Below are 144179 nucleotides of genomic sequence, written 5' to 3'. Positions count from 1 at the left end.
TCCCACCCATTACCACCACCATTTGAAAGGCAGGTGCCAAGATTTTTAGAGAAGCTGTACGCTTAGAAATAAAAACACAGACTGGGTGAGAATTCTAGCCCCGTGTCCTGAAAAGGGTTAAAAGGATGGGACCCGCTTCATTTCTCAAAATTCCATCAGTCCTGTAATCCCCCGAACCCCATGTGGACTGGCAATATTGCTCATTTCAAAAGCAATTTCTATTCGGAAGATGGATAACACGGCCTATTGGACAGAGATGATATGATGGAGTCAGGGGGCACAGAGGGAATTCACATGGTTATTTGTTCTTGCAGGTAGATATGAAATAAATACATCCATTGATTTATGGATCAATAGATAGATAGATAGATTTATGGATAGATAGATAGATAGATAGATAGATAGATAGATAGATAGATAGATAGATTGTAATAGAGAGTTCAAAGCAGCACAGCATTAATACCAATGATGGGTGCAAATCCAGAAGAAAAAGGCGACTTTCCCAAATTATATAGGTAGAGGGAAAAAAAACATCAGCACTCCAAAGAATGAAAAATCAACAAGTGTTTTTATTCCAGAGCAATGGATAGATGATAGATAGATAGATAGATAGATAGATAGATAGATAGGAGATAGATAGATAGATAGATAGATAGATAGGAAGATAGATAGATAGATAGGAGATAGATAGATAGATAGATAGATAGATAGATAGATAGGAGATAGATAGATAGATAGATAGATAGATAGATAGATAGATAGATAGGAAGATAGATAGGAGATAGATAGATAGATAGATAGATAGATAGGCGATAGATAGATAGATAGAGATATAGATAGATAGATAGATAGATAGATAGATAGATAGATAGATAGATAGATAGTGAGATAGATTTATGGATGAATGGATGGATCTGCAAAAACAAATGAGTAGTGGGTGTAGACCTCCCGCTGTCTATTTTCATCTTAGATAGATCAGTTAGTAAATAGGTTGACAGATTTATGGATTGGTAGATAATTATATAGTAGATTTATGGATTTATAGATAGATAGATAGACAGAGATAGATAGATAGATAGATAGATAGATAGATAGATAGATTTATGGATCAATAGATAGATAGATAGATAGATAGATAGATAGATAGATAGATAGGAGATAGATAGATAGATAGATAGATAGATAGATAGATAGATAGATAGATTTATGGATAGATAGATAGATAGATAGATAGATAGATAGATAGATTTATGGATCAATAGATGGATAGATAGATAGATAGATAGATAGATAGATAGATAGATAGATAGATAGATTTATGGCTGGGTTTCTTATCTGCTGTTCTAATAATTCATGGATCATGTGTCTTCTCACCATCGCTGTCTGATTTTAATAATCTCCCTATCCCTGTGCAGGAATCAGCTCCATTGCAATTCACACTCCTGGCTAAAGCCTCGGCACACACATTTTACACTCATTTACTCAGTGTTTACTTCTCTGTCTCCCCTGCCAACATCCCCTGATGCCAAGATAGCACCCGGCAATCACCAAGCTACTGTGAAGGACCTCATTGTTTACTCCTTTCCCTTCCACTCCTATAAACAGAAACATATAAACTAGCTCCTCCAGAATGCCGGTGCACCCCCCAATATGCACACTTCTCAGCGTGCCGCTGCCCATTTGTTGTGCATCTTCCAGGTTTAACTCCATCCTTCCTGCATCAGTTCTTCTGTATGATTTCTGTCTCTCCTGCAGCTCGCACCCTTTCCATACTGTCTGGTAGCCTGGTAGCCCCCTCACTCCTTCAGGCCTATAGAGAGAGGATCGGATGACTCCCTGCGGATTTATTCGACAATTCATTGTGCTTTTCCACTTCAGAAGAACAAACTGCTCTTAGCTAATTAGATGTGAAATGAACTTTCTAATGGCGGAGAGCACCAGCTTAACCTTTCCAGCGCTCAGTCTTTTAACCCCAAGGTGCTTTCCTCCAGCCAGCCACTTTCTTCTAGAGAATTTGACAGACAGGGATTTTGCAGTAGACTTGGAAACACAAATCTCATAAGGCATAAGGGAACGGACCCCTTGGCTAACTATATATACCACGCATTATTAAATAACATGCCATGTACATCATCATTAGATAGATGTCTATTCTACAAGTCAATCCAATATATCAAAGATTTTAATCTTGCAGAGATTTTCAACATCTGCATGAAGTTTATATGTTTTCGTCAGGTTCTTCCCACGCTCTATAGACATAGTGATTGTGAGCCCTACAAGGGACAGTGACTGACAATGTCTGTAATGTGCTGCAGAAGATATTGGTGCTATATAAGAAGGAGAAATAAATATAATATATAAATCAATTTGATCACTCTTCTTCCTTAATGACTGGATGCCATTTGAGCCTTGTGGCCTATTAAAGCCTGCGTCTGTTCTGATTTACTGTTGTATTGCTCAGTATGCATTGTGTATGGTCACAGGTCCAGGTGCCTTCACTGATCTTCATCTTGCATCTATGCAGACCTACAGAGGGGAAAACGTATTTAGTCAGCCACCAATTGTGCAAATTCTCTGACTTAAAAAGATGAAGTCGGCCTGTAATTGACATCATAGGTAGACCTCAACTATGAGAGACACAATGAGAAAACAAATCCAGGAAATCACATTGTCTGATTTGGAAAAAATGTATTTGCAAATGATGGTGGAAATAAGTATTTGGTCAATAACAAACGTTCATCTCAATACTTTGTTATATATCCTTTGCTGGCAATGACAGGGGTCAAACGTTTTCTGTCAGTCTTCACAAGGTTGGCACACACTGTTGTTGGTATGTTGGCCCATTCCTCCATGCAGATCTCCTCTAGAGCAGTGATGTTTAGGGGCTATCGCTGGGGAACATGGACTTTCAACTCCCTCCAAAGGTTTTCTATAGGGTTGAGATCTGGAGACTGGCTAGGCCACTCCAGGACCTTAAAAAGCTTCTTACAAAGCCACTCCTTCGTTGCCCTGGCGGTGTGCTTGGGACCATTGTCATGCAGAAAGACCCAGCCACGTTTCATCTTCAATGCCCTTGCTGATGGAAGGAGGTTTGCACTCAAAATCTCACGATACACGGCCCCATTCATTATTTCATGTACACGGATCAGTCACCCTGGTCCCTTTGCAACCCCAGCTACAAAGCATGACATTGCCACCCCCATGCGTCATAGTAGCGTCAACTCAGCATTCTTTCTCCTCCAAACACGACAAGTTGTGTTTCTACCAAACAGTTCTACTTTGGTTTTATCTGACCATATGACATTCTGCCAATATTCTTCTGGATCATCCAAATGCTCTCTAGTAAACTTCAGCCGGGACAATGTACTGGCTTAAGCAGAGGGACACATCTGGCACTGCAGGATCTGAGTCCCTGGCGGAGTAGTGTGTTACTGATGGTGACCTTTGTTACGTTAGTCCCAGCTCTGTGTAGGCCGTTCACTAGGCCCCCAGTGTGGTTCTGGGATTTTTGCTCACTGTTCTTGTGATCATTTAGAACCCACGGGGTGAGATCTTGCATGAAGCCCCAGATCGAGGGAGATTATCAGTGGTCTTGTATGTCTTCCATTTTCTTCACAGTTGATTTCTTCACACCAAGCTGGTTGCCTATTGCAGATTCAGTCTTCCCAGCCTAGTACAGGGCTACAATTTAGTTTCTGGTGTTCTTCGACAGCTCTTTGGTCTTGACCATAGTGGAGTTTGGAGTCTGACTGTTTGAGGTTGTGGACAAGGGTCTTTATAAACAGGAGCCATTACTACAGGTAGTGACTGGAGAACAGAGGAGCCTCTTAAAGAAGAAGTTACAGGTCTGTGAGAGCCAGATATCTTGATTGTTTGGAGGTGACCAAATACTTATTTTCCACCATAATTTGCAAATAAGTTCTTTCCAAATCAGACAATGTGATTTTCTGGATTTGTTTTCTCATTTTGTCTGTCATACTTGAAGTCTACCTATGATGTCAATTACAGGCCGACCTCATTTAAAGTCAGAGAACTTGCACAATTACTAAATACTTTTTTTTCCCTCCAGTGTATTTCCATAGCTTTAAGTATAAGTTTCCTGATCCAAGGTCGTGTAATATTTTATTTCCATGCTTCATGCAGTCACTGGCTTCCCAATAATAAGATGCCTTTTCCTCGGGCGAACAAGGAGTTTGGCAGAGGATCTTGACTTCTCCACAAGCTGATGCAGGTCATTGTAAAAGGCATTTTGGTACTCAAAGACCAAAACCTTAAACCTTTTCTCCTAAACACATAATCATAAATTTATATAATACATACCATACGTACAGTAAAGATCCACCTTTGTGCAGTATTAGGCTATTAATGTATCCAAATAGGTCTTAAATGATGTGCCAATAACCATCTAAATATATATCTAAATATCCAGGACAAATTTCCTGCATCAGGTTTCAGCTCTATGATATATCATACACACTAGACATCTTTTTTGAGAAGACCAACCCTTGGCTCTATTTATAATGGTCAGCTCCAAAGTCTGCATAGACTAGCTGCTATGAAGTTTCCCATAGAGATAAAAAAAGAGGAGATCCTGCTCCCCTACCTTGACCTCATGCATGGACAAGAGCAGCAGCAGCATAGGAAACATTATACAGTAATACATAGCAGTGTACAGAAAATTCCTAACTAACACTGAGCTGAATCCAGCAGCTGTAGGACCTCTCTTCCATTAACTCTGTTTCTCACTCAGCTCCTTCTTTATCTCTTCCCCTTTCACTCTGCATAGACTTCTATGTTCAGGTGTCTTTTGACACTTCTGTGAGTTGCAGTCTGACTTTGAAGACCTAGAAGGATGTGGCAGAGATTTCAGTGAATGAACAGTTTAAGAAGGAGAGAGGAGGAGGATATATATTTAAGAACATATATTACAAAGGTTATGATTTGTACTTGTGCAAAGTTTGTCTAAAAGCGATTGACCATACAATCCGTCTTCACCTCTGCTTCATTGAAGACGGATTTTACCAGTAACTTCAAAGTGGGTGATCTGTGCAGGAGGCAGTGTCGGCAGGGAGGAGAGAAGTCTAGTAAGCATTTTCTTATCAAAATATACGGTATATGTAAGCCAAAAAACAGCTCTCAGCAGGACCAGTCAACCACCAAATGTGTAATAGGGTTCCCTCCTGCGTGCTCGACCCGATCCAGTCACATCTCATCCCCAAACTCGCTGAAGTCATTACTCCAGCCCTAACCCATCTCTTCAATCTATCCCTAACCAATGGATCCTTCCCCTCAGCCTTCAAACACGCCACTGTCACTCCTATACTTAAGAAACCATCCCTTGACCCGTCCTCTCCTGCCAACTATCGTCCCATCTCTCTGCTCCCGTACGCCTCAAAACTTCTTGAGCAGCAAGTCCACTCAGAACTATCCTTCTATCTCTCATCCAACCTGCTCTTTGACAGACTTCAGTCAGGCTTCAGACCCCGGCACTCCACTGAAACTGCCCTAACAAAAGTCACCAATGACCTGCTAACCGCCAAAGCCAAGCGCCATTACTCTATCCTCCTCCTCCTTGACCTCTCCTCTGCCTTTGACACAGTTGACCACTCCCTCCTGTTAGAAATTCTCTCATCCCTTGGTATCTCAGACCTGGCCCTTTCCTGGATCTCCTCATACCTCACTGACCGCACATTCAGTGTCTCCCACTCGCACACCACCTCCTCACCTCGCCCTCTCTCTGTAGGTGTCCCCCAGGGCTCCGTCCTAGGACCCCTCCTGTTCTCCATCTACACCCTCGGCCTGGGCCAACTCATAGAATCTCACGGCTTTCAGTACCATTGCTATGCCGACGACACCCAAATCTACATCTCTGGACCAGACATTACCTCCCTGCTGGCCAGAATTCCAGATTGTTTAGCAGCCGTAGCCTCCTTCCTCTCCTCCCGCTTTCTCAAACTCAACATGAAGAAAACAGAGTTTATCATCTTCAGCCCATCCTGTATGGCCCCTCCACCTGACCCATCTATCAAAGTTAATGGAACCACAATTACCCCTGTCCCACAGGCCCAATGCCTTGGGGTAACCCTGGACTCTGAACTATCCTTCAAGCCGCATATTCAAGCCCTCAACACTTCCTGCCGCCTCCAACTCAAGAACATCCACCGAATTCGCCCCTTCCTCACCCAGGAAACTACCAAGATGCTCGTCCAGGCCTCATAATCTCCCGCCTAGACTACTGCAACACCCTTCTCCATGGACTCCCAGCAAACACCCTCACCCCCCTCCAGTCCACCCTAAACTGCGCTGCTCGCTTAATCCACCTCACCCCCCGATCTTCATCGGCTGCTCCCCTCTGCCAGTCCCTCCACTGGCTACCTATAGCCCAGCGAATTGAGTTCAAGCTACTAACGCTGACATACAAAGCCATCCACAACCTGTCCCCTCCATATATCTCTGAACTAATCTCCCGCTACCTGCCCACACGTAACCTCAGATCCTCCAATGACCTCCTACTCCGCTCTGCTCTCATCCGCTCCTCACACAACCGTCTCCAAGATTTCTCCCGTGTATCCCCCATACTCTGGAACTCCTTACCAAGACACATAAGACTGACCCCCACAATCACAGGATTCAAGAAGGCCCTGAAGACTCATCTATTCAGGAAGGCCTACAACCTCCAATAACACTATCACCGCACTGCCATCTGTACAGTCTCCCCCTCTCCTTCTGTCTCTACCCCCCTTCCCTCATAGATTGTAAGCCCTCGCGGGCAGGGCCCTCTACCCCACTGTGCCAGCCGGTCATTGTTAGTATTATATCTACCTGTATATTCTGTGTATTGTATGTAACCCCCAAATGTAAAGCACCATGGAATTAATGGTGCTATATAAATAAATAATAATAATAATAATAATAGTAATAATAATAATAATCTTCGTGTTCCTCTCATAGTAGATGCAAAGAAAATGAAAGGATATGGGATATGCCCAATCACAGGAAGATAAACCTGGGTTCACTCTAGCGTTGGTGTCCGACAGCTAGTGTCCGCTCAAGATTTTAGGATCGGACACTAGCTGCATCCGTTACAATTTGCATTACTTGTAAATGGGACATCATGTAGTGTCCTTTAGTGTCTGTGGGCCTCCTTAAGTGTCCGTTTACAAAGATGTCCGATTTTTTAAGTGGACAGCTAAATCCTACATGTTTTCTCAGATGCTCACTATAATATTTGCCCACTGTACACCCACTCCTATGGTCTATAAATTAAGCAGAACCTATAAAATAGCTTAATGAAAAAGTTTAGAGGTGATGTAATTGACACCTGGCTGTCCAGAGATACCGAGTAGAGATGAGCGAACAGTGTTCTATCGAACACATGTTCGATCGGATATCAGGGTGTTCGCCATGTTCGAATCGAATCGAACACCGCGTGGTAAAGTGCGCCAAAATTCGATTCCCCTCCCACCTTCCCTGGCGCCTTTTTTGCACCAATAACAGTGCAGGGGAGGTGGGACAGGAACTACGACACCGGGGGCATTGAAAAAAATTGGAAAAAGTCATTGGCTGCCGAAATCAGGTGACCTCCATTTTAGACGAATAGTGGATTTCAAATCCGGGTCATATGAGAATGTGAACTTTGTGACTATGAGACAGGGATAGCTGTACAGGCAGGGATAGCTAGGGATAACCTTTATTTAGGGGGGAATGTTATTAAAAATAACTTTTTGGGGCTCTATCGGGTGTGTAATTGTGATTTTTGTGAGATAAACTTTTTCCCATAGGGATGCATTGGCCAGCGCTGATTGGCCGAATTCCGTACTCTGGCCAATGCATTCTATTAGCTTGATGAAGCAGAGTGTGCACAAGGGTTCAAGCGCACCCTCGGCTCTGATGTAGCAGAGCCGAGGCTGCACAAGGGTTCAAGCGCACCCTCGGCTCTGATGTAGGAGAGCCGAGGGTGCACTTGAACCCTTGTGCACCCTCGGCTCTGCTACATCAGAGCCGAGGGTGCGCTTGAACCCTTGTGCACACTCTGCTTCATCAAGCTAATAGAATGCATTGGCCAGCGCTGATTGGCCAATGCATTCTATTAGCCCGATGAAGTAGAGCTGAATGTGTGTGCTAAGCACACACATTCAGCTCTACTTCATCGGGCTAATAGAATGCATTGGCCAGCGCTGATTGGCCAGAGTACGGAATTCGGCCAATCAGCGCTGGCTCTGCTGGAGGAGGCGGAGTCTAAGATCGCTCCACACCAGTCTCCATTCAGGTCCGACCTTAGACTCCGCCTCCTCCAGCAGAGCCAGCGCTGATTGGCCGAATTCCGTACTCTGGCCAATCAGCACTGGCTAATGCATTGTATTGGCGTGATGAAGCAGTGCTGAATGTGTGTGCTTAGCACACACATTCAGCTCTACTTCATCGGGCTAATAGAATGCATTGGCCAGCGCTGATTGGCCAGAGTACGGAATTCGGCCAATCAGCGCTGGCTCTGCTGGAGGAGGCGGAGTCTAAGATCGCTCCACACCAGTCTCCATTCAGGTCCGACCTTAGACTCCGCCTCCTCCAGCAGAGCCAGCGCTGATTGGCCGAATTCCGTACTCTGGCCAATCAGCACTGGCTAATGCATTGTATTGGCGTGATGAAGCAGTGCTGAATGAGTGTGCTTAGCACACACATTCAGCTCTACTTCATCGGGCTAATAGAATGCATTGGCCAATCAGCGCTGGCCAATGCATTCTATTAGCGTGAACTGAGTTTGCACAGGGGTTCTAGTGCACCCTCGGCTCTGCTACATCAGATTGCTACATCTGATGTAGCAGTGCCGAGTGTGCATCAGATGTGTAGTTGAGCAAAACTGACTCAGCACTGCTAAGTCTCTGCATTCGCATAGGAATGCATTGGCCAGCCTTCGGCCAATCAGCGCTGGCTCTGCCGGAGGAGGCGGAGTCTAAGGTCGGACCTGAATGGAGACTGGTGTGGAGCGATCTTAGACTCCGCCTCCTCCAGCAGAGCCAGCGCTGATTGGTCGAGTTCCGTACTCTGGCCAATCAGCACTGGCCAATGCATTTCTATGGGGAAAAGTTAGCTTGCGAAAATCGCAAACTGACAGGGATTTCTATGAAATAAAGTGACTTTTATGCCCCCAGACATGCTTCCCCTGCTGTCCCAGTGTCATTCCAGGGTGTTGGTATCATTTCCAGGGGTGTCATAGTGGACTTGGTGACCCTCCAGACACGAATTTGGGTTTCCCCCTTAACGAGTTTATGTTCCCCATAGACTATAATGGGGTTCGAATCCCATTCGAACACTCGAACAGTGAGCAGCTGTTCGAATCGAATTTCGAACCTCGAACATTTTAGTGTTCGCTCATCTCTAATACCGAGCATTGTTTGCTAATACAATGCCATTTCCTATAAACTATTGAAGTGCTAAAGGTGTTTTCCGGGATCAGAATATTTCATGGTCTATTGTGAAGATAGGCGATAAATATCAGATTGGTGGGGGTCTGACTGTTGGCTCCAGCCAAGGTCCACTTTAATCATAGGGCAAATGGTGCAGCTGCAACAGGCCCCCATAAGCCACATGACATCACTCAGTATGCCTGTCCCCATAAGATGATGGATGTATTCATCAGTATAGTTATAGGGATTACAGAGGATGTATGTGTGCTGCCACACACTGGGTTCTGACTCCATTCAGCGTCAGGATGTTATCTGTGCCGCTATATACAGGGTTCTGACTCCATCCAGCGCCAGGATGTTATGTGTGCCGCTATATACAGGGTTCTGACTCCATCCAGTGTCAGGATGTTATGTGCACCACTACACACAGGGCTCTGACTCCATCCAGTGTCAGGATGTTATGTGTGCCGCTATATACAGGGCTCTGACTCCATCCAGTGTCAGGATGTTATGTGCGCTGCTACATACAGGCTTCTGACTCCATCTAGTGTCAGGATGTTATGTGTGCCGCTACACACGGTGTTCTGACTCCGTCCAGTGTCAGGATGTTATGTGTGCCGCTATATACAGGGTTCTGACTCCATCCAGCGCCAGGATGTTATGTGTGCCGCTATATACAGGGCTCTGACTCCATCCAGTGTCAGGATGTTATGTGTGCCGCTACACACGGTGTTCTGACTCCGTCCAGTGTCAGGATGTTATGTGTGCCGCTACACACAGGGTTCTGACTCCATCCAGTGTCAGGATGTTATGTGCGCCGCTATATACAGGGTTCTGACTCCATCCAGTGTCAGGATGTTATGTGTGCCGCTACACACAGGGTCCTGACTCCGTCCAGTGTCAGGATGTTATGTGTGCTGCTATATACAGGGTTCTGACTCCGTCCAGTGTCAGGATGTTATGTGTGCCGCTATATACAGGGTTCTGACTCCATCCAGTGTCAGGATGTTATGTGTGCCGCTACACACAGGGTTCTGACTCCATCCAGCGTCAGGATGTTATGTGTGCCGCTACACACAGGGTCCTGACTCCATCCAGCGTCAGGATGTTATGTGTGCCGCTATATACAGGGCTCTGACTCCATCCAGTGTCAGGATGTTATGTGCGCTGCTATATACAGGGTTCTGACTCCATCTAGTGTCAGGATGTTATGTGCGCTGCTATATACAGGGTTCTGACTCCGTCCAGTGTCAGGATGTTATGTGTGCCGCTATATACAGGGTTCTGACTCCATCCAGCGCCAGGATGTTATGTGTGCCGCTATATACAGGGCTCTGACTCCATCCAGTGTCAGGATGTTATGTGTGCCGCTACACACGGTGTTCTGACTCCGTCCAGTGTCAGGATGTTATGTGTGCCGCTACACACAGGGTTCTGACTCCATCCAGTGTCAGGATGTTATGTGCGCCGCTATATACAGGGTTCTGACTCCATCCAGTGTCAGGATGTTATGTGTGCCGCTACACACAGGGTCCTGACTCCGTCCAGTGTCAGGATGTTATGTGTGCTGCTATATACAGGGTTCTGACTCCGTCCAGTGTCAGGATGTTATGTGTGCCGCTATATACAGGGTTCTGACTCCATCCAGTGTCAGGATGTTATGTGTGCCGCTACACACAGGGTTCTGACTCCATCCAGCGTCAGGATGTTATGTGTGCCGCTATATACAGGGCTCTGACTCCATCCAGTGTCAGGATGTTATGTGCGCTGCTATATACAGGGTTCTGACTCCATCTAGTGTCAGGATGTTATGTGCGCTGCTATATACAGGGTTCTGACTCCGTCCAGTGTCAGGATGTTATGTGTGCCGCTACATACAGGGTTCTGATTCCATCCAGTGTCAGGATGTTATGTGTGCCGCTACACACAGGGTTCTGACTCCATCCAGCGTCAGGATGTTATGTGTGCCGCTACACACAGGGTTCTGACTCCATCCAGTGTCAGGATGTTATGTGTGCCGCTACACAGGGTTCTGACTCCATCCAGCGTCAGGATGTTATGTGTGCCGCTACACACAGGGTTCTGACTCCATCCAGTGTCAGGATGTTATGTGTGCCGCTACACAGGGTTCTGACTCCATCCAGCGTCAGGATGTTATGTGTGCCGCTACACACAGGGCTCTGACTCCATCCAGCGTCAGGATGTTATGTGTGCCGCTACACACAGGGTTCTGACTCCATCCAGTGTCAGGATGTTATGTGCGCTGCTATATACAGGGTTCTGACTCCATCTAGCGTCAGGATGTTATGTGTGCCGCTACACACAGGGCTCTGACTCCATCCAGCGTCAGGATGTTATGTGTGCCGCTACACACAGGGCTCTGACTCCATCCAGCGTCAGGATGTTATGTGTGCCGCTATATACAGGGTTCTGACTCCATCTAGTGTCAGGATGTTATGTGTGCCGCTATATACAGGCTTCTGACTCCGTCCAGTGTCAGGATGTTATGTGTGCCGCTATATACAGGGCTCTGACTCCATCTAGTGTCAGGATGTTATGTGTGCCGCTACACACAGGGTTCTGACTCCATCCAGTGTCAGGATGTTATGTGTGCCGCTATATACAGGGTTCTGACTCCATCCAGTGTCAGGGTGTTATGTGCGCCGCTATATACAGGGCTCTGACTCCATCCAGTGTCAGGATGTTATGTGTGCCGCTATATACAGGGCTCTGACTCCATCCAGTGTCAGGATGTTATGTGTGCCGCTACACACAGGGCTCTGACTCCATCCAGTGTCAGGATGTTATGTGCGCCGCTATATACAGGGCTCTGACTCCATCCAGTGTCAGGATGTTATGTGCGCCGCTACACAGGGTTCTGACTCCATCCAGCGTCAGGATGTTATGTGTGCCGCTACACACAGGGCTCTGACTCCATCCAGCGTCAGGATGTTATGTGTGCCGCTACACACAGGGCTCTGACTCCATCCAGCGTCAGGATGTTATGTGTGCCGCTACACACAGGGCTCTGACTCCATCCAGTGTCAGGATGTTATGTGTGCAGCTACATACAGGGCTCTGACTCCGTCCAGTGTCAGGATGTTATGTGTGCCGCTACACACAGGGTTCTGACTCCATTCAGCGTCAGGATGTTATCTGTGCCGCTATATACAGGGTTCTGACTCCATCCAGTGTCAGGATGTTATGTGTGCAGCTACATACAGGGCTCTGACTCCGTCCAGTGTCAGGATGTTATGTGCGCCGCTATATACAGGGTTCTGACTCCATCTAGTGTCAGGATGTTATGTGTGCCGCTATATACAGGGTCCTGACTCCGTCCAGTGTCAGGATGTTATGTGTGCAGCTACATACAGGGCTCTGACTCCGTCCAGTGTCAGGATGTTATGTGTGCCGCTACACACAGGGTTCTGACTCCATCCAGCGTCAGGATGTTATGTGTGCCGCTACACACAGGGTTCTGACTCCATCCAGGGTCAGGATGTTATGTGTGCCGCTACACACAGGGTTCTGACTCCATCCAGCGTCAGGATGTTATGTGTGCCGCTACACACAGGGTTCTGACTCCATCCAGTGTCAGGATGTTATGTGTGCCGCTACACACAGGGTTCTGACTCCATCCAGCGTCAGGATGTTATGTGCGCTGCTATATACAGGGTTCTGACTCCATCCAGCGTCAGGATGTTATGTGCGCTGCTATATACAGGGTTCTGACTCCATCCAGCGTCAGGATGTTATGTGTGCCGCTACACACAGGGTTCTGACTCCGTCCAGTGTCAGGGTGTTATGTGTGCCGCTACACACAGGGTTCTGACTCCATCCAGCGTCAGGATGTTATGTGTGCCGCTATATACAGGGCTCTGACTCCATCCAGTGTCAGGATGTTATGTGTGCCGCTACACACAGGGTCCTGACTCCGTCCAGTGTCAGGGTGTTATGTGTGCCGCTACACACAGGGTTCTGACTCCATCCAGTGTCAGGATGTTATGTGTGCCGCTATATACAGGGCTCTGACTCCATCCAGTGTCAGGATGTTATGTGTGCCGCTACACACAGGGTTCTGACTCCATCCAGTGTCAGGATGTTATGTGTGCCGCTATATACAGGGCTCTGACTCCATCCAGTGTCAGGATGTTATGTGTGCCGCTACACACGGGGTCCTGACTCCGTCCAGTGTCAGGGTGTTATGTGTGCCGCTATATACAGGGCTCTGACTCCATCCAGTGTCAGGATGTTATGTGTGCCGCTACACACAGGGTTCTGACTCCATCCAGTGTCAGGATGTTATGTGTGCCGCTATATACAGGGCTCTGACTCCATCCAGTGTCAGGATGTTATGTGTGCCGCTACACACAGGGTTCTGACTCCATCCAGCGTCAGGATGTTATGTGCGCCGCTATATACAGGGTTCTGACTCCATCTAGTGTCAGGATGTTATGTGTGCCGCTATATACAGGCTTCTGACTCCGTCCAGTGTCAGGATGTTATGTGTGCCGCTACACACAGGGCTCTGACTCCGTCCAGTGTCAGGATGTTATGTGTGCCGCTATATACAGGGCTCTGACTCCATCTAGTGTCAGGATGTTATGTGTGCCGCTACACACAGGGTTCTGACTCCATCCAGTGTCAGGATGTTATGTGTGCCGCTATATACAGGGTTCTGACTCCATCCAGTGTCAGGGTGTTATGTGCGCCGCTATATACAGGGCTCTGACTCCATCCAGTGTCAGGATGTTATGTGTGCCGCTATATACAGGGCTCTGACTCCATCCAGTGTCAGGATGTTATGTGTGCCGCTACACACAGGGCTCTGACTCCATCCAGTGTCAGGATGTTATGTGCGCCGCTATATACAGGGCTCTGACTCCATCCAGTGTCAGGATGTTATGTGCGCCGCTACACAGGGTTCTGACTCCATCCAGCGTCAGGATGTTATGTGTGCCGCTACACACAGGGCTCTGACTCCATCCAGCGTCAGGATGTTATGTGTGCCGCTACACACAGGGTTCTGACTCCATCCAGCGTCAGGATGTTATGTGCGCTGCTATATACAGGGTTCTGACTCCATCCAGCGTCAGGATGTTATGTGTGCCGCTACACACAGGGTTCTGACTCCGTCCAGTGTCAGGGTGTTATGTGTGCCGCTACACACAGGGTTCTGACTCCATCCAGCGTCAGGATGTTATGTGTGCCGCTATATACAGGGCTCTGACTCCATCCAGTGTCAGGATGTTATGTGTGCCGCTACACACAGGGTCCTGACTCCGTCCAGTGTCAGGGTGTTATGTGTGCCGCTACACACAGGGTTCTGACTCCATCCAGTGTCAGGATGTTATGTGTGCCGCTATATACAGGGCTCTGACTCCATCCAGTGTCAGGATGTTATGTGTGCCGCTACACACAGGGTTCTGACTCCATCCAGTGTCAGGATGTTATGTGTGCCGCTATATACAGGGTTCTGACTCCATCCAGCGTCAGGATGTTATGTGTGCCGCTACACACAGGGCTCTGACTCCATCCAGCGTCAGGATGTTATGTGTGCCGCTACACACAGGGCTCTGACTCCATCCAGCGTCAGGATGTTATGTGTGCCGCTACACACAGGGCTCTGACTCCATCCAGTGTCAGGATGTTATGTGTGCAGCTACATACAGGGCTCTGACTCCGTCCAGTGTCAGGATGTTATGTGTGCCGCTACACACAGGGTTCTGACTCCATTCAGCGTCAGGATGTTATCTGTGCCGCTATATACAGGGTTCTGACTCCATCCAGTGTCAGGATGTTATGTGTGCAGCTACATACAGGGCTCTGACTCCGTCCAGTGTCAGGATGTTATGTGCGCCGCTATATACAGGGTTCTGACTCCATCTAGTGTCAGGATGTTATGTGTGCCGCTATATACAGGGTCCTGACTCCGTCCAGTGTCAGGATGTTATGTGTGCAGCTACATACAGGGCTCTGACTCCGTCCAGTGTCAGGATGTTATGTGTGCCGCTACACACAGGGTTCTGACTCCATCCAGCGTCAGGATGTTATGTGTGCCGCTACACACAGGGTTCTGACTCCATCCAGCGTCAGGATGTTATGTGTGCCGCTACACACAGGGTTCTGACTCCATCCAGTGTCAGGATGTTATGTGTGCCGCTACACACAGGGTTCTGACTCCATCCAGCGTCAGGATGTTATGTGCGCTGCTATATACAGGGTTCTGACTCCATCCAGCGTCAGGATGTTATGTGTGCCGCTACACACAGGGTTCTGACTCCGTCCAGTGTCAGGGTGTTATGTGTGCCGCTACACACAGGGTTCTGACTCCATCCAGTGTCAGGATGTTATGTGTGCCGCTACACACAGGGTCCTGACTCCGTCCAGTGTCAGGGTGTTATGTGTGCCGCTATATACAGGGCTCTGACTCCATCCAGTGTCAGGATGTTATGTGTGCCGCTACACACAGGGTTCTGACTCCATCCAGTGTCAGGATGTTATGTGTGCCGCTATATACAGGGCTCTGACTCCATCCAGTGTCAGGATGTTATGTGTGCCGCTACACACAGGGTTCTGACTCCATCCAGTGTCAGGATGTTATGTGTGCCGCTACACACAGGGTTCTGAGACAGACCCTGAGCCGGTACAGACTGAGCGCCCACAACCTGGAGATGGAGACGGGGCGACACAGGCAGACGTACAAGCCACGGGAGAACAGACCGTGCCAGCACTGTGACCATGGGGCCCTAGAAGACGAGGCCCACTTCCTGCTACACTGCACCAAATACTCAGACTCTCTGCCCACATCCCAGACTTCATATCTGCAGACGAGAAGAGGAAACTCTACATCCTACTGGGAGAAGAAGAGGCCACTGTGGAGATCGCTGCCCAATATGTGTCCAGCTGTCACCAAAAAAGAGGAAGATGAGACTCCACGGACTGTTATACCCCAAACCACCCCCCCACCCCCATATAGCGGTCACCAACTAAGAGGAAGATGAGACTCTACAGACTGTTATACCCCAAACCACCCACCCCAACCTACCTCCCCATATAGCGGTCACCAACTAAGAGGAAGATGAGACTCCACGGACTGTTATACCCCAAACCACCCTCCCGCCCCCATATAGCGGTCACCAACTAAGAGGAAGATGAGACTCCATGGACTGTTATACCTCAAACCACCCACCCCACCCCACCTCCCCATATAGCGGTCACCAACTAAGAGGAAGATGAGACTCCACAGACTGTTATACCCCAAATCGGCCACCCCCACCCCCCCCATACTCTCCCCCTCGACTCCAACTCCCCCACCCACCCACTTTACTAGCTTTGGATGTGCCAATAAAGATGTGGACCATTCGGATGTGCCAATAAAGCCTATTTGATTTGATTTGATTTGTGTGCCGCTACACACAGGGTTCTGACTCCATCTAGTGTCAGGATGTTATGTGTGCTGCTATACACAGGGTTCTGACTCCGTCCAGTGTCAGGGTGTTATGTGTGCTGCTATACACAGGGTTCTGACTCCATCCAGTGTCAGGATGTTATGTGTGCCGCTACACACAGGGTTCTGACTCCATCTAGTGTCAGGATGTTATGTGTGCTGCTATACACAGGGTTCTGACTCCATCCAGTGTCAGGATGTTATGTGTGCCGCTACACACAGGGTTCTGACTCCGTCCAGCGTCAGGGTGTTATGTGCACTGCTATATACAGGGTTCTGACTCCATCCAGCGTCAGGGTGTTATGTGCACCACTACACACAGGGTTATGACTCCATCCAGCGTCATGACATGGTAGGTGTCATGGTAACGCGGCGTATACGATCCAAACTCCCATTGAAATGAATGGGAACTTGTACGGTGCGCAAACTCTCACACGCTGTATACGTGCCAGATCACGCTGCACGTTACATCGTGTGAAGGCAGCCTTAGGGCCCCTTCACACGGCTGAAACGCACACGTTTTTTGCACGTTTTTTTACGCGTGTAAAAATGAAAACGTCGCGTTTACGCAACATTTTAATAGACGGCGCGTAAACGCGACATTTACGCGGTCAAAAGACGCACCGTAAACGCCGCGTTTACGCGCCCTCTATTAAAACGTTGCGTAAACGCAACGTTTTCATTTTTACACGCGTAAAAAAACGTGCAAAAAACGCGCGCGTTTCAGCCGTGTGAAGGGGCCCTTACATTGTTCTCCCTAATAGCGGCTGTAGAAAAATGCAGTGAGTTAGTGTCAGGAAGGAGAAAGAAGTCCCCATAAGACCTGTGTTGTCTTACTACAGGGTAGGCTTGTCACCTACTATCATGGGATATCATGGGATAATGATGAGTTTAACAATGTTCCCAAGCTATCTTGTAAAAGGTAATGGACTCCAATACTCCATCTGGCACAAAGTCCAAAATGATGACAGCCGGTCTTCCCTGTCTCAGTGTTGTCTTTAGTAGAGACTTGGGTTGTACTCTTCCTCCTCAGGGGCTGTGTAGGAAACCATTGGGCCTCAGTGTGCAGAGCAGTGTACCCTGTCACACCACCAACTAGCATTCTACTCTCCAGCACTGTACTCCAGACTGCCCTCAACTACTCTGAGGCAATAACGGCTCCTCAGGAGACCCAGGTCTCCTAGATCCTGGCCAGAGGCTTGTGATAGGCCAGAGCTATACCAAGGGAAGAGGTCTGAAACATAAGGTGGGGGAGCCAACATGGGGAAAGATGCAAAACAAAATAAATGTACATGGAACACAGGACATAAAAACACAACCCAAAGGTACAAAAAACAAACCATAAAAGCAGGAGCACTCCGGGATGCTGTGTATTGAGTCCAGCAGCAATGGTCCAGAGTGAAAGCAAAGACCAGTGAGAGAGCCTGGGGACACAGTAACTGAGGCAGGCCTGAGTTGTAGAGCTGCACAGCCAAGGGCAAGCCCCATGGAGACAGGACATAGTGTGGCAGAGATGTGGCAAATGGCAGATATATAAAGAAGGTTAACATTAAAGAGGACCTTTCATCAGATTGGGCACAGGCAGTTCCATATACTGCTGGAAAGCTGACAGTGCGCTGAATTCAGCGCACTGTTGGCTTTCCTGATCTGTGTCCCAGATAAAGCGCTATCGGTCCCGGTACCATAGCTCTTTACAGTCAGAAGGGTGTTCCTGACAGTCTGTAAGGAACGTCCTTCTGCACAGCAGCACCTATAGCGCTGTACAGTGTGAGCGGGGAGGAACGCCCCCTCCCTCTGCTCACAGTGCAGAGTGACGAGTATTATCAGGAGCGGGAGGGGGGAGTTCCTCCCCGCTCCACAGTACAGTGTGATAGGCATTGCTGGGCAGAAGGGCGTCCCTGGCTAAGTGTCAGAAACGCCCTTCTGACTGTAAAGTGCTACGGTACCGGGACTGATAGCGCTTTACCCGGGGCACAGATCGGGAAAGTCGACAGTGCGCTGAATTCAGCGCACTGTCAACTTTCCAGCAGTATATAGAACTGCCTGTGCCCAATCTGATGAAAGGTCCTCTTTAAGTGACTGGTGTAACAGCCTGACAGGTACTGGGGGACCTTGAGCTTAAAATAAGACATTGTGCCCCATTTCCAGACTTTGAGAGAAACATTGCTGCAACTGCTGGTGTGTTGATCTCAGGGAACCATCACATATGACAGTCGGTCACCCCTAGTAGTGATATGAAGGATATTAACAGCTCAGTAATATGTGCAGGACTACCTGTAACCACATGTGTTACCTCTCATGGCAGGATGGACAGTTGGCATTGTTTGTAGAAGGCTAATGCTCACCCATACACATGAAGGGTTTCCCAGATTGTAACACTTCCTTGGCCTACCTGGTTGCCCGATTTATTGCCAGTCAAGCAGCTATGAGACCAGCTGGGACACCAGCTTCAGCAACTTACAAGTGTATCTCCATTACGTTCACATATATAAAGTTTCACTCTGTGTTAACAAGTCCATCTTGGTGCAGGATTTGTTCAGGCTGTCGCATCTTCTGCTGACGTTTAGCAGTAGGTGTTTAATGCGCCCCTTTTTGATTCAGGACATGTCAGAATTGATGCCAAAATTTCACAGCCTCAGCAGGTCAAAAGCTATCCATGTAGACATGGCATAATAGACATCTGGCTGTTACCATTCTTATGTTCCACTGAATGGATCTATTCATAGTCTGACAGTGTTAGTAATGAGTGAGTAATAAGTCTTTGACCAGTGGAATGAGAACATAGAAAGGCGGTAATATCTATAGACATGGCAGGGCAGTGGTGAGGTTATCCTTAGTGTAGACCCCACTCAGCGACATCCATATATCCCAATAGGTGACGTGTGTGCTGCTCCATATGTATAATATATCCTGGGGTAACCTCAGCCTATATTCTACTGACAGTGTCACATGAGGGGCATACAAGTTCTCCATTACCGTTTTTTTCCATTATCTGATAGCTTCCCCCTCATTGACTTATTTATTATAACACCATATGGACAACCAATGGAAATAAAGAGACGGAAACAACAATGTAAGGGGAAACGGAACATTTTATTTATAGGAAGGGGTTTATATTATGGGCTCACCTAGTAACTAGGAATTTGAGACTGAGTTGATCCAGAGGAAGGCGAAAACCCCCTTGAGGAAAGAGCCAATTGTCCTCATGTAAGGGGGGAAAATTCCTTCCTGACCCCAAATATGGCGACCGGAACAAGTCCCAGGATCAACAGCTAAAACCTAACCTATCTACTAATGGATATTTTTACTAATATTTCTATAATAGCTATGAATTTCTACACATCTATTTTCATAAATGTATTTTATTCAGTTGTTAAGTTAGATAGTTTTATCTTTTATTTATTATTCATGTTATTTTATACCTCTCTGCAATATAATTATATTTTATATTTTATGTCTAAACTCTAAATTGTGTCAAAATAAACCTATTTATAGACAATTTCTAGAGCCCCGGCCTAAACTACAGGGTATGTCCTATGGGAAATATTGTTAAATTACTTCTTTATTTAAAAATAATATAGATTTTTATTAATCTAACTTTCTATTCTATTTTTAATTCTGTTTCTAATCTCTATATAAGTTGTATATTTTATGATTTTTTATTTTTATACTGTTTTATATTATGTTACCTATTTATAAATTGTGTTGATCCAGAGGAAGGCGAAAACCCCCTTGAGGAAAGAGGCAATTATCCTCACGTAAGGGGGGAAAATTCCTTCCTGACCCCAAATATGGCGACCGGAACAAGTCCCAGGATCAAACACCAGAACCTAACCTATTATTTTGTAACAATTTTTTGCTAATCTAATATTTAAAGGCATTAAAACTATTTTTTCTCTATTTATTTTGCTATTTGTGTGATAATGTAATAATAATTTGCATACTATATATTATCTAAAGATAAAAATATTTTTCTTGTTTTATATTGTTATATAAATTATTACTTGTTAATTAAGGATCTATTACACTAAACCTACTTGAGGCCGAGTTGATCCAGAGGAAGGCGAAAACCCCCTTGAGGAAAGAGCCAATTATCCTCATGTAAGGGGGGAAAATTCCTTCCTGACCCCAAATATGGCGACCGGAACAAGTCCCAGGATCAAGAGCCATGACCTTACCTATCTGATTTATTATAAAAATTATTCTATATGTCTATGGTAAAATATTATTTATGGTATATGGTGTGTATGTGTAAACTACAAAGCTAAGTATCAAACTAAACCTATTTCTAGACTTTGTTGATCCAGAGGAAGGATCCCAGGATCAAACGTTATTATTACCTAACCTACAATGTATCTAGGGTGGAATTTTTATGTTTTTTTTTATTTTTGGTCATCTAATTTTTATGAAGCTAAACCTATTTTTCTATATTTATTTTATGTCAATAACTGCTTATAAATCCAATTATTTATCATACTAGACCTATTTAAGGCTGAGTTGATCCAGAGGAAGGCAAAAACCTCTTTGAGGAATGAGCCAATTGCCCTCAAAGGGAAAAATTCCTTCCTGACCCCAAATATGGCGATCAGAACAAGTCCCAGGATCAAAGCCGATATCTACACCTAACTGTTCTATCTATATGTCTGAGACTATACTTGTATCTATCTATACGTCTATGTCTACATTTGTAGCTAAGTGTCTATACTTATATGTATATATGTGTCTGTGCGTCTATACTTATCTAGGTGTATGTGGTGTTACTATGTGATGTATATAACTTACCAGGCCTGTGCTGTGATGGGATCTGTGCACAGGCCGCTCCTGGGTCTCTGGAGATTCTTCAGGAGGACGTGATGTCTGAAGCCAGCCAGATATTGTAGGATGTCATGTCAAGGCGCGGAGAACAACTTGGTGGTAAACTTGCAGCTTTAGGATGGTGGAGAGCAGATGTTATAGGCGGCCGATGTCTCATCCAGCAGCAGAGGTGCGGGGCAGGAGGCACGAGGTTCTGGGCATAGGGCGCGGGCTGTTCCTGCAGGACACAAGAGAGAATTGTTAGTTATATCTATTGTGAGTATAGACAAGTTGGGAACTGTATCAAAATGACTTATAACCTGACTGAAGAGAAGACTGAAGAAGAGAATAACTCAAAGACTTGTTATTTTAGAGGAAATGTTCTTTTTTATAACTTGACCCAGTTATGTGAAATGCATTTACAATGTATGGATAAAATGGAAGGAGCCCTGTGTATATAGGTATGTATGTGTAGGTGTATAGATATGGATGTATAGGTGTGTAGGGGATACTCACCAGAGGGTCGTTGATGTCTTCACAATCGAGATCTTCTCATCATCCTTAGAAGAAGCAGAAACATATTAAGGAGCAATGAGAATGGAGCACAGAAGGGAGAAGACTATGGAGCGGACTACACCAGGAAACTCTCATCACTCCATGTAAGTACTAAAGAACATCAGCACTAGAGGAGAAGGATCTTACCGGGTCCAACTTGCTGACATATAGTTGAATTCTGCGTCGGGGTGAAGGGTCTCATCGTCCGGCCACGTCAGGTCTTCTTTCTTCAGAACTTCTGTGAAGGGGATAAATGGTGGTCGTGCCCTCCTCATCTCCAGTTCCTCCCAGCAGATGTTGTTGAAGAAGGGATGGTCTCTAATGTTGTTATTCACACCCAGTCGCTTCTCAGGGTCTTTCTGCAGTAGTCCTATCAGTAGATGTTTTAGACTGGCATCCAACCAAGATGGAATCTCTGGCCCACGTTTGGTCATGTCGCGGTAATAGGAGAATGGGGAGCATCCTGTTGACATTGTGGACACAAGAATCCCCAGGCTCCACCAGTCCACTGCTGTGTAATATTCCTGCTTGAGAAGGACTTCGGGGGCCATATAGCGGCATGTGCCCTCCACTCCACGGATCTTCTTGGAGGAGGTGACACCATCGCAGGCAATCCCCAGATCGATGATTCGGATGTGACCATTCCCGTCCAGCATGATGTTTCCTGGCTTTATATCTCTGCAAAGAAAGAAAACAGATGACACATAAATAAGGAGAGAATGGCTAATCTATCCAGGAAGGCAAAGACAGAGGAGACATGGTATGTACTACAGCAAAACCAGGTATCTGTCAGGACTCTAGGAAAGATGGGTATATTGTATGCACCATTACAATGGAAATTACATTTTACTTACCTGTGGACGATGTTGTGGCCATGGAGGAACTGGAGTCCGCATATCATCTCTGCTGCATAGAATCTGAAAGACAGAGCGTAGTATCAATGCTAGGAAATGGCGCTGTGTATGGCTGCCTGTATCCCCGCCAGTCTCTGCAGTCTTCTATACCTGTGCTCTCATGTCACCCTGGCCTATACTTTCCACCCGTCACTACATGATCAGTCATTTTCCCATCTCCTGATATGTTATTTACTAACCTCACATTGTTGGAGTTCAGACTGCCGCACATTCTGATTAAATCCTCCAGGCTGCCGCCAGACAAATACTCCATGATGAAATAAAATCTATCCTGGGTCTGGTGTGCGGCATATAGATGTGAGATGAATGGACAGTCTTGGGTCTTCAGGAGTATTTGTCGCTCTCGTAAAGCTGCTGCGTTGTCCTCGGTCTTGTCGACAATCTTGACGGCCACAAAGATATTTCTGCCAGGTAATGATGCCAGGACCACCTGAAGAAAAAGATGGAAAAGTCATTAGAAGTGGTGACATGGGAAGTTCTTATACAGGTATTACATGGGGATTTATCTGCAGGGCTTTCCAGCGATTCTGCTCCCTATAACAGAGGGCTGGACTGGGTGGTCAGTCAGTCAGCTGGATCCAGATCCTACAGCAGAAGTGGGCAAATATAATGTGGTGTCTGTGCTTTTGAACCTTATGGGGATGACTATACAGAATATTTGGAAATGCATACCAGACTCTTGAGTCCCTGAGACCAGCACCCCATTACAGTGGATACCACTTTCTATCAGACCAGACCTAATGTGGGGGCTTATTACACTGCAGCTGAGTGTAATATCTGGGTCCCCTCAGGGTCCAGGACCAGTAGCTACTGCAGCGCCCCCCATAGCTACACCCCTATAGAAAGAGCTGCTGATACCAGTCACACATATAGTTAGTTAGTGGAGGTTTTCAGCACTGGAGATATGATCTATAAAGGAGTGAATAGGCGGCCATGACATTTCTGTACATCCTAGCATTCACATAATTGGAAGAATTTGCTGTTAGGGCCCCTTCACACGGCTGAAACGCTCCTGTTTTTTGCACGTTTTTTTACGGGCGCAAACATGAAATATGACGTTTTAATAGACGGCACATAAACGCAGCGTTTACGCGGTCAAAAGACGCACAGAAAACGTCGCGTTTATGTGCCATCTATTAAAATGTCGCGTAAACGTGACGTTTTCATGTTTGCACCCGTAAAAAAACGTGCAAAAAACGGGAGCGTTTCAGCCGTGTGAAGGGGCCCTAAGTCTCTGATATGCATTACTTGGCTGATAAAAGGAAACAATAACTTGCATTTAGTTGAACAGGAAATGAAAAACTAAATTATTGAAAAGTTTGTTCCATTATGGACACTTATCCCCTATCTGTAAAGCGCCCACAGCCCCATACAAGGGAATACAGTGCCATTCATGTAATCGCACTTGCACTCCATTCACAATGAGATCATAGGGGGTCTGTTGGTTCCCCGTCCTCCTGATCACTGGGCGACGTGGAAATTGGGCCCCCATCAATTGGTCACGTATCCCCTGTCCCGTGGATTGGGAATGAGCATCCATAATGGGTCAACCACTTTAAGTTATCTTTCCCTTTATTAAAAAATAAGAAGACATAAAACTTACTTTGCCGAAGCTGCCCCTACCCAACACCCGATGAGTGGTGAGACGACTGATGTAGAAGTCAGGGTAGGGGCTGGATGTTCCGGGGTCATGGCTGCTGCCTGGTCTTGGCCCGACATCCTCCAATATTCTGGCTTGTCCTCCTCTCTTCTTCTTTATCTCTATAAATCCAATCTCACTGTCCTCTTCTTTCTTCCTCTTTCTATCTTTTCTCTTCTCCTCTTCTCTCTCCTCCTCTCTCTTCTCCTCTTCTTTCTTCCTATCTCCTTCTCCTCTAAGTCCAGTATTCGCCATTCTGTGAAGTTCTTCAGTAATCCTGAAGTCCAGTCTAGTCGCTGCCGTCAACAGTTGAGACTAAATGACAGTTGGCCGTGTGCAGGTGACATGATGGCAGAGGTCACAGAATCCTCAGGTGTCACCTGCCCGCCAGTACTACATGTACCAGTTCTGCCATATGTGATGTGGGCATCATGACTGATAGTCTAGTGTCCAGAGGAATGGAGGATGTCATGGCTGGTTCTTCTAGTGCTGTATTATCAGTAGATGGGGAAGGGATGTGACTCTATCTCTGGGTTGGCAGTGGTGCCCATAGTTCACTAGCAGAGACCAGTATTGTAGAATAAGTGTAGTTGTGTAGACATTCAATGATCTTGGTCAAGAAATAAACCATAAACTCTACCTGCTGCTAGTGACAGGAGGAATAAAGCCTTGTGAGGGGCCATTGTGATCATACAGGGAAGGAGAGGCCTTTTGGAGAAGATACAATGGTTGATAAAGGCTTTTATAGAGATTATAGTAAGATTCATCCATATTGATGGTTTATTGTGAGGTGTGAAATGTTAGGAGTGGTTTTATCTTTAGTAGAATGTTTCAGTCCCTTTCTATATTGTAACTGGGTAGATTGTAAATTCTACTTGTAAGGAGATTAGTCCTTGCAAGGATCTTTGGCCCTAAAGATAGTGTATCTCGGGCCCCACTGAAAAATGGCATAGTAACCGAGATAAACCCAGCAGATGAACTGAACAGTGGTTTCACTCAGATGGACGTATCAAATAATAATAAAAATAAATTTTATTTATATAGCGCCAACATATTCCGCAGCGCTGTACAATTTGTAGGGTTCAAATACAGACAGATACATAACAAAGAACGTCATTTCACACAATGGGACTGAAGGCCCTGCTCGCAAGAGCTTACAATCTATGAGGTAGAGGGGGTGACACAAGAGGTAGCAGGGGCGGTATTGCTTATACAGTATTCAGACAATTTTGTAATAGAGGTGACTGTCATTACACAAACATAACTTTATGAGCCGTCACTAGTGGTGTCCTGTATCATGTGGATGGTGCTTGGACAAATAAAGTTAGCCTGAAAAGACATCATATCATGTGAGGTAATGTGGGAGCGGGGACAGAGGAAGTTTAAATTTTGGGGATTCCAATTATAGTACGGAAGGGTTTACGTTAGAAATTGTGATAGGCCTGTCTGAAAAGATGTGTCTTTAGTTTGCGTTTGAAACTGTAGAAATTGGGAGTTAATCTGATTGTCCGGGGTAGAGCATTCCAGAGAAGTGGTGCAGCTCGGGAGAAGTCTTGTATACGAGCATGGGAGGTTCTGATAATAGAGGATGTAAGTGTTAAGTCATTGAGTGAGCGGAGAGCACGGGTTGGGCGGTAGAGATGAGGGAGGAAATGTAGGGAGGTGCAGCATTATGGAGAGCCTTGTGGATGAGGGTGATAACTTTATATTTTATTCTATAATGAATAGGCAGCCAATGTAACGACTGGCACAGACCAGAGGCATCACTGTAGCGTCTAGCCTGATAGATGAGCCTGGCCGCTGCATTCAGAATAGATTGTAGAGGGGAGAGTTTAGTGAGGGGAAGACCGATTAGTAAGGAGTTACAGTAGTCAAGGCGAGAATTAATCAGAGAGACAATAAGTGTCTTTAGTGTATCTCTGGTGAGGAAAGGGAGTATTCTGGAGATGTTTTTGAGGTGGAGGTGACATGAACGTGCGAGTGATTCAATATGAGGGGTGAAGGAAAGGTCTGCGTCAAACATGACCCCGAGGCAGCGGGCCTGCTGCCTAGGAGTTATAGTAAGGCCTGAGACTGCAATGGATATATCAGGGACAGATCTATTAGATGGTGGAAACAGTAGTAGTTCAGTCTTAGAGAGATTTAGTTTCAGATAGAGTGAGAACATGATATTAGAGACAGCAGAAAGACAGTCACTGGTGTTCTGTATGAGTGCAGGGGTGATGTCACAGGAAGATGTGTATAATTGGGTGTCATCAGCATAAAGATGGTACCTGAAGCCAAATCTGGTGATGGTTTGTCCAATGGGGGCTGTGTAGAGTGAAAAGAGCAGGGGGCCTAGGACTGAGCCCTGAGGAACCCCAACAGCAAGGGAAAGAGGGGAGGAAACAGAGCCCGCAAATGATACGCTGAAAGTGCGGTCTGAGAGATAAGAGGAGAACCAGGAGAGCGCAGTGTCATTGAGGCCGACTGAGCGGAGCATAGTGAGGAGACAACAACATCAAACACTTCACAATACATTGTAGTACACGTGTGTTTCCCCATAGCACAAATGACTGCCTGCCTCACCAACTACCTGTAAAGCTTGTTGTTAGGACTCTTGGCGGGTATGTATAGGAGTATATATAGAGGAGTCTATAGCTGACGTTTATGGTGAGGTAAAACCTACAAGGCCTCAAATGTAAAGCTGCTGTGTGATAAGACAACATTTTTGGATCAGTCAATCTTCAGTTTTCAGTTCCACTGTGTGATATAGAATATGAGTGACCTGGGCACTACCATAGTGATCTGGTGCCATCTTCTTGGAGCTTCAGTCATTTGACTTGTGTTGGCGTCTGATGATGGCATGAAGGAGGGCACAGAGCAATGAAGTTCACTGTCCAACTTCTGGGGTCTTCTTCTTGGTGACCCCATATTGCGGTCACCAACTAAGAGGAAGATGAGACTCCACGGACTGTTATACCCCAAACCACCCACCCCACCCCACCTCCCCATATAGCGGTCACCAACTAAGAGGAAGATGAGACTCCACAGACTGTTATACCCCAAATCAGCCACCCCCCCCATACTCTCCCCCTCGACTCCAACTCCCCCACCCACCCACTTTACTAGCTTTGGATGTGCCAAGAAAGATGTGGACCATTCGGATGTGCCAATAAAGCCTATTTGATCCATCCAGCGTCAGGGTGTTATGTGTGCTGCTATACACAGGGTTCTGACTCCATCCAGCGTCAGGGTGTTATGTGTGCTGCTATACACAGGGTTCTGACTCCATCCAGCGTCAGGGTGTTATGTGTGCTGCTATACACAGGGTTCTGACTCCATCCAGCGTCAGGGTGTTATGTGCACCACTACACACAGGGTTATGACTCCATCCAGCGTCATGACATGGTAGGTGTCATGGTAACGCGGCGTATACGATCCAAACTCCCATTGAAATGAATGGGAACTTGTACGGTGCGCAAACTCTCACACGCTGTATACGTGCCAGATCACGCTGCACGTTACATCGTGTGAAGGCAGCCTTAGGGCCCCTTCACACAGCTGAAACGCACGCGTTTTTTTGCACGTTTTTTTACGCGTGTAAAAATGAAAACGTCGCGTTTACGCAACATTTTAATAGACGGCGCGTAAACGCGGCGTTTACGCGGTCAAAAGACGCACCGTAAACGCCGCGTTTACGCGCCGTCTATTAAAACGTTGCGTAAACGCGACGTTTTCATTTTTACACGCGTAAAAAAACGTGCAAAAAACACGCGCGTTTCAGCGTGTGAAGGGGCCCTTACATTGTTCTCCCTAGTGGCGGCTGTAGAAAAATGCAGTGAGTTAGTGTCAGGAAGGAGAAAGAAGTCCCCATAAGACCTGTGTTGTCTTACTACAGGGTAGGCTTGTCACCTACTATCATGGGATATCATGGGATAATGATGAGTTTAAGGCTGTATTCACACAGAGTAACGCCAGGCGTTTTTTGTGTGTTTTTTGCACATAGCGCCGCGTTTACGCCGCGTAGCGCCGCGTTAACGCCGCATATACGCGGCGTATACGCGGCGTTAACGCGGCGCTACGCGGCGTAAACGCGGCGCTATGTGCAAAAAACACACAAAAAACGCCTGGCGTTACTCTGTGTGAATACAGCCTAACAATGTTCCCAAGCTATCTTGTAAAAGGTAATGGACTCCAATACTCCATCTGGCACAAAGTCCAAAATGATGACAGCCGGTCTTCCCTGTCTCAGTGTTGTCTTTAGTAGAGACTTGGGTTGTACTCTTCCTCCTCAGGGGCTGTGTAGGAAACCATTGGGCCTCAGTGTGCAGAGCAGTGTACCCTGTCACACCACCAACTAGCATTCTACTCTCCAGCACTGTACTCTAGACTGCCCTCAACTACTCTGAGGCAATAACGGCTCCTCAGGAGACCCAGGTCTCCTAGATCCTGGCCAGAGGCTTGTGATAGGCCAGAGCTATACCAAGGGAAGAGGTCTGAAACATAAGGTGGGGGAGCCAACATGGGGAAAGATGCAAAACAAAATAAATGTACATGGAACACAGGACATAAAAACACAACCCAAAGGTACAAAAAACAAACCATAAAAGCAGGAGCACTCCGGGATGCTGTGTATTGAGTCCAGCAGCAATGGTCCAGAGTGAAAGCAAAGACCAGTGAGAGAGCCTGGGGACACAGTAACTGAGGCAGGCCTGAGTTGTAGAGCTGCACAGCCAAGGGCAAGCCCCATGGAGACAGGACATAGTGTGGCAGAGATGTGGCAAATGGCAGATATATAAAGAAGGTTAACATTAAAGAGGACCTTTCATCAGATTGGGCACAGGCAGTTCCATATACTGCTGGAAAGCTGACAGTGCGCTGAATTTAGCGCACTGTCAGCTTTCCCGATCTGTGCCCCGGGTAAAGCGCTATTGGTCCCGGTACCATAGTTCTTTACAGTCAGAAGGGTGTTCCTGACAGTCTGTCAGGAACGTCCTTCTGCACAGCAGCGCCTATAGCGCTGTACAGTGTGAGCGGGGAGGAACGCCCCCACCCTCTGCTCACAGTGCAGAGTGACGAGTATTATCAGGAGCGGGAGGGGGGAGTTCCTCTCCGCTCCACAGTACAGTGTGATAGGCATTGCTGGGCAGAAGGGCGTCCCTGGCTAAGTGTCAGAAACGCCCTTCTGACTGTAAAGTGCTACGGTACCGGGACCGATAGCGCTTTACCCGGGGCACAGATCGGGAAAGTCAGCAGTATATAGAACTGCCTGTGCCCAATCTGATGAAAGGTCCTCTTTAAGTGACTGGTGTAACAGCCTGACAGGTACTGGGGGACCTTGAGCTTAAAATAAGACATTGTGCCCCATTTCCAGACTTTGAGAGAAACATTGCTGCAACTGCTGGTTTGTTGATCTCAGGGAACCATCACATATGACAGTCGGTCACCCCTAGTAGTGATATGAAGGATATTAACAGCTCAGTAATATGTGCAGGACTACCTGTAACCACATGTGTTACCTCTAATGGCAGGATGGACAGTTGGCATTGTTTTTAGAAGGATAATGCTCACTCATACACATGAAGGATTTCCCAGATTGTAACACTTCCTTGGCCTACCTGGTTGCCCGATTTATTGCCAGTCAAGCAGCTATGAGACCAGCTGGGACACCAGCTTCAGCAACTTACAAGTGTATCTCCATTACGTTCACATATATAAAGTTTCACTCTGTGTTAACAAGTCCATCTTGGTGCGGGATTTGTTCAGACTGTCGCATCTTCTGCTGACGTTTAGTAGTAGGTGTTTAATGCGCCCCCTTTTTGATTCAGGACATGTCAGAATTGATGCCAAAATTTCACAGCCCCAGCAGGTCAAAAGGTATCCATGTAGACATGGCATAATAGACATCTGGCTGTTACTATTCTTATGTTCCACGGAATGGATCTATTCGTAGTCTGACAGTGTTAGTAATGAGTGAGTAATAAGTCTTTGACCAGTGGAATGAGAACATAGAAAGGCGGTAATATCTATAGACATGGCAGGGCAGTGGTGAGGTTATCCTTAGTGTAGACCCCACTCAGTGACATCCATATATCCTAATAGGTGACGTGTGTGCTGCTCCATATGTATAATATATCCTGGGGTAACCTCAGCCTATATTCTAGTGACAGTGTCACATGGGGGTATACAAGTTCTCCATTACCGTTTTTTCCATTATCTGATAGCTTCCCCCTCATTGACTTATTTATTATAACACCATATGGACAACCAATGGAAATAAAGAGACGGAAGCAACAATGTAAGGGGAAACAGAACATTTTATTTATAGGAAGGGGTTTATATTATGGGCTCACCTAGTAACTGGGAATTTGAGACTGAGTTGATCCAGAGGAAGGCGAAAACCCCCTTGAGGAAAGAGCCAATTGTCCTCATGTAAGGGGGGAAAATTCCTTCCTGACCCCAAATATGGCGACCGGAACAAGTCCCAGGATCAACAGCTAAAACCTAACCTATCTACTAATGGATATTTTTACTAATATTTCTATAATAGCTATGAATTTCTACACATCTATTTTCATAAATTTATTTATTTAGTTGTTAAGTTAGATAGTTTTATCTTTTATTTATTATTCATGTTATTTTTATACCTCTCTGCAATATAATTATATTTTATATTTTATGTCTAAACTCTAAATTGTGTCAAAATAAACCTATTTATAGACAATTTCTAGAGCCCTGGCCTAAACTACAGGGCATGTCCTATGGGAAATATTGTTAAATTACTTCTTTATTTAAAAATAATATAGATTTTTATTATTCTAACTTTCTATTCTATTTTTAATTCTGTTTCTAATCTCTATATAAGTTGTATATTTTATGAAGTAAAAACTATTTTTATGCTGTTTTATATTATGTTACTAGAGATGAGCGAACACTAAAATGTTCGAGGTTCGAAATTCGATTCGAACAGCCGCTCACTGTTCGAGTGTTCGAATGGGTTTCGAACCCCATTATAGTCTATGGGGAACATAAACTCGTTAAGGGGGAAACCCAAATTCGTGTCTGGAGGGTCACCAAGTCCACTATGACACCCCAGGAAATGATACCAACACCCTGGAATGACACTGGGACAGCAGGGGAAGCATGTCTGGGGGCATAAAAGTCACTTTATTTCATGGAAATCCCTGTCAGTTTGCGATTTTCGCAAGCTAACTTTTCCCCATAGAAATGCATTGGCCAGTGCTGATTGGCCAGAGTACGGAACTCGACCAATCAGCGCTGGCTCTGCTGGAGGAGGCGGAGTCTAAGATAGCTCCACACCAGTCTCCATTCAGGTCCGACCTTAGACTCCGCCTCCTCCGGCAGAGCCAGCGCTGATTGGCCGAAGGCTGGCCAATGCATTCCTATGCGAATGCAGACTTAGCAGTGCTGAGTCAGTTTTGCTCAACTACACATCTGATGCACACTCGGCACTGCTACATCAGATGTAGCAATCTGATGTAGCAGAGCCGAGGGTGCACTAGAACCCCTGTGCAAACTCAGTTCACGCTAATAGAATGCATTGGCCAGCGCTGATTGGCCAATGCATTCTATTAGCCCGATGAAGTAGAGCTGAATGTGTGTGCTAAGCACACACATTCAGCACTGCTTCATCAAGCCAATACAATGCATTAGCCAGTGCTGATTGGCCAGAGTACGGAATTCGGCCAATCAGCGCTGGCTCTGCTGGAGGAGGCGGAGTCTAAGGTCGGACCTGAATGGAGACTGGTGTGGAGCGATCTTAGACTCCGCCTCCTCCAGCAGAGCCAGCGCTGATTGGCCGAATTCCGTACTCTGGCCAATCAGCACTGGCTAATGCATTGTATTGGCGTGATGAAGCAGTGCTGAATGTGTGTGCTTAGCACACACATTCAGCTCTACTTCATCGGGCTAATAGAATGCATTGGCCAGCGCTGATTGGCCGAATTCCGTACTCTGGCCAATCAGCGCTGGCCAATGCATTCTATTAGCTTGATGAAGCAGAGTGTGCACAAGGGTTCAAGCGCACCCTCGGCTCTGATGTAGCAGAGCCGAGGCTGCACAAGGGTTCAAGCGCACCCTCGGCTCTGATGTAGGAGAGCCGAGGGTGCACTTGAACCCTTGTGCAGCCTCGGCTCTGCTACATCAGAGCCGAGGGTGCGCTTGAACCCTTGTGCACACTCTGCTTCATCAAGCTAATAGAATGCATTGGCCAGCGCTGATTGAACCCTTGTGCACACTCTGCTTCATCGGGCTAATAGAATGCATTGGCCAGCGCTGATTGGCCAGAGTACGGAACTCGACCAATCAGCGCTGGCTCTGCTGGAGGAGGCGGAGTCTAAGATCGCTCCACACCAGTCTCCATTCAGGTCCGACCTTAGACTCCGCCTCCTCCAGCAGAGCCAGCGCTGATTGGCCGAATTCCGTACTCTGGCCAATCAGCACTGGCTAATGCATTGTATTGGCGTGATGAAGCAGTGCTGAATGTGTGTGCTTAGCACACACATTCAGCTCTACTTCATCGGGCTAATAGAATGCATTGGCCAATCAGCGCTGGCCAATGCATTCTATTAGCGTGAACTGAGTTTGCACAGGGGTTCTAGTGCACCCTCGGCTCTGCTACATCAGATTGCTACATCTGATGTAGCAGTGCCGAGTGTGCATCAGATGTGTAGTTGAGCAAAACTGACTCAGCACTGCTAAGTCTCTGCATTCGCATAGGAATGCATTGGCCAGCCTTCGGCCAATCAGCGCTGGCTCTGCCGGAGGAGGCGGAGTCTAAGGTCGGACCTGAATGGAGACTGGTGTGGAGCGATCTTAGACTCCGCCTCCTCCAGCAGAGCCAGCGCTGATTGGTCGAGTTCCGTACTCTGGCCAATCAGCGCTGGCCAATGCATTCTATTAGCCCGATGAAGTAGAGCTGAATGTGTGTGCTTAGCACACACATTCAGCTCTACTTCATCAGGCTAATAGAATACATTGGCCAATCAGCGCTGGCCAATGCATTCTATTAGCTTGATGAAGCAGAGTGTGCACAAGGGTTCAAGCGCACCCTCGGCTCTGATGTAGCAGAGCTGAGGGTGCACAAGGGTTCAAGTGCACCCTCGGCTCTCCTACATCAGAGCCGAGGGTGCGCTTGAACCCTTGTGCAGCCTCGGCTCTGCTACATCAGAGCCGAGGGTGCGCTTGAACCCTTGTGCACACTCTGCTTCATCAAGCTAATAGAATGCATTGGCCAGCACTGATTGGCCAGAGTACGGAATTCGGCCAATCAGCGCTGGCCAATGCATCCCTATGGGAAAAAGTTTATCTCACAAAAATCACAATTACACACCCGATAGAGCCCCAAAAAGTTATTTTTAATAACATTCCCCCCTAAATAAAGGTTATCCCTAGCTATCCCTGCCTGTACAGCTATCCCTGTCTCATAGTCACAAAGTTCACATTCTCATATGACCCGGATTTGAAATCCACTATTCGTCTAAAATGGAGGTCACCTGATTTCGGCAGCCAATGACTTTTTCCAATTTTTTTCAATGCCCCCGGTGTCGTAGTTCCTGTCCCACCTCCCCTGCGCTGTTATTGGTGCAAAAAAGGCGCCAGGGAAGGTGGGAGGGGAATCGAATTTTGGCGCACTTTACCACGTGGTGTTCGATTCGATTCGAACATGGCGAACACCCTGATATCCGATCGAACATGTGTTCGATAGAACACTGTTCGCTCATCTCTATATGTTACCTATTTATAAATTGTGTTGATCCAGAGGAAGGCGAAAACCCCCTTGAGGAAAGAGGCAATTATCCTCACGTAAGGGGGGAAAATTCCTCCCTGACCCCAAATATGGCGACCGGAACAAGTCCCAGGATCAAACACCAGAACCTAACCTATTATGTTGTAACAATTTTTTGCTAATCTAATATTTAAAGGCATTAAAACTATTTTTTCTCTATTTATTTTGCTATTTGTGTGATAATGTAATAATAATTTGCATACTATATATTATCTAAAGATAAAAATATTTTTCTTGTTTTATATTGTTATATAAATTATTACTTGTTAATTAAGGATCTATTACACTAAACCTACTTGAGGCCGAGTTGATCCAGAGGAAGGCGAAAACCCCCTTGAGGAAAGAGCCAATTATCCTCATGTAAGGGGGGAAAATTCCTTCCTGACCCCAAATATGGCGACCGGAACAAGTCCCAGGATCAAGAGCCATGACCTTACCTATCTGATTTATTATAAAAATTATTCTATCTAGGATGGAATTTTTATGTTTTTGTATTTTTGATCATCTAATTTTTATGAAGTTAAACCTATTTTTCTATATTTATTTTATATCAATAACTGCTTATAAATCCAATTATTTATCATACTAGACCTATTTAAGGCTGAGTTGATCCAGAGGAAGGCGAAAACCCCCTTGAGGAAAGAGCCAATTATCCTCATGTAAGGGGGGAAAATTCCTTCCTGACCCCAAATATGGCGACCGGAACAAGTCCCAGGATCAAAAGCCATGACCTTACCTATCTGATTTATTATAAAAATTATTCTATATGTCTATGGTAAAATATTATTTATGGTATACGGTGTGTATGTGTAAACTACAAAGCTAAGTATCAAACTAAACCTATTTCTAGACTTTGTTGATCCAGAGGAAGGATCCCAGGATCAAACGTTATTATTACCTAACCTACAATGTATCTAGGGTGGAATTTTTATGTTTTTTTTTTATTTTTGGTCATCTAATTTTTATGAAGCTAAACCTATTTTTCTATATTTATTTTATGTCAATAACTGCTTATAAATCCAATTATTTATCAGACTAGACCTATTTAAGGCTGAGTTGATCCAGAGGAAGGCAAAAACCTCTTTGAGGAATGAGCCAATTGCCCTCAAAGGGAAAAATTCCTTCCTGACCCCAAATATGGCGATCAGAACAAGTCCCAGGATCAAAGCCGATATCTACACCTAACTGTTCTATCTATATGTCTGAGACTATACTTGTATCTATCTATACGTCTATGTCTACATTTGTAGCTAAGTGTCTATACTTATATGTATATATGTGTCTGTGCGTCTATACTTATCTAGGTGTATGTGGTGTTATTATGTGATGTATATACTTACCAGGCCTGTGCTGTGATGGGATCCGTGCACAGGCCGCTCCTGGGTCTCTGGAGATTCTTCAGGAGGACGTGATGTCTGAAGCTAGCCAGATATTGCAGGATGTCATGTCAAGGCGCGGAGAACAACTTGCTGGTAAACTTGCAGCTTTAGGATGGTGGAGAGCAGATGTTGTAGGCGGCCGATGTCTCATCCAGCAGCAGAGGTGCGGGGCAGGAGGCACGAGGTTCTGGGCATAGGGCGCGGGCTGTTCCTGCAGGACACAAGAGGGAATTGTTAGTTATATCTATTGTGAGTATAGACAAGTTGGGAACTGTATCAAAATGACTTATATCCTGACTGAAGAGAAGACTGAAGAAGAGAATAACTCAAAGACTTGTTATTTTAGAGGAAATGTTCTTTTTTATAACTTGACCCAGTTATGTGAAATGCATTTACAATGTATGGATAAAATGGAAGGAGCCCTGTGTATATAGGTATGTATGTGTAGGTGTATAGATATGGATGTATAGGTGTGTAGGGGATACTCACCAGAGGGTCGTTGATGTCTTCACAATCGAGATCTTCTCATCATCCTTAGAAGAAGCAGACACATATTAAGGAGCAATGAGAATGAAGCACAGAAGGGAGAAGACTATGGAGCGGACTACACCAGGAAACTCTCATCATTCCATGTAAGTACTAAAGAACATCATCACTAGAGGAGAAGGATCATACCGGGTCCAACTTGCTGACATATAGTTGAATTCTGCGTCGGGGTGAAGGGTCTCATCGTCCGGCCACGTCAGGTCTTCTTTCTTCAGAACTTCTGTGAAGGGGATAAATGGTGGTCGTGCCCTCCTCATCTCCAGTTCCTCCCAGCAGATGTTGTTGAAGAAGGGATGGTCTCTAATGTTGTTATTCACACCCAGTCGCTTCTCAGGGTCTTTCTGCAGTAGTCCTATGAGTAGATGTTTTAGACTGGCATCCAACCAAGATGGAATCTCTGGCCCACGTTTGGTCATGTCGCGGTAATAGGAGAATGGGGAGCATCCTGTTGACATTGTGGACACAAGAATCCCCAGGCTCCACCAGTCCACTGCTGTGTAATATTCCTGCTTGAGAAGGACTTCGGGGGCCATATAGCGGCATGTGCCCTCCACTCCACGGATCTTCTTGGAGGAGGTGACACCATCGCAGGCAATCCCCAGATCGATGATTCGGATGTGACCATTCCCGTCCAGCATGATGTTTCCTGGCTTTATATCTCTGCAAAGAAAGAAAACAGATGACACATAAATAAGGAGAGAATGGCTAATCTATCCAGGAAGGCAAAGACAGAGGAGACATGGTATGTACTACAGCAAAACCAGGTATCTGTCAGGACTCTAGGAAAGATGGGTATATTGTATGCACCATTACAATGGGAATCACATTTTACTTACCTGTGGACGATGTTGTGGTCATGGAGGAACTGGAGTCCGCATACCATCTCTGCTGCGTAGAATCTGAAAGAGAGTGTAGTATCAATGCTAGGAAATGGTGCTGTGTATGGCTGCCTGTATCCCCGCCAGTCTCTGCAGTCTTCTATACCTGTGCTCTCATGTCACCCTGGCCTATACTTTCCACCCGTCACTACATGATCAGTCATTTTCCCATCTCCTGATATGTTATTTACTAACCTCACATTGTTGGTGTTCAGACTGCCGCACATTCTGATTAAATCCTCCAGGCTGCCGCCAGACAAATACTCCATGATGAAATAAAATCTATCCTGGGTCTGGTGTGCGGCATATAGATGTGAGATGAATGGACAGTCTTGGGTCTTCAGGAGTGTCACGGAGCAAAGGTATACGTCTTCCTCCGGATGGTCTTTTGAATCAACACGGACGCAAGAGGTCGGGAGACAACAGCAATTTATTGTAATCCACAAAGTTAGTAGCCGGCAGCGGTCACATCAACCGTAATAACAATAAGTCCACAGAAGTCACAATCCAATGATAACTTTGGTTCCTTGGTCCTGTAACTATATCCTGGCTCTCTGCAGAGCTGTGCACAGGCCGGCTAACACATACTAACTGCTAGCTACAACTATATACTAAGACTGTTACTTCCTCTATCTGTGGGTGGGGAGGGCTGAGTCACAGATCCTTCCCCCCTCACCTATACCAAGGAGAGCAGACTCCCTGTCTACTATGGACAATGCACCATCCAACATCTTCTTGGAGACACTGATCAGATTATCTCCACCCATTGTCCTCACTAGTTAGAGGTATTTGCATACAATGTGCTAACACACTAGACCCCAATCAGCCAACTACACATTGATGTATACAACAGGTTAGAGAATACATTCCACATGAAATATATATTACACATTGCCTATAGTATAGACTCTAACCATCCCGTGACAACCCCTCCCCCTCTCAAAACATGTGCATGACACAATTGGCCTACACAGGTAAATTGGGGAATGCACATCAGTCTCTATAGCTCATATGTCCTCCTGCCGGGATAACCCATCTGCGTTCTGGTGTTGGTTCCCTCGGCGGTACTGAATGGTAAAGTTGTAGGGTTGAAGGGCTGGCATCTGGCAGAAAATCCGGTGGATCCATGTTGGCGTCTCTCTGAGCTTGGCTTCGGGTCACTGCTCCCACAAAGTGGCACTGTAGATTTCCAACATCGTTGCCTAACAGAACATCGGCCGGCAGCCCGCTCATCACACCAATTGTGCATCGTTTTGGTCCATAACCATAGTCGAGTTCCACGGTAGCTTTAGGAATACGTTTCCGAGTACCTCCTGCCAACTCGATAGAAAGGCCAGGGCCCTCCTCTAGAGCCTCGGGTCGAACTACTCGGGGGTCCGCTACCGTTAGGAAAGCTCCCGAGTCCCGGAATCCAACAACTGTTCGGCCATCCAGTAGGACCTCCTGCAAGTGCTTCCGCTGAAGGTTTGCGGGATGTGTGGCGGAAGGCTGAATCCCATAGACCCCTGGAGGTGGAACAGATGGGTCATTCATGGAGTCACCTGGAAATGGGGCCAAACTTTCTGTCCTAGGGGTGGTTCCCAGGTAGTGAATAGGCCGGGATGCCACGGTGGCCTGTGCCCCCATGTTAGCAGGGCAACTAGCTTGCAAATGTCCAGGCCGCCCGCACCCAAAACATCTGCGCTCTAGCATTCTTCCAGTAGGTCGTTGTCTAGGGACAGGGTTGTTCATAGCTGGAGGCCGATGGGCTGGGGCAGGGGTAGAGGGGGAATTGTAATCCTGAGGCCGGGCACGAAAGGTGGGTGGCTGGCTGAAGGGTGTCTGGCGGACTGTGGTAGTTTTCCGCTCCTCTGCAAACAACCTCTTCCACTGCGGCTTGATGGTCAGGCCCTCATCTGCAAGAGAAGCAGCTTGCTCAACTGTGGCTGGGTTCCGTTCCAGCACCCACTCACAGATCTCAGCGGGGCACTGGGAAAAGAACTGTTCCTTAAGTATGACTTGGAGGACCTTATCGACTGTGACAGCCTCCTCTCCTTCTAGCCAGCGCTTGCATGCTTGCTTCAACTTGTGGGCGAACATGTGGAAGGAGCTTCCCCCATTGTAAGACAAAGAGCGGAACTGAACTCGGTAGGTGTCTGGAGTGACTGCATAATACTTCTGCACCGCTCTTTTAATGGCCTCATAGTCCCGCTGATCACTAGGGTCCATGGCTCTGAGAGCTTCCGCAGCCCCATCTCGTAGGTGCCCCACCAGATACCGGACCCAATCCTTCTCTGGGACTTCCATCAGGTGGCACTGGTGTTCGAAGTCCTGAAAATATCCATCAACATCCCCAGCCGCTTCATCAAAGGTCTTGAAGTGTTTATGGGAGACATATGGTGGTTCTCTCACTGTTGGGCTGGGGGTCGACGTTTGATTATAATTCCGCGTAGTTATCTCAGCCATTCGCATTTCATGCGCCATTCTTTCCTTTTCATGCGCCATTCTCTGTTCCTCCTTCTCCGTTTCCTGAGCCCTCTGTAATGCTCTACTCCTTTGCTCTGCAGTTGCTTCTAGCCCCAGCACTGCCAATTCCTCCTCATACAAAACAACCCATCTGCTCTTTTGGGTCTGTACCTGCCACTCCCGTATCTCTACTGTCTCCTGGGGGCAGCCCTCCTCATGGTCGCTTTGCAGGGTCATCTCCTCTAGTGCCTCGATCAGTTGATCTTTCGTTCTTCCCTGGTAACTCAGGTTTAGTTCCCGGGCCCTTACTTGTAGACTTGCCATAGTCCAGTTCCGGTATTCTGAGGTTGTGGCTCCATTAATCGCTGGGCTGCTGTAGTCCATCTCGCTGTCCGCTGTTGATCCCACCGCTGCCACCAGTTGTCACGGAGCAAAGGTATACGTCTTCCTCCGGATGGTCTTTTGAATCAACACGGACGCAAGAGGTCGGGAGACAACAGCAATTTATTGTAATCCACAAAGTTAGTAGCCGGCAGCGGTCACATCAACCGTAATAACAATAAGTCCACAGAAGTCACAATCCAATGATAACTTTGGTTCCTTGGTCCTGTAACTATATCCTGGCTCTCTGCAGAGCTGTGCACAGGCCGGCTAACACATACTAACTGCTAGCTACAACTATATACTAAGACTGTTACTTCCTCTATCTGTGGGTGGGGAGGGCTGAGTCACAGATCCTTCCCCCCTCACCTATACCAAGGAGAGCAGACTCCCTGTCTACTATGGACAATGCACCATCCAACATCTTCTTGGAGACACTGATCAGATTATCTCCACCCATTGTCCTCACTAGTTAGAGGTATTTGCATACAATGTGCTAACACACTAGACCCCAATCAGCCAACTACACATTGATGTATACAACAGGTTAGAGAATACATTCCACATGAAATATATATTACACATTGCCTATAGTATAGACTCTAACCATCCCGTGACAAGGAGTATTTGTCGCTCTCGTAAAGCTGCTGCGTTGTCCTCGGTCTTGTCGACAATCTTGACGGCCACAAAGATATTTCTGCCAGGTAATGATGCCAGGACCACCTGAAGAAAAAGATGGAAAAGTCATTAGAAGTGGTCACATGGGAAGTTCTTATACAGGTATTACATGGGGATTTATCTGCAGGGGTTTCCAGCGATTCTGCTCCCTATAACAGAGGGCTGGATTGGGTGGTCGGTCAGTCAGCTGGACCCAGATCCTACAGCAGAAGTGGGCAAATATAATGTGGTGTCTGTGCTTTTAAACCTTATGGGGATGACTATACAGAATATTTGGAAATGCATACCAGACTCTTGAGTCCCTGAGACCAGCACCCCATTACAGTGGATACCACTTTCTATCAGACCAGACCTAATGTGGGGGCTTATTACACTGCAGCTGAGTGTAATATCTGGGTCCCCTCAGGGTCCAGGACCAGTAGCTACTGCAGCGCCCCCTATAGCTACACCCCTATAGAAAGGGCTGCTGATACCAGTCACACATATAGTTACTTAGTGGAGGTTTTCAGCACTGGAGATATGATCTATAAAGGAGTGAATAGGCGGCCATGACATTTCTGTACATCCTAGCATTCACACAATTGGAAGAATTTGCTGTTAGGGCCCCTTCACACGGCTGAAACGCTCCTGTTTTTTGCACGTTTTTTTACGGGCGCAAACATGAAATATGACGTTTTAATAGACGGCACATAAACGCAGCGTTTACGCGGTCAAAAGACGCACAGAAAACGTCGCGTTTATGTGCCATCTATTAAAATGTCGCGTAAACGTGACGTTTTCATGTTTGCGCCCGTAAAAAAACGTGCAAAAAACGGGAGCGTTTCAGCCGTGTGAAGGGGCCCTAAGTCTCTGATATGCATTACTTGGCTGATAAAAGGAAACAATAACTTGCATTTAGTTGAACAGGAAATGAAAAACTAAATTATTGAAAAGTTTGTTCCATTATGGACACTTATCCCCTATCTGTAAAGCGCCCACAGCCCCATACAAGGGAATACAGTGCCATTCATGTAATCGCACTTGCACTCCATTCACAATGAGATCATAGGGGGTCTGTTGGTTCCCCGTCCTCCTGATCACTGGGCGACGTGGAAATTGGGCCCCCATCAATTGGTCACGTATCCCCTGTCCCGTGGATTGGGAATGAGCATCCATAATGGGTCAACCACTTTAAGTTATCTTTCCCTTTATTAAAAAATAAGAAGACATAAAACTTACTTTGCCGAAGCTGCCCCTACCCAACACCCGATGGTTGGTGAGACGACTGATGTAGAAGTCAGGGTAGGGGCTGGATGTTCCGGGGTCCTGGCTGCTGCCTGGTCTTGGCCCGACATCCTCCAATATTCTGGCTTGTCCTCCTCTCTTCTTCTTTATCTCTATAAATCCAATCTCACTGTCCTCTTCTTTCTTCCTCTTTCTATCTTTTCTCTTCTCCTCTTCTCTCTCCTCTTCTCTCTTCTCCTCTTCTTTCTTCCTATCTCCTTCTCCTCTAAGTCCAGTATTCGCCATTCTGTGAAGTTCTTCAGTAATCCTGAAGTCCAGTCTAGTCGCTGCCGTCAACAGTTGAGACTAAATGACAGTTGGCCGTGTGCAGGTGACATGATGGCAGAGGTCACAGAATACTCAGGTGTCACCTGCCCGCCAGTACTACATGTACCAGCTCTGCCATATGTGATGTGGGCATCATGACTGATAGTCTAGTGTCCAGAGGAATGGAGGATGTCATGGCTGGTTCTTCTAGTGCTGTATTATCAGTAGATGGGGCAGAGATGTGACTCTATCTCTGGGTTGGCAGTGGTGCCCATAGTTCACTAGCAGAGACCAGTATTGTAGAATAAGTGTAGTTGTGTAGACATTCAATGATCTGGGTCAAGAAATAAACCATAAACTCTACCTGCTGCTAGTGACAGGAGGAATAAAGCCTTGTGAGGGGCCATTGTGATCATACAGGGAAGGAGAGGCCTTTTGGAGAAGATACAATGGTTGATAAAGGCTTTTATAGAGATTATAGTAAGATTCATCCACATTGATGGTTTATTGTGAGGTGTGAAATGTTAGGAGTGGTTTTATCTTTAGTAGAATGTTTCAGTCCCTTTCTATATTGTAACTGGGTAGATTGTAAATTCTACTTGTAAGGAGATTAGTCCTTACAAGGATCTTTGGCCCTAAAGATAGTATATCTCGGGCCCCACTGAAAAATGGCATAGTAACCGAGATAAACCCAGCAGATGAACTGAACAGTGGTTTCACTCAGATGGACGTATCAAATAATAATAAAAATAAATTTTATTTATATAGCGCCAACATATTCCGCAGCGCTGTACAATTTGTAGGGTTCAAATACAGACAGATACATAACAAAGAACGTCATTTCACACAATGGGACTGAAGGCCCTGCTCGCAAGAGCTTACAATCTATGAGGTAGAGGGGGTGACACAAGAGGTAGCAGGGGCGGCATTTCTTATACAGTATTCAGACAATTTTGTAATAGAGGTGACTGTCATTACACAAACATAACTTTATGAGCCGTCACTAGTGGTGTCCTGTATCATGTGGATGGTGCTTGGACAAATAAAGTTAGCCTGAAAAGACATCATATCATGTGGGGTAATGTGGGAGCGGGGACAGAGGAAGTTTAAATTTTGGGGATTCCAATTATAGTACGGAAGGGTTTACGTTAGAAATTGTGATAGGCCTGTCTGAAAAGATGTGTCTTTAGTTTGCGTTTGAAACTGTAGAAATTGGGAGTTAATCAGATTGTCCGGGGTAGAGCATTCCAGAGAAGTGGTGCAGCTCGGGAGAAGTCTTGTATATGAGCGTGGGAGGTTCTGATAATAGAGGATGTAAGTGTTAGGTCACTGAGTGAGTGGAGAGCACGGGTTGGGCGGTAGACAGAGATGAGGGAGGAAATGTATGGAGGTGCGGCATTATGGAGAGCCTTGTGGATGAGGGTGATAACTTTATATTTTATTCTATAATGAATAGGCAGCCAATGTAACGACTGGCACAGACCAGAGGCATCGCTGTAGCGTCTAGACTGATAGATGAGCCTGGCCGCTGCATTCAGAATAGATTGTAGAGGGGAGAGTTTAGTGAGGGGAAGACCGATTAGTAAGGAGTTACAGTAGTCAAGGCGAGAATGAATCAGAGAGACAATAAGTGTCTTTAGTATATCTCTGGTGAGGAAAGGGAGTATTCTGGAGATGTTTTTGAGGTGGAGGTGACATGAACGTGCGAGTGATTCAATATGAGGGGTGAAGGAAAGGTCTGCGTCAAACATGACCCCGAGGCAGCGGGCCTGCTGCCTAGGAGTTATAGTAAGGCCTGAGACTGCAATGGATATATCAGGGACAGATCTATTAGATGGTGGAAACAGTAGTAGTTCAGTCTTAGAGAGATTTAGTTTCAGATAGAGTGAGAACATGATATTAGAGACAGCAGAAAGACAGTCACTGGTGTTCTGTATGAGTACAGGGGTGATGTCACAGGAAGATGTGTATAATTGGGTGTCATCAGCATAAAGATGGTACCTGAAGCCAAATCTGGCGATGGTTTGTCCAATGGGGGCTGTGTAGAGTGAAAAGAGCAGGGGGTCTAGGACTGAGCCCTGAGGAACCCCAACAGCAAGGGAAAGAGGGGAGGAAACAGAGCCTGCAAATGATACACTGAAAGTGCGGTCTGAGAGATAAGAGGAGAACCAGGAGAGCGCAGTGTCATTGAGGCCGACTGAGCGGAGCATAGTGAGGAGACAACAACATCAAACACATCACAGTACATTGTAGTACACGTGTGTTTCCCCATAGCACAAATGACTGCCTGCTTCACCAACTACCTGTAAAGCTTGTTGTTAGGACTCTTGGCGGGTATGTATAGGAGTATATATAGAGGAGTCTATAGCTGACGTTTATGGTGAGGTAAAACCTACAAGGCCTCAAATGTAAAGCTGCTGTGTGATAAGACAACATTTTTGGATCAGTCAATCTTCAGTTTTCAGTTCCACTGTGTGATATAGAATATGAGTGACCTGGGCACTACCATAGTGATCTGGTGCCATCTTCTTGGAGCTTCAGTCATTTGACTTGTGTTGGCGTCTGATGATGGCATGAAGGAGGGCACAGAGCAATGAAGTTCACTGTCCAACTTCTGGGGTCTTCTTCTTGGTGACCCCATATTGCGGTCACCAACTAAGAGGAAGATGAGACTCCACGGACTGTTATACCCCAAACCACCCACCCCACCCCACCTCCCCATATAGCGGTCACCAACTAAGAGGAAGATGAGACTCCACAGACTGTTATACCCCAAATCAGCCACCCCCCCCATACTCTCCCCCTCGACTCCAACTCCCCCACCCACCCACTTTACTAGCTTTGGATGTGCCAATAAAGATGTGGACCATTTGGATGTGCCAATAAAGCCTATTTGATTTGATTTGATTTGTGTGCCGCTACACACAGGGTTCTGTCTCCATCTAGTGTCAGGATGTTATGTGTGCTGCTATACACAGGGTTCTGACTCCATCCAGCGTCAGGGTGTTATGTGTGCTGCTATACACAGGGTTCTGACTCCATCCAGCGTCAGGGTGTTATGTGCACTGCTATATACAGGGTTCTGACTCCATCCAGCGTCAGGGTGTTATGTGCACCACTACACACAGGGTTATGACTCCATCCAGCGTCATGACATGGTAGGTGTCATGGTAAAGCGGCGTATACGATCCAAACTCCTATTGAAATGAATGGGAACTTGTACGGTGCGCAAACTCTCACAAGCTGTATACGTGCCAGATCACGCTGCACGTTACATCATGTGAAGGCAGCCTTAGGGCCCCTTCACACGGCTGAAATGCACGCGTTTTTTGCACGTTTTTTTACGCGTGTAAAAATGAAAATGTCGCGTTTACGCAACATTTTAATAGACGGCATGTAAACGCGGCGTTTACGCGGTCAAAAGACGCACCGTAAACGCCGCGTTTACGCACCATCTATTAAAACGTTGTGCGTAAAAAAACGTGCAAAAAACACGCGCGTTTCAGCGTGTGAAGGGGCCCTTACATTGTTCTCCCTAGTGGCGGCTGTAGAAAAATGCAGTGAGTTAGTGTCAGGAAGGAGAAAGAAGTCCCCATAAGACCTGTGTTGTCTTACTACAGGGTAGGCTTGTCACCTACTATCATGGGATATCATGGGATAATGATGAGTTTAACAATGTTCCCAAGCTATCTTGTAAAAGGTAATGGACTCCAATACTCCATCTGGCACAAAGTCCAAAATGATGACAGCCGGTCTTCCCTGTCTCAGTGTTGTCTTTAGTAGAGACTTGGGTTGTACTCTTCCTCCTCAGGGGCTGTGTAGGAAACCATTGGGCCTCAGTGTGCAGAGCAGTGTACCCTGTCACACCACCAACTAGCATTCTACTCTCCAGCACTGTACTCCAGACTGCCCTCAACTACTCTGAGGCAATAACGGCTCCTCAGGAGACCCAGGTCTCCTAGATCCTGGCCAGAGGCTTGTGATAGGCCAGAGCTATACCAAGGGAAGAGGTCTGAAACATAAGGTGGGGGAGCCAACATGGGGAAAGATGCAAAACAAAATAAATGTACATGGAACACAGGACATAAAAACACAACCCAAAGGTACAAAAAACAAACCATAAAAGCAGGAGCACTCCGGGATGCTGTGTATTGAGTCCAGCAGCAATGGTCCAGAGTGAAAGCAAAGACCAGTGAGAGAGCCTGGGGACACAGTAACTGAGGCAGGCCTGAGTTGTAGAGCTGCACAGCCAAGGGCAAGCCCCATGGAGACAGGACATAGTGTGGCAGAGATGTGGCAAATGGCAGATATATAAAGAAGGTTAACATTAAAGAGGACCTTTCATCAGATTGGGCACAGGCAGTTCTATATACTGCTGGAAAGCTGACAGTGCGCTGAATTTAGCGCACTGTCAGCTTTCCCGATCTGTGCCCCGGGTAAAGCGCTATTGGTCCCGGTACCATAGTTCTTTACAGTCAGAAGGGTGTTCCTGACAGTCTGTCAGGAACGTCCTTCTGCACAGCAGCGCCTATAGCGCTGTACAGTGTGAGCGGGGAGGAACGCCCCCTCCCTCTGCTCACAGTGCAGAGTGACGAGTATTATCAGGAGCGGGAGGGGGGAGTTCCTCTCCGCTCCACAGTACAGTGTGATAGGCATTGCTGGGCAGAAGGGCGTCCCTGGCTAAGTGTCAGAAACGCCCTTCTGACTGTAAAGTGCTACGGTACCGGGACCGATAGCGCTTTACCCGGGGCACAGATCGGGAAAGTCGACAGTGCGCTGAATTCAGCGCACTGTCAGCTTTCCAGCAGTATATAGAACTGCCTGTGCCCAATCTGATGAAAGGTCCTCTTTAAGTGACTGGTGTAACAGCCTGACAGGTACTGGGGGACCTTGAGCTTAAAATAAGACATTGTGCCACATTTCCAGACTTTGAGAGAAACATTGCTGCAACTGTTTGTTTGTTGATCTCAGGGAACCATCACATATGACAGTCGGTCACCCCTAGTAGTGATATGAAGGATATTAACAGCTCAGTAATATGTGCAGGACTACCTGTAACCACATGTGTTACCTCTAATGGCAGGATGGACAGTTGGCATTGTTTTTAGAAGGATAATGCTCACTCATACACATGAAGGATTTCCCAGATTGTAACACTTCCTTGGCCTACCTGGTTGCCCGATTTATTGCCAGTCAAGCAGCTATGAGACCAGCTGGGACACCAGCTTCAGCAACTTACAAGTGTATCTCCATTACGTTCACATATATAAAGTTTCACTCTGTGTTAACAAGTCCATCTTGGTGCAGGATTTGTTCAGGCTGTCGCATCTTCTGCTGACGTTTAGCAGTAGGTGTTTAATGCGCCCCCTTTTTGATTCAGGACATGCCAGAATTGGTACCAAAATTTCACAGCCCCAGCAGGTCAAAAGGTATCCATGTAGACATGGCATAATAGACATCTGGCTGTTACTATTCTTATGTTCCACGGAATGGATCTATTCATAGTCTGACAGTGTTAGTAATGAGTGAGTAATAAGTCTTTGACCAGTGGAATGAGAACATAGAAAGGCGGTAATATCTATAGACATGGCAGGGCAGTGGTGAGGTTATCCTTAGTGTAGACCCCACTCAGTGACATCCATATATCCCAATAGGTGACATGGGTGCTGCTCCATATGTATAATATATCCTGGGGTAACCTCAGCCTATATTCTACTGACAGTGTCACATGAGGGGCATACAAGTTCTCCATTACCGTTTTTTTCCATTATCTGATAGCTTCCCCCTCATTGACTTATTTATTATAACACCATATGGACAACCAATGGAAATAAAGAGACGGAAACAACAATGTAAGGGGAAACGGAACATTTTATTTTACTCATAGGAAGGGGTTTATATTATGGGCTCACCTAGTAACTGGGAAATTAAGACTGAGTTGATCCAGAGGAAGGCGAAAACCCCCTTGAGGAAAGAGCCAATTGTCCTCATGTAAGGGGGGAAAATTCCTTCCTGACCCCAAATATGGCGACCGGAACAAGTCCCAGGATCAACAGCTAAAACCTAACCTATCTACTAATGGATATGTTTACTAATATTTCTATAATAGCTATGAATTTCTACACATCTATTTTCATAAATTTATTTTATTCAGTTGTTAAGTTAGATAGTTTTATCTTTTATTTATTATTCATGTTATTTTATACCTCTCTGCAATATAATTATATTTTATATTTTATGTCTAAACTCTAAATTGTGTCAAAATAAACCTATTTATAGACAATTTCTAGAGCCCTGGCCTAAACTACAGGGTATGTCCTATGGGAAATATTGTTAAATTACTTCTTTATTTAAAAATAATATAGATTTTTATTAATCTAACTTTCTATTCTATTTTTAATTCTGTTTCTAATCTCTATATAAGTTGTATATTTTATGAAGTAAAAACTATTTTTATGCTGTTTTATATTATGTTACCTATTTATAAATTGTGTTGATCCAGAGGAAGGCGAAAACCCCCTTGAGGAAAGAGGCAATTATCCTCACGTAAGGGGGGAAAATTCCTTCCTGACCCCAAATATGGCGACCGGAACAAGTCCCAGGATCAAACACCAGAACCTAACCTATTATTTTGTAACAATTTTTTGCTAATCTAATATTTAAAGGCATTAAAACTATTTTTTCTCTATTTATTTTGCTATTTGTGTGATAATGTAATAATAATTTGCATACTATATATTATCTAAAGATAAAAATATTTTTCTTGTTTTATATTGTTATATAAATTATTACTTGTTAATTAAGGATCTATTACACTAAACCTACTTGAGGCCGAGTTGATCCAGAGGAAGGCGAAAACCCCCTTGAGGAAAGAGCCAATTATCCTCATGTAAGGGGGGAAAATTCCTTCCTGACCCCAAATATGGCGACCGGAACAAGTCCCAGGATCAAGAGCCATTACCTTACCTATCTGATTTACTATAAAAATTATTCTATATGTCTATGGTAAAATATTATTTATGGTATATGGTGTGTATGTGTAAACTACAAAGCTAAGTATCAAACTAAACCTATTTCTAGACTTTGTTGATCCAGAGGAAGGATCCCAGGATCAAACGTTATTATTACCTAACCTACAATGTATCTAGGGTGGAATTTTTATGTTTTTTTTTTATTTTTGGTCATCTAATTTTTATGAAGCTAAACCTATTTTTCTATATTTATTTTATGTCAATAACTGCTTATAAATCCAATTATTTATCATACTAGACCTATTTAAGGCTGAGTTGATCCAGAGGAAGGCAAAAACCTCTTTGAGGAATGAGCCAATTGCCCTCAAAGGGAAAAATTCCTTCCTGACCCCAAATATGGCGATCAGAACAAGTCCCAGGATCAAAGCCGATATCTACACCTAACTGTTCTATCTATATGTCTGAGACTATACTTGTATCTATCTATACGTCTATGTCTACATTTGTAGCTAAGTGTCTATACTTATATGTATATATGTGTCTGTGCGTCTATACTTATCTAGGTGTATGTGGTGTTATTATGTGATGTATATAACTTACCAGGCCTGTGCTGTGATGGGATCTGTGCACAGGCCGCTCCTGGGTCTCTGGAGATTCTTCAGGAGGACGTGATGTCTGAAGCTAGCCAGATATTGTAGGATGTCATGTCAAGGCGCGGAGAACAACTTGCTGGTAAACTTGCAGCTTTAGGATGGTGGAGAGCAGATGTTATAGGCGGCCGATGTCTCATCCAGCAGCAGAGGTGCGGGGCAGGAGGCACGAGGTTCTGGGCATAAGGCGCGGGCTGTTCCTGCAGGACACAAGAGGGAATTGTTAGTTATATCTATTGTGAGTATAGACAAGTTGGGAACTGTATCAAAATGACTTATAACCTGACTGAAGAGAAGACTGAAGAAGAGAATAACTCAAAGACTTGTTATTTTAGTTATTTTTTATACCTTGACCTAGTTATGTGAAATGCATTTACAATGTATGGATAAAATGGAAGGAGCCCTGTGTATATAGGTATGTATGTGTAGGTGTATAGATATGGATGTATAGGTGTGTAGGGGATACTCACCAGAGGGTCGTTGATGTCTTCACAATCGAGATCTTCTCATCATCCTTAGAAGAAGCAGAGACATATTAAGGAGCAATGAGAATGAAGCACAGAAGGGAGAAGACTATGGAGCGGACTACACCAGGAAACTCTCATCACTCCATGTAAGTACTAAAGAACATCAGCACTAGAGGAGAAGGATCTTACCGGGTCCAACTTGCTGACATATAGTTGAATTCTGCGTCGGGGTGAAGGGTCTCATCGTCCGGCCACGTCAGGTCTTCTTTCTTCAGAACTTCTGTGAAGGGGATAAATGGTGGTCGTGCCCTCCTCATCTCCAGTTCCTCCCAGCAGATGTTGTTGAAGAAGGGATGGTCTCTAATGTTGTTATTCACACCCAGTCTCTTCTCAGGGTCTTTCTGCAGTAGTCCTATCAGTAGATGTTTTAGACTGGCATCCAACCAAGATGGAATCTCTGGCCCACGTTTGGTCATGTCGCGGTAATAGGAGAATGGGGAGCATCCTGTTGACATTGTGGACACAAGAATCCCCAGGCTCCACCAGTCCACTGCTGTGTAATATTCCTGCTTGAGAAGGACTTCGGGGGCCATATAGCGGCATGTGCCCTCCACTCCACGGATCTTCTTGGAGGAGGTGACACCATCGCAGGCAATCCCCAGATCGATGATTCGGATGTGACCATTCCCGTCCAGCATGATGTTTCCTGGCTTTATATCTCTGCAAAAAAAGAAAACAGATGACACATAAATAAGGAGAGAATGGCTAATCTATCCAGGAAGGCAAAGACAGAGGAGACATGGTATGTACTACAGCAAAACCAGGTATCTGTCAGGACTCTAGGAAAGATGGGTATATTGTATGCACCATTACAATGGGAATCACATTTTACTTACCTGTGGACGATGTTGTGGTCATGGAGGAACTGGAGTCCGCATATCATCTCTGCTGCGTAGAATCTGAAAGACAGAGTGTAGTATCAATGCTAGGAAATGGCGCTGTGTATGGCTGCCTGTATCCCCGCCAGTCTCTGCAGTCTTCTATACCTGTGCTCTCATGTCACCCTGGCCTATACTTTCCACCCGTCACTACATGATCAGTCATTTTCCCATCTCCTGATATGTTATTTACTAACCTCACATTGTTGGTGTTCAGACTGCCGCACATTCTGATTAAATCCTCCAGGCTGCCGCCAGACAAATACTCCATGATGAAATAAAATCTATCCTGGGTCTGGTGTGCGGCATATAGATGTGAGATGAATGGACAGTCTTGGGTCTTCAGGAGTATTTGTCGCTCTCGTAAAGCTGCTGCGTTGTCCTCGGTCTTGTCGACAATCTTGACGGCCACAAAGATATTTCTGCCAGGTAATGATGCCAGGACCACCTGAAGAAAAAGATGGAAAAGTCATTAGAAGTGGTGACATGGGAAGTTCTTATACAGGTATTACATGGGGATTTATCTGCAGGGCTTTCCAGCGATTCTGCTCCCTATAACAGAGGGCTGGACTGGGTGGTCAGTCAGTCAGCTGGATCCAGATCCTACAGCAGAAGTGGGCAAATATAATGTGGTGTCTGTGCTTTTGAACCTTATGGGGATGACTATACAGAATATTTGGAAATGCATACCAGACTCTTCAGTCCCTGAGACCAGCACCCCATTACAGTGGATACCACTTTCTATCAGACCAGACCTAATGTGGGGGCTTATTACACTGCAGCTGAGGCAGAACTTGACACTCCAGTGTAATATCTGGGTCCCCTCAGGGTCCAGGACCAGTAGCTACTACAGCGCCCCCTATAGTTACACCCCTATAGAAAGAGCTGCTGATACCAGTCACACATATAGTTAGTGGAGGTTCTCAGCACTGGAGATATCCTATTAATATTATAAATGTGAAAGTTTGTGAGTTTGTGGGTTTGTGTGTTTGGATGTTTGCATGTTCGGATGTTTGTTCTAGCGGAAAAACCGCTAGACCGATTCGGCTGAAATTTTCCAAAAACATAGTTAATACACCCAATTAAACAATAGGCTACTTTTCGTCACAATAGTGCACATACTTTTGTGCCAGGACCCCCACAAAACCCAAACTCACACCACCATCTCTGCAATCTCTCACACTTTGGACCATAGCAAGCCACAAAATTCATATTGCCCTCTACAGCTTAGCCCCTAACCCCACACAATCTCATATACATATACTTTACCACTTTGCCCCTCACCTTAACGATACTCCAGGAGGCTCTCTTTAACGCTCCGGAGCAGCCATGTTTGCCGACCCCCACCGCTCTGACAATCCGCGACACCCCCCACCCATGTCAATACCCCTAGGCGGTCTAAAAAATGCAAAAAAATTAAAAAAAAAAAAAAAAAAAAAAAAAAAAGTAAAAAAAATATTAGAAAAAAATAAAAAGGATTCAAAATTCAAATCACCCCCTTTTCTCTAGAACACATATAAAAGTAGTTAAAAACTGTGAAACACATACATGTTAGGTATCCCCACGTCCGAAATCGCCCGCTCTACAAAGCTATACAAATATTTTTCCTGTTCGGTACACGCTGTAGCAGGAAAAATGGTCAAAAGTGCCAAACCGCTGTTTTTTCACTGTTTTGACTCTGATAAAAATTTGAATAAAAAGTGATCAAAGCAATAACATTTCCCGAAAATGGTAGAACTACAAAGTACACCCGGTCACGCAAAAAAAGACGCCCTATACATCCCCGTACACGCATGTATAAAAAAGTTACGGCTGTCGGAATATGGCGACTTTTCAAAAAAAAAATTTTAAACACAGTTTTGGATTTTTTTTAAGGGGTCAAAATGTAAATAAAACCATATAAATTTGGTTTCCCCAGAATCGTAAGGAAACACAGAATACAGGGGACATGTCATTTTGGTTGCACAGTGAACGCCGTAAAACCAAAGCCCGTAAGAAAGTCGCAGAAATGCATTTTTTCTTCAAATCCACCCCATTCTGAATTTTTCCCCTGCTTCCCAGTACATTATATAGAATAACTAATGGTGGCATCATGAAGAAAAATTTGTCCCAGGAAAAATTAAGACCTCATATGGCTCTGGGAGCAGAGAAATAAAAAAGTTATGGGGTTTAGAGGGAGGGGAGTCAAAAACAAAAATCAAAAAATGCCATCGGCGGGAACTTCAAATACCTCTGTCCCAAAGTCACTATGTAAAGTTTCTCACAACACCGTATAGCAGCTCAAATACAAATTAACTTCAACACAAAAGTCTCACGTATTCTCTGAATTCCAGCAAAAACAAGATACAAAGTTACATTTCATATCCCATACCTTATACACACTACGAAAACCTTATCCGCGCCTGTATATACCCACTGCTACAATCACCGCAGACAAAGTCGCGGGTACCAGCTAGTGATATATAAAGGAGTGAATAGGCGGCCATGACATTTCTGTACATCCTAGCATTCACACAATTGGAAGAATTTGCTGTTAGGGCCCCTTCACACGGCTGAAACGCTCCTGTTTTTTGCACGTTTTTTTACGGGCGCAAACATGAAACATGACGTTTTAATAGACGGCGCATAAACGCAGCGTTTACTCGGTCAAAAGACGCACAGAAAATGTCGCGTTTACGCGCCATCTATTAAAACGTCGCGTAAACGTGACTTTTCATGTTTGCGCCCGTAAAAAAACATGCAAAAAACGGGAGCGTTTCAGCCGTGTGAAGGGGCCCTAAGTCTCTGATATGCATTACTTGGCTGATAACAGGAAACAATAACTTGCATTTAGTTGAACAGGAAATGAAAAACTAAATTATTGAAAAGTTTGTTCCATTATGGACACTTATTCCCTATCTGTAAAGCGCCCACAACCCCATAGAAGGGAATGGAGCGCCATTCATGTAATCGCACTTGCACTCCATTCACAATGAGATCATAGGGGGTCTGTTGGTTCCCCGTCCTCCTAATCACTGGGCGACGTGGAAATTGGGCCCCCATCAATTGGTCACGTATCCCCTGTCCCGTGGATTGGGAATGAGCATCCATAATGGTTTAACCACCCTAAGTTATCTTTCCCTTTATCAAAAAATAAGAAGACATAAAACTTACTTTGCCGAAGCTGCCCCTACCCAACACCCGATGAGCGGTGAGACGACTGATGTAGAAGTCAGGGTAGGGGCTGGATGTTCCGGGGTCCTGGCTGCTGCCTGGTCTTGGCCCGACATCCTCCAATATTCTGGCTTGTCCTCCTCTCTTCTTCTTTATCTCTATAAATCCAATCTCACTGTCCTCTTCTTTCTTCCTCTTTCTATCTTTTCTCTTCTCCTCTTCTCTCTCCTCCTCTCTCTTCTCCTCTTCTTTCTTCCTATCTCCTTCTCCTCTAAGTCCAGTATTCGCCATTCTGTGAAGTTCTTCAGTAATCCTGAAGTCCAGTCTAGTCGCTGCCGTCAACAGTTGAGACTAAATGACAGTTGGCCGTGTGCAGGTGACATGATGGCAGAGGTCACAGAATACTCAGGTGTCACCTGCCCGCCAGTACTACATGTACCAGCTCTGCCATATGTGATGTGGGCATCATGACTGATAGTCTAGTGTCCAGAGGAATGGAGGATGTCATGGCTGTTTCTTCTAGTGCTGTATTATCAGAAGATGGGGAAGGGATGTGACTCTATCTCTGGGTTGGCAGTGGTGCCCATAGTTCACTAGCAGAGACCAGTATTGTAGAATAAGTGTAGTTGTGTAGACATTCAATGATCTGGGTCAAGAAATAAACCATAAACTCTACCTGCTGCTAGTGACAGGAGGAATAAAGCCTTGTGAGGGGCCATTGTGATCATACAGGGAAGGAGAGGCCTTTTGGAGAAGATACAATGGTTGATAAAGGCTTTTATAGAGATTATAGTAAGATTCATCCACATTGATGGTTTATTGTGAGGTGTGAAATGTTAGGAGTGGTTTTATCTTTAGTAGAATGTTTCAGTCCCTTTCTATATTGTAACTGGGTAGATTGTAAATTCTACTTGTAAGGAGATTAGTCCTTACAAGGATCTTTGGCCCTAAAGATAGTATATCTCGGGCCCCACTGAAAAATGGCATAGTAACCGAGATAAACCCAGCAGATGAACTGAACAGTGGTTTCACTCAGATGGACGTATCAAATAATAATAAAAATAAATTTTATTTATATAGCACCAACATATTCCGCAGCACTGTACAATTTGTAGGGTTCAAATACAGACAGATACATAACAAAGAATGTCATTTCACACAATGGGACTGAGGGCCCTGCTCGCAAGAGCTTACAATCTATGAGGTAGAGGGGGTGACACAAGAGGTAGCAGGGGCGGTATTGCTTATACAGTATTCAGACAATTTTGTAATAGAGGTGACTGTCATTACACAAACATAACTTTATGAGCCGTCACTAGTGGTGTCCTGTAACATGTGGATGGTGCTTGGACAAATAAAGTTAGCCTGAAAAGACATCATATCATGTGGGGTAATGTGGGAGCGGGGACAGAGGAAGTTTAAATTTTGGGGATTCCAATTATAGTACGGAAGGGTTTACGTTAGAAATTGTGATAGGCCTGTCTGAAAAGATGTGTCTTTAGTTTGCGTTTGAAACTGTAGAAATTGGAAGTTAATCTGATTGTCCGGGGTAGAGCATTCCAGAGAAGTGGTGCAGCTCGGGAGAAGTCTTGTATACGAGCATGGGAGGTTCTGATAATAGAGGATGTAAGTGTTAGGTCATTGAGTGAGTGGAGAGCACGGGTTGGGCGGTAGACAGAGATGAGGGAGGAAATGTATGGAGGTGCAGCATTATGGAGAGCCTTGTGGATGAGGGTGATAACTTTATATTTTATTCTATAATGAATAGGCAGCCAATGTAATGACTGGCACAGACCAGAGGCATCGCTGTAGCGTCTAGCCTGATAGATGAGCCTGCCCGCTGCATTCAGAATAGGTTGTAGAGGGGAGAGTTTAGTGAGGGGAAGACCGATTAGTAAGGAGTTACAGTAGTCAAGGCGAGAATGAATCAGAGAGACAATAAGTGTCTTTAGTGTATCTCTGGTGAGGAAAGGGCGTATTCTGGAGATGTTTTTGAGGTGGAGGTGGCATTAACATGCGAGTGATTCAATATGAGGGGTGAAGGAAAGGTCTGCGTCAAACATGACCCCGAGGCAGCGGGCATGCTGCCTAGGAGTTATAGTAAGGCCGGAGACTGCAATGGATATATCAGGGACAGATCTATTAGATGGTGGAAACAGTAGTAGTTCAGTCTTAGAGATTTAGTTTCAGATAGAGCGAGGACATGATATTTGAGACAGCAGAGAGACAGTCACTGGTGTTCTGTATGAGTGCAGGGGTGATGTCACGGGAAGATGTGTATAATTGGGTGTCATCAGCATAAAGATGGTACCTGAAGTCAAATCTGGCGATGGTTTGTCCAATGGGGGCTGTGTAGAGTGAAAAGAGCAGGGGGCCTAGGATCAAGCCCTGAGGAACCCCAACAGCAAGGGAAAGAGGGGAGGAAACAGAGCCCGCAAATGATACGCTGAAAGTGCGGTCTGAGAGATAAGAGGAGAACCAGGAGAGTGCAGTGTCATTGAGGCCGACTGAGCGGAGCATAGTGAGGAGACAACAACATCAAACACTTCACAGTACATTGTAGTACACGTGTGTTTCCCCATAGCACAAATGACTGCCTGCCTCACCAACTACCTGTAAAGCTTGTTGTTAGGACTCTTGGCGGGTATGTATAGGAGTATATATAGAGGAGTCTATAGCTGACGTTTATGGTGAGGTAAAACCTACGAGGCCTCAAATGTAAAGCTGCTGTGTGATAAGAACAAAGTAGTCAGCGGCACTACTGCGGCAACGCTTGTATTCACAATCTTGTGTCAGTATTGGCAAAAATTCCCGGCTGAAACAGCCAAAAAACCATGGAATAAATTAAATCCCAGGGTGGTGCTCACTGTGAAAAAACCTAGACAGGCAGTGACATATCGATGTGAAATGTAGAAAACAGGGCACTCACCCGCCACGGGATACATAAAACATTCGTTTTTATTTCATCCTCTTAAAAAAAGGTCAAACCTTGACCATCGGGGTACAGAAGACGGAATGAAGCATAGAAACAAACAGCGACGATCGTTTCGTGCTTAGTGCACTTCGTCAGGCCTGACGAAGTGCACTAAGCACGAAACGATCGTAGCTGTTTGTTTCTTTGCATCATTCCGTCTTCTGTACCCCGGTTTGACCTTTTTTTAAGAGGATGAAATAAAAACGAATGTTTTATGTATCCCGTGGCGGGTGAGTGCCCTGTTTTCTACATTTCACTGCTGTGTGATAAGACAACATTTTTGTATCAGTCAGTCTTCAGTTTTCAGTTCCACTGTGTGATATAGAATATGAGTGACCTGGGCACTACCATAGTGATCTGGTGCCATCTTGTTGGAGCTTCAGTCATTTGACTTGTGTTGGCGTCTGATGATGGCATGAAGGAGGGCACAGAGCAATGAAGTTCACTGCCCAACTTCTGGGGTCTTAATGGCTACACTGGCTATATAGATAGCTGCTTGACGTTTGGGCTGGGAATTTCTTTGCCTTTCTTTGGTCCTTGTTCAAATTTGTGTGGCGCTTTTCACATGGATATTTGGTGCTATATATATTGTAAATACGGGACCTTTAGAGTAGGCAGGTTGCTAGGTCAATCAGATGGAGGCAAGGATGTCAGCTCAAAATAGTAGGTTTTATTGGAGGCAGTTCACACAGTCCAAAGAATGTAAATCAAAAATAGCTTTCTTCAGCAAAAGGATAACACAAAGGAGCTTTCTTCAGCAAGGTACAAAATGAAACAACAGAAACAGTCCTTACTTCAGGATGCAAGAAAATAAATCCTCAGGGTTTGCTCACCCACACACGCAAGGTGAATTTTAAGGCTTTCTCCTTCAGACACACACAGGGCAGTGTGTTCAACAGGTATTCTCCCACAAGAGACGACCACACCCCCCTCCCATGGGCAACCTCAGTGCTTTTATAGCTGACCACTTTGAGTCAGCCAGCAAAACCAGGACTGGAGTATCGGCCTGAGTTTACAACAACACCTAACTCCTGGTCCCATACTCCAGCCAGTCACCTTGTAGATACTAACCATCTCAGTGGAATGTACCTGCCCTCTACCACTTTACCATCTGCCTGTTTACAATAATAAAGTATCTTCATTATTATTACCCCCATATGTCTCACATATCAGTAACTCTTATGGTGAGGCACACAGGGGTTAATGTGAAGGAGATGATGGGGTTAACTGCTATTAATATGAGGCACATGGAGTTACTAAAACACAAGTAATCACCCCATATGCCTGACATTAATAAGTAACCCCAGTACGTACCTGTGTAGCTTTAGTTTCACTTTCCTTCTTCCTTTCTTCCTCCAGTGCAGGATGGCAGGAGCTCGGCATGGATAAGCCCCGCCTCCTCCTCTCATTGGTGGGCAGAGGACAGCAGAGAAAGGGAGGGGGGAGAGAGGGGGAGCGTCCTGAAGCGCTGACAGGAGCCAGAGCTGCAGCTCCTGTGTCTCAGCCGTTGCTGCAGCTTCGGGGCCCCCTGTTGGTGGAAAGTATTCCACCAACAGGGGGCCCCGATCATTATACTCGGGGGTCCGAAAAGACCTCCGAGAATAATGATAGCAGCGGTAGCAGCTGTCACCGGGCCCCTAATGCCCCGGGCCCTGTGGCAGCTGCTACCGCTGCTATGGTGGTAGTTACGCCACTGCCCCCGAGTATAATGATAGTATTTATGGGGCCCGCGGTGTCACTTACCGATCCCAGCCCAGCCAGGATCGGCAAGTGAATAGGGGCCCTAACGGCCTAATTAAAAAAAAAAACGCAGCGGTAGCGGCTGTCACCGGGCCCCCTAATGGCCCAGACCCTGTGGCAGCCGCCTCCACTGCCTCTGTGGTAGTTACGCCCCTGATAGTAGTATTATATATATATATATATATATATATATATATATATATATATATATATATATACAGTCCTATGAAAAAGTTTGGGCACCCCTATTAATCTTAATCATTTTTAGTTCTAAATATTTTGGTATTTGCAACAGCCATTTCAGTTTGATATATCTAATAACTGATGGACACAGTAATATTTCAGGATTGAAATGAGGTTTATTGTACTAACAGAAAATGTGCAATATGCATTAAACCAAAATTTGACCGGTGCAAAAGTATGGGCACCTCAACAGAAAAGTGACATTAATATTTAGTAGATCCTCCTTTTGCAAAGATAACAGCCTCTAGTCGCTTCCTGTAGCTTTTAATCAGTTCCTGGATCCTGGATAAAGGTATTTTGGACAAACAATTCAAGTTCAGTTAAGTTAGATGGTCGCCGAGCATGGACAGCCCGCTTCAAATCATCCCACAGATGTTCAATGATATTCAGGTCTGGGGACTGGGATGGCCATTCCAGAACATTGTAATTGTTCCTCTGCATGAATGCCTGAGTTGATTTGGAGCAGTGTTTAGGATCATTGTCTTGCTGAAATATCCATCCCGGGTGTAACTTCAACTTCGTCACTGATTCTTGAATATTATTCTCAAGAATCAGCTGATACTGAGTGGAATCCATGCGACCCTCAACTTTAACAAGATTCCCTGTGCCGGCATTGGCCACACAGCCCCAAAGCATGATGGAACCTCCACCAAATTTTACAGTGGGTAGCAAGTGTTTTTCTTGGAATGCTGTTTCTTTTTGGACGCCATGCATAACGCCTTTTTTTATAACCAAACAACTCAATCTTTGTTTCCAAAATGAAGTTGGCTTCTCCAAATGTGCTTTTGCATACCTCAGGCAACTCTATTTGTGGCGTACGTGCAGAAACGGCTTCTTTCTCATCACTCTCCCATACAGCTTCTCCTTGTGCAAAGTGCGCTGTATTGTTGACCGATGCACAGTGACACCATCTGCAGCAAGATGATGCTGCAGCTCTTTGGAGGTGGTCTGTGGATTGTCCTTGACTCTTCTCACCATTCTTCTTCTCTGCCTTTCTGATATTTTTCTTGGCCTGCCACTTCTGGGCTTAACAAGAACTGTCCCTGTGGTCTTCCATTTCCTTACTATGTTCCTCACAGTGGAAATTGACAGGTTAAATCTCTGAGACAACGTTTTGTATCCTTCCCCTGAACAACTATGTTGAACAATCTTTGTTTTCAGATCATTTGAGAGCGGGCTGTCCATGTTCAGCGACCATCAAACTTAACTGAACTTGAATTGTTTTGTAGAAAGAAATGGTCCAAAATCCCTTCATCCAGGATCCAGGAACTGATTAAAAGCTACAGGAAGCGACTAGAGGCTGTTATCTTTGCAAAAGGAGGATCTACTAAATATTAATGTCACTTTTCTGTTGAGGTGCCCATACTTTTGCACCGGTCAAATTTTGGTTTAATGCATATTGCACATTTTCTGTTGGTACAATAAACCTCATTTCAATCCTGAAATATTACTGTGTCCATCAGTTATTAGATATATCAAACTGAAATGGCTGCTGCAAACACCAAAATATTTAGAACTAAAAATGATTAAGATTAATAGGGGTGCCCAAACTTTTTCATAGGACTGTATATATATAAATATAAATTGGAGGTCACCTGAATTAGCCAGCCAATTACTTTTTCCGATTTTTTTTCGATGCCTCCGTTGTCGTAGTTCCTGTTCCACTTCCCCTGCGCAGTTATTGGTGCAAAAAAAGCGCCAGGGACGGTGGGAGGGCAATTGAATTTTTAGCGAGTTTATCTCTAACAGCCTGATATCCGATCGAACATGTACTCGATTGAACACTGTTCGAACATCTCTAGTATTTACCTCCATGGGGGCTTCCGATCTATCCCATTTCGATAACACAAAGCAGGATAGGTCCTGCTTTATTTTCATCAGAACTAAACTAACCAGGACGCCCCCTCTGATGGCACACTTAGACATGTGTAGGTCTGGGTGGGCAGCAAGGGTTTGCAGTAAGGAACAATCCAGCATCAGATACAAGTGACCAGTGGGGCAGGATCAGATAGCAGGAATGAGATCAAGTAACAAGCCAGGGTCAATACAAGAATAGAAAGAACACAGAAATCACACCTTTGCAGAAACTATCACTCTAGGACACTATATTGCTCAGATACCTCCCGGCAGGTGAAGGAACCTTAAATAGCCAAAGGTCAATAGGGATTGGATGGGAAACAATTACTAGCATGAGTTGGCCCTTTAAGAAACAAATCAGGATCATGTGCACCCAAGGACAGACACAGCACAGCTGAAGGGAGGAGAATGAGGACACCCAAGGGCGTAACTTGAGGGGGTGCAGAGGGTGTAGTCACACGAGGGCCCAGGAGCCTTAGGGCACCCATAAGCACTGGCATCAGTATTGAGATTCCATCTGGCCCATAAACCAAGGAGACCCACAGATTACCCCAACCACACTAAGGTGGATTAAACTCCTTAGCACCTGTATCCATCACTATCAAGAATTTACAGTAGGTATGAGGTAGGGGGCCCCGGACAAAAGATAGCACCAGGACCCACAAGACTTTAATTCTGAAACTGAGAACACCGGTGGAAGTGAGAAGAGGCCATAGTGGCACGCTGAAAAAATTAAGTGCAAAGTCAAGAAAATTACAACCAAATACAACACTGGTGGCTCCAACAAATATATCCAAACACCCAACTCATCATTCCTTGGGCCATAACAGCAGACTGCTAGTGCAAGTGACATTGCTTTGTATGGCCAACAGAAAGCAAGACTCCAGTGGGCCAATAAGAGCACAAACTGGGTTACTGAGCAGTAGAAAAACATCACCTGGTCTGATGAATCCAGATTTCTGTTCCACCATGCTGATAGGAATTTGGCATAAGTTGATAAACCCAAATGTGTGGACAGTTCAGGTGGGTGGAGGTGACGTAATGGTATATAGGGAATGTTTTCTTGGCACACCCTGTGGATGATACCTGCGTACGCCAGAACTTCTGCAGTTCTGAAGGCACTAGATTGTCCAAGGTACTACTAAAAGGTTATGCCCATATAACCTTGTCCAATAGCTGAAGTATGGCAAATTACCTGTATCCATCAAATATAAGGGGGTGGCAAAGGAATCTGTCTAATAGCTGTATGGTTCATCATCTGTAAAACATCAGTGTGAAGCGCCGTACGTGTAGACACAATGTACAGATGATGTAATTACTGTCATTTACTTATTATAACCATGTAATGATTTATAATGAATATTCCACAACCCTGGGGCGATGTATCTTTTACTGCATAGCCTGTCTGCATGTCCTACTCAAATGCTACGATCGTCAGTCCAAAATTAGCAATTCTGATGTGTCTGATGTTATCTAGGAGAACGCTACCAGGATTTGAGTCATTGGAGAGAAAAACCTTGGAGATTTATCTTAGTGAACATTTTTAAAGTCAGTGTTGCTGCAGCCTGCATTGTCATAATTTGTGCCAAATTCATCAAATATAATATGATGTTTGATATATCCAGCACATCGTTAAGTCTAATACATCCTGAATATGTTACTCCACTGCCTGCACCATTGACCTACTGGGATGAAATTGTGGCAATTTTACACACTTGTTAAATCTAGCAAACCCACACCCATTTTCCAAAAGTGCCGTGAGTGTCTTAGTATATACAGAGCATGCAATGAACGTATACAGACCATGAACATGCATAGCGTGCAGTGAACATGCATACAATGCTCATACAGAGTATAAAATTAGTGAAGGCTTGTGGATGAAGGCTGCATAAAACGTAAAACCTTTACAGTACGCATACTGCATATTGATACTCAATAGGAGAGAGAAAACATGTTGAACATTACATTCACATGATATAAATATATATGTATATACATGAAGCATTGATAAAGAATTATTACACTGAAATCACAATAAACAAGTACTCAAAGTATTATTCCCCACAGACTTTCTCCATCTTCAACTGTCTACCCTGCAGGAAGGGAGTCTCCCTCTCCTCCATCATCATCTGTAGATCATCCACCCCAACATCCAATAACATCAGTCTCCATCTAATACATTTGTAATCTACAAATCCAGTAAATCTACGTCTTTAACAGGACAGGCTCACCCAGGTTACTCACAGGGCCTAAGACACTTGGCCTAATCTACACACAGAACCTAAGACTCACAAAGTCCAAGATACTTATAGAACCTAAGACATATAAGATCCATATTACTCACTGGAGCTAAGACACACAATGCCCAAACTACTTATAAGACCTAAGTTATGCAAGATCCAAGCTACTCCCTGGAGCTAAGACATACAAGGTCCATCTGAGCTACTCACAGAACCTAAGGCACACAAGAACCAAGCTATTCACAGGACCCAGGGCTCACAAGGACCAAGCTACTCACTGGAGCTAAGTGCACAAGGACCAAGCAAGTTACAGGACATAAGGCACACAAGGACTCAGAAGTCAGCTACTGGGAGACAGAATCAATGTGGAATTTAGGTAGAATCTGTCCCAAAATAAGTGCCACGTTCCACTGTTCCACTGTGTGAAAATACATTTATGCCATGTTCAAACTAGCGTTAGGGTTTCTGTCCTTCTAGTTTGCATGGGGACCTGAAAGATGTAAACCCTTTCCACTTAAAAAGTGGTTACATGTAAATCCTCAGACCTCATAGAACAGGGATCAGCAACCTTCAGCTCTCCAGCTGCTGTGAAACTACAACTCCCAGCATGCTCCATTCACTTCCATGGGAGTTCCAACAACATCAGGGCAAGTATGCATGCTGGGAGTTGTAGTCTTACAACAGCTGGAGTGCCAAAGGTTGCCCACCCCTGTCATAGACTATAATGGGGTCTACTGGGTTTCCGCCGGGGTCTTTTGCAGGATATTTTCTCTGCTGCTGACAAGTCAGCCCCCTGCTCTTCCCCCTGTGACAGACAAGTAACAACATATCAGATCCTTCTATATTCTCCTGAATGTTGTAAAGCCAAAATGGAGGTCTTTCTCATACACCACTCACATGGCTACCTCTAAGCGTTAACCCTTTTACACCAAGGTGTCAGCAATGGCTTAGCACATTTCAGTGTACACTATATATCCACTAGGTGGCAGCACATCATAGGAATATCACAGAAGGTCAACTCTAATAGTCACTGATGCCCAGCTACAAATCTCCAATACTGTATATAAAGGGAGTCTGTCACTAGGGTGAAGCATATTAAACCAACAACACAGAGAGGTCAGGCTCACCTGAATGTAACACCTTTTATCCCATGACAATTAGTGCCTTAAGTACAGAAATATTTACTTATTACACAATATGCAAATGAGCAGTCTGGAGCACCGGGGGCGGCTCCGTTGCTCCAAACTACTACACTCCACACTACTCTAATACGCTCTGCTTTCTTCCTTCCTTCTTTGAGTGACAGGCCAGGGAGCTAGACTGAAGACTCTATGTTCTTTTGTTTACGCTGGAGAATCAGACGAGTATGGTGCATAGCAGTTTGGAGCAACGGAGCCACAGTCGTTGCTCCAGATTACTCATTTGCATATTGTGAACTAAATGCATATTTTGGAAACAGAGACAAACATTTTCATAGGGAAAAAGGTATTACATTAAGGTGAACCAGACCTATCTAACTGTGCTGCAGGTTTAATATGCTGCACTCCGGTGACAGACTCGCTTTATACATGCCCAGAACATAAGCTAAACATACACAGAGTATACAAAGAATATACAGAAAGCAGACATTGAACATATACAGAGCGTACAATGAACTTACACTGCGTATACAATGAACATGCTCGGAGCGTACAATGCTGTATAGAGATTATTATTACACAACCTAAACATGCATACACATTGCTGGCAATGGGCCCGTGAACTGAACATGACCCACACTAGGTATTATCTAGTGGATTCCACTTTCCAGCAGTACATACAATGTTCTATGCTGGGCGGCATTAGCACCCTGTATATGCAATGTATACAAATCACATCCCCAACACCATTCCCACTGGATACCCATGTTTGAGTTTATTAGCAAGCGTTGATTTTTGGGTATTTTTTGCAACAATTTCTGTGGGAGCTATGCGGAATGGCCCCCTGACAGTACATGGCTATAGACAATCCTGTGAATGTTGCTGGTGGCTAATATGATTAAATGGTAGTTGCTTGCAGTGGAAATGTGTTGCTTGAGGAATCAAAGGTGATATTACCAAGGTTGCTTCTGGTACTCGGCAACTATCAGCGGTGCTAGCAACATTGAGACCACAGGGAGTACAGGTCCTCACCGCACGCATCCTCAATGTGGCATCTCTTTTACTCCTCACTGGATTTCTCATCCAGGGCTATCTGCAGATTGCTCAAACAGCAGATCAGGCAATGCCTTGTTAGCACCCATTAAAGCGGTTGTCCAAGAACTGGACCACTGCACCCCATGTAACCACTGAGACAAATCAGAGGCTTCCATGGAGAAGGACTGGTGACATCACTCACATACATCTCAGCTACATTATTAATTGGGAGCAAGAATTCTGTCAACCAGGACCTGTCATGAGACCAAACAACGTAGCACCAGGGAATAGTGAGTTTTTATTTCACACCCCGGGCTTCACAGAATTGAACCAACTCCTTCAATGCCCTATTATACAAGCAGTGGCGTAACTAGGAATGGCGGGGCCCCGTGGCGAACTTTTGACATGGCCCCCCCCCCCCATCCCAACTGACGCCGAAGACCTCGACTGACCCCCTCCTCCGCACTCTATTATGTCCCTTACTTACTTGCCCCTGCACACAGTATTAACCCCAATAGTGTCCCCTGCACACACAGTATTAACCCCAATAGTGTCCCCTGCACACACAGTGTTAACCCCAATAGTGTCCCCTGCACACACAGTGTTAACCCCAATAGTGTCCCCTGCACACACAGTGTTAACCCCTATAGTGTCCCCTGCACACACAGTGTTAACCCCTATAGTGTCCCCTGCACACACAGTGTTAACCCCTATAGTGTCCCCTGCACACACAGTGCTAACCCCTATAGTGTCCCCTGCACACACAGTGTTAACCCCTATAGTGTCCCCTGCACACACAGTGTTAACCCCTATAGTGTCCCCTGCACACACAGTGTTAACCCCTATAGTGTCCCCTGCACACACAGTGCTAACCCCTATAGTGTCCCCTGCACACACAGTGTTAACCCCTATAGTGTCCCCTGCACACACAGTGTTAACCCCTATAGTGTCCCCTGCACACACAGTGTTAACCCCTATAGTGTCCCCTGCACACACAGTGTTAACTGCTATAGTGTCCCCTGCACACACAGTGTTAACCCCTATAGTGTCCCCTGCACACATAGTGTTAACCCCTATAGTGTCCCCTGCACACACAGTGTTAACCCCTATTGTGTCCCCTGCACACACAGTGTTAACCCCTATAGTGTCCCCTGCACACACAGTGTTAACCCCTATAGTGTCCCCTGCACACAGTGTTAACCCCAATAGTGTCCCTCTGTGGACACCCATAAACAATTATTATACTCTGGGGTCTTTTCAGACCCCAGAGTATAATAATCGGAGACTAAATCGGGAATAAAAACATTAAAAAAAAAAACCACTGTTGCTTCTTACCTGTTCCCCGGCTCCTGTGCTGTACTGTCCTCCTCTCGCGTCCTTCGTTAATGACGTCGGACGTCACATGACCCGGGAAGCATGCCGGGTTCATGTGACGTCAGAGACGTCAGACAGCAGTAGGACGGAGGCCTGGCAGGATCGCGGAGAGGTAAGTAACAGTTTTTTATGTTTATTACCTCTCCCGATCCGCCGGTCATTATACTCGGGGGTCTGCAAAGACCCCCGAGTATAATGATAGCCTCTGTGGGGCCCGCGGTGTCACTTGCCGATCCCGGCCCAGCCAGGATCGGCAAGTGAATAGGGCCCGTAACTGCCTATTGAAAAAAACCGCAGCGGTAGCGGCTGTCACCGGGCCCCCTAATGGTCCGGGCCCTGTGGCAGCTGCTACTGCTGCTACCACGGTAGTTACGCCCCTGTATACAAGTTAAAGGGGTTGTCCAGGATAACTAGAGAAACCATACTCATCTGTCCCCGGTGTCTCCCAGTACAGTCCACGCTGGAAACACCGGAGCACCAAGGACAGGCGAGTGTATATATATATATATATATATATATATATATATATATATATATATATACACAATTATCCTGGACAAACCCTTTAAAAAGTTCTTCTCCAAGTCCTGTTCATTGTCATCTTCTTTTCCAGTTGGTGCCTGCTTCCAGTGCTTCTTATTTCTCCTCTGCCCTGTCCCGGTTTAAGCCATAATGGCCACTTGGAGTGGTAACTATGGGCAAGGCCAGGTTTTCTTCCAACAGCCTTCTTAGTGCAAAACATGCCCTGCAGGGAGAGAAAAATCACATTAACAGTAAATGGCTCTTTGACACATTGCAGGAAGTCACTTGGTGGTTTTCTATACCTTTAACCAGAGGACAATATGATCATCAGCAATGGCAAAAGCTCTTTGCTTGGGGTGAATGACACACGCACCTTGTTTTGCTAAGGTGCTCAATAAGGTAGAGCAAAAATGTGAAGGCTTTGTTTTGAGGGTGCAAATAATGGCAGGGGGCAGAGTACTGTATACTCCTATTATAGCAGATTATATACCTTCACAAGCTGACCTCATGTCTTCTACCACTAAAAGGAAGGTCATCTATGACCAAGAAACCAAAGAGAGAATTTGAGAATCTTGCCTATATGTTTCTCTTAGACAGTGATGACACTTGAACTTCTCTTCTAGCCCATTGTCTATGGTTATAGCCCATCTGTGCTGAGGAAGAGGATGAGTTGCATGTTTGGACATGTTATTTGGACACCAGCAGTGTATTCATCTGCAAGCTGCTTGACATCCTCCTCTGACCCCTTGCGTCGATTAGTTATTTCCGTTCACAGGATACCCTTTTGCTGGATGTTTTCCTTCGGTCACACCATTCTTGGTATACTCTTGACATAAGAAAACCCCACTGGGTAGGCAGTTCTTGATACACTAACCATGGCTAGTCTGACACCGATGACCAGGTGTCTGTAATAACACAGCCATGTCTTGTTGTAGTAGAGATGTGCCTAGATACTAATATCTCAGAATTAGTTCCCATTCATATATGGTCATCTTCTAAAGGTAAATTGATACTAGAACGAATACTATTGTTGCCTATGGGGTCATTTAAGGGGAGTCTGTCACCAATACCCAGCTTATCAAACCAGCCCTGCAGCTGGGTTAGTGTCACCTAAATCACACAGTGTTTTCCCTTTGTAAATCAGGTCCTCTGCTGCCAAAAGATCACTATTTTTGTCAATATTCAAATAAGGTTTTTGGAGTTTTGGGTGTTGTTGTTGCTCCCAAAATGTTGTTAGTAACATCTTACTTGCTCCAAAGCACTCCTGTAATGGAATTGCCTCTATAGCAATTCCGAAGGCTGCAGAAACCAGCAGCAGAACAAGGTACCTAAATCTTACGCTACCCTGGCTGTTAGAGTCTACGCTGACACCTTCACCAGAGCCCACCGCAAGGTAAGATGGAATGTAGCAGAATCAGAACCAAGGTTATGACACCAGAAGCCAGTGAAGCTGTAGACTAAATCAGACCTGCAGACCAGAGAGTTCACAGTCTAAGCCAAATCAGTAAGCAAACGGATATCCAATAGAACAAACCAAAGTCAGTCACCAGGAGTACAGCAGATAAACAGGTATGTAGTGAGATCAGGAACCAAGCTACAACTAATAGCAGACAGCAGAGCAGATTTACAGAGCTTCAATACCTTGCCAGCATTCATTGAGGCTGTCCAGACACAGGTTCACCTATCAGCATGGCAACTTTAGAGCGGCGGCTGTAAGCAGTGCTGCAGGGAGTAGTATGGTGGCTGCAAGAAGTATAACACATCTTGGGAATAACAGCTCATTTGCATACTTACAAAAAAAAATCTGAGACAGAGATTCACTAGGGGATAACACCACTTTATTCAGGAGACCCTAACCTATCTGTGGGGCTGGGTTGTGGGGACAGACTCCCTTTAAGGCATTGGGAACTTCCATTTAGACTCAGGATGTCTCCATGTGCAAAACAACATCCTGCAAATTCTATCTTCCAGCTATGGAAATGGGGCCAGTGTATAGAGAACACACAAAAATGTCACCAGTTGTGTCCGACTGACGCATAAAACAATCGGCTGTACACAACTGATATATGTGGATCCAGTCTTACAAGAAGTAAGATCATCAGGGTTAGAATCAATAAGAAGAACAGAAGAAGCAGGGGAACAGGATATTTGGAAAGTGTTGTAAGTGCAGATCAAGCGAGAAAGTAAGAAAATAATATAATAGTAAAATCTGATCAATCCCTTATAAAGTGGCCCATTGTATTAATCCATAAACATTCTTTAGCACCTCAGTTAGTCATGAAGTTTCATATGAAGGTGTCTGGAACAACATGGAATCTGGCAGCCATGGCCCACAAATGGCCATTGTAGACAGAAAGGTGCCCATATACCTATTTCTCCCCTAACATGAATCAATTGGCGTCCGCCTTATGGGGGCTTTTTGTCTTTCTCTGGATCACCATGGCAGGTTTGGACTTGATGGACTTTCTTTTGTAATCTCGCCAGCTATGTTACTATGTTCCCAACTCCCCCGTATACATACTTGTTCATTTCAGGCAAAACAAGATTACGCCTGTTCTTATCATTCTTAGTAAGGATGTTAAAAAATATGGTTAACCTCTCATCCATCCTGTATATATGCAAGTCAACAGCTCTACAATCTCAGTGGACGACACTCTGGTCATACAACAGGTCAGATGGAATATCAAAAGTGACAACCTGAAAGTACCTCCCAACTTTTTGGACGATCTAAAAGAGACTTATAGTTCACTGGGTAAAGATTTACTTACATATCTATATGTTTCAATAGGTTTTTATTAACATACTGACACAAACAGTATCTGAATATAGACATTTAAGGTGAAAAATACATCAAATTCTTACATATTACATAAATTGGGGTCTAATATACAGTTAGGAACCAGATAGATGGTTTCTGAAACAATATCGTTAAGCGTTTTTCTATTTACATCTATTTTTTACATTAAAAAAGTGACATTTAAGGTGTAAAGAGGGACTTGGGTCAAAAGTAGGGTCTGTCCCTTGTGAGAAGGTAACAGGCAGAGTGCTGGAGTCAAGATATATCTCCCCCAGATTTCTGACTAATGTGTGGTCCAGGGCAGGTCATGAGTAGGCCTCAGCCCAAATGTGGGTCATAGGCTCATAATTCATAACAGATCCTGGGAGCGAGAGAAAGTGGCTGAGTCTGTCCTGACACTGTGAGACTTTGGCACATTTTTGGTTGATTTGTGTGGCTGGTAGCAAGCCCCATGTACAGTTAGTATGTACTGTTAGTTAGTGCTCGGACGAGCAGGATTTTGTTTCTTACTGTTCTTACCTGAAGTTAAGGCTGTACTTTATTTTGCTCATTTTTGTGAATGACGTGAAGGGTTATTTATTTTGCTGGGTTTTTTTAACTAAACCTGTTTGCTAGAGTTTTGTGTCCCTGTCCCTGGCTGGTCGGGTCCGCTCCATTGCTCCTACCAAGCTACCTTCCCCACACCCTCCACAAGCAGGACGCTTGAAAGCTGTGCAAAACCAATATGGCTGAATTTCAGGTAAATTCAGTAGCATGCTCTCTACAACCTATCACCCAAACAAGGGTAGTATTTGCTACAAAACCCTGTTTGGAGGAATTGCTGCAAGTCTCCTGTGGTTTTCATCCTTTACATTGAAAGCTGTAGGTGAAACATGCTGCATGTTTAAAACCCACAGCACAAGTCTCTTTGGGCTGTAATATTTAGATACAGCATGCAGATACGTTTTGTGCAAATCTCATTCACAATGGTGTAGATCACAGCAAGTTAGCCACTGGCAAACTCATGGCAGTAACCCACTGCAATTGCTGCCCATATTGTTCCCCAGCCTATTAGGATCTCCTACTGTTTTGGCAATAAATGGGGCCCTCCTAGTAGCAGCGAGACCCTGGGCTTACACAGGTTACATGTACTTTATGTACTTTATGTTTTATACACTTGTTCTATTACAGCTCACTTCTTCAACACATGGCTCATTCTTGTCAGATGACAGGAGAATTGGCTGAGTTTGCAATCTCGGGGTTGCCAAATATTTTTGCTGACATTTGTTCTCAGAAGTAACAAGCAGAAAACCTGTTCAGTAGATAAAATGTATTAAAAATTAATAACAGTCTTGAAGATTAGCAATTTATCACAATTGGCTCATGACAAGGTCCATAAAACATGTAGACATCTGGAGTATTGCAGCACATTTGCAAATAGCAAAGAGTTTTTAGATATGGTGTGCTGCAGGCTCAGACAGGCCACAGGTGAAACCCCAGGCGGGCCGCTGAGGCCGGCCACCATATCCCCTGCAGGAGCGGCACATGGCACTGTACACTCACTATACTACATATAGATAGGTGGTATAGATTCATCAAGTGACTGGGACTACATTTTAGAAGTTACTTAAAGGGGCTCTATCAGCAAAATTATGTTGATAGAGCCTCACATATACATGAATAGCCTATTCAGGCACCGGTAAAGTTATATTAAACTAACACCCCCCCCCCCCCCCGTTTTAAAATAAAACCATAAAAAAGAATATGTTACACTTACCTATCGCGCACGGTGGGCGGGCATTCGGGGTCCGACGTCATCTTCAGCCACGCCTCCTCTTCCAGCGATGTCCTCTTGTCCCGTCTTCCTCCGGCACTCGCAAACTGCCATTGATAAAAAATGGCGCGGGTGCATGCACAGTAGCAGTAGTAACAGCATGCTACTGCGCATGCACCCGTGCCATTTTTTATCAATGGCAGTTTGCGAGCGCCAAAGGAAGACGGGACAAGAGGACATCGCTGGAAGGGCTGAAGATGACATCGGACCCTGAATGCCCGCCCAGCGTGCACGATAGATAAGAGTAACATATTCCTTTTCGTGGGGCTCTATCAGCATAATTTTGCTGATAGAGCCCCTTTAAAGCATCATGAAGTTGGCGCAGCCCCCCGGGAACGGCTTCCAACAGCCATGGCTTTCCGCTCCGGTTTAGGCCCAAATGAATGTGCCTAGTCGGGAGGGAGGTGTTGTGATGCGGAATCAGCCGCGGAATCCACCTGAAGAAAGGGCAGCACACTGACCGGCTCCCATTGATTTCAATAGGAGGCGGTTTTTTGAGCCAGATTCTGACATGGATACTGTGTCAAAATCTGGCCCCTTCGGCTTCGTGTGAACTAGCCCAAAGAGGCCCACAAGACAATGCCAGATGCTCATCCTCCTGAACACTGGTGGACACTTATTCCCTGTGCTATGGATAGGAGATAGGTGTCCATAACAGCAGAACCCCGTTAACATCCTAGCACCAGTCATTCAGTGACATTACTGCATTGTGCCACTTGGTCTACAGTCTTTATAGGCCAGAAGAAGACTAGAAAGGGGGGCATTTTATAGTGCAGGGGGCACAATGGGGTAATTATTACAGTGATGGTGCACTACTATTATCTATCTGCATTATTATTAGATGGGGGCACTGATATTGTTATGGGGCACTGAGAAGATCATTATTACTATCTAGGGGTACTGTTACTGCATGGGGTACAAAACATTAAACTTTTACTTTCTGATTCACTGACACTGTCTGGGACACAATATAGACACTATTTGGTATATTCTTTTTCTGGGGGGGAGGGGTCATTGTCTGGAGCTATTGCTTTCAGGAGCACTGTATGTGTTGTGTACAAGATATTGTGAGACTGGATATCACTGGTTAAACCGGTGCGCATGAAAACACAAGCAACTGACAGTGCAGGGAGAGGAGAAAGATTGTATTATTTTTCTATCACCATCACTTCAGATAACCCCGGGAGAGGGGTAGACGTAGACAAGAACTTTTATTCATGATATCATAAGCAAACTTGCCTTTTAACCATTATATGTTGAGGACAGCATCTAAGTTGCAGAAAAAAAGTAAAATTAGACATTTTGATTTTTCCCTTGTTAATAAAAAAAAACACACAATTGCTATTACCATATCTGTAACAACCGCTAAAATGAAATTAGTACAAGGCTATGTTAGAGTAGAGTCAGGGGGGTGTTCCTTACCACCCAGCGATGACACTGAGCTATGCGGAAAGCCCTTCTGACAGTGGGAAGAGATTGGTGCCGAAAATAACGGCACTGATATCTCCACCACCAGGGCACATACCGGGAAAGCCAGCAGTGCGCTACATTCAGCACACTGTCAGCCTTCTAGTGGTATATTAAAGCAGACATTCATGAGGACATAATGTAAGATGTATTAGATTGCTAAAATGTACTTAATATTTATGTCAGCCATAATCTCAAAATCTGCAATAAAATAGGAACAATTTCAGGAGGGTTTTTGCAATTTGAATGTGACTGTTAGGCGATTGAAGAAAAATGTATGACACAATTCTATTGCAATCTTTATGATTCACCCCTAGCAAGGAACAAAAGCCTGTGGCACTCACAGTATTAGTGAACAAAACAAAAAATGCAAATAACACTAGGACTTTTGGTTTCATCCTCCGACTAATCATTTCCTATACTGTACACATGCTTGGCTGTTATTTCTTATAAATTACAATGTGCCTCATTTCCTGGCTATGCCCAATAGCATCTTGTAAAGAGATTTGTATATATATATATATATATATATATATATATATATATATATATATATATTTTAAATCTATAGAGAAATAAATAATTCATTTTCATGATGATTCATTTTCATTCCTACATAAGACAAATATATTCACATTGGGATAGTTGCTGAAAAAATAGTGAATATCACTGAAAGGAGCTGCTTAAAGGGATCCTATCATTAAAATCAAATTTTTTGTCCCTAACACATAAGAATAGCCTTAAGAAAGGCTATTCGTCTCCGAACTTTAGATGTCTTCTCCGCGCCGCCGTTCCGTAGAAATCCCGATTTTCGCCGGCATGCAAATGATTCTCTCTCAGCACTGTGGGCGGTCCCCAGTGCTCAAACAGCACTGGAGGCTTCCTCAATTCTGTGAGAGAACTCTCCATCGCTGCCTCCATCTTCTTCAGAAACAGGTCTTCTTCACATTTTCTTCCGGGGGTTGGCTTCAAACTTCTGGGCTTCGGGTAAAGCCGACTGCGTGTGCCCGTCGGCGACAAGAAAATAGCCGCTGACACAGTATTGTAAGCGGCCATTTTCCTGGTGTCACCGTATAATGACGTCTACAACTTTTTTTTACTGTTTTGTTTTCTGAGATATGCCAGGGTTCTTTATTAGTTTTAATTGGTACCAAGTTTTTGTGTTTGCCTTTTTTATCACTTTTTATTGCTATTTTTGGGAGAAGGTGACCACAACACAATCATTTACGCTTTACAGTATAATTGATAGTATCTTTACAGTATAATCTGCTACTGATTTTGGAGTGAAATCTGCCCCCAAATCAGCAGAAAATTCCACTATGTGAATGCGACCTAAGGATACGTTGCTTGACCAAATTCCACTGTAGAATCTGCTGCAAAATTTGCATACTCCGCACTGGCCAGGCAGTATATTTCCTGGCAGTATAAGATCGAGTACGAGACTTTTTTTTTCTGCTAGCAGAAAAAATAAATTATGTACAAATCAGCATCTGCCTCCCACAGAAATGTGTGTGTGTGTGTGTGTGGGGGGGGGGGGGGCAGATTTTAGTAGGAATTTGGAGCTGATTTTGAGGCAGGGAATTCACATGAGCAGATATTTTTCCAGAAGGGTCTTTTACGGCTAGTTCACACGGGCATAGAGGGGGCGGATTATGGCACGTAATCCACGTGATAATCCGCCCCCTCACAATGGTGGTCTAGGGAGACCGCAAGGCTACATGCCGCTCACGGAAAACAGAAGCGAGCTGCCCTTTCTTCAGGTGGCTTCCGCCTCGCGTCAGCGACCTCAGGGGTCGGCCAATTCATTTGAGCCTGCTCCGGAGGGGAAAGCCGCGACAGTCATAGCAGGCGGGTTTTGACCCGAGAGTGACATGGTTCCCCGCGTCACTTTCGATGCCAAAATCCGTGCTTCTGCTCCCCGTGTGAACTTACTCTTACACTTCTTGATGCAAACTGTATGGGAATGAATAACTGGTTTTGCATCGTTTTTTGGCTTGCACAAAATATGGGATTGGCCGACAAACAAGACTTGCTCTTTTGTGGACTGATCACATGGCCTTTAAGGTAGACGTCTTACATGGTGGTCATCGTGAGACAGACTAGTGAATGAGACATGGCCACCGACGACGTCCACAATGCAACCAGCAAGGGCACCCAGCATGAGGAGGACAGCCCCATCATGGGCGCACACCTTCTATTACACATGGGGCAATGATTAGGAATGTGCGGCCGATTCTCTGCTCATACACCACACCCTTTACTTTCCATGAACTAGGGGCCTCATGTATAAGCTAAGGCATCCATGTTTCACATGGCAACCAGAGTTATGCTTTCAACTTCACATGGAAACCAGAGCCTGACTCCTGATTGGCTGTCATCAGTCACATGGACACGTGCCTTTTTCTATCAGACATGAGGGTTTTGCTAACCTGCAACGTGATTTTTGGTTCCTAAGGGCAACAGGTGCACTTATTTTGTCAAATTTGCTAAACTTTATTGATATCAACACACGTATACACTCAGATGAACAGATTTTTATGTGGAGACTTTGGCTATCAGTGACGTAGTGTCTGCCCAGCCATTGACTGATAACACAGAACAGCTGCCCTCAGCATTTCTATCCGTAACAACGAGTCCAGACAAGCCCCGGGAGCTCAGAGCCTCCCCCTCACATTGCACGTCCCATCAAGCACAGACAGGAGAGCCGTGGGCTGGCTGCAGTCTGAGCACCACACACACCAGCCCACAGCTCAACCGTAAGCCGCCTGATCACATGACCGCCCCTCTCCCGGGTCCTGACTCATTTCCCACCCACGTGTCTCCCCGTTAGCTTCCGCATTCTCGGCCAGCCCTCTGTCACGCCCACGGCCTCAAACCACACCCACCCCAGCTGGGTCGCTGCGGCCACGCCCAGAAAGTGTGTTTGTTCTGGAGTGAGAGGACGGGAAGCGCGCAGGGGAGCAGCGGAGTGCGCTCAGGTGAGTGGCCCTGTGGGCTGGGCGTGTCCTGGGCCTGCCCGGGGGCCCCTGTGAGGTGTGGAGGCTGCATGTGCCCAGGGCTGTGGGGGGGCTCACTTTAAGGGAGATTCTATGTTAGTGCTGTTTCCTGGATGTAGTGTATTGTTTCCTGTTATCAGCCAGTACACAGTGAGTGACCCTGCTCTAGAAGCTCCTGGAGCACTTGTATACAGATGTGGGGCTGGGGACAGCAGCTCTTCTCTATGTACCGGCCTCTTATAGGCTCAGGGCTTTCCAGTTTTGATTTCCTTCTGTTTCCCCCATAGAATAAGGAACCAAGTGCCCTGCTATGCACTAGCCCTTACACCCTGGTCCTTCTGGGAGTTGTAGTCTTAAAGCTGCTGCTTTAGGTGCCAGTGCATATACGTGTACTTGGGTCCAAACTACAACTCCCAGCATGTCAGACATTGCAACAGGTTGGGGAACAGTGTGGCAGCATATAAGAAAGTGCTATAGGAAAGTGCACTCTGTCAATATTTGCAATGCAAATTCTCCTTTCCTTCCCCATAGCTCGAGTATTTATGTTGTGGTGTGATGTTTTGCCATCCCTAATGTCATTGTGTCACTTTCATGACCCTAGTGACAATACTACAGTGACGTAATACTGTATGCAGTCATTGCCTATTATAGTCATGTGATGTCACCCTATAACTGATCTGCAGGGATCCATTGAGGTCAGCCACAGGAGATGCAAAGGTGTGAAGTGGCTGCTGTTGTTGGAAAATCCCTTGGTGGTTCATAATATTAGGGAGTAGCCTATCTGTGGCCAGATCATGCTTTATATGGGCAGTATACAGGATAGTATGTAGGGTAGTCTGTATTCTGCTTGTGGGATAACAGGACAGAAACTGAAACCTTTCTTAAAGGGATTCATTCTGAGAATAGTTACAGTAGTAGCCTTAGGCTACAGTGCAGTCCCAAAACTCAAACCAGACCTGATGGATTTCTTGTGTCCATGGCAATGTATGAGGTGCAACAAGGAGACTTTCACCTTCGTTACTTGCGATAAAAGCAGCGAGACACAGTGGTCTTTAGCCATGCCAGGTGTTACCGTGTAGCTCTAACCTCACTGGGGTGTCCGGGCATTTGAAAAAAATTGTCTACTTGAAGGAAATGGGATAAAAAACATTACAAATGCATGTTAAATCTCGCATGACCACTGCTACCAATCACTGGCCTCAATTTTCTTGTGCCATATATGCTTACAGCATGTTATTAGTTGCAATGGTCACCTGTGTGTATGGAGCGTCCTCACTGCAGGGAAGTCTACAGATCACCCTAACGGTGGCCATTAGATTACCTGCTTGCAGCCCAATTTGTAAAAATCCCGGACAACTTCTCAATTGGCACAGTGGCTCAGTGGTTAGTCCTGAGTTTGAATCTGACCGAGGACATCTATAAGGAGTTTGTATGTTCTCCCCGTGTTTCCAGGGCTTTCTTCCAGGTGCTCCGGTTTTCTCCCACATTACAAAGATGTATATTGGACAGGGACTGACACTGTTTGTACAGCGCCGCAGAATATGTCGGTGCTATATAAGCAAGCGGAATTAGTAAATAATACATCCGCCTGTAATAATTTCCCTTGGACCATACTAATGAGCAGTAAGTGTATGACTGGCTCTTTCCATACATCTGCCGCTCCATGCCTGTCTGTCTGCCTTTCACACTCACTGCCTATATAGGCCATGCAGTTTTCAGCGTAATAGTAGCTGTTTCCCTATAGACAGCCATTGTATACTTTGCTGCTGGTTACATTACGCTGTTATCTCAGCTGCATCCTCCTTACCCAGTCCTCCTTCTCTACATCCTGTCACTCGTCCTTTTCGTCTCTTATGCTCTATTTCCTCTTTATGTATCTCTATAGGCACGTATACAGGCTGGCTGGTGAAGGGGTTAAATCAAAGCACAGAGTAAGTTTGTAGGTCATAAAACTGTTCCCGCTATCCCGGGAGTGTGTAATCGTATATGGCAGCAGTGTATCGATTACAGTGTGTTTTGCTAGGATTATGAACTGTGCTGGCGCTGTTACTGTGCATGATCTGTGTAGTAGTACTGTCTCATAGTCTCTACTTGGGGCAGATTGTAGGATATTATGGTCTGTGTAGTAGTACTGTCTCATAGTCTCTACTCGGGGCAGATTGTAGGATATTATGGTCCTTGTAGTAGTACTGTCTCATAGTCTCTACTCGGGGCAGATTGTAGGATATTATGGTCTGTGTAGTAGTACTGTCTCATAGTCTCTACTCGGGGCAGATTGTAGGATATTATGGTCCTTGTAGTAGTACTGTCTCATAGTCTCTACTTGGGGCAGATTGTAGGATATTATGGTCTGTGTCGTAGTACTGTCTCATAGTCTCTACTCAGGGCAGATTGTAGGATATTATGGTCTGTGTAGTAGTACTGTCTCATAGTCTCTACTCGGGGCAGATTGTAGGATATTATGGTCTGTGTAGTAGTACTGTCTCATAGTCTCTACTCGGCAGATTGTAGGATATTATGGTCTGTGTAGTAGTACTGTCTCATAGTCTCTACTCAGGGCAGATTGTAGGATATTATGGTCTGTGTAGTAGTACTGTCTCATAGTCTCTACTCGGGGCAGATTGTAGGATATTATGGTCCTTGTAGTAGTACTGTCTCATAGTCTCTACTCGGGGCAGATTGTAGGATATTATGGTCCTTGTAGTAGTACTGTCTCATAGTCTCTACTCGGGGCAGATTGTAGGATATTATGGTCCTTGTAGTAGTACTGTCTCATAGTCTCTACTTGGGGCAGATTGTAGGATATTATGGTCTGTGTCGTAGTACTGTCTCATAGTCTCTACTCGGCAGATTGTAGGATATTATGGTCTGTGTAGTAGTACTGTCTCATAGTCTCTACTCAGGGCAGATTGTAGGATATTATGGTCTGTGTAGTAGTACTGTCTCATAGTCTCTACTCAGGGCAGATTGTAGGATATTATGGTCTGTGTAGTAGTACTGTCTCATAGTCTCTACTCGGGGCAGATTGTAGGATATTATGGTCTGTGTAGTAGTACTGTCTCATAGTCACTACTCGGGGCAGATTGTGGGATATTATGGTCTGTGTAGTAGTACTGTCTCATAGTCTCTACTCGGGGCAGATTGTAGGATATTATGGTCTGTGTAGTAGTACTGTCTCATAGTCACTACTCGGGGCAGATTGTGGGATATTATGGTCTGTGTAGTAGTACTGTCTCATAGTCTCTACTCGGGGCAGATTGTAGGATATTATGGTCTGTGTAGTAGTACTGTCTCATAGTCACTACTCGGGGCAGGATATTATCACAGCACTGAAGAATATGTCTCGCTAAAATACAGATTCCTCATCTAATGCACTTAAAGGGTTTTTCCTATTAATAATTCTAAGGCTGAGTGTTTAATGGGATGCCCAAGTCAAAAGAACAAGGGTCCTCAAGTAACCCATATACGTGGAACAGAGGTGTGCATGTGTGACTACCACTCTGTTCACATTTATGGGACTGATGGAGATAGCTGAGTACATCAGTCCCTTAGACGTGAATAGGACGGTAATCACACATGTGAACCACTGCTCTGTTTACATAGGGCACTCGGCGATCATATACTTATGTGTGTTAGTAGGAAAACCCTTTAAAGGGATTGTCTGGCCTCAAATTAAACTTTCATACTGATGAATTATCTTTTGGATAGTATTCTCTATGTGTCATCAGTATGTGATTTATTGGGGTCTGACGCTTGGACCCCAACAGATCTTCTGTTCTAGTAGCCCCCAGGTCCTGGAAGCTGGTAGTGTATGGGCAGCACATGAAGGCTGCCTCCTCCTCTTCTTGATGTCTATTGCGCAGGCATGGAAGGCTGGCAGACGTCAAATGGAGGAACCGGCACCCTCAGAAGGAATTGATGTTCCGTGCCCAAAAGTTCTGGACAGGAAGACGGGTAAGTATGAAAGATGATGGAGGGGGTAGGATTAGTATTGGCAACGTTCTGAAAAAATACTTGGGGCGGCCACCTGACTTGGTAAATATACATTATTATTTTTATTTATTTTTTTTGTAAAGTAAGTAAAACTGGGTTCACACTAGCGTCGGTGTCCAATGCCAATGTCCACGCAAGATTTTAGCATCGGACACTAGCTGCATCTGTTACAATTTTCATTACTTTAAATGGGACATCATGTAGTGTCCTTAAGTGTCCGTTTACAAAGATGTCCGATTTTTCAAGCGGACAGCTAAATCCTACATGCTAGTTTCCGATGCTAAAATCTTGCGCGGACACTGACTGTCAGACACTGATGCTAGTGTAAACCCAGCCTTAGAAGTTAGGTGGGGGGATGGTGTTTAGCTTGGTGTAGAAGTAACATTTTATCAGACACCCCGTTTAAAAGGGATCCTATCATTCAGACGACATTTTTCTAAGTACCACGTCGGAATAGCCTTAAGAAAGGTTATTCTTCTTCTTCCTTTCGTTGTCTTCGTGCCACAGTTCTCCTGCAATCCCGGTTCTTGTTGACATGTAAATTAGCTCTTTCGCAGCACTGCGGGCGTCCTCAATGCTACGAGAGAACGCTCTCCAGCGCTGCCTCCTCTTCTTCAGCAGCGTCCTCTTCAGCCTCTTCTTCCGGCGGTGGCTTGTAACTTATAAGACCTTCGGCCTTGGGCAGAGCAGACTGTCATGCCCATAGGCCATGAGAAAATGGCCGCTTGCATAGTATTGTAAGCGGCCATTTTCTTGGGGCCTGTGGGCATGCGCAGTCTGCTAGGCCTGAGGCCTAGAAGTAAGAAGACACCGCTGGAAGAAGAGAATGAAGAGGCCTTCCTGATGAAGATGGAGGCGGCGCTGGAGAGAGTTCTCTTGCAGCATTGGGGCGCCCCCAGTGCTGCGACAGAGCTAATTTACATTCAGACAAGCACTGGGATTGTAGACGAACGGTGGCATGGAGAAGACGATGAAAGGTAGGAGAATAGGCTTTCCTAAGGCTATTCAGACGTGGTACTTAGAAAAAATGTTGTCTGAATGATAGGATCCCTTTAAGTAACTTATTTCCCATAGCCAGAAGCTGTCTAGGATTTTCATGATCTGTTGGTGTGAGCAGCATATGGCTTTGGCTTTTCAGCTGTGATACAGTAATTCACCACTTATGACTTACAGTATGTCGGGTATATACCAGAAGATACTGGAGTATTTTTGTTGGGTTGTGTAATATCACATTTCTTGCATCCTAAAGGCAAAACATTCTTGTTGCACACGGCGCCCCCATACTAAGGTGCTGAAACGACTTGTGTCTATGTGTTAGTTTCAGTATCGGTATACCGGTATTAGATACTTTGTACTACAATGAGTCAGCGACTCTTTGAAGAGGGTAAAGTGGCCACAGTTCAGACAAATGGCTCACAGGGTGCCCCTGTATATGGCCCCTCTGAACCTCAGTTCAGGTTTGACAAATGCAATAAACACAATGGTCGCTGGATTACAAAGGTTGGACGTTCAGCACTTTTTCATCTGGTGATTTATGGTGGTCACTGTGACGGAGTCTCTAAACAGATTCCAATGCAGATGTGAACCCAGACTTAGAATATGTTCACATAGGCTTTTTTTTTTATTTTATACTACATCCAGTTTATGGAATAGGAACGTTTACAGTGTATATACTGAACCTATCCATTGGGCCCCAATAATCCCAAGAATGATAACGTTGTCCTTAAACTCTTTGGGGGTAACAATACCTCCAACATAAGCAAAGGCCTCTCCCCAGCCATTCAAAACCGGACACACATGTGGGCTTGGGTCTGGCAGCAGTATATTGAGGTAATTCTAAAGTTTCCAAATATGGCTCTCTTTCAGCCTTGGAGCCCCATTTTTATGTAAATCATTGTTGTATCGATATGCAACTGAGGGGAAATGTTCTATGTCTGGGAAGCGAGATGTGAGACCGAGGCCCAGCAAGCTAAGGGCTAGTTCACACATGTTGGGGTGGTTGAGGAATATGGTCAGGAAAAAATCTATTTCAGGAATTAAGCATTTTTATGGAGCGTTTTTTTTACATGAGGCGGTTTTTGGAACGTTTTTTGAGGCATTTTTTTGTTTCAGGTTTTTTTTCCTCCAGCACAGTAATTGGACCTTGAAAAAAACGCCTGGCGTTTTTTGAAGTGGTTTTTCCGCCTCCTTGACTTGTATTGATTTCCTGAGGAAGAATCCACCAGAAGAAAGGTCATGTCGCTTCTTGTTTCTGCTAGCGGTCTATATAGACCTCTATTGTGAAGGGCAGATTTGGAGGCAGATTCTGCATCAAAATCCACCCCTTTTTGCCCCATGTAAACGAGCCCTTAGACACACATGAAAACCCCCCCCCGAAATTTACATGAAAATGGATCTCCAAAGCTGAATAACAGACACATTTTGAAACAGTAGAATCTCTTCTACAAGGTACTGGGATTAGGTTTATAACCAATTTATTAATGCCAGACTCCCTTTAAAATAGGACCCATCTCGACCTCTTTGCATCCTTGCTCTCTGCTGTCCACTTATTGGACCGTGTCAGGGATTTCGGAATCCTGTGCCATCCAATTGGCAATAGAGAGCATGATTCACATATCAGGCATCGACACTAATTACACCGATTGCTCAGGGATGGTGTGGGACTATGGACAAAAATGCTAAGTGTGCCAGAATCAGTGGAATGGTGGCTCTATTAGCCTCTTCCTGACATACGGCAGATACGGGTCTTTAAAGATGGCTGCTCCAGAGCGGCCGCCATAGCTTCTGGGTCTCCACTGCATTGTCTATGACCAGCCTCAGTAGCTATGTAGTGTAAGTTTAATAGACTGCAGTACATAAAAGTTAGAGTAAAAAGAGATCAAAACATTAGACATTCCCCAAAATGGTATTACTAAAAAGTACATCTGACCCTGCAAAAAAGACGCCTTATCCATCCCTGTACAGGGAAATATTAGAAAGTTACGTGTGTCAGAATATAGTGACTCCAAGAGAAATATTTTTTTTTTTTTAATTTTGATTTTTTTTTTTTAAGGGTTTTTTTTACAATTTATTTTTATTTTTTTTTAAAATGTACGGTATATTGTGAGCCCCATATAGGGATCACAATGTATTTTTTTCCATTTAAGTATGTCTTTGTAGAATGGGAAGAAATCCACGCAAACGCAAGGAGAACATACAAACTCCTTGCAGATGTTGTCTCTGGAAGGTTCGAACCCAGGACTCCAGCGCTGCAAGCCTGCAGTGCTAACCACTGAGCCACCGTGTGGCCCTCGGGTTTTTTACAATTTGTCCCGCAAACATTAAGGTCTTGTATGATTCTCTGAACGGAAATTTGAGAAAGCTTTCTTACGTTTCAAAGGCCCACGCCTTTGAAAATACAAAAATCGCTAAATACCTGCGACAGGAAGAGGTTAACAGATGCGAAGAACTCTGGCGACGAAAGGTCCTCTTTAAGGTCCTGTTTACCGCTGTGCTCATCATTTCCATTGTTCTTATGTTATAGAATCAGAACAATGAACATGAGGGCACTGCCGGGTTCCTGATTCATCACATGATGGACACCAGTCACACCCGGACTATAATGGGTTCCATTGATGATTTTTTTTTTTTGTTTCTGTCATGGTCTCTCATTTGACTATACAAATTGACATTTTTTTGACCCCTGCTTCTCTGCTCCAAACAAACCCTGTGTACTTGTCCTGAATTCTCTCTCGCTTTTTACCCTTGTTTTTCTTGCTGACCTATGATGTTAGCCGATAGTAAGAGGGGAGTGTGTGCAGGAGCAGACTACATGGGGATTGTTTGCAGTCTGTTATCATGGAGACACATAACCGCTGTATACACACAACAGTACAGCTTTAGTGCAGCGACTACGTTTTTCCTTTAGGATGCTTTGAGACGACGAAAACACATCTTGTGAAGGTGTAGAAGGCGTTTTAACGTGTCTGTACACATTAGTGTTGTCATTGGCATCTTCCTGTCAACACCAGCAATGTCTTTGCCGACTGGCAGACATCATTGGGCGCTCATTTGAGAGGCTAAAGAGGATTAGCTGTACTCATGTCATTACCGCCTAGCCATTGTGGAGTGTCAGTAGAAGTATTACACAGTTTTTGAGAGAAAAGTTGTCTGAACGTGTTTTTTCCAGCTGTTATAACCAGGACGGTGGAGTCGGAGTCAGAACAAAGTTCCAGCTTTTTGGCTTCAAAATAAAATGATCAATTTTTAATTATATTATACAATTTTAATATTGTATAATTAATTAGATGCATAATTTGTTACATATTTAATTTCATTGGAAGTCGATCGCTGGCTTTTTAATTATTTAGAGGATCTTTACTGCTTCTGACTGACCACAGCTGTCGGCCATTTATGAACCAGTCACAGTCAGGCTGTGGAAAACAGAGTTGGAGTCGGGGGTCTAGCCTACCAACTTCACAGTCCTTGTTGTAAAATGTGGTCTCTGCTGTAGAGCCTAGAGTGTTTAGAAACGTCTAGACCATCCCAACTTAAAGGGATTCTACCATTAAAAACTTTTATTTTCTCGTTGACACGACGTAATAGCCTTAAGAAAGGCTATTCTTCTCCTACCTTTAGATGTCTTCTCCGCCCCCGCCATTCAGTTAAAATCCCGTTTTTTGCCGGTATGCAAAGAGTTCTCTCGAAGCGTTGGGGGCTGTCCCCAGCGGTCAAACAGCATTGGGGGCATCCCCAATGTTGTGAGAGAACTCTCCAGCGCCGCCTCCATCTCCTTCAGGACCGGGGTCTTCACGCGTCTGCTTCCGGGGGTTGGCTTCAAACTTCTAGGCCTCAGGCCTAGAGCAAAGCCGACTGCGCATGTCCACCGGCCACAAGAAAATGGCCGCTTACGATACTGTACAGAAGTTTGAAGCCAACCCCCGGAAGAAGACGTGTGAAGACCCCATTCCTGAAGAAGATGAAGGTGGCGCTGGAGAGTTCTCTCGCAGCATTGAGGACACCCCCAGTGCTGTTTGAGCTCTGGGGACCACACCCAGTGCTGCGATAGAACTCGGTTGCATACCGGCGAAAAACGGGATTTTAACCGAATGGCGGGGCGGAGAAGACATCTAATGGTAGGAGAAAAATAGTCTTTCTTAATGCTATTCCGTCATGTCAACGAGAAAAAAAAGTTTTTTAATGGTAGAATCCCTTTAAAAGGTTGTCATATGTTGGTATCCACTGCTCGTGAAATCTACTGTGACATTCAACTGGACTGGGGGCCAATTTCACAGGATGAAAGCCAATATACCATATTTTCTAATCCTACACAACCCCTTTAAGCGCTGAATTTGGGCTGGTTGAGGGTGCAGTTGGCATCAGGGGAAAAAAGTTACTGCCTCTGGCTTCAAAATAAAATGATTGTTTATATTAGTTTCATAGCTTGCTGGACATTTATTTTCATACTTTGTCATTGACTTTTTCCTAAATTTAGAGGAGCTTTGCGGTTTCTGGCGGACCATGGCTGTCAGCCATTTATGAAGGTGTTAGTGTTGGGCTGTATAAAAATCGGAGTCTCTGGTTTCACGTACCAACTGCACCGCCCTGCCTTTAAGTGTCCTTCCTTGAGACCTCCAGTGATCAACTGGAACCTAACTCTAAGTGTTCTGGTTCCCTACAGCGCCACCACAGGGAAAATGAGGCATTACATAGCGCCCGATCCATCAATAGATTGTCTGTGTATTGTAGCTACAGGTCCTAGACAGCACAAGACTCTTTATTCTGGCCAAGAAGTGAAGATCCTCAGTAGCGGACCTCCCTATTTTAACTCCAGAAATAACCCAATAGGACAGATGAGTCTTCAAAAGTGGACACCCCCTTTAAAAAATAAAGGGGTCATCTAATTTCTAATATTGATGGCTTATCTTAGGTGAGCTGTTCGGGGACAGCACAGCTCCCTGTAATTTTTACTGTGCTGTTCACTCGCCATACAAACTGTATGAGACTTAGTGTTAGAGACTGGGCCCACCGGAGGATGGTGGGCCAGTCTAAGACAATAATAGACCATCAGGAACCATCCAAATTTGGAGGGAGCAGCAGCTTTAGCCATCTTTATCTTTGTAGTCTATGTAAAGATTACCATCTTGTCCCAGAACAGCTGTGGTGGTCCCGACTGTCAGGCACACACATCTAATGAGGGTAGGCCATAAATATTAGAAAATGGATAATCCCTTTAAAGAGATGAGCCTTTTATGGTCGGGGCATGCATGGTCTGCTATGTTGACTGTCTATAGGTACTCAGCATATTTTTTTCGGGAACAGTGTGTTCATCTTGTGAATGATCAACACTACTTCTTTTTTTTTATTATTATTATTTTTTTATTGCCGCATGTTCTTTCCTGAGTTTGGGGGTTATCTTGGAATCCAAATGTCCTGTTCCTCCCCGTTTCCACGGTGACCCATCTGTTTATTTGCTGAAAATCTGTCACCTAGTATTCTGCTGACTTAACTCCTATGCAGCTTGTGGTGCACAATCGTATAAGCCTACAATGAATCTTTTCGTTGTGCCTTTATTGATGGAGGACCAGGAAGCGTTCTACCTCACAAATATTTTGGAATCACAAGCGTTAACACAGATAGTCTTCATCGGCAGGAAGTGTTCTTGAGGATTGGGAAGACTTTGGTTGAAGGGTCCCCGGTCTTCTCCGTACAGGTCAGTCTGAGGAGTCTTGCTGGATAACTCTGAGGTTTATATGGCGTACCACTTCTTTGGCTCTTCGGTTTAGGTCATGTGGACATGAGGATCATCTTGGAGACATTGGCCTGCAGTGGTCATATGGCTGCCCAGTAGATCCGTGCATTGCTCCATACACCTAAGGCTTATTAGTTATATACATGGGATTATAATTCAATTTATTTTTTTACATGTCTAGATTTTCTCGCTATATTAGCCCTCTGATAAACCCCTTCTACAGTTTATAGATTGAAATATCTCTTCCGCCTCATCGGCTCTTGTGCCCCATGACGTGTCGTGTATTACTCACGCATTGTATATTTACTGTATTAGCTCTTATCGAACCTTAACTGTGTACTCTGTTTAAGTAAGGGATTGTATCTAGAATCATTGTTGTGAATGACTCTATACTACATCTGTAGTGATCAAGTGAAGGGTCCTGTCCCTACAAGTCTTGTGGTTTTAGCGTAGTAGTTAATGGTGTGTATTATTACTAGTACAATATGCAGTAGTTTATGTACTTTCTATGTTGGTCAGCCTGGCATCATGTGCTATAAGATCTGATGATGAACCCCTCATGATGATGTTCTCTTATATGCAGAAGCTTGGCACTTCTAAGGTTTGATCAGTTCAGGGTCAAAAGTTTCTTTAAGGTGGCTTTGGCCTTCTTTAGTATTGCTATACCATATGTATCGGAACGGTTGTCTGGTAGGAACAATTTCTGCTCATTTTGGTTGCCCCTCAGTCAAGCTGAATAGTTCCATTTCTATTTTCTGGAGAAACATGAAGCCTTCTAGGGGTACCCAATATAAATTAGGCCTTATTCACAAAAATGGCTCATTGATTTCAGTGAGTCTATTCACATGACTTTTTTTGGACTGCCAAAAAATAGGACTTGTCCTATTTTTGCCCATTTTCACCAATCCCTTAATATACTAATGACTATGGTGGGTATGTTAGAATGGACGACCCACCAAAGCAAAACTGCCATGAAAAAAATGGGCCTTTTGTCCATTTTTCACAATTTGTTTTCGTGTAAATAAAGGCCAAGTGTTTATTGGTTTTAGTGGACACCTAGGACCCTCCAGAGCTAGACTTGTTGTAACTAATGGGCCGCCCTATACCCCATAAATGAAAAGTCTTCCTGACCTTCTGATTTTTGGAAAGACGGAATAAGTGTCTTATATGTCTTGGGGATAATTGGGCATGCTTTTGTGTTCAGGTGGGATATACTAACGCTAAGGAGGGATTTGTCACTACCAGAGACCTCTCCCTGATCTCATATCTTGTAGATGTTCAGCTGAAACAAACATCCACATGTATTGGGTCTTCAGAAAGCGAGCATGTCCTACTAACCGGTACTGTGCCCCCTTAAGAGAGCATGTCCTACTAGAATCCAGGCTTGTCTAGACCAGCATTCCTAGGCCGAGAATCACTTACCCAACTTACATAAACTTCTTCCCATAGTTATACACTCTGCCATGTATTAAAAGCACATTGACATGGCTTATGCCCCCTGGGGTACACCTAGAACGAAATCAGGGCCTGAATTCTAGAACATAGCTTCTCCTCTTTTAACAGGAGTTTAGTTTTTACAATTGTAAAGTTTTTATTCCATTATATTCTTGTAACTAGAGCAAATGTAAGTGGCTTTCTGATAATCGGATACCGAGAAATCCCCCTAGAATCCGAAATGCACTCCCTTGCTGCTTTTGTTAATATTATTTCTAGGAAGAACAAATTGTTTGTTCACACTTCTTGGGATCTCCTGCTGTGAAGCTTTTAGATGTCTTAAAAATCCAATATAATCTATTCTGTTCTCCGGTTCACAGAACAAGTGATTTTCTATTAAAGGTGTCATCAAGCTGGAAGAAAATTGAGGGGGGTTACCAAAAAAAAATAAATAAAGGGACCAAAATGTATTCTCGCCAGTCTCCAGACACTCCAGCCCCAATACTGCCGGGGTGGTCACTGGTCTCTACTTCCTGGTCTGCTCTTGAGATACAGGAAGTTCCAGTACATTCCCATTTAGCCAATTGGATTCAGCAATGGCCTGACTCACGCATTTCCTGTGTATGGACATGGGACCAGGAGACTAGTGGGGACTCGGGGCATATAGGGATCAGTATTGTTACTTTAATTTTATTAACCCACTTTGTGTTTGCCGCCATTTTTTTCCTACTAGGAAACGCGTTGGGGTTTATATAACAGGAATAAAAATAAGTTGGGAATTAAAAATGTTCATACATATTAAAGGGATTAATTGATGACCTGTCCTTATGATAGGTCATCAATTGAAATTTGGCAGGGGTCCAACACCAGGATGTAGATTTTTCCTACTCCCCATTGAGAGGAAGGAACCGCTGTGGTCTGAGCTATGTGAGGTTCACAGACATGGACATATCACTGACGGGAAGTCCTTGCACTGAGCGTTAAGCAGACCTTCTACACATTGAGGAGTTGTTGTCTGTCTGTAGTGGGTGATGCCATGTGGCTCTTTGTCTTTCCAGGATTCGGGCAGTGCCAGGGACACTGGCTCCTTTCTGCCTTCCCCCGCTCCATCTGCGCCCCCTCCTCATCACTCACTTGAGGGTGTGAATAAGAGACCATTGTAAGGGAGGGGGTTCTGACTTGGAAGGATTCCCCAGTATGTGCTCTATAACAGTCTGCTTTATGTGAGTCCCAGCTGGAACAGGAGGCATTGGCCTCTGAATGGAGATGTTGAGACAGCAAGAGCACGACCCATTTTTTCCAGACAGACTGACTTGTGTATCGTTCATGTTGGTTGGAGATAGTTCAGCACGTTGCATGCGCTTATTTTGTCTGTGGTCTTTGTTGTGTGTTTTATTTTTTATGTATTTTTTTCTTCGTGTGACCGTGTCCTAGTTTTCTCTATCACCCTTTAGACATCAATATTCTGCGATCAAGTTCATCATAAACAGGATAGTTTATCGGGTCTAGGACACAGGAATAGTAGAAAGAGAATGTCTCTTCCGAAAAGGATGTGTTGTATCAAGCGAGATTTTCTCACACAAGTTCTAGAAGATTTTTTTTTTTAATTCTCGGTCACTCTCTATATTGAAAAATAATCCTGAAATTTTACCATTTTTCTCTGGCTACTCATAATAGGTTATTAATTCCTGTTCTGTAAAGATCACTTTCTGCAGTCATCTCAGGCAGGATAACAATGGAAGTTAATGCCTATATTGAGATAACCCACTCAAAATAGGCGGGATTACAATTCACCACCTCCTCAGTCCTGCAGAATGACTTATTCACTGGTCACAGAGCATGTCCACAACAATCTCTCATAGAAGTCCAGTCCATGTGGGTGTTGTAAACTATATGGCTGAATATTGCTGTTTATGAATCTTCAATAGGGTTTGGATCACATCGAGGACAACTAGCCTAACATTAGTTTCTACCCTTCATGCCCTGTCTTAAATTCTTTTTTGGGACCTAACCTAATACTCAACGAAATATTTTATCTATTACTCAGTGTCTAAGCGTCATTCATGCTGGGAAAACCCTATATTTGTAATGTCCCATGAGCCATATCCCTTTTCTCGCCCTCTTTTTCCACTACTATAGTCTGCAGGGGGGAAATATTCCAGTACAGCCAGGCTTGGTGATCAGAATAGGATTCACACTGGGCAGGTCCAGTCATTGAAACTCTCAGTATCTGGCCATAGTTGAGAACATGAACATTCAGTCGCCCTCATGTATCAGACACATCATTATGGAGCTGTACACTGGCACCTATGGAAATCTAAGGAGAGCTAGTGCAGGACTGTACATGTTGAAATTGAACATGCCCGATCTGTCCCTCTACGTAATTTGGAGAGAGTACAGTAGATATGTTTAGAGGACTTTCCTCTTATGTGTATGGGCACCTTTACTGGATCAGGGCACCTCAGGTCTGGCCTGTGTCCCAACAATAAGATCTGATGGGAAATACCCATTGGATCGGAGTCTACATCACTTTGACAGATCTCTTTTGTCTCTGGGCAGCTTAGACATACAACATTGCTTATCATATAGGAGATGACTGGACGGCATTGTGGCTTTCTGAAAACTTGGCTGACATTCTGTACCGTAGAGGATTTAATTATCATGTATTTGCCCATCTTGTGAATTGCTGCTCTGTCTTGGTGAGGACATGGTCACCATGCCTGGTACGCTCTAGAGAGCCAGAGATAAAAGCTGTTTTCATGTAGTCTAACTATAGGGTAAAAAGAAGAACCCGCTGCGATGCAGAGCTCTGAGGACCGACTCTTGCTCCACAGCCATGGTTGTGAAATAATCCTGCTTGTCATCACATGATGGGGTTGTGTCATAGGTCTTTCTCTGGATGTCACGTCTCCCATTGTATTACACGTGCAAGATTTCTCTCTCATAGCAAGTTATAGAGACTAGGGAAAATCTTAATACACGGCTTGTTTTCCGGAGCTAATAGTCTTTATAGTCAAGGTAATAAGATGGATGTTTCCATCAAATTGAGGTCTGGTACACTGGTTTCTAAGCAATTGTTAATGGTTTTTGGGTGTGCAGCAGAGTGGATGCTGATGGGTAATATGTCAGCTTTGATAACCGATTGTCCTCCAACTCTCTAAGGGTCCATTCTCACTGAGTTTTTTTGGCGCAGATTTTGAAAAAAAGCCTCCAATGGGTTCCTTTTTCCGCTACTGGATTCAGTGTCAAAAAACTCTGTGTGAATGGACCCTAAGACCTCGTTCACACAGGGAGCGGATTGGCGGATTTTGGTCCCGAGGGTGACGCGGGAAGCCGCATCATAATAGGGCTAAAATGTGCCTGCCACAACTGTCATGGCTTCCCCCTCTGGAGCAGGCTCAAATGAATGGACCTAGACCAGAGGGTGCTGCCGCTAGGCGGACGCCGGGGCTGAATTAGCCTCAAGGAGTCTGCCTCAAGGAAGGGCAGCTCGTTCCTTTTTTTCCGTGAGCGGCAACATGCCGCTCACGGAAAAAAGTAGCCTGGCAGTATACATAGACCTCCATTGTGTGGGGGGCGGATTATGTCATGGATTCAGTGCCAAAATCTGCCCCCTCTTGCCCTGTGTGAACAGGGCCTAAAGTTTTCAGGCTTTACTTTTCTGGTGGATGGGGAAACTTGAAGTTTCTAGTGGTTAGGACGTGTGGCTAGGTATTCCTGTCTTGCCATATTAATCCGTTTGATAAAAATCCTGGTATGCAAATGAGTTCTCTTTCAGCACTGGGGGCGTCCCCAATGCTGCAAGAGAAATCTCCAGTGCCGCCTCCATCTTCAGGAACGGCCTCTCTGCACGTCTTCTTCCGGAGCTGGGTTCAGACTTCTAGGCCTCGGGCAGAGAGTCTGCCTCCTGCTCGATCTTGCTTGCCATGGGTTCTGCTGCTGATTCTGCTCCAGAACCCACGGTGTGAATCACTCACTTCATTAGGCCCGTTTCTCTGAGCCTAATCTGTGGCAGGAACGGAGGAGGAATTTTAGTCCGGCTCAAATTCTCTTGCATTTTGACAGTGTGAACATACCCTTCCCCTGTGTAAGGTGCCTGTGCTATAGGTTAGAGGAGGGATGGGTACAACTGTCTAATGGACTCATGTCTATGAGCAGAATTCATTGTGTAGTGTAAATTATCAGAAATCCTTCTGTGAATACAGAAACGCCTCCTCGATTCCTATGGAATTTCTAACAGATGGCCAGCAAAGCTAAGGTTTGCGTACATTAGTCCTTCCATCTGCTGAACCAACTGCTAGGCATGCCGGGAACTGTAGTAATATCCTTAGAATCAGACAAGGAGTAGACAAGCGACACTTAGATATGTCTAGGGTCAGAGAGGAGGAATACTAAAGGTCATGAAAGAAATATACACAATGCAAAATGGCGGCAGTCAGCAGGCTGAATTTTTCACATTCCGTAAGACAGAATGCAAAGAAAATTCACTTATTAGGATGTAGGATACTTGAGTTCTGGAAGGAAATAACCCTTCACCAAGAACATCCTTTAAGTAATCTATAAATGAATGATGGAAGGAAAATGGAGCCTTGTGTTTCTTTTAGTGTTCAGCTGTAAAAGTGAATGGGTATGGGGGTGTCCTGAAAGAAGGATTGAGCTGTTGGATTTCAGCGTGTCGATCCTTTTATTCTAAGAGTATTCAAGCTGCTGGCCAATGTGTCTGACTATGTTCTTCATGGGAAGAGAGGAATAAGAGAGTCACACTCGGTAGAGTTGAATGTGTCTGTATTTAGGGATCGGGACTGTCCGCGTAGTGACCTCTATCTGTATTGTGTGGCATGTTTTTAGTCTTTCTTGGGCCTCATAACAGATAGAATAGAAGGGGTCTCACCATAGCAAGTCCGTGGATGAGGGTATCTATTTTAATTTATATGGATAGAAGGGAAGCACAGCTGGGCCCATATTATAGGAAGGGGACATGTATAGGGTCTCTACCACTCGCCTTTACTGCCAAGGCTGCTTCCTCCGATTTGAGCTGCCCAATGTTGTCTAGTGTCAAGTGTGGGTTCCTTGATGAACGCTTGTCGATCCTATCCAGCCAACTATAGCTGGGCAGGTAGCCATGCATGCTGATGGCTTTCTTTTATTGAAGTCCTAAGTTGCTGACCCTCTGGCTCCATCACTCCCATAGATGTGCTTCACCAGCTTCAGGATTTAGACCAAGATGTATCACATGTGCATCAGGGGCTCACTAAAAATGGTGGTTTAATGGGGCAACATGGTGGCTCAGTGATTGGCACTGCAGCCTTCCAGCACTGGAGTCCTGGGTTCGAATCCTGCCAGGAACAACATCTGCAAGGAGTTTGTATGTTCTCTCCGTGTTTTCATGGATTTCCTCCCATTCTACAAAGACATACTGATAGGAAAAAAAAATGTACATTGTGATCCCTATATGGGGCTCACAATCTACATAATAAAAAATGGTGGTTTATTCCAACAATAAAGGGATTACTCGGATGCCTTTGTTGAATAATGCCTCATCCTGAATAATGGTCCCAAAGAAACCAATCCCTCTGACCTGACATATGTAGGTTACATGGATAACGCCATTCATTTGAATGTGGACTGTGTAATTCTTTATTACCCCTGTAATAATATTACCCCTGTAATCACAGGGGTAATAAAGAATTACACAGTCCACATTCAAATGAATGGCGCTACAAGAGAATTAAATACTTACCAGAGGTTCAGAAGGAATCTTTCATCATGTTTGGCCTCTAAATTGCCAAAAAGTTGACTCTGTAATGTCAGCTAAGACCTATTGTACATATTGAAATTTTTTGTGTTTTGTTTTTATCATACAAGCGATCTTCTCCAGCATGGACTGCTTTTTGCATGGCGTGCCAAGTATTGACTGGCTACTATACCAGTTCTCCCCTGATACCATTGTTGAGGACTGTACTGTATCTGTAGTTCCGGCTGCGTTCAGCGTTGCGTCTCCTCTGTACTGTTCCTCTATCTGGGGAGGGGAAGCCCTGGTATTCCATGTATGTATGATGTCGTCACCCCCCCCTCCGACCTTCCATTAAACCACAGTGTCCTACTCCCTTTACCCTTTCTGTGCCAGGCCGCTTCCTCAGAACTGCTGTGTGTTTTTCCCCTGATGTTGTGATAGAACATGTAAAAACATATCATTTCCTCTTATTACTCACAGTTTCACTTTCCTGTCTACAAAGTGGGGCTGCTGGAGCAAAACCAACCGGGTCTGAAATTGGCTAATGCCGACAACACAAGGAGAAGCCCCCTGGTCGAGAGCCGGATGATCTTGGGCAGCAGAGCCTAGCAGCAGGTACCTCTGCCCCTCACCCCCTCCTCAGTACCATCATATCCGATACAGGGCAAGCTCCTTGAATGTTTGTGTCCTGCTATCCACTTAACACACACGACTTTCTGGCAGGTGCTTTTCCTTAGAGTAGAACGTTATATTTCATATGTCTGCAGGACAGATGAGTACGCCTTATTGTGGGTGGCTGAGATGGTTGTGGTCTTTGGGGTTGTAGCCTGTGGTAGTTGAGGGTGGAGGTTTATACTCTGGAAGTGGCTGCTGTTATAACAGTAAGTCTTTAGTCTGTGCACTTTCAAGACTTTGCGCCGTCTTATTGATTTTGAAGTTTTATTTTATTCTCTCCATTGATACATAGGGATACATTCTTGATAGGGAAATGCTTTGGGTTCAGGATGGGTTTACAGTAGAAAATAAGAAGTGTGTGAGAATTGGGGGTGATTTTTGGGCATATCTGTAGACTACCATGCTTAAAAAAGACACCCAGCAGAAGCACATCTTTCCATCCTTGTACTCCACGTCTTAGAAAATACTCCCTGTACTACTTTTCTGTATATTTTGTGCACTTCCCTGCAATTCATCCTCCTGTATGTTTCTGATCAGATACCATCTTTAATTTCCCTGGTTTTCTCTTCCTCTTTACTATTTTCAGATAATCCATCAGCACAGTATCACATGGGCAGCTAGAGCCGGCACCATCTGTGCCTGCTGTTAGAAAAGTCTGGTTGTTCTTCTCTTAAAGGGGTTCTCCAGCCCCAAATAACTTTTTCCTACTGATGACTTGGCCACAGGATGTGATCTGCCTGGGTCAGACAACTGGACCTTGCATAGATCAGCAGTTACAGTAGCCTTCGAGTGCCGGAAGCTGCTAGTGGATGGGAAATGTGTGCAGTACTGCTCCTATTCAAGTAATTACGGCACAGCAGCCCCATCTACTGTATAGAAGTACTTTTATGGAATTGCAGCACTGCTCTTTTTACTTGAATAGGAACAGTGTTGCATATGCGTTCCTTGGCGGCTTCCAGTACATGGAGGCGGCTAGAATGGCTGATCTGTGTGGGGTCCTGGTGTTAGACCCCCAACAGGTCACATACTGATGATCTATCCATTCAACCTATGAAAAAATTATTTGGGGCCAGAAAACCCCTTTAGGCAAAGGCCCCATGTAGCGAAACAATCGCAGTGGAAACTCATTGGGTTTTTTTTTTTTTTTTAGTTTTGCAGCATTTTCCACTTTTGATTTTGCACAGTTTTCCTCTGTGGACTTTCAGCCTCTATTATACCAATGTGGAAAATGCGGTATTTTCCACAGGTGTACTTGACAGGCTGCGATTTTTGAAAACCCAACTTTTCCACTCCAGATCTTTATTCTGTAGTGTGTGGCTAGGATTAGCCAGGATCCCATCCACTTTGCAGGTTTTTTTTCTGTTTCAGATTTAGTATAAAGAAAAAATCTGTGTGAACCCAACCGTAATGTAACAGCAGCCCGCCTAATCGTCATCAGTCATTGTGATAGCAGTTTTTGGTCTTCCCGTGGAAAGTCTGTGTGGTACAATCCATGCGATTTCATTATACAGGAAGTTGTGTTGTCTGTATAAGTGACATATAGATCCTCATAGAATGAAGAAGCCAATGTGTCACCAGAGCTTGGTTCACACTCTGTAGTGGTCCCAGTGTGATACGGCATGTAGGGAGATTGACAAACAGAACACGAGAAACTTTTTTTTTTTTTTTTTAAGTTTTGGGTGGAGTTTCCCTTTAACAGCGAAATGGAGCACCAAGGGCTGAAGCATTGTTTCTGCAAAAATGTTAAGTACTTTGTGTACGGCAATGATGAATTTTATTGTATCCATTACCCACAATGTCCTAGGAACAAATGCAAGGACAAGCTTTATATATAATCGGCTACAGTATAGGCAGGAAATATATTGGAAAATATGAGAAATTCATAACCATCTCTGACAAAATTTTAAAGGGATCCTACCATTCAGACGACATTTTTTTATAAGTACCACGTCGGAATAGCCTTAAGAAAGGCTATTTGTCTCCTACCTTTTGTCGTCTTCTCCGCGCCACCGTTCGCCTACAATCCCGGTTTCTCTCAGTATGCAAATCAGCTCTCACAGCACTGGGGGCGGCCCCAATGCTGCGAGAGAACTCTTTCCAGCGCCGCCTCCTCTTCTTCAGCAGCGTCATCTTCAGCCTCTCACCTCTGCCAAGTTAGTCTTCTCTACGCCGGGCTGAAGAGATCCAAATTGATCGAATCAGTTGTCCTCGGCTGAGAGACTGTACTTGGTAAAATCCCACATCATTGCTGCAAAGACCTCTGGGAAGGTCAGGCATGATGTTAGAGGGAGCGCCCCCTAGTGGGCTGTATGACTGAGGTACTGTCTTCCTATTTACATCTTCAAAGACAGATTTGCATATTCTTCCCATGATCCCTCAGTGGAGCGCATATGGCTTAATGAGACTCCACACACCTACATGGTGGTCTCTCCTTAAGGAGTGACGATATCCCATTAACCCTACATACACACATATATACATACATACATACATGCGTGCATACATACACTGCTCAAGAAAATAAAGGGAACACTCAAATAACACATGCTAGATCTGAATGAATGAAATATTCTCATTGAATACTTTGTTCTGTACAAAGTTGAATGTGATAACAAAATCTCACAAAAATCATCAATGAAAATCAAATTGATTAACCAATGGAGGCCTGTATTTGGAGTCGCCCCCAAAATGAAAGTGGAAAAACACCCTTTAGGCTGATCCAACTTTGATGTAATGTCCTTAAAACATGTCAAAATGAGGCTCCGTAGTCGGTGTGACATCCACGTGCCTGTATGACCTTTTGTGTGATTTTGTTATCACATTCACCCTTGTACAGAACAAAGTATTCAATGAGAATGTTTCATTCATTCATATCTAGGATGTGTTATTTGAGTGTTCGCTTCCCAACTCAAAGCAATGGGATGCTGCTTAGATATATGTATGTATTTGTACGTGTATTATGTATGTATTTGTACACATATGTACACTGCAGCATCCGGGATCAGAGAACGATAATTCAAGCATTTAATCCGTGAGATGCCATGGTGAGTAATGCTACCCTGTGAGCAGTTAGACAGAGGTAGGGGATCGAGTGCCAATTGTTTGTCACGGCAGTCGAGCTCAACACTGTAAAACAATTAAAATTAAGAACAACAACAAAATTTGTGTTTGTTTGTTTTTTTCTAACATTCTAAAAAATGGAATAAAACACACATGGTGCAAAAATACGGCTGGTCCCGCAAAAAACAAGTTCTAGTCAGCAGAATAATACGAGAGAGATCTGCTTGGGTTTAAGCATTCAGTCCCACTGAGTTTCCAACAAGTAGCGATAACTGGCATTTCAATGAACAGACGCGCTCGCACCATCATCTCGCAACACTTATTCTTATTTTTGCGTTTTCATGTGGCTAAAAAACCCTTTGCATTCAGTGTGACTGTTATGCCCCACCGCGGCTTGTCCTTCTTGGTGGAACAGTTTGTCTTGAGGGTTGTATTTTACTAAAATCGACCTAATGAGAATAAATTGTATACCGCCCCTCCTATCCTGAAGCTATGTCATGACCGATGAATGTGAATTGTGCCAGGTTACTGTCTCCTATGTGCCACGTCTCTATCTCTCTGCTCTTCTCTCTCTGGGTTTACATCATAAATTAGTCCTGAGAGGTCTTTACCCGCACAGTCCCTACTGATGCCATGTAGAGGAGCACAGAGTTTTTGGACAAGTATTTTTTTATTTTATTTTTTTCATTGTGACATCTTCCCCAAGTCTTTAACACTCCATATTCTCCTCTCTTCTTCTACATGTGTGAATTCCGCCCTCCATTGGTTTCTCCCACTCTCTGATTCATGTGTGCAACACGTTGCCTCTGTTGCCATCTGCTCTCCCACTGGAGACGATGTATTGTGCACACAGTCACTCTTCTGTCTTATTGGTGTAAATGAACACTAATGTTCATGTACTTGAGAAAATCCTTGTGTGTATTTATACTGTGATACCTGCTCCAAAAAACCATGCCAGTTGATTTTACCTCCCGCTGAAAAGCTCTCAATGGGTTTTCCCATTCATGTGTATTACAAAAGACTGACCGTATCATTACATCTACTAGTGTGACATGTAGTTAAATACTCCTGATTAACTCTTTGTAGACTTATCAGCCTACCGTGGGCTTGTCACAGCCTTGCCCTAAAACATTTCTCTTTATACAGTGCAATGTTAACCAATCCATTTAGGAATCTAATACTGTCCACTTGCATTTTTGGCTGTTGGGATCTATAGAAATTCTACTAGAGAGAGCATGGCTCCTTCATCTAAAGCAGGGGTCCTCAAACTTTTTAAACAGTGGGCCGGAGGCAGAGCAAGTCGCACAGACATCGGGAGCGGTGCCCTCCAATAGGTAATGTGAAGTGCGCTGCATGGCCTGGTCTGAGCTCCCCAGGAGCTTCATTATAAATGCACGCTTGTCGGCGGGGCCAGACAGAAGTGCTTGGTGGGCCGCATGTGGCTCGCAAGCTGCAGTTTGAGGACCCCTGATCTAAAGCATTCAGTGTTTTTATTATTGAATTAAAAAATAAGACCCCATATCCTTCTCTTATTTGGCACGTTTAGGCTCCGTTCCCACGGAGTAACGCGCCGCGCATTCAGACACGTATACACGAGTCAGAGTGAGAGCGCTCAAAACAGATCCCATTCACTTCAATGTGTGTCGGTTTACGCGCTACACATTGAAATCAATGTGTTAAAAAGCCTCCCATTCATTTTCATGTGTAGCTCGTGTGAGCTGGCATACATTGAAGTGAATGGGATCTGTTTTGAGCGCTCACACTCTGACACGTGTATACATGTCTGTATACACGTGTATTTTTTCAGACAGGCCTATTACAATTTCTAACGTAAACCCTTCCGTACTATAATTAGAATCCCCAAAATTTAACCTTCCTCTGTCCCCGCTCCCACATTACCCCACATGATATGATGTCTTTTCAGGCTAACTTTATCTGTCCAAGCTCCATCCACATGATACAGGACACCACTAGTGACGGCTCATAAAGTTATGTTTGTGTAGTGACAGTCACCTCTATTACAACATTGTCTGACCTCTGTATAAGCAATGCCGCCTTTGCTACCTCTTGTCACTCCCTCTACCTCAGATTGTAAGCTCTTGTGAGCAGGGCCCTCAGTCCCATTGTGTGAAATGACGTTCTTTATGTATCTGTCTGTGTTTGAACCCTACAAATTGTACAGCGCTGCGGAATATGTTGGCGCTATATAAATAAAATTTATGATTATTATGACTGCGCGGCACGTTACTCCATGGGAACGGAGCCTTAGTCTTTTTCCAAAATGTTTCTCCACTCCAGTGGAGTAGAGACAGTGTCTCTACTGCCACCTAACCAGTACTCTAGTCTTGATGGGAAGCAAAAACCCCAGGAAAGTGTTGTATATCGATGGGTGTCTAGTAGAGATGAGCGAGTAGTATTCGATTTGAGTAGGTATTCGATCGAATACTTCGCTATTCGAAATACTCGTACTCTGTGGAATACCACGCGGTAAACGCAGTAAAAATTCACACTATAAATATACACTGTATTTGTTTTGGGTTTTTTTTTCAGTGCCTATGTTGTCCTACTTCCTGTCTCACCTCCCCTGCATAGTTATTGGTGTAAAAAAAAAAGTGCCAGGGAAGGTGGGAGGGGAATCTTTTTTTTTTTTTTTTTTTTTTTTCCACGTGTGGTATTTGAACAAGTACGAATATTTCGAATATCTACTCGATCGAATACTATTCGCTCATCTCTAGTGTCTAGTCCTAGCTATGTTTCAAGGCTCTTGTAATGAGTCAGACTTACAAGGTGTCTATTTATAGGTGGGACTAGAGAGACGGATGGAAGAGAGCTTAATATGCATGCATTTTCCAAGGTGCGATGCCTGTAGGATTCCCTACACCAGCTGGATCGCCACAAGAAGAGCCAGTACTTTCTAGGAGCATATATATTCCATATATTTATATGGCTGTATAGTTAGGACTTTGGGGCTTTTTGGGCACTAGAGCAATGCAGTATGGTCAAAAATGAAACATTAGAATGCAGCGAAATTTGTGACTCCTTCCTGTAGTGGATGGCCATGCCTAGTCCTTGTTGTAGCTGTTCTCCGTGTGGCCTTTCCATCCGGCATGGTTCCTGGGAATACAGTGATCTGTAGTTAGACTGTGAGCAGTCTTGTCAGCACAGACAACAATATGGCACTAGTTCCTGTCCAGTGGGTATCTGGCCATCTGTTGTGTTGGGCCAGGACTTCTATAAAGGTTGTGATACACTTTAGCTGGTGGCCAAATCCTCTTTCAGCCTACAAGGGCCTACAGTCGCCATTCAATTAAGGCTATTTGGTGCATTACCACTAGTCCATAAGTCCACTCTGGATCAACATTGTAGGGTTATAGGTTGGACTTGATGGACTGATATCTTCATACAACCACATCTACTATGTATAAGTACCTTTCGATGGTTTAGTTTCCCAAATAGACAGGTTCACTTTAAGAACAAAAAGATTGGTCACATTGAAATTTAATATGTTGACCCTTCTTTACTCTAACATCTTCTGCCAAGGTTGTAAACTCCATATATGTTAGATGAACCAGTCCTGCAAAATCAGTGGGTTTGATGCAGGTTCATGTAATCTGTATGCCCGTAGTAACACGCACCTTGTTGGTTCATCTAATCTAATACCCTTTACTATGGAATACCGTTTTCTTGTTTCTGTATATTGCATTAAATGTATATTTTACCATATTGTCTTTTTTTTTTCCCCCAGACATGGCATCTGTAAACAAAAATGGTAGCAATTCCCGCCTGCAAAGCCGAAAACCGCCCAACCTCTCCATTACCATCCCTCCAACTGAAGCAGAGCGGGAAGCCAAGCAGTTACAGGTACAAGACTGGGGATGATGGTTGTATTTTTACTTGGGTAGGGCTGGCCTATTAGGTCACAATGTATCCTGCATTAAACTGCAGCTTTTTGAAAGCATAAAACTGGCAAGCACCAATTGAAGAATTTCCCTCCTTGTGCTATTATGGGGTTCTAAACATGCGGTAACTTTCTTCATACATAATACATATTCATATAATATATATACTATACTATATAATGGCTCATCTAGAAGCTATACAGAGTTTGTTCAATATGTACACCACCCGCACCTACTTTGGAGATCAGATTTTCCGCCTCTCTGAACCCATGGAGTCAGAAGGATCCACCTCTAAGGACAGGAAACCTATAAAACTATTGAGATATTCTTTATCCCCAATGTGGTTTCCTGTCCTTAGAGTTGAAGACCTATTCAGAGCGGTGCTTGGGAATAATTCTATTCTGATCTCTGTACCCCCTCCCCCAGACTAGCCCATGTAGTGGTTTATGGCAAAAGGAGAAGCCATAACATTAAAGGGACTCTATCATTGGGGATTTTGTTTTTTACATAAGCACACATTGTAATAGCCTTTAGAAAGGCTATTCTAGTCCTACCTCTCTTTCTCTTCTCCTCGCAGCCGTATTTGAAATAATATTGTTTTTTGGGAATATGTAAATGAAGCTCACGGAGCACCACAGCATCATACCGTTGTGCCCGAGCACCACAGCGACATACCTTTGATGCCGCCTCCTGGGCCGTTCCACTGTTACTTTATGCAGACTAGATCATCCTCTTCACTGCCTTTCATCCACCTCTGCATTCAGCGGGATTCAAATCCTGCACACGTGCGGTTCAATCCTGTAGGACTGTAATAAGGAAGGCTGGCGGAGCGTGTGTTGTACGCGCAGCCCAAACCCAAAGTGGCCGTGTGTACAGAGCTTTCACAGGATTGGAGCCTGCTGAAGAGAGAGACGGCTGCTAGGCAGTGAAGAGGATGAGCTAATCTGCATAAATTAATGGTGGAATGACCCAGGAGGCGGCATTAATGGTATGACACTGTGGTGCTCCCTGAGCTTCATTTACATATTTCCAAAAAAACTATATATTTCAAAAATGGCTGCAAGGAGAAGAGAAAGAGAGGTAGGACTAAATAGCCTTTCTAAAGGCAATTCCAACGAGTGCTGACTTAAAAAGGAAAGCACTTAAAAAACTAAAATCACCAATTATAGACTCCCTTTAAGTGCTTTCCTCCTCCATATCCATCTCTGCCGCATGACGGCTAAAATACCTGTTAACTGGTGATTAGGCCAGAGGAATCTAAAGGCGGTCACTGCTGGGTCTGATGGCATGTGGTTAGCTATACAAGACGTTTTTTAATATATATATTTCCCTGTAATTTTTTTTTTCTTTTGCAGCCCATTCCCAAACCTGTGTACCAAAAGAGTGTCAGCCTGCAAGAACCAAGGAGGGTAGATAGTGCCACAGGTGACAGGCCCGTCTTTAGAAGACAGACGTCACTTTCACAGAGTATAAGAAAGTAAGTATCTTGTCAATACTTTTTATCTAGGACATAGATCCTCTATTCTTCTAAGGAATCTTGTGATTGTACTTTTACACAGATTGTCTATTGATTGTCTGTTGACGTTAATGGCCACAATCCCTGCAACTGTTTGAGAGCATTCATGATGTTTGAGTTGTTTGAGGTAGCGGCCATTGGCAGCAGCTCATTCTCCTCACGTCATTCAGAACGTATGCACAAATATCGCTGTGGGTGGCTTATCTGCCCTTAGGACTAAAGGGTCGGGAATTGAAATTCCTGTCGGATAAAGGTGTGTGAAAGGGATCTTGAGTCCTAAGACAATAAGATAAGGGCATAGGAATTCACATAAGAGAAAGTTGGCCGGCATTGTCAATTTTGACAGGTTTGGTTGTCCATCTTGTGTACATGAGGGGGGCCTTCTAACTTCCTTGCACTTAATATTTGGAAGCTGGATAACCCCTTTTATCTGCAAAAACATCCACAGCAGTGTTACTCACTGTTCCCTTGTGCAGCCTTTCTTGGCTTTATTTTACTAGAGACTCGATGAGTATCAATGTTTTGTTTTTTTTTTTTTTTTTTTTTTTACATGCAATGAATATGTGGACAAACTACATTTCCCATGATTCATCTGCCTGCTCTCACAGGTAATAACGCGCTCCGATATCTGAGGTCACATGGTTCTGTGATGTTTTGTTCAAACTGAACCCCCTCCCCTATGAGTAGGAAAGATGGAGTGAGAGCAGGCAAATGCATCATGGGAAATATAGTTTATTTACAGATTCACTACATGTAAATACAGTGGCTTGCAAAAGAATTCTTACCCCTTGAACTTTTTGTCACCTTACAACCTCAGACTTTTAAATGTATTTTATTGGGATTTTAAGTGACAGGCCAGCACAAAGTAGCAGAGAATTTTCAAGTGGAATGAAAATGATACGTTCTAAAAAGTTTGAAGCAAATAAAAATGTGACATGCAAAAGTCTTCAGCCCACCTGTACACTGATACCCCTAAATAATCCAGTGCACACAATTGCCTTCAGAAGTCACTTCATTAGTTGAGAGTCCAGCTGTGTGTAATTTAGTTTCAGTATAAATACATCTGTTCTGTGAAGGCCTCAGTGGTTTGTTAGAGAACACTAGTGAACAAACAGCATCATGAAGACCAAGGAACTCACCAGACAGGTCAGAGATAAAGTTGTGGAGAAGTTTAAAGCAGGTTTAGGTTATAAAAACATATCCCAAGCTTTGAGCATTCCAAAGAGCACTGTTCAATTCATCATCAAAAAATAGAAAAAAATATTCTACAACTGCAAACCTAGCAAGACATGGCCGTCCACCTAAACTAACAAATCGAACAAGGAGAGCACTGGTCAAAGAAGCAGACAAGAGGCCCATGGTCACTCTGGAGAAGCTGCAGAAATCCGCAGCTCAGGTGGGTTATAGATGTCCACAGGACAACTATAAGTCGTGCACTCCACAAATCTGGCCATTATGGAAGAGTGGAAAGAAGAAAGCCATTGTTGAGAGAAAGACATAAGTGTCATTTGTAGTTTGTCACAAGCCATATAGGGGATACAGCAAACAAGGAGAAGAAGGTTCTCTGGTCAGATGACATTAAAGTGGAACTTTTTGGCCTAAATGCAAAGCACTATGTGTGATGGAAAAGTAACCTGGCCTATCACACTGAACATGCCATCTCCACTGTGACACATAGGGGGCAGCATCATGCCATTGGGAGGCTTTTCTTCAGCAGGGACAGGTAAGCTGGTCAGAGATGATGGGAAGATGGATGGAGCTAAATACAGGGCATCCCTGGAAGAAAACTTGTTGGAGGCTGCAAAAGACTTGAGACTGGGAAGGAGATTCACCTTCCAGCAGGACAATGACCCTAAACATACAGCCAGAGCTACAGAATGGTTTAGATAAGAGAATGTTCTTGTGTTAGAATGGCCCAGTCACAGTCCAGACCTAAATCACATTGAGCAGATGTCTCCATATAATCTGGCTGATCTTGTGCTATTTTGCAAAGAATGAGCAAAAGTCTCAGTCTGTAGATGTACAAAGCCGGTAGAGACCTACCTCAAAAGACTTGCCACTGTAATTGCAGTGAATGGTGGCTCTACAAAGTATTTATTGAGGGGAGTGAAGACTTTTTCACGTCACACTTCTCAGATTTTTGATTAAAATTTTGAAAACAAGTATTTTTCTTCTACTTCACAATAATCTGCTACTTTGTGTTGGTCAATCACTTGACATCTCAATAAAATACATTTAAGTTTGTGGTCGTGAGGGGACAAAATGTGAAAAAGTTCAAGGGGTATGAATACTTTTGCAAGCCACTGTAACCATGAAACAAGGAGCAGCAAGTAAAATAAAGCCAAGAAAAGGCCGCACAAGAGAAAAGTAAGGCTTTAGCACCAGTATTTGCAGATTAATAAGAAGGTCTTTCACATTTCATGGTGACCGTTGCGGTATGTTTTATGATCCTATTAATGGTCCTCACATTGTGGGGTTTTGTTTTTTTGGTGCTTTGAAACTCAGTATATCCTCATGAGTACCGTATATCCTAACGTTTGTGAAGTCTTATACAAAATCCTATGCAGAAAAATGGCGCATGCACGGTTCAATAAAAACACCACTTTACTCCTAAGATGTAGAATTGACCTAAATATGTTCTCTCTTCTCTTAGAGGTACAGCCCAGTGGTTCGGAGTGAGCAGTGACTGCGAAGGGAAGAAACAACAGTGGCAGCGCAAAAGTCTTCATCACTGTAGCCTCCGATATGGAAAACTTAAACCCCAATACCAAAGGGATATGGAACTGCCCAGCCAGGAAACGCCCTCCTTCCAGACAACGGAGTCTCCTGCCACCTCTCGACTGCCCAAGGTAGGCTGTAAACAGAGAATGTTCTTGTGTAGAGAGGTTAAATGGAGTGAATGCAATGTTATTTGTTATACTTCTCTGTTAATATGAAATATCAAGACAACTTGGTTTTTTTTCTCCTCTAGATCAGGGACCCTTTGGCACGAGGCCGTGCATTTCGTCATCCAGATGAGGTGGACCGGCCAAGAACCCCTCACACAGGAGTAGCCCCAGTGACTCCTGGAGTAATGTCACTTACATCCTTCACTAGTGTACGTTCAGGATACACCCGTTTACCACGACGTAAGAGGGAAAGCGTGGCACACATGAGCTTTCGGGCTGCAGCTGCTATTATTAAGGTACAGTAACATGGTTGGGCAGCTTTCTCTATGTCCCATTCTAGGAGGATGTTCTAGGTACACATGTTGCTACTATATTGTACAGTGTGCCAGAACTATTGGTCATACAGTGGCTTTGTAGACAACAACTACATGGAGTCTGTATGTTCTCCCTCCGGGTACTCCAGTTTCCTCTCACACTTTAAAGACTTACTGATCAGGAGCCTAGATTGTGCACTCTATATGGGACGCTGTTGACAGTATCTGTAAAGCCGCTATGGAATATGATGGCGCTATTTCAGTAAAAATTTTAAGAAATTGCACTATAACACAGCAGGAAACCAGAGTAGGCTATTTCTGCTGTGTATAGAGTATGTGGTTTCTGAATTAGAGCAGTGGTCTCCATATAACAGTGATGGCGAACCTTTTAGAGAACGAGCACCCAAACTGCAACCCAAAACCCACTAATTTATCACAAAGTGCCACCACAGCAATTTAACCTAAATAATTTGCGGATCCACAATTGCACACCACAATTGCACACAATTACAAACATGCAAAATATGATCATACAAATGGGGCTTTACAGAGCTTTCTGCTTCAATGTGACCCCCACACAGTACAATTTGCTCCACGGTGGCCCCCACACAGTATTATCTGTGCCACGGATGGGTGCCCAAAGAGAGGGCTCTGAGTGCCACCTCTGGCACCCGTGCCATAGGTTCGCCATCACGGCCAGTTCTTGTTTTCAGTCCACTTTGGTGCCTTTTTGGAGTACCAATCCTCTCTCTTCTTAACAGTACACCACAGGTACTTGTACATATTTTGGGTACAAGGTAGACTGTTAGGACAATTGTAATGAGACAGGCAGGGTGTGAGGTTCCCCCAAATACTCTACAGTCTAGTAGCTCAGAATGAACCAAACCATAGACTACCATTACTGCAGTAGACTACACAATATGCACCGTGCTGCTATACTGTATAAAGTTTTTGACGTACAGCATCCTCTGCACATGAATGCGACTTTGTAAGCTTTGACTTCTGAGATTATATCTTGCATTATGTTAAAATCTGTTTTCAGGGTCGCCCCATACTAGACACTCCCCACAGCCGAAAAGCTATGAAGTGCAGCTTTGCGTATCCGAGCTTTATGGATGAGGATACTGTGGATGCCCCAGACACTCTGGATTCCTCCTTCTTCAGTAAGGCAAGAAACGTTTTGTTTTTTTTCTTTCCCCTCTCTCAGGTAACCATTTCACATTGCTTAACACTTCACAAGTTTCTTCACAAAACCCGTGTTTTACTTTGCCCAGGTGGACATGCATGACGAAGCGTTCTCTATGCCGGATGATGTCTTTGAGTCCCCTCCCCTGTCTGCGGCTTTCAGAGCTCATGTGCCAACTCCAGATGATAAATCGGAGGGACCCATTACAACTGTGTAAGTGACCACATGGTTTCTAACAGGGATATTCCCATCTGAAATCAACACCTATCTATAGAAGATCAGGGGTCCTCTGCCTCCTTCTTGTGACTAATTTAAAGGGGTTCTCCCATTAATCTCTTCCCGACATCCCAGTAATTGTATTAGACAATGGCAATTAACACTTCGAAATTGGTTTCCAAAGTGTAAAAATGGCCTACCTATGGTGTTTCCGCTGTCAGGTTTCCTTATTCCAGTGCAGCAAGATCATGAGTTGCCATCTGGAGCTTGTGACAGCCTGGAGCCTTGCGAAGGATCCCACATTTGTCTTCACTGTTTACCTGTTGAGGCAAATATAGTTATTTCCCATAAAGTGCAATACAGTAGTACTGCAGTCTATGGGATCGCAGGTTCAAGCCCGCTAGGGGGTCTATGAATATTAAAAAAAAAAATAATAATAATTAAATCCCCACCTCTAGATCTGACATTTCAAAAGATTAATAAATAAAAATAACTAAAAGCAAATTTGGCCAAAATTTACGGCCATTGGAAAGTGGGGAGTAAAGAATTTAAAATGAAAAACTAAAATGGCCCTGCGGGAATGGATTAAAGACAATTTATTCTCAATCCATAGGGTAGGTGGATAAATGTCACATTGGCGGGGGTCTGTCTCCTGGGTCCCCCGGTGATTGGGAGCACAGGGAACTAAAAGTCCCCCACGCCTCCTTCATGTGAATGACGTCCTATCTCACTTTCTTGACCTGCGCTCCATTCACTACTTTTGAGCTGTGGGACTGCAATCTCCAGACGTCCCATAGAACTTAATAGAGTGTCGGTCAACCAAACACACTGGGGCTTCAGTCACAAGAAGAATGCTGGGAACTTTTAGCCCCCCCCCCCCCCATTCTACTAATTTCTGGGGGACCCAGTGTTCGGACCCTCCCAGCAGTGTGACTCTTATTCCCTATTCTTTTAATAGGACACCCCTTCAAGAGACCCCCAGTCCTTTCATTAGGTGGGGTGGAATTTCTGTAAATCTTTCAGCTGAGAAACCCTTTAAACCTAAGGCCCCACTTTGCAGAAATGCAGCTTTTTTTTTTGTTGTTACAGATTTGGTTGCGGTTTTTTGAGCCAAACCCAGGGGCAGATTGAGCAGAAGGTAGAAGTGTATATGACCTTCCTATCTATTTTCCATTCCTTTTGTATCCACTCTTGACTTTGGCTCAAAAAACCACAGCAAAATCTGCAACCAAAAAAGCTGCGTTTCCGCAATGTGGGGTCCTCAGCCAAGAGATGGTTAAACAAGTGTTTTTGGCAAAGTCAAAAAAATAAAAGAAACAATGCTTATCTCGCCAATCCCTGCTTCTCCTGTTTCAATACTGCTCCATTAGTAATAGCCCGAGCACTATGTTCGTAGTGAACAGGAAGTATAGACCAATGGAGACTTGGACTGTATGGGTGGGGATGTATCTTAGATTTTTGTTCTAAGACTAATAGATGTTTTATCCACTTCATAAATTTTAGAGGTTATATATAAACAAAAATATCAGGCCTTATGTAAAGTCAAACGGAGCAATTCACATATAAAATGCTACATGAGTTAAAGGTATTGTAACAAATTGATGATCTCTTTTGTGGCAGGAAAGAACCTATAAAGCCCTCTCCGACCTTGCCCTGCCACCCACGTAGAGGGAAGCGCATTGCGTCTCAGGTGAAGCATTTTGCTTTTGATCGGAAGAAGCGCCGCTATGGCTTGGGAGTGGTAGGGAACTGGTTAAATAGGACCTACAGGAGAAGTATCAGCAGCACTGTGCAGACCCAACTGGAACATATCGACAGCCACAGGTGAGAAATGGCAGCGATATACGGTATGTGGCAGCCACAGTGAATTTGGAAAACTTTGTGATACATTCAGTTTGCTGTAAGTTTCAGAACAGGCTTTATATGTAGACACTGTTGTTTCAATTCCCTTTTTGTTATGCGGTTTCTTGCATGTGGATCGGTTTTGCTGAACTTCTTACCTATTTTATAGCACAGTATACTGCTAAACCATATTGTACGCCATATGAATAATATAGTTCCCCATATCAAAGGCTGACTCTTATGGTTTGAAGTTGTATTTCCAAAAATAACATTTTCCACTCACCCCCGACAGCACCAGAGTGATGAGGAACAGTGCTGTCATGGCTTACGGAAAATCAGATTATGGGAAGCATTCATTATGTTTCCCCTCATACACAACAGCACCAGAGAGAGAGGATGTGCCCTGAGACAGGAAACAAAAAAAAAAGTGGTGCTTTGCTTCCCCTCGGTGGTTTCATGCCCCTTGGAGAGTAGACTTATGGTCTCAGGCACCCTTATTGAATGAGTCCCCTGGAAACCCCATCAATCCAGAGAATGAGTGGCTTACAGCCCTGAGTTAGTCTTTCCTTACATAGTGGCACCCCAATTCCATTCTATTGAACGGGGCTAGTTGCAGTTCCCTGGTGGCCAGGAGTGTTGCCATGAATCGTTGCTTCAGCCCGTTTATTCTCAGGGTTGTTGGGGGTGCTATAGTTTGGACTGGCGAGATGAGACCAGTAAAGCTTTCTGTGACAAACTAGACCACGTGTGTTTATTTGGCGTCATGTCAGACATCTAAAATATTTCTCTCGTTCATTTGTCTCTCCTTCCAGACCGTATTTCACGTACTGGATCACATTCGTTCATGTTCTTATCACTCTCTTAGCCATTGGCACGTATGGCATTGCACCCATTGGATTTGCACAGCACACCACCACAGAACTGGTAAGTTGGTCTATTGTAACTGTACTGCATTATTTGTATTCTTTGATTTAGATTTCTCATTGTAAAGACCTAGACAAAGCTGGAAGCAAGGGAAGAACATGGGAAATAAATGTTAACTTTGATCAAAGAAGACATTTCATCATCCCTGCCATGTCTAGCTCTGTGCTTAATAGCTGCTGCGTCGCTGATTCCAGCACAGTTGGAAATGTTTATTTATTTTTAAGCCCCCCCCCCATTCCCAAGCAGTAAGTGCAGTTAGTTTTGATGCCTGTGCACTGTCAGGCAGGAGCAGACAAGGGGGTGGTTTTAATTTCTGAAAACATCCGCCTCTGGTTTATGCTCAGAATCGCACCCCCTGCCTGCTCCTGCTTGACACTGCCCTCCTGACAATACTGAGTCTATATACCATATCAGGCACCAAAACTAGCAACACTTATTGTTCAGGAATGGTTGGGGCTAGAGAGTGACCAGGACATCAGTGAATGAGTTGGAAGTGACGATGGAAGGATATATTCACATGCCTGAGAAAAAAAAAATACAACATGTTGTCCTTTATCCTGGATTGGACTCTCAGACATTTCATATAAATGAGTCTGATCTGAGAAAATATGACGTTAGTGTAAGTGAGATGTTGATGTGCAGTGCTTTCAGGAAACCTTCCGACACTATCCTCCTAATAGAAAGGAGAAGTTAGAGGGGCAACACGGTGGCTCAGTGGTTAGCACTGCAGTCTTGCAGCGCTGGAGTCCTGGGTTCGAATCCCGCTAGGAATAACATCTGCAAGGGTTTGTATGTTCTCCCCGTGTTTGCGTGGATTTCCTCCCATTCTATAAAGACATACTAATAGGAAAAAAATGTACATTGTGATCCCTATATGGGGCTCGCAATCTACATATAAAAAAAAAAGAAAGGAGAAGTTATGTGAGTGGGGCTGTCCCTTCCACATTTTGGGTTCTGCTTTCTTTTGCCGTCTGTCCCATATGTCACTATAGATTTATAGGGCTGTTCAGCCGCAATTGGGCCAGTAAATGCCGCCAGTCCCGCAGCCAAATCACCTATCATGTGAAGCCAGTCTTTCTTCTTAAATGGCAGAGCTTTGCAGTGGAAAATGAAAACTTTACCAGTAATGGGTTTAAAAATTCTATTTTTTTTATGGTTTCTCCCTTTGCTCTTTGTATGTACAGGTCTTACGGAACAAAGGTGTATACGAAAGTGTGAAATACATACAGCAAGAAAACTTCTGGATAGGCCCAAGTTCAGTAAGTAGTATTTTCACTGCTTTATGGGCTTTCCTGCTAAATGACTTTAATAAGGGCAGTGTGAACCTACCCTTATAATGTCCGCTGCTCTTCTCCTCCATAGGATGAGAACAATGGACTTTCACAACAATTGAGTGACTAATACAGATGAGGCACTCTTTCTGCATACACTGTAATGTAAAAAAAAAAAAAAATCACATGTTCTTCATGTTTGTTACTTTTTTGACAAAAGAAAAAATCCTTTACAAAAGTTAAGAAAACTTCCCCCATGTATTAGGATATACTTATGCGTCCATGTTGCAATTGCAACGTTCAGGCCTCCCGAAGTCCAATTGTATAGGGCTCAATTGTAATCCATGACAGAAAGTCTTGGTAGTGTTGTCATAAAAATTAGTTCTATACCTTGATTCTCTGCCACTTCTTTCTTAGGCTTTGAATACATCTTATTTCTTCCGTGGGAGTGTTCTCCACCTTCAGTGGATGGCTGTGACCTAGGCCACTGTATAGCCATTTTTTGCCTCTCTTTAGTGAATAGGGGCCTATATCTACATCTAGTGTATGGTCCGGGAGCTTTTCAAACATACACTGAATATATTCCCATTCAGTTATGTGATTGGAGCTCTACCTGCTCTTTGGTTTTTTTTGTTTTTTTACATACATACCTTCTCCTTCAACTTTTATCCACTTATAAGCAGAATTTTTTGCATACACTGAACCCGTTCTGGTACAGTGATGTGAACAGAGCTTTACATGTGCTCCTTTCTTTATTCGTGATTCTACTCTTCCATTTCAGATAGCACTTATCCACTTAGGCGCAAAGTTTTCCCCTTGCATACGGAGAGATGCCCAAATCGAGAACCTGATAAAAAGAGAACACGACCTAGAACGTGAATCTGGCTGCTGCATTCAGAATGATAATTCAGGCTGTGTGCAGACACTACGGCGAGACTGCTCGGTAAGATTACAGTCTATAGTCATATGTTGCTTTTCATTTTCTTCATTCTTGGTTTTGAACCAGCAGGTGGCGCTCATTTACCAGTGGATTCGAGCTGCATTAATTTACACTAGCTGTGTAGTACAGACATGTTGTACAGAAAATTGCCATTTTCTCAGATAATCTTCAGTTCTGCTTACACATTTGTTAGAATAGATATAAGATGTATGCATATCTGAGTCGGAGTGTCCCCGTGAGCCCCACTTATTACTTATCCACTGTGTCCCCTGCAGCCACTCTGACACCTGGTCACGTGACTAAATGGAACTGCGGCTAGAGTTTTTGAGTCGGTGACTTAACAGAGCTGATGCAACTGCCGGGGAGACAAAGAAACAAGAATAATAAACCGGGCTGTTGGGGACATTCCTGACTCCCCGAAACTTGGGCCACAGCCTCATTCAGTAGAATGGAGTCCACCATGTGACCCAGAGATTTAGTGGCCATAGGGGAGATAGAGGACTACCTCGCTGTCCTCCACAAAAGTCACAAACTGCGTCCTGAAGGATTGGGGTGTACATTAGTAATAGATCTTATCCAGCATTGTGCTGTCACTAGCGCCTGCGCTTGGTACAACAGCTCAGTCCCATTCACCTGTAGTGATTTGACACGGCTACTAAATTAAGAGAGGGGGTAACACTTCTTAGGGGGTACGCAAATCACTGTAAACTTTTATATTATTATTAGGTTTGCATGCCACTTTTTACAATGTTTGTCAAAGTTGTGCAATATGTTGTATATTCTAAAACTTTGCTAGAATTTACTATAATTTTTTAATTTTTTTTTCCTCTTCTTTCTAGGAAACATTGGCCACTTTCATAAAGTGGCCAGAACATAACGCCCCTTTGTTTTATGGGAAGGATGGTGATATTAGAGTGTCGGGGGCGGTGTGTCACCAAGACCCCCGGTGAGTTTAATATGAGGAGATGCAGGTTTCATTTTTGTCGGTTTCTCATTCATATCCCTGGTCAGTCAAGATTAGAAATTGCGTAAAGGGCTATTCTGGGATGTAGATATCGCTGACCCACCTGTCTGACACTCATTGATTCTTGTTGGACAGCCAGCATAGCCACTACATAGTGTATGGCGCAGTCTGCCTCTTGCTCCATTGACTGCTTTTGCTGGTAGCCATGACTTCTGATACTAGCCGATGGGCGAGGGCTCCACATGTCAGATCCCTACTGATCTTGTCTTGATGGAGAAATCCTTTAATATCTAACCCTTTAAAATATAACTCTCTATTATAGACTTGTCTGTAAGCAGCACACAGCCTTATATCTCCTGTATCCTGGCAAACCTTTGTGTGCCAGTGTAGAGCAGCTTTTCTCTTGACTGTTGAGGGCAGGTTCACATCTGCGCTCGGTCTCCAGTTTAGCCAGTCCGACCTGTTTCCGTCTTCTGCCCCGTGAAACTGGACAGGAGACAGAAACCCAGAGGTCAGTTTTCAAACCCATTCGCTTGAATTTGTTTGTTAACGTGCCTGTGTGCGTCTTCTGCGGGGGAAACCAGTTTTTTTTTTTTTTGTTTTTTTTTTTTTAACCGAACACAAAGTTCTGCATGTCCGACTTTGCGTCCGGCTGGAAAAAAAAAAACGGTTTGACAACTGACCCCCGGGTTTCCGTCTCCTATCCAGTTTCGCAGGGCAGAAGACGGAAACTGGCCAGATGTGAACCCACCCTGAGTGTCATGCATCCTGCAGGCCTCTGGCCATACATCCCTCAGTCCTTTGCAACAATTCAGCCACCGTATGAACAGATTGTGCCTGGCTGTATTCTTGGTGGTACATGGAGATGTTGTAATGGAAGTTAAAAGAATGTCTGACTTACTCAGCTCAGAATACACTAAAAGAAAGTTGCGAGGAGATATGGAATACTAAAATTACTGTGTGTATGCAGTGATGTAGCTAACAAAGACATGACCTTCACACCTCCCAAATGCCCTGATATCTGCATCCTGTAGATGGGGTCCAGAATATTTGGCATGTATCTATCTTCAGGCGGTTCTGTTAGTAAGGACTGCGATAGGCACACAATTGGTATCTGGTATCAGTAGAGTGTTTCTACTGACCTCATGCTCTTGATTACAAGTAAAAATAACTTATAATGTAGGAGCAGCTACCTACTGGCTGTCACTTTTGTCTTGCTGAGGCACGTTACCTGCGGGCCAGCTGCCACCCACTCCTCGTCTTGCATTACTATGACTAATTTAGTAAAGCTGTCTGCCTGTTGCGAGATGTATAGGCCTAAGTTAAGACCCGCTTCCATGGCACATGCTCTTCTCTGGTCTATCCTGGAATGGAGATATACTGGCTCAGTTACAGGAATAGGACATTGACACTCCTCTGGCTATTAAGCCCAAAGTGACATGCTGTATCCTATTAATATTATAAATGTGAAAGTTTGTGGGTTTGTGAGTTTGTGTGTTGTTTGGATGTTCGGATGTTTGTTCCTCAATCACGCAAAAAACGCTCTACCGATTTGGCTGAAATTTTCCACAAACATAGTCACTACACCCGATTGCGCAATAGGCTACTTTTTGTCGCAATAGCGCACATACGTTTGTGCCAGGACCCCCACAAAACCCAAACTCACACCACTATCTCTGCAATCTCACACACTTTGGACCATAGCAAGCCACAAAATTCATATTACCCTCTACAGCCTCGCCCTTAACCCCACACAATCACATATACATATACTTTACCACTTTGCCCCTCACCTTAACGATACTCCAGGAGGCGCTCTTTAACGCTCCGGAGCAGCCATGTTTGCCGACCCCACCGCTCTGACAATCCGCGACACCGCCCACCCATGTCAATACCCCTAGGCGGTCTAATAAATGCAAAAAAAAAAAAGTTTAAAAAAAAAGTAAAACAAATAAAAAAGATTAAAAATTCAAATCACCCCCCTTTCCCTAGAACACATATAAAAGTAGTTAAAAACTCTGAAACACATACATGTTAGGTATCCCCGCGTCTGAAATCGCCCGCTCTACAAAGTTATACAAATATTTTTCCTGTTTGGTAAACGCCGTAGCGGGAAAAATGGTCAAAAGTGCCAAACCACTGTTTTTTCACTGTTTTGATTCTGATAAAAATTTGAAAAAAAAAGTGATCAAAGCAATAACATTTCGCGAAAATGGTAGAACTACAAAGTACACCCAGTCCCGCAAAAAAAGACGCCCTATACATCCCCGTACACACACGTATAAAAAAGTTACGGCCGTCGGAATATGGCAACTTTTCAAAAAAAAATTTAACAGTTTTGGATTTTTATAAGGGGTCAAAATGTAAATAAAACCATATAAATTTACTATCCCCGGCATCGTAACGAAACACAGAATACGGGGGACAGGTCATTTTGGTTGCACAGTGAACGCCGTAAAACCAAAGCCCGTAAGAAAGTCGCAGAAATGCATTTTTTCTTCAAATCCACCCCATTCTGAAATTTTTCCCTGCTTCCCAGTACATTATATAGAATAACTAATGGTGGCATCATGAAGAAAAATTTGCCCCGCAAAAATTAAGACCTCATATGGCTCTGGGAGCAGAGAAATAAAAAAGTTATGGGGTTTAGAAGGAGGGGAGTCAAAAACGAAAATCAAAAAATGCCATAGACGGGAAAGGGTTAACTTCAAATACTTCTGTCCCAAAGTCACTTTGTAAAGTTTCTCACAACACCGTATAGCAGCTCAAATACAAATTACATCCAACACAAAAGTCTCACGTATTCTCTGAATTACAGCAAAACAAGATACAAACATACTTACGTTTCATATCCCATACCTTATACACAGTACGAAAACCTTACCCACACCTGTATATACCCACTTCTACAATCACCGCAGACGAAGTCGCGGGTACCAGCTAGTTTTACATAAGTTCCCTTGGACAGATTGTGTATTACTCCGCACTTTCCGTCTCCCTCCTTTCTAAATCCTTAGAAAAGCAGCCAGTGTGTGTCTACTATACTGTATTAGAGGAATGGTCATCAGTATGTGACCTGTCGGGGTCTGACACCTGAACCTTGCGCAGATCAGCTGTTCTAGAAGCCTCTGGGTGTCAAAAGCTGCTAGTGGAAGGGCGGCACGTCCATCGCTGCTCCTGTTCAAGTAATGGAAGCAGCGCTGCACTTCACCCAAACCACTACAAAGCAGCAGATGGGGATGCTGCACCCGCCACCAGCTAAACACTCATACAGCTCACATACTGATGACATCCATATGAAAATTCTATTTGGGTCCAGAAAACCCCTGAAATGAAACATAATGGATATCTAATCTTTGAAAGTCCACATGTAATTTTAGTTTTTTCTCTTTCCACCAGAACTTGTGAGGAGCCTGCCTCTCTTACACCCCATGTCTGGGCCGATGACATCACTCAGTGGCCAGTAAGTACCATCCAGTGAGTTAAGGCATCCCCTTTTTTTCCAGGATAATCTGTTACATTTGTTTATATGAGGTGTATCACTATTTATAGCAATTATATGACTTAGAATTTGCAATTTTAGTAGTTTTTCAGTCTCAAGCTCTATCTGTAGCTTGCTTATTGCTTGTGGTGCATTTTTCTGAGCTGTGATTTACTGCACAGAGTAAGTAAAGAATCCTCTCTCTTACTGTCTCTCTCCCTCACCGCTCCAGGACCATACAGGACATAGAGAAATTTGCAGTCTCCCCACATTCACACGACAGAGTTTCAGCCTTGAAACTTCGCCGAATGTTGGGAGAATTTAACGCACTGAACATTCTGCAAGGAGAGGGACTCCTAGCAGAGTAGTTATCTATGATACCAGGAGTCCCTGCCTCCCAGCAACATACTGTTCTGCACTGATTATAGTAGGGGACAGTATGACGCTGGGAGGCAGGGAATCCTAGCAGCATAGTTATCCATGATGCCAGGAGCCCCTGCCCTCCAGAAACATACTGCCCCATAGTGATCATAGTATAGTATGTTGTTGGGAGGGATTCTTAGTGGCATAAATAACTACAATGCTAGAACTAGAAGTCCCTTTCCCAACATATTGTTCAGACCAGTAAATCCGGCAAACACACGGACCACGTTTCACGGCTGAAACTTGGTCATGTGAATGCGGGGTCATAGTCAGTTTAGTAGAAGGACAGGGAGCAGAGAAAGAGTCTTATAGAAAAAGGAGCATATTTCTTTGTTTCTTGTATTTGTTTCTACTATTGGTTTATGCAGAGTACGTTGAAATGACAGAATCTGTTTGTTGGCCATACATTCTCATTCATCCAACAACTATTCCTCTCGACTACCCCCTTCACTCGTAGACCCATATATGCTCAGTTGTTACGCATGTGTTTTTGATATGGAGAGGGTAGTAAGTCACTGCCGGGCTCTGCTGATGGCAGGATATCTGCCTGCAGAACAAAAGGTTTAGGTATGTTGAAATCCAACTTGCAAGACGCCTTCAGGGGAACATCTTATTGCCCCCATACACAGCTGGTCAACCAGTCCTGATCAAGATTATGAGCATGGTCACCTTTATTGTGACACTATTAAGTTTGGTTTATTTCACATTTCTTTTTGGGGTTTTTTGTCACTAGATTTGTACATCTGAACCTGAAAACAACCGCACTGGGTTTAGACACATGGACTGTAAAATCAAAGGGAGGCCGTGCTGTATTGGTACCAAGGGAAGGTAAGCGCCATAACAAATGATTAGTACCTTTAGGGCCTCTTCACACGGAGTTTATGCTCCGCTCTTTCAGACACGTATACACTAGTGCTTCAAAACACATCCCATTCACTTCAATGGGAGCGCGCGTAAAGCCGGCTTTACACGCGCTCCCATTGAAGTGAATGGGATGTGTTTTGAAGCGCTCGTGTATACGTGTCTGAATGAGCGGAGCGTAAACTCCGTGTGAACGGGCCCTTAGACAGGCTTGGGCGCCTTGGCTTGTAGTTAAAAAGAGATTGTATCTTAAGTATTTGTATGAATTCATGCGGTCAGTATAACTCTGTATATGTTCATGCGGCACATTCTGAGCCATCATGGGGAAGACTGTTGAATTGTCAATTATATAAGTATATAGATAGAGCTGTATGATGGGGCAGTATTGGTAGAATGAGAAAATATTATTTTTCTTGCCTATTTCACTGGGGGACACCGTATAATCAGTATCTGCCCAACCGATACCCTCTCCACAAGTGACACTGTCACTCTCGCTGGTCACCTTGTCCCCACTTGCCGCATCTGCACTCAGATTGCCAACCCCATCACCATGTGCAAGTTTCACCAAGCCAGCTTCTTTGGTGGCTCATACCTCTGGGAATATCAGAGGGAAACTCCTTCCCCTTCGTTAACAGGTGACTTCCACCGACACAAGTCTCTCCGGCTAGGGAGCGGTCTTCAGAGCCATGACCCTTCCGGGCCTGTGGTTCAAGGTGGAGTCCTCCCTTCAGATCAAGCTGCTGGAACTGAGGGCTTGCGTCTTAGCCCTGTCCCATTGGACTTTTCTCCACCAAGTTCGTCCAGTCAGTCCAGATCAACAACTCCACTTCAGTCGCCTACTTGAATCATCCTCTTTTCACATCAGCAAGGATGTTGTTCTACCATCCTGTTGCCTAGATCCCAAGCATCCACGTTGAATGTTTTCTTCATTGCCTGGATGTTGTCTGGGCAATTCAGATCTATTTGTCTCGCTAACACTTTTCGTTACTCGGACGCTTTGTTCATCCTTCCTGCAGTCCTTCGTAAGGGCCTGCCTGCTTTTATTTTTTTTTAATTTATTTTTTTTTTTTACTGTTGTTCCTGCCCGAGCTGTTTTGGTTCTTTTCGGGATCAGGACATGTTGGTGTTTGTTGATTCCATGTTCTTTATCCTTTTTTTGTGTCACTTTCCTACTGTTGTGGTACAAAATGAAGCACTGTGTCTGTGAGAGGGGTATAGCCTGGAGGTAGAGGGAACAGGTTTATTTTCATCTCCTAGTGGCTGGGATAATACCCATAGGGCTATGTCTCCCAGTGAAAAGTCAAGAAAAGGATTATACGGTGAATACAAAAATCCCTCTTTCACATACTTACAATACTGCGTTTCTTTCTCTCAGCTGTGAAATTACAACACGGGAATACTGTACCTTCATGCACGGTTACTTCCATGAAGAGGCCACCCTTTGCTCACAGGTAAGTCAATGTTTGTCGAACTCTTCCCAGTACATGTTTATGGTGTGCATATACTAAAAGAATAGGATGGCCACGAGTGAAACTGCTCTTATTGCATCCTCAGTGATTCTTTACTTGCCCAAATTTTAACTACACACAGGGGTACGTACCTTATACCGAATCAGATAATTGGGCTTGTACACCACGTGTACCAGCTGTGGATAATAACAGCAATACACAGGAACAAATGTATAAAATCAAACATCATAATGTAGTACAAAAAAGAAGTATCAGAGAATAACCAGGATTACCCATCAGAGTCCAAAGGTACCTGATTGTGTATTTTTGGGGGTCTACACGCAGGATGCGGTTAAAGGGGTTATCCGGGAAGTATAATTGTATTTACATGTGCTGGGTTATCTTGATGTTGGACATGGGGACCCGGGTCACATAATTGGAACCAGCCCCTCTGACGACTACTCCCTCCGTCTCCAGTTTTCACTACTAGTTACCTGTTTTATGGGAGATGGCTTTACTACAGTCAGCCCCAATAGCACCAGTAAACTACCTGTGAATACAGGAGGGAGGTATAGCGACCTGGGAAACAGTGGCCAGTTCCGATCACATGGCCCTGGTTTGGAACTTCCATGCCCGGCATCAAGGTAACCCCTGTGCATGTTTCCCACCAGTTCTTGAGGCAGCTGCATGAAGTGGTAATGTCCTTGTGAGGCTGCAGCTCCATTCACTTCTTTGGGAATGGCAGCAGTAACACTGAATCTGATAGCGGTGAATGCAGCAGTGGCCACACATGAACACAACTACTGCATTAATGTAGAGAGCACATCAGATTACTGTTGGCTGAATGTCTGGAGGAATTGGCTAATGTGAATAGTTACCTTTCAACTGCTGCCAGCTTATTCCCCTCTCCCTATTCAGAACACATGCATGCACAGCTGTTTCATAGTGGATTGCACAGCTATGGGTTTAGTGTACTATGAAAATAGGTGTATTGGACTTCCAAATTTGGACAGTCCATTTCCAGTCTGACATCCATGTATAACCCTAAATCTGAGATTAAAGTTGATATATTTAATATGTTGTATAATTTGGTGTCGCCTGTGCAGGTCCACTGTCTAGATGAGGTGTGCGGCTTACTGCCTTTTCTAAATCCTGAAATCCCTGATCAGTTTTACAGACTGTGGCTATCACTTTTCCTTCATGCCGGGTAGGTATATGCCAGTAGTGTCCTAGAAGTAGTTGGCCACTGTTAATATCTCTAATCACATGACCATGGATGGTATATCGCATGACCATGGACCGATTTTCTATCTAATTGATACAGAAAGCATATTTGGAAATTGTGTAACTTTGCATTATACAAACCTTTTAAGTAACAATTCTGGAGCAATACTTCTCTATATTTCCTTTTTCCTTATAACCAAAGAAAACTTGTTGTTGCATCTTTCTCAAAGTGCTCTAATCTCATCAGTAGTGGTCAGTACATCTCCATATTGTGCTCTGCTTCTGAGTGAGCGAGAGTTGGGAGCAGAATCTCCTGTTTGCTCCATGTGATACCTGCAGCTAGTCTCCATTCACCAGCTCAGGGTAACAAGAATTAGAGGGGTAGCCTAGATAAGGGAAAACTGCTAAATGCAGTCATATAATAGTCCAATTTGGACTGTTTGCCTAGATGAGACTTTTTTTTTTTTTTTTTGTGCACGTGTAGCCTAGCTGACTTTCATCCGGTGGGAGCTGTGCAGTATACTTTCACAGTCATATAATGGTCCGACATTGTGTGTTTCCTAATGTACATGTATGTCAGCTTATCCCAAAAAGTCACCCAAAGGTTGGCTATGCGTTAAGCATTGGAAGCTAAGCTCTGAATTCTTGCTATGGTATTAGACCTTCTTGGTAAATCAGATCTATGATGTTGACATGTTTGCTTGCGGACTTAACTCTCTGTATTCTTTCAGCATTATCCACTGCGTGGTGTCAGTAATTTTCCAGATGACTGTCTTACGTGACCTAGAGAAGCTGGCAGGCTGGCTTCGGATCTCCATCATCTACATCTTGAGTGGTATCACAGGGAACCTAGCCAGTGCCTTATTCCTGCCCTACAGGGCTGAGGTAAGTCCTTCAGGGACAGATAATGCACTGTGATACTTATATCTATTAAATGGATTCTAAAGCAGTAGAGAAAGTGGCTTCATCCTTCAAGAAACAGCCCCACACTTGTCCATGGGTTGTGACTGGTATTGCACCTCGGTTCTATTTAAGTGCATTGAGCTGATCTCTAATAGACACAACCTGTGAATAGGTGTGGTGCTATTTTGGGAAGAAAGCAGCCAGTTTCTGCTAATCCTATAGAACCCCTTCAACTACATTTCAGTTGTTCTCTTACTAATGTGTACAAGTGCGTAATTAATAAAAAGATATGGCGCGCCGTACCAGTCGGTTTGAGTAATGCAAAGTGTTAGATGAAAGATCTAGATGCTTCTAAATAATCTATACAGTTTACCCAATACTATACAAAGTGTATATAGGATTGTAATCATTCTTACTGGCACGCACCGTGACCTAACATAACACCCCCTCACCCACACAGCGGCCTGCGGGCACGTGAATTCCCCTCTCATGTTCCTTACTTTCTAGCTTTCATATGATTATCCAGAGATTAGCCGTCTGGCCAACGCCTGTCACTAATCCGTGTGATCAGACAGCCAGGATTTGTCACCCATTTCCTAAGTGGATCTGTCTGTAACTCTCACTTGGGTCAGGGCACTTTCCCTATTCTTACATTTTACGTCTCATTTTATTTTTTTTTTAAAATTGTTCCTTGAAAATCAAAAATTCAGGTTTGACTGCAGAGATGTCCAATATGCCTTGAGCCTTGTATAATACAGGGGTCCTGGAAGCTGAGGCATGGGGAGCTGGCTGTTAGGGGAGATGAATGACTTTTTTTTTCTTGCTGAACTAGTTCTGACACCTGGTCGTGAGATTGTTGTTAACCAGCACCCGACACCTTCCATTCAATTCCCAATATTCAACTCTTAAAGAACCCGCACACCCCTTTGAATTTGGTACACTTGCATTGGCCATCAGCATCAGACATGTAAAATTTAATATACCCTATCCTTTTTTTTCCCCTCCCACTATCTATAGTAATTCTACATTATATATAATTATACAACATATTCCGCAGCACTTTACAAATTGTAGGATTCAAGTACAGACAAAATGAGACCGTCATAGTCAATTCACACAATGAGATTGAGGGCCATGCTCACAAGAGCTTACAATCTGTCTGGTTGTTCCAAGACTGTGGAGTCAGGACCAATCAGAGTTGGTGGGAGGACTTGTAGATTTCATTATACAATTAATACCCTTCCCAGACCCTGAAGTCTTATAATAGCGTTATTTTATGTTCAATGTAAAAATATAATCAAACAAGGCCAAGTAACATGATCTACAGACCTGAAATTTAGAAAAGATGTTCACATGACCTTGATTGTGCGCCAGTGGGTCCTACTCGGATAAAATAATCCACAACGAAATTGTATAGTTTAAAGGTCTGAGGAGGTTATATAATGAATTAGATTTATAGTTAAGTAATTTGCTGGCTTTTCAATAGATTTGAGGATTTTTACGGATTCTGACCATGGCGGTCATTTATAAGAGTCAGACTGGAAAAATAGGAGTCGCAGGTTTGGCCTACTGGCTCGGGGCATTCTGCCAATGTTACTTTAATACTTATGAGTCTCATTAGTGGTGACCAACTTACCCCTTCATGTCATTGACAAATTTGGGAACAGCTGGACTGTCCCATGTGAATATACCATGAGGAATATGATGTTCTGGTTAATAGGGTCTTCTAGATTCATTAAACTAAATGTGCCAGAATTCCAGTCTAATTTGTGAAAAAATCTGTCCTAAACGCTCGTTATGTGTTTTTGTGACTTAAGGGGTGTGGCCTAGAAAGGGGCGGTGTTTATCATAGTGGGTGTGGCTTAAGATTCAGTAACTTGCACCTAAGTTGTGGCTCGACGTAAGCCAACCAATGGATGTAGTAGAGTCTGAAGATGTGTACCAAACTTATCCAACATGAGCTTCTGTGATAAATTTGGCACATCTTTAACTTCGTCTAAGTTCAGACAAGTTTTGTGAATCTTCCCCACTGTATTCCAGGTTTCGATGCCTGATAGTTTACCACATTTTCTGGAATATTTTATATACTGACCAATATGTCTTCTCCTTCAGGTCGGTCCAGCAGGATCTCAGTTCGGTCTTCTGGCATGCCTTTTCGTTGAACTTTTCCAGAGCTGGCAAATCTTGGCCAAGCCATGGAAGGCGCTCTTCAAGCTTTGTGGCATTGTCCTCTTTCTGTTCTTCTTTGGACTGCTCCCATGGATTGATAACATAGCCCATATATTTGGCTTCTTAAGTGGTTTTCTGCTCTCCTTTGCCTTCCTCCCATACATTACGTTTGGCACTGCTGACAAGTACCGCAAGAGGGCTATGATCATTGTCTCTCTGGTGGTCTTCATAGGTCTTTTTGCCTCCCTGGTCATCTGGCTCTACGTTTATCCAATCAACTGGTCTTGGATAGAATATCTCACCTGTATTCCCTTTACCAACAAGTTTTGTGAGAAGTATGATATAGACCAGGAGCTCCACTAACCTCCTTCTGACCTGTGGAAGCTATTTGAAAGAAGAACTTGAAGGTCCTCATGATCTCCGAAGACTGAGCCCAGACTTGGATTTTTTATATCAACTTTGACACGTCTAATGTGAACAACCACTCTGGGCAATACGTACTTGATTTTTATTAGTGCCAGTTAGTGACATTGACATTTCTGACCCAATTCTAGAATCACTCCAAATCTCAGTGCCTGCTTATGGATCCACTGATTTGACTGTGGAGGTTATTTGGAGGAACCAAAGGAGGGTGAATGAGCTTTGCAAAAACTGTAGGACCTCATCCGCTCAGGAACCACCCCCTAACTTATGCACTATCAATGCTAAGCATAAGCTCTCAACATAAGGGGCCTATTTAATAACCACAGCGGTCAAAAAAATGGGAACGTTTATGAAGAAACCCTCCAAGTTCTCCTAAAAAACTTCCTCTGAGGGATACTGAGTCTCGCTTTAGTTTACAGACGAAACTCTGGGATAGTGCGAACACTAGGCCCTGGCCTATGAGGTTAGGGACAGTCATTTCTGCAGAATGAGCACAAGCTACGTCATTTGGGCCAAAGTTTGGTTACGTTTTAACCTCTCGTGTACTCTAGGCCTATACATTTCTATGTAACACTCCTACCCCCAATGTCACGATCATTCACCTATTGATAAAGGGAAATTCTTGAGACTAAAGTAGTCTGATGGAAGATTATTTCTGACCCTTGACGTCTTTAATGGGTTTTGCCAGTTAAGAGCATTCCCTACCCTGTCTACTGTGAAGGGACTGACTACTGGGCCCCCCAGAGTGTCCCCCAATAAAGCGGTAATGAGTGTGAAAGACTACTGGTACATTCACTTATATGGAACGGAGTACAGTGTTCTGTCCATCCCATAGAAGTGAATGGAATAGTAGACCACTGTATTCACTAGCGGACCCCTGTACTTGTGATCACTGGGGGACCCAGCACTCAAATTCCAAGCAATGGCACACTTATCTTCTATCTTGTGGGTAGGGGTTAAGTGTTTTTAGTGGGAAAACCTTCCTAAGGGCTCTGCTACCCAGCATTGTTTTCCCCCACACAGAATGAATGTGGTTTTTACTGTATCATGTAAATACGCCATTACACTGCTTGCATTATGCAGGTGTAACCAGTACATATTAAAGGGATTCTACCATTAAAATCACATTTTTTTTTTTTCTCGATAACACGTAGTAATAGCCTTAAGAAAGGCTGTTCTTATCCTACCTTTAGATGTCTTCTATGCGCCACCGTTCGGTACAAATCCCGGTTTTCGTCTGTATGCTCAAACAACACTGGGAGTGTCCCCAATGCTGCAAGAGAAATCTCCAGCGCCGCCTCCATCTTCTTCAGGAACGGCCTGTCTGTGCGTCTTCTTCCGGAGCTGGGTTCAAACTTCTAGGCCTCGGGCAGAGCCAACTGCACAGGCCACAAGAAAATGGCCGCTTACTTACTGTGTAAGCGGCCATTTTTCTTGTGGCTGCGGGTATGCGCAGTCTGCTCTGCACGAGGCCTAGAAGTTTGACTGCCAGCGCCGGAAGAAGACGCACAGATAGGCCGTTCCTGAAGAAGATGGAGGCGGTGCTGGAGAGTTCTATCGGAGCATTGGTACCGCCCCCAGTGCTACGAGAGAACTCATTTGCATACAGACGAAAACCGGGATTTCTACCGAACGGCGGCACAGAGAGGACCTCTAAAGGTAGGAGAAGAATAGCCTTTCTTAAGGCTATTGCTTCATGTTATCAAGAAAAAAATGTGATTTTAATGGTAGAATCCCTTTAATGACTCCATGCATGGTAAGTAAACCAGATAAGCTCCTGTTTCTAGATAAGAGGTCTCTAGATAGACTCATTCTTCATCTTTTAATCTCAATCTCAGTGAAATAAAGAAAAGTTGTGATATGTCAGAGTTCCGCCAGATAATTCTTTCCCTCACCCTTAGTACTGCAGCCCTGCCCTGGAACGGTGAATAGAGACACAATGCACACCACCTTACCAGTCTTAGGCAAGGACATCAGGGATCTCCTGTACCTCACATCACATTAAAGTGCACATATATCAGGGACAGAGTGTTCTCCATGTTTTTGCATTAATGGACCAAATCCTCGCTCAGTGAATTACAAAGGTAATCTATCTCACTGTGCGAACGTCAAGGTGAATCTACTGAAAATGAGAAAGGGCTTTAGTTTTTTTGTTGGTTTTTGTTTTTTTTCCAGAAAGAGTAGAATATTTTTTAATGTAAGACTTTTGCATGAATACTTGGATTTTAAAAATGAACCCTTTGCTGCGCAATAGGGTCTGCTCTGCAAAGTGTTGCGAAACCATTTTCGGAGTGAATGTCGATTTTGTACAAGCGCTGTTCTGATGTCACGAGACATATGCAATCTAGTAGTTTTTGATGCAACTTTTTTTGTGAAATGTTTATATTTAATTTATTTAATGCAAGACTCTTGCCACCGTTCGCTCATCTTACAAGCGAGAGGATGGGGGTTTGTAATACCGCAGCTGTGGTCGGTGCTTCATGACTGGTTTAAACAGGGAGCGCTGAACGGCTTTTGGAATAAAACACTGATGTTTCCACCTTCCGTCTCCTGTGTTATTGGGGAGGGGGTTTATGTATTTTACAGGTTGATATTAAACGGTTTGTCCAAGTCATACTCTATCCATGGGACCCCACATTCACAAGAATGGAGGTCCACTGTCTGTTTGAATAGAGCAATTGTCACACGTCTGCTGCCACTCCATCTCTAAGGAACTGTTAAAGGTGACTAGGTGCTGTATTAGGCTCACCTCATCAGTCTGTGGAATGGGGGCCATGACGCAACCTCTTTAATTCCCAGTGCTACATCTGTGTTTCTGGACTGCAGCCCATTTATCTGTGACTTTGTCACGTGACAGTGATGTCAGTATGACACAGTGTGATGTTGGCCAGTGACAAGTGCTATTCTAATTATGGCAACCAGTCCAATTGACTATGCGCAACTAACTTGTTACATCTAGCAATTCATTTTGGAGAAGTAAAGTTAAAAGGATCCTGTCATTGGATACTTTTTTTGGGATATTTTTTTCTCACACACATGTAGGAATAACCTTAAGAACAGCTATTCTTCTCCTACCTTTAGATATCTTCTCCACACTGCTGTTCAGTAGAAACTCAGTTTTTTCTTCGGTAAGCAAATGAATGCTCTCGCAGCACTGGGGGCATCTCCAATGCTGCGAGAGAATTCTCCAGCGCCGCCTCCATCTTCTTCTGGAATGCCCTTTCCCTGTCTTCTTCCGTCCTGGCTCTCAATCTTCTAGGCCTCGGGCAGAGCCGACTGCACCTGCCCAGGCCACAAGAAAATGGCCACAGTAAGCTGGTGTAAGCGGCCATTTTCTTGTGGCCCAGGCATGTGCAGTTGGCTCTGCCCGAGGCTTAGAAGATTGAGAGCCAGGACAGAAGAAGAAGCAAGGAGAGACCGTTTCAGAAGAAGATAGAGACCGTGCTGGAGATTTCTCTCACAGCATTGGGGACACCTCCAGTGCTGAGAGAGAACTCATTTGCATACCGAAGAAAACCAGAATATCTACGGAAAGGCAGTGAGGAGAAGACATCGAAAGGTAGGAGAAAAATAGCCTTTAAAGAGGACCTTTCATCAGATTGGGCACAGCGCAGTTTTATATTCTGCTGGAAAGCAGACAGTGCGCTGAATTCAGCGCACTGTCAGCTTTCCCGATCTGTGCCCGGTGTAAAGCGCTACCGGTACTGTAGCGCTTCAGTGTCAGAAGGGCGTTTCTGACAGTTAGCCAGGTACGCCCTTCTGCCTCGCGGCGCCTATCGCGCTGTACAGTGTGAGCGGAGAGGAACGCCCCCTCCCTCTGCTCACACAGCTCGTCCATAGACGAGTATTATCAGGAGCGGGAGGGGGGAGTTCCTCCCCGTTCCACTGTACAGCACGATAGGCGCTGCTGGGCAGAAGGGTGTCCCTGGCTAAGTGTCAGAAACGCCCTTCTGACTGTAAAGCGCTACTTTACCGGGACCGGTAGCGCTTTACACCGGGCACAGATCGGGAAAGCCGACAGTCAGCTTTCCAGCAGTATATAGAACTGCATGTGCCCGATCTTATGAAAGGTCCTCTTTAAGTGTTAAAGAAAAATAATATATATTTATTCATCATCCAAGTGGTAGGGAGTAACTTACTGACTGGTTAGTGTCCGCCTGCTGGGACTTCCCCCCCCCCCCCCGATCTTGGGAACTGGGGTGTCACAACGCTCCATTTCTTTGAATGGGAGCTAATGGAGAGAGAGTTGAATTCTCACTCCAGTAGTCTTCACTTTACCTACTGATTATCAAGACCTCCAAAGCATAGGGGGTAACTTGCTCTAACTGGAATACCCCTTCAACTTTACTTTTCCAAAATAAAGTTATCAGATGCAACAAGTTGTGCCTTGCTGATGGCAAGGTGTACAACACCTAGTGCATGTCTACAGGACTAGCCAATCGTGTATGGTGTTGTCCTGACTCTTCCTTGCTTTACACTTATGTTTTGAGGAAAATAAATAATCTGCCTGTTGGAGTTCAAGATGTCCAGTTGGCTGTTCTCACAGAAGATAAGCTGATCCCCTCCCTCCCCACTGAGACCATGTTTACACTGTACAATTGTGTCCTTTTTTAGCACACATTGATTAACCTATATGTACAGACAACTGCAAAATCAATGCTTGACACTTTCTGCCAGTTGTAAAGGTATCAGCTGCCAGGTCCATATTGTGGAAAAGCTGTGTTTTATTTGTTTGTTTTTTTGTTTTGTTCTGATTGACAAGTGGGCAGTAAATTGTTTACAGTGATAACAAGGCAGATCGATGTGAACATGTAGGTTGATTTCTGCTCCATGTCAGAGCTGGATATTATAGAGGCTGTGCCTTGTGCTGTATAGGGTTATAGGATAGTGGAGAGGAGCTGAGCCCTGTGATATATAGGGTTATATGATACAGGGAGAGAAGCTGAGCTGTGTGATCTATAGGGTTATAGGATACAGGGAGAGAAGCTGAGCTGTGTGATCTATAGGGTTATAGGATACAGGGAGAGAAGCTGAGCTGTGTGATCTATAGGGTTATAGGATAGAGGAGAGAAGCTGAGCTCTGTGATCTATAGGGTTATAGGATAGAGGAGAGAAGCTGAGCTCTGTGATCTATAGGGTTATAGGATACAGGGAGATAAGCTGAGCTGTGTGATATATAGTTATAGGATAGAGGAGAGAAGCTGAGCTCTGTAATATATAGGGTTATAGGATAGAGGGAGAGAAGCTGAGCTCTGTGATATATAGGTTTATAGGATAGAGGAGAGAAGCTGAGCTCTGTGATATATAGGGATATATGATAGAGGAGAGAAGCTGAGCTCTGTGATAAATAGGTTTATAGGATAGAGAGAGAGAATCTGAGCTCTGTGATATATAGGGTTATACGATAGAGGAGAGAAGCTGAGCTCTGTGATATATAGGTTTATAGGATAGAGAGAGAGAATCTGAGCTCTGTGATATATAGGGTTATACGATAGAGGAGAGAAGCTGAGCTCTGTGATATATAGGGTTATAGGATAGAGGGAGAGAATCTGAGCTCTGTGATATATAGGTTTATAGGATAGAGAGAGAGAAGCTGAGCTCTGTGATATATAGGGTTATAGGATAGAGGGAGAGAATCTGAGCTCTGTGATATATAGGTTTATAGGATAGAGAGAGAGAAGCTGAGCTCTGTGATATATAGGGTTATAGGATAGAGGAGAGAAGCTGAGCTCTGTGATATATAGGTTTATATGATACAGGGAGAGAAGCTGAGCTGTGATCTATAGGGTTATAGGATAGAGGAGAGAAGCTGAGCTCTGTGATCTATAGGGTTATAGGATAGAGGGAGAGAATCTGAGCTCTGTGATCTATACGGTTATAGGATAGAGGAGAGAAGCTGAGCTCTGTGATCTATAGGGTTATAGGATAGAGGAGAGAAGCTGAGCTCTGTGATATATAGGGTTATATGATAGAGGAGAGAAGCTGAGCTCTGTGGTATATAGGGTTATAGGATAGAAGAGAGAGAAGCTGATATCTGTGATATATAGGGTTATAGGATAGAGGTAGAGAAGCTGAGCTCTGTGATATATAGGGTTATAGGATAGAGGGAGAGAAGCTGAGCTCTGTGATATATAGGTTTATAGGATAGAGGGAGAGAAGCTGAGCTCTGTGATATATAGGTTATATGATAGAGGGAGAGAAGCTGAGCTCTGTGATATATAGGGTTATATGATTTGGATCACAATTTCTAATTAAAACCAAAAAAAATCCAAAACCCTATCTTTCCATGACTCCAAGGACAGACCGTAAGAGTCCTGCTTGCTCTGCCCACACCCCAGTATTGTTGGCTCTCTCTGTATCACTGTGCATAGAAGCTGTCAATCACTGTGTGTGGGCGGGGTCAGCAGGACTCCACTGTCTGTCTTAGAGCCTTGGCAGGATTTACTCTTTACTCAGAATTGGTTTTCCATCTCGGATTATTAATATGACTGTATTTTCTATACAATGCCTATAGACAATATGGTGCTCAGCCAGTGCAATGTATCAGAGAAAGGAACAGTCATGTAGGAGTGATTGTGATGTCCTTGTGTGAAGTGATAGGTTGTTCAGAAGTTGCCATTTATAGTCTCTGACCTCACCAGTGAGTGATCTACAGTATATAACTACAGCATGTCTATATCCCCATTGAAGTGTGGACCGCCATAACCCCAAGGCCAGATCTTGTGGGTGTTAGAGTCTCTACCTACATAGAACAGTTTCCGTCTCTTATATGCTTTGTGAATGATCTTATTGCTTCTGACTTTATAGGTTACAATCTCAGACACGGATTTAACCCATGTCTAGCTCTGTTGCGGTATAAACCATCATGATACATAATGTTACATTATAGCAAATAAATTGGTGCTTTTGTATTAAGAAATTATTCCTGGACAAGACTGTAATAGAAAAGCAGAAAAAGATTTATTATGACAGATCATATTGAATGGGGATTTGTACAGTGAAATCTTTTGTAAGATTATGGGGTTTTATACATTGGTGCAAAGGGGTTTCTCGGCTGCAACCAGAGACCAATGGCACACATACATTCATGTTAACCATCTCATATGTGAATTACTGAGAGCGTCACGGCAGCTGTATTAACACCTTTATGGCATCAAGGGAGGACCGTACTATTCCCCGATCCATTGCAACCCAAGAGAAGCTAAGGGGTTAAAGGGGTTTTGCAGGGCTATGTCATGAAGCTCCATTTGCTCTTCTCAGGCAGTGATATCATGTCCATTGGTCACATGGCCATGCTGCAGCTCAGTCCCGTTCAAATGAATGAGGCTGAGCTGCAGTTCCAAGCACTGCCGCTATACAATGTATAGCGCTGTGCTCAGTAAGTAGTGAAAAGGCCATAGCACTCAATACCATAGTCCTGGATAACCCCTTTAAATTGGAGATAGAAGGTTAGGGGGCTACCAACCACTATTTCTACGCATAAAGGCATGGCCTTTGACTGGACACTGCATCTCGATAAAGGTCAGGGGTCCAACAGTGATGTTGCATGGACCCACAGCCTTGAAGCCACACTTGGAATAAAACGGAACCAGAAAATCTTCACACATGAGCACGGCCCGCCGTGCAAAAGGCAGGCAACGCAGGTACTGGAGGTAACGCCATAGCAGGATGGAGCCCTTGCCCTGCTGCCGGAATGTGCGGTGAACAGCAAGGACGTGGATATGGACGGATGATCCATGTGGCTTGTGCAGGGTGAGGGCGTCCTAGGGAGAGACAATGGTTATAAGCAACTGAACAGAGTGCTGAAACTGCATTGGCTACATAAATTTGCTAGAAATATACAGCCGTTGATTGACAGGTTTGACTCTGAATTAAAGGGAACCTGTCAAAACTGGAGTCCAAAATGACATGAGTAGATTGATATATATGCTATATTTGAGGGACAAGATTCCGTAGAACTGGTAATATATTTATTTAAGTCTCCAATCTCTCTGGGTTTAGGAGTCCAGTGGGTGGTCCTACTTCGTGATTGTCTGTTATCGCTACGCACTCATGTAAGGAACCGAGTAGGACCGCCTAAAGGACTCCTAAGCCAAGAATACATTTATATATTAATAATTGACAAATTATACTGATCTTTGTTCCCCCATAAATCTATCCGTTCAACTCATAGAACTCTCTGTGTGCAATTTCTCTTACCTGGTTGAGCTTGTCCTGATCCCATAATGACCCAATGATAAACGCCACAAGTCGTCCCTCTTCAAACCAGCCAAGTGACAGCTCCGGACAAAGGGTCAAAAAATGTCTAACCTCGTCCAGATGGAGAGGACATTCCCCCGATACAGAGATGAAGGCTGTGAGAATATAGAAAGACATCCGGGAAGATTAATATTAGAATTATCCCTGTCTGGGTATATAAACTGAGCTGAAAACATGAAGGCAGAACAAGCAGATACATTATATGTTACATATGGATGCCACAGTATATCAATGATGTTTGTTCTCCTCCCTCCATGCCCTTACTAATATCCTCTGCCCAACTTTGTATACATTAATGTTCCTCTGGAGAGGTCTTACATAAGTTCCCCCCACCCAATAGCAAAGACAATGGAACCGCCCATTGCTGGGCCCCATGGCAGCATCATAGACTTATTCATATAATTGTGGGGACTACAGAAAATCCAATGTGAATCGTGCTGGTAGAGCCCACCAAGATTGGGCAAATTTCCAACAATTTTATTTAACGCCTATGGTACCCCTTGCTGTGTTCTAATACACTTTTAGCATATGGACTGGGACATTTCCTAGTCTATACATTAAATGGATCCATTCTATGGAGAACACCAAGGACTGTGCTTTTTCCTCCAGTATTTGGCAGTATTTTTGGTATACATTTTTCCATGGATCCCTATGGATAATGGATGCCGCCATTACGCATCAGTCAGTGGATTTAACATACGACAGAATACAACATATTGTTACATCTCTCCTTACCTTCTCTTTCTATCTCAAATACACTGACGGCATCTTCTGGAGAAAGACAGCGAAATTCACTGGCGGGAAGTGTGTGGCGTCTCTGCTGGCGCGGTGATCGAATGTGGACTGGCCTCATGAAAGGTAATGCATTCAGCACAGACATGGCAAGACCTGGGTCTCTATGGCTGTACCAATACCAAATCCTGTTGGAAATAAAGAGGCACCTGTCAGCATCGCTTATAAATACTGTGCCAATGACTCACCCAACAAAGGGCACTAACAGTGTCAGAATGTGTGCACATCCCATCCATTTAGGTGTCCATTGTCCCCTATGAATATTCACGTACATTCATACCCTATAATTGAGGTTTAGATACATTTTGCCACATCATAAAAGAAGGATTTGTCAGTGTTTTTTTCCTCCTAAATTTTGCCTAATGGAGTACATACAATGTGAACAAAAGTCACAGTGCCTACGTTGTTATACCGTCCACTGGAAAATACATATAGGTTGTCACCCAAAAAACTGAAATGGTATAAAATAATAAAAGGAGTTCTCACTTTATTGACCTCCCCCCAGTACGCAGTCTTCTGTCTCCCAATCCCCCGCTATAATGGTTTCCTGGCATATACACATGGGTGCTGTAGTGGTGAGCCATCAATGGCCGCATGTTGGCTCTCTGTGTATTTATTTTTAGAGCACCATTAATCCCACGGCAATAAACAAAGTGACCAAATGTTCCAGTGGGAGAGAGGACCCTGCCCACAAGAGCTTACAGTCTACAAGGGAGATATTTGGATAGAAGCTGTTCATATGGTGGTGTGGTGGAAGCAGAGTTATTGAAGGTTGCAGGCTTTACTAAAGAGGGGGGTCTTCAGGTTGCTCTTGGAGGTAGTTGTAGAGGACAGTCTTATGTATCATGGCAGTGAGGTCCAGGGTATGGGGGATGCACAGGAGAAGTATTGGAGGCAGAAGTGCGAAGAACGGAGAAGAGTAGAGTGACAAAGGAGGGCTCGTGAGGATTGGAGGTTACATGCGGAGGGGTATGGAGGGGACATGTCATGGCTTTGGGGGAGTTTACCTTTGAGATTACGCAAGGTTTTCTTCTCTACTACATTAAGATGGAATATATGTACTCGGAGTAAGTATTGTCTTTTTATCTTTCTAAAAGTTTTTTTTGGGAATATGTGTTTATAAGTTCTAATATTTATATTTTGATGTTCCATCTTTTCTTTTTTTGTCTTGTCTATGCATCTATTTAACATCCGAAGTTTGTCTGATAATATGATATTTGAATTTTTGTACATGAAGGCAGGATATTTTAAAGGTGTTAGTGGGCTGCCTGTTTATAGAATAGAATTTGCATACTTTCTAGATATTACAATATATATTATTTGTATTTAGTTTATACCCTGTTTTTCGTAATGAGGTTTAAGGATTTTAGAATGTGAAGGGTTAAAATAGTGGGTGGATCAAGTTGGTCCGGTGTTCTTTTAAAAGCAATCAATGTGAGTGGGTTATTCATGCCATGAGGAAGGTACGCATTAGTACCGAAACGCATAGGCATTGACGTGTCCTAACTTGACCCACAGTTACTATGTAACTTTTTTAACATACTACCAATTAAGGTTACATTTTATTCATTACCTTCGGATTTTGGATTGGATCTTTCCCTGGCTTCTGAGCGGAATTATACTGAATATCATTAAACATTTTTTTGGTGACTGGGAAAAAAGTAGTTTTGGGTTTTTTTAAAACACAGAATGGTATTGAAATAGGTGGGTGCAATTATAGGACCCCCTTATTCAGGGGCCAATGTTGCAACTGAACTTTGTGACAACATTCCAATTTCTTCCTGCACAGAAATGTTCCCAGCAACCTGCTGTCCAAGATATAGTAACAGGGCTCCTGTCACTTAAATGGCGCTACAAACAGACAAAAAACGGTGAGCACTGCCAAACAATATAAACACGAAATACAGGTACATGTTGCTGTGGCTGTAATACACGTGCAAACACAAAAAGTTGCACAGCACCCTGCTAGCACCAAGAGCAATATTGCAAATAGCTACTGTATATATAAGGATACATGATAATGAGGTTCTTGGGCTTTATATTTTGATCAAACTGTAGCTGTAAGTCCATCTGTAAACCAAAACCAAGAACCTCATTGTCATGTATCCTTATATATAGCAGGTATTTACAGCAATGCTCCTGGTGTAACTTTTTGTGTTCGCATTTGTTTTGCAGCCACAGTAATGCGCTCCTACATTTCTTGTTCACATTGTTTGACAGTGCTGACCAACTTTTGTGTGTTTGCTGTATTGTGTTTTTGGGGTGTGGATGAACTCCATTTTTGGTGCACGCCACCCATCGTCCAAGGCCTTGGACCTGGAGTACATGGATCTGAGATTCTATGGTGGATATTATAGATAACATATGTGTGGTATATAGATACAGTAGAAACAGCTATAGGGGGTGCAGTAGTAGCAGTTCCTAACAGGCTCTGGACCCTGAGGGGGACCCAAAGGTCCTCATGCCATACAAATTATACCATTATGCTAAATGACACAATATAGGTATGAACATAGATATGAGATAGATAGATAGATAGATAGATAGATAGATAGATAGATAGATAGAATTATAGGTAACAAATATACATGAGGTGGATAGATGTAGATAATAGATACACTGCCTGGCCAAAAAAAAAGTTGCGTTGTGCAACAAGGTTCCGTTCCATCCCTGATATAATTATGAACTGTTCATGACAGGAATTTGCATATATTCTTGAATATATATATAATAGAGCTGTAGCCTGTCAAGTGCAGATCATAATTAAAGGTGTGAAGCGATGTCTACCAACGGAAGAGCTACCAGAGGAAGAGATGTTAGTGCCTTCAAGAAGGGACAAGTCATTGGATTGCATCAGGCCAACAAATCAACCAAGGAGATAGCCGAAGTAACTGGTATCGGACAGAGAACTGTTCAGCGTATCATACGAGCATGGCGAGATGGTGGAGAACCCCCCTCCAACCGTGGAAAGTGTGGGCATAAGACTATACTCGAAACTTGAGGTCGTAGGTCCTTAAAGCGACTGGTGAAGAATAACCGCTGGAAAACCACCTTTGAGCTCACACAGATGTTCAACTCGACGGAGCGACACATTTCAGAGCGAACAATGCGACGAGAGCTCAAAGGAATGGGTCTCAACAGTTGTGTCGCCACACGAAAGCCATTGGTGACAGAGACCAACAGACGTCGGCGCCTGTCATTTGCAAGAGACCACAAGGATTGGAACCTAGAGCAGTGGAGAAAGGTCATGTGGTCAGATGAATCACGTTTCACGTTGTTCCAGAGTGATGGTCGTGCCCGGGTGCGACGAGAAGCACACAAAACACTGGAATGTGCTGGAAAGGAACCTGCGCTGTCACTCACCACCCCCAACGAATCTGCGTAACCTGGGCTCCCTGATACTCGAGAATTGGATCAAAATCCACAGAACACTACACTGCAGAACATTATAGACTCCATGCCGAGACGGATGCGTGCTGTTATTCGTACTCGTGGTCACCCAACTAAATATTAACATTGGCGACTTTTTTTTTGGCCAGGCAGTGTATAAAGTGTATAGATATAGCAGCGAAATCAATAATAGATATATCTGATTTAGATAGATGATGGACAGAAAAAAGATCTTAGAAAGATAGATACAGTAGATAAATAGATCAATCTGAGGTAAACATATGCTAGACAGATAATAGATAGTAGATGGAAGTAGATAGACACAGTAGAGAGGCAGATAAGAGAAAGAAGTAGATAAATACATTACAGATAGATAGATAGATAGATAGATAGATAGATAGATAGATAGATAGATAGATAGATAGGTAAGAAAAAGGTTAGGAGCGCTGCCTTTTTCTTGGTTTTGCATACGGTATAGTGGATCTTTCCCAGTCAATGATCCAAGGCATTGCACCCAAGTATTTAGTGTGGTGCTGCTGTGGACTTTCTATCTACGATAGATAGATAGATAGATAGATAGATAGATAGATAGATAGATAGATAGATAGATAGATAGATAGATTGATAGACATAGATAGATAGATAGATAGATAGATAGATGATAGATAGATAGATAGATGATAGATAGAGATAGATAGATAGATAGATAGATAGATAGATAGATAGATAGATAGATGCAATAAATAGATAGATATGAGATAGATAGATATTAGAGATAGATAGATAGATAGATAGATAGATAGATAGATAGATAGATAGATAGATGATAGATAGGAGATAGATAGATGATAGATAGAGATAGATAGATAGATAGATAGATAGATAGATAGATAGATAGATAGGAGATATATAGATAGATAGGAGATATATAGATAGATAGATAGATGATAGATAGAGATAGATAGATAGATGATAGATAGATAGATAGATAGATAGATAGATAGATAATTTAGAGGATTTTTTCTTCTTGTTTTTCAAAAATATGAACATTTTTCATTCCACAGATCATGTAAATGAAAATGTATATACAAGCGAGTTGGGCTGAGTATTACTACCATCACTCACACCCTGTGCGACACAAGCCCTACATTATATAGCTATACGATAGGACACATAATCCTGGAAGATAAGAGATCTCCGCCATATTATTGCAGTCCATGTGTGAGGTCCTCCTTACCTGTAGATGACTTCTTGGGTTGCTCTACAAGAACGGCACTGCTCTGAAATAACACAATACACAGAGTATAATATGTTAGATTTCTCTTCTATTAATATTGTGTACATTAAGACAGGAAAGCCATCGGCGGCTTTGTCTTCAAGGATTAGCCAATTATCTTAAGAAAGCTTTCATGTATACTTATAAGCTAACGTCTGTGCCTTCATAGAGGACAGGGGGAAACAAGCCTCTTATAGATATCATGTAGCTGAATCTATTATGCACAGCGATACAAAGGTATACGTCACCTATAGAAAAATGACTGTAACGGAGAGGGAAAACTATTTTGAAAAATATTTTAGAACCAATTTATTCTGTAGAAAAAAAATGTGAAAAAAAAAATTTCACTTAGTTTTTTTACACTTAAAAAAATAAATTTATAATGTGCAAAAATAAAAATGACATAAAATAAATGTTGTCTGATACTATGTATCCCCCATAAAAGTCATGAAGTGATTAAAGGAACAGTTTGGGTATAGGCACCTGGAACATGAGTCTGCCCATGTTGTAAGACTCTTATAGAAAGGGATGTCATTGTGAGTCACTGATTTACAAGCCAAGGCTTTGACATTACTGGTAAATGCATCTTACAAGACTAGAATTGTCATCAATAGGAACTTTGTATAGTACAGAACACTGATCTGTTACTAGAGAGTCTCTCATTGACTGTCTATACACGCTGAGACTACAAGCACGGAGCTATAGACTACAGTCCATGTGCACTGGTCAACATGAACATGGACCTTTAGAAATAATGACATCTTAAAGTGTAAAATCTTGCGCACCATGTGAGTTATGGGATTATTCCACCTCAACAATCCTTTTCTATGTCTGTATAAGGGTATATACATGCTACAGGGAGGAGATCTCCCGTCTCTTGGTGTCACCTTCTATGATACAGATTGGAGATCCACCATCAAGGTTGGACTTGATGGTTTTCTTTAAACCTCATCTATGTAGCATGGTTCTTGCCTAGATGGCAGTTTTGCAAAAACTTCTGCGACATACATGGGGTATATACTACCCTACCACTACATTAACCCTTTACCCAAGGGCAACCCTCCTGAGCAAACTTTTCTGTTTGTGAAGGTCTTTGAAACTGAAAAGATCAGCTCATAACCTTGTACTCGGAGGCTTTATGTATACATCTGGAGACAGGGGCATAACTTGAGGGGGTTCAGAGGGTGCAGTCGCATCGGGGCCCAGGAGTCTTAGAGGGCCCATAAGCACTGGCATCAGTACTGAGATTGCAGATTCAATCTTGCTCATAAGCCAAGGAGACCCACAGATTACCCTGACCACACTAAAGTGGATTAAACTCCTTAGCACCCGTATCCATCACTATCAAGAATTCGCTTGATAGGTGGCCCACAGGACTTTAGTTATGCCACTGCCTGGAGGCAACTGGGTGGATTTTTGTGGGGTCCGGTTTCTGGACACTCTCAGATCTGATACTGTGGATAGGTCATCAGTTTCAAAAATGCATTTGAGGTCGTAAATCCCCTTTAAGAAGGTAATTTGTAATGTGACCGCCCCCTGGCTATACACATACAGATAGTTATCCTTTAAACACAATGATATGCTTATTGCATTTCCCTTAGACATGCATCCTCAGCTTGTGCCAAATGTGCATGGGTACTGGGGATAGACACACTGGTGCTAGGAGTTTATCTCCCAATAAGATGGCTGCTGTTGGAAGAAAGTCGGGATGCCCCAATTCACTTCCGATTTGTCAAAATTTGGCAGCATTTTCCACATAGGACACTCATATAGGCACTCATTGGACACCCCCCTTATTATTCTGTAAAATGTCTCAATAATCCAAAGAGTCTGCATTAAAATCCTCCAAAAAAAAACAAAAAACAACTAAAACCTGCCAGATTTTCTAGAAAAATCCATAGCCAATATGACAGCACAGCTATCTATCAAGGCGGTCGGCTAAAAATACGTATTTTCAGAATCAGCCCTATGAATAAAACATCTGAACGAATGAATGAAAATGGAAAGCCTGAACACTGGCACTCAGGGGGGACATGAACCAACCCACACTTACAATAATTGTCTAAACAACCCTACACGGCATGAATTATTGAGCGGACAGCATGTGAGAAGCAGACGTCAGAAGTGGCGTCGTCCTATTAATATAATTGCTATGTGTTAATTGTGGAGGAGAGGACTGTAAATGAGCACTTACAGGGAGAGAGCGCCGGAGGAAATATGTTAAAAGGTAGTGGAAGTGTCTGGAAAATGAAAAATAAAAACTTTTAAAAAGTTGTAGAACTGAGCTTGTGAAAGACGCAGCGGTAGTTTGTTGCTATGTACAGATTACATCATGTACGTACATAAAGCAGTATATAAAAGCGTATCACGGTGACGCCCCATTGACAAATTCAGCACTACTACCCCGGTATAGACACAAATAAAATTCATCTTGATCAACAAGCTATAGAAAAACCATCCAGCCTGTAAAGAGTCATCATCACTGCAGGTGCCATTACATGTGGATCCATATGTGACCGACACAATAGGTCCTGCCAAATTTAGATTGCAACCATTGAAAATTTGAAGGAAATCACAGTTTCTCCTTATTACTCACCTCTGTTCAGCACTGACCTTGGTGGACAGCTCCCAAGTAGGGTCAAGAAGAAGCTAAGGAAGCCAGGAGCCTGCAGTTCAGTAGGTGTGAGTCCGCTGATCTCCTGAGCCGCCTGCTTATGATCACATCTTCTGAATTAAGTTGTTTATCACTCACGTGACAGGTCTATAAAGGGTTTAAGATTTCTCCATCGACTGGCAGACAATGAGAAGCCGTCACTCCTCTCTGCCAAGACTCCTTGGTTTAAATTAGCTGGCAGATTCTTGTCTTATAGTGTGTATAGAAAGCTACAAGTCCTTAAGATTTTTATGTGTTTTTAGATTATTTATGATCTGGTGTATAATGGATGGAACATGCTTGTATTGACTTTGATGTTTGTAACTGGAAACCATCAACAAGCAGGCAAGCGCATCGTATTATGGCTTTACATTAGTTATGATTTATGTGAATGATAGTTCTGTTGAGCTTCTTAAAATAGTATTGAAGATACCAGTCTGATTGGTGAGACCCCAGGAATCATGAGAATGGTGGTCCTAGAGCCCCCTGTGTGAATTGAGTGAGAACGCAAAAAAGAACGCGAAAAAGAACGCAACATCACTCAGGGAGCACCAAACACCTGATCTGCAAGGGTCCCAGGTGTTGGACCCCCACGGATCTTTAACTGATGACCTACCTATTTAACACTTGAATATCCAAGCAGTCTCAAGACATCCATAAATATTAGATTATATCAACCAAACCCACTGATTTTGGCAGAATGTGTATGGCGGGGTACCCGTTACATCTGCCATCTGAGGAATAAGGACTGGGCATCTGGATTTCAACATGCCCGATCATTTTGATTCATAGGTGCTTGCAGCAGTTTGCTCCCTTTTCTCCATTCATGACAGATAGAGCTTTGATTTAAAAAAAAAACAACTTTGATGTCTTATTTCTTATTGAACAATTGATCTAAACTGATAAGTACTTGTATGCTAATGAGTATTTATATGTTAATGAGCTTCATTGGCTATTACGACGTCGATGTACCAATTAGACTTACCGGCCATTCACGGCAGTACAATATTACTCCCTTACAGTCCTATATATAGATGTATAATAAGATTCAGACCTGTCAGCAGCAGATGTGTAAGGTGTGGTCAGGCCACAGATGTCTGTCCCTTTAAGGTTATAAATAAAGTCTTCAGTTATTAGCTGGATTACAATGATCTGCGTCGTGTGATTATGACCTTGGAAACAATTATGGACGCTGTGAATGATTTTAGTAAGTGAGATAGAAGACAAGATGACTTATGATGTTTCCTTCGTCAAATATTTAAGATGATCTATAAATAAGAAATAATAAAAGTAACTACATAAAAAGTAAAGCAGGATTTATAGACTTGCAGAGGTAGACCCAGTATAAAACAAGAGAGACACCTGGAGGATAGACTGTGTATTACATTTAGTCAGGTACTGCCTCTCTGTGCACTGTAGTTATATGGATGGGTCAAAGGCAGGAAAAATAGGAAAAAGCAAAAAGATCTGAGCAACGTGATGGGTAGATGACTGGGTCAGAACATGATCTCAATGTTAGGTTCAACAATCTATATTGACCCAAGTACAGCACTAAAAGCACATGCAATGGTTTCTTACCTTTGTTGTAGTGTGAAATATCCATCTTTCTCATGTCCAAATATTGGGAGGTATTCTACTGCATACCTCATGACCCTGCTTACCCTGACCCTGACATGAAACTGCTCATGGGTTAGTCAGAATGATGCTGACAACGCAAAGCTTAAAGGGTTTATCCTAGACCTATAGCCAATGTCCTATACTTAGGATAGGCCATTAATATGAGATTGATAGAGATTTGACACCTGGGACCCCACCGTTCAGCTGTTCTCTGCAGGGTTCCCAGGAGCCCTGACAGTATTCTACACTATGTTTTATAGATAGGTTCCTAGGAGCCCTGACAGTATTCTACACTATGTTTTATAGATAGGTTCCTAGGAGCTCTGACAGTATTCTATACTATGTTTTATAGATAGGTTCCTAGGAGCCCTGACAGTGTTCTACACTATGTTTTATAGATAGGTTTCTAGGAGTCCTGACAGTGTTCTACACTATGTTTTATAGATAGGTTAGTGATTTTTTTTGTGACACAAAACAAATATACAATAAAAAAAATACATATAAAAATATGCAAGTTTAGAAGGCTTGTCCACTTATACATGCATGTATACTCTACTGTATAATTCATAGTACTAATTGTTCTTTTAGCTGACTAGAGGTAAAAGTAACACAATCCTAATGTTCAGTGTAAGGTAAACTTCAAATCTCCATGAGATCAATGCCTTCAACTGATATCCAGTATCTCTATCAACATGAATTCATTTTGTAGATCTCTTTTTGGGCTATTTAAGGTCAATGTTCCTCTTGCTTTTCCCCCCGAAAATGTGATGGATTTCAAATGAAAAGCTCGTATGGAAGACTCTATATCTATAATGGACTGACCTCTGCACATAAGAGAACAAAAGGTTAACAGATGTTCCCATCTCAAAGATTCAGTCCCCATCTCATGTCTCCCAGGAGAGATCTGAATGTTCT

The 144179-nt window shown here is 44.1% G+C and overlaps 2 protein-coding genes across 3 annotated transcripts; one reads left to right on the top strand and one right to left on the bottom strand.

Annotated features, from left to right (window-relative positions):
* Window positions 1-76684: 76684 nt before the first annotated feature.
* RHBDF2 (rhomboid 5 homolog 2) lies at window positions 76685-126614 on the top strand. 2 transcript variants are annotated; one of them, XM_075277370.1, is made up of 19 exons: window positions 76685-76741; window positions 95131-95265; window positions 102131-102246; window positions 103640-103761; window positions 106454-106649; window positions 106772-106984; window positions 108045-108170; window positions 108277-108401; window positions 110025-110228; window positions 111059-111170; window positions 112355-112429; window positions 113223-113384; window positions 114221-114327; window positions 117745-117808; window positions 118983-119077; window positions 120486-120561; window positions 121665-121765; window positions 122514-122667; window positions 124798-126614. In XM_075277370.1, the coding sequence occupies exons 3-19, from the start codon at window positions 102133-102135 to the stop codon at window positions 125215-125217; spliced, it is 2466 nt and encodes an 821-aa protein (XP_075133471.1). In that variant the 5' UTR covers window positions 76685-76741; window positions 95131-95265; window positions 102131-102132; the 3' UTR covers window positions 125218-126614. The 2 variants fall into 2 exon arrangements, with proteins under 2 accessions (XP_075133471.1, XP_075133472.1); XM_075277371.1 differs by lacking the exon at window positions 95131-95265 and having other exon boundaries at window positions 76704-76741.
* Window positions 126615-132426: 5812 nt separating this feature from the next.
* AANAT (aralkylamine N-acetyltransferase) lies at window positions 132427-141731 on the bottom strand. The gene is made up of 5 exons (XM_075278768.1): window positions 141591-141731; window positions 138956-138998; window positions 134272-134456; window positions 133477-133631; window positions 132427-133040 (listed from the first exon to the last, which is right to left on the bottom strand). The coding sequence occupies exons 3-5, from the start codon at window positions 134414-134416 to the stop codon at window positions 132735-132737; spliced, it is 606 nt and encodes a 201-aa protein (XP_075134869.1). The 5' UTR covers window positions 134417-134456; window positions 138956-138998; window positions 141591-141731; the 3' UTR covers window positions 132427-132734.
* Window positions 141732-144179: the final 2448 nt, after the last annotated feature.

The sequence above is a fragment of the Leptodactylus fuscus genome, chromosome 6 (genome assembly GCF_031893055.1).
Source record: "Leptodactylus fuscus isolate aLepFus1 chromosome 6, aLepFus1.hap2, whole genome shotgun sequence".
NCBI lineage: Eukaryota > Metazoa > Chordata > Amphibia > Anura > Leptodactylidae > Leptodactylus > Leptodactylus fuscus.
The sequence above is the reverse complement of the archived record's forward strand: the minus strand, read 5'-3'. Positions and strand labels throughout refer to the sequence as shown.

Coding starts and splice junctions, on each gene's coding strand:
- RHBDF2 (XM_075277370.1), top strand. CDS start 102,133: ATGGCATCTGTAAACAAAAATGGTAGCAATTCCCGCCTGCAAAGCCGA. Junction 110,229..111,058: donor GAACATATCGACAGCCACAG/GTGAGAAATGGC, acceptor CTCTCCTTCCAG/ACCGTATTTCACGTACTGGA. Junction 111,171..112,354: donor AGCACACCACCACAGAACTG/GTAAGTTGGTCT, acceptor TTGTATGTACAG/GTCTTACGGAACAAAGGTGT.
- AANAT (XM_075278768.1), bottom strand. CDS start 134,416: ATGTCTGTGCTGAATGCATTACCTTTCATGAGGCCAGTCCACATTCGA. Junction 133,632..134,271: donor ATTTGAGATAGAAAGAGAAG/GTAAGGAGAGAT, acceptor ATATTCTCACAG/CCTTCATCTCTGTATCGGGG. Junction 133,041..133,476: donor ATCAGGACAAGCTCAACCAG/GTAAGAGAAATT, acceptor GTCTCTCCCTAG/GACGCCCTCACCCTGCACAA.